The sequence below is a fragment of the Hemicordylus capensis genome, chromosome 2 (genome assembly GCF_027244095.1).
Source record: "Hemicordylus capensis ecotype Gifberg chromosome 2, rHemCap1.1.pri, whole genome shotgun sequence".
NCBI lineage: Eukaryota > Metazoa > Chordata > Lepidosauria > Squamata > Cordylidae > Hemicordylus > Hemicordylus capensis.
Window position 1 is genome coordinate 229901412 of NC_069658.1, and position 141307 is coordinate 230042718.

Sequence of the window (141307 nt, forward strand, 5' to 3'; positions counted from 1 at the left end):
AGACCTCTCCTCCATGAAGTTATCCAAACCCCTCTAAAAGCCATCCACGTTGTTGGCTGTCGCCACATCTTGTAGCAGAGAATTCCACAAGTTGATTATGCGTTGTGTGAAAAAGTACTTCCGTTTGCCGGTCCTAGATTTCCTGGCAATCAATTTCATGGGATGACCCCTGGTTCTAGTGTTATGGGAGAGGGAGAAGAATTCCTCTCTATCCACTTTCTGCACACCATGCATGATTTTATAGACCTCTATCATGTCTCCCTGCAGTTGTCTTTTTTCTAACCTAAATAGCCCCAGGTGTTGTAGCCTAGCCTCATAAGAAAGGTGCTAGGCCCCTTCCTGCTGCCCCTTCTCGTTCCTCATCAAAAGGCTTCAAAAGCCTCACTGCGCATGCACACATCACGCGTGTCACATGCTGTGTTGCATGTGTGTGACGCATGGACATTGCGCACGTGCAGTGAGGCTTTTATTTATTCGGCTTCAGTTTCTTTTTTTGAAGCCTTTTGACAAGGAACAGGGGAAGGGGCGGCAGGGTACAAAACCAGGAGCACTGGAGGGGGAGAAGTGGCGGAAGGGGTAAGTACACCCTCCCCTGCTCTTAAAGAGCCCCCCCTCCCCAGTGCTGGACCACGGAGGTGTGGTTCCATGCACACCACTAGCTGGGGATGGGAGGGGATGTTTGTGTTTGGGAGCACTAACCCCATAATGAACTACACAGAAGTTTTGGAAGTTAGTGGAATCAGCCTCCAGAACATTATCCTTGTTTAGAGCTGGGTTTGTAAAGTTGTCCCTAACAGCACAGCTCGGACTAAAATGCAAGTTTTAAAGGAGAGAGCCCATGTGGCATAGTGGTTAGAGCAATAGCACAGAAGTTCCTCCTCCCCTTGGAGACATTGAGACTACATTGCAAACATTTTTGGAACTTGCACGATGAAGATTTTACTCTTGAAAGAGAAATGCATAGTGCGCCATTACCCAACACGTTTATAGAACTGCACAGCCTCTGAGCCGGGAAGGAGGCACTGCAAGCCAGCAAAGTGGGGAGAAGTTTGGGAAGGGACTGCTATACCATCCAAATGGTTCTTTTACTGGGTCAGCGAGCCAAAGAACATCACCAGCGGAGAAGTTTTAAAAAGGCTTTATTTGCTCTGCAGAAGCAAAGGTTCTGGCCGGCTGGTGCCCAAATTCCAGAACCCCGATCATCATTTACAACAGATTTTTATACATTACAGATCACATAGGCAAGTAATCTCTTTAATACATGATAACAGTATCTTCTCATTTCATTTCCTGTGTAAACTTAATTGTACTTTGTTCCTACATAAGTAACAGTTTCAGCTGGGGAGGAAATTCCTTCTTAACTTTTTATCATATTGTGTTTTAAACCTTTCAGCATGACTAGACTAGTTTTATAAGTTATTCAATTATATCAGGACCAGGGGCGAAGATGCATACTCGAGTGAAAATTCTGGTTTGATTTGTTCTATGATCCATTGCTTTGTTTTCCTGGTTGTCCATGGTATCCTCAAAAGTCTTCTCCAGCACCAAAGTTCAAAAGCATCAATCCTTTTTCTATCTTGCTTCTTCCAAGTCCAGCTTTCGCATCCACAGTGTCACGGGAAAAACTAGTGGCCCCAAAAACACAACCAAGGGCACACACTGATAATATGCAGGACAGGCAGGTGGAAGCAAATGTGGGGACTCATCGCAGACTGCCTCCCTACTTCTCTCTATGCATTGTCTGGGAATCTCCACCTCAGAATGCCCCCTCCCTACTTTCCAGCCTGGCACACGACCCCCGCCCCCGTGCCCTGCACCCCACATGCCCTTTGCTTTTCCCAGATACCCAATGGGTGGGAATCCCCAAGGTCATGTTTTCTCAAGGGCTGTGCAGGAAGCGGGGGTGTCCCAATGCACAGTCCCTCTTTCATGCAAATACAACTCTCTCTCTCTCCCTCCCTCCCCTCCTTGGACTAAAACTGCCCAGAAAGAAGCAGTGACCACTTCACTCCCTCAGACCCTCTTTCTGATCTCTTTCTCTGCCTTTCAGATAGTCTTGCGCACATCCTGCATTCGCCCTTCTTTAGGTCTGCAGAAGCTACGGGGCGGGGGCGCTCACTACCTCTTCAGCCCCTCTCCAAATCTGCAGACTTCCTGGGCCCTCCTCCACCTCCGCTGCTGATGCCGCCGCCAACCGGCTCTTTGCACCCTCCAACAAAGGAGAGGAGAGCTGGTCTTGTGGTTGTCCCTTTAGCTAAGCTTGCATATGAATAGGAGGCTTGATGTGTGAGCACTGTAAGATCTTCCCCTTAGGGGATGGAGCCACTCTGGGAAGAGCAGAAGGCTTCAAGTTCCCTCTTTGGCTTCTCCAAAATAGAGCTGAGAGAGATTCCTGCCTGCAACCTTGGAGAAGCCGCTGCCAGACTGTGAAGACAATACTGAGCTAGATAGACCAATCGACTGACTCAGTATATGGCAGCTTCCTCTGTTCCTAACTTCTGGGACGCGGCGGTAATGCTGCAGTTCGAAAAGGCAAAGGCTCTTTTCGGGAGGGGGCTTCTTTCCGTGCAGAGTCCCCCTCCCCTTCCTAGGCTCTCTCTACTTGCTCCATTTAACCCTCCTCCTGCTTCCTCCAGACTTGAACGCAGCGCACACCACCTCGACCAGCTTTCTGCGCACAGTCCGGAGTGAGGTTTTATTCCGTGTAAACGGCCTTTATACCTCTTTGAAGGAGTTCCTTTTGTGGACAAGGGAATGTAAATCTAAGGGTTAAACTAAGAGAGGCACGATTGCTAGAGAGGACCCTTGGAAGGTGCCACTAGGATTGGGCGCCCTTCCTTCCGGCGTCCGGTCCCCTCCGTGCCCGGGAAAAGACCGAGGCTTCTTCGCTTCGCTTCCCTCCCGGCGTGCAAGCCCGAGCAGCCCCCGGCCAGGGAGGAGGGTGAGTGCGAAACAGTTCCTTCTTCTTTAAAGCCTTCTCCACTTGTATAACTCTGAATACCCAAATATACTTACATTTTTGGAAGCGAAGAAATCCATTCCATTGGCTACTTGGAAACTAAAGCTAAGCAGATCTGTGTAACCGAGGAGGGGAGACTCATTGATCAAAGTCACCTTTTCTGAAGCTGCAGAACAGAGAAAAACACAGTGTTTGTTATTTGGCTTTCAAACATGCAAATCTTGCTACAAGATATCTTAGTAGGAAAGATTTAGAGGTTTTCCACATCTGATGAGAGATCCACTAGACTAGAGGACAACATAAACAATATTTTTACTTCTCTGTATCGGCTCTTAAGACAATAAACCATCTGGCCTCCCTATGACTTCATTGTTTTAAAATAAATGTTGGTATTAGTTTAATCAGATGTGTTATTTTCTAGCCACTGTGGTTCGTTTCTTTCCTTTCTTAACAGTAGCTTATATGTTTTCTAAGCCAAGCCCACAGAGATACTGACAAGGGGGCATTTCCCCTGAATTTGGATGTCCTGAATATAATTCCAAACTGGTCAGTTCCAAAAGACAAGGATGGGAAAGTGGCAGGGGGTGGGGGGAATCTAAAACAATTTGTCCAGTTGAACAATTGAAGTCACAAAAAAGTTGCATTATATTAGATGATGTAAAAACTGGTTGATAACAGTGAGAATAACTCACTGTGAGAATAACAGTGAGAATAATTTCATGGAGGAGAGGTCTATCAACAGCTACTGGTTGGAGCACCTCCAGCCTCAAAGGCAGGATGCCTCTGAGTCCCAGTTGCAGGGGAGTAACAGCAGGAGAGAGGGCATGCCCTCAACTCCTGCCTGTGGCTTCCAGCGGCATCTGGTGGGCCACTGTGTGAAACAGGATGCTAGACTAGATGGGCCTTGGGCCTGATCCAGCGGGGCTGTTCTTATGTTCTTAATAGTCAAGTGACAGGTCCAGGCTCCTCTACAACCCCAGACTCTGATCAGGTGTCCCCATATCTCCTCCTCTTCTCAACGACGCTTTGCACACACCCCACTGCTACTCCCCACAGAGACTTTAGCAAGGAAAACACTCCTCTGCAATAGTGCTGATAAATCCCTAATTCCAACAAATTCCAGTAATTCCAATAAATCCCACTGTATGGAGGCTCCTAAATGTTATGGGCTGTGACTTGAAGCAATAATGTGAGTGTGTGCACAGAAAAATGAAATGACAGGTGTGTGTTCTAGCAGCACATTCTATCTATTAAGGATGTGCATGGAACCGCGGTGGGGAGGTTCGAAGGCGGTGGGGGTGCCGCTTTAAGAGTGGGGGAGGGTGCACTTACCCTTCCCGTCACTTCTCCCCCCCCCCCCCCGCTGGCGTCCTTTGCTTAGAAAGCTAATCGGGGCAGCAGCATACCACCCTGCTGCCCTGTTGTCCCCGTTGGCCGGTTATGGCCGGTGTCAGGGCAACGGAGCAGCAGGGAGATAGGGAGATACGTTGCCGCCCCAAATAGCTTTCTAAACAAAGGGCGCCAGCGGGGAGGAAGAGGCGGGAGGAGTAAGTGCACCCTCCCCTGCTCTTAAAGCAGCAGCCCCACCTTCGAACTGGTTCCGTGCACATCCCTATATTCTACACGCATAAACTGAACTCAAATCGTGCATTTTTAAATTTTCCTTTTAAAACCCCCTGATGCAATGTCTGAACAGGGTTAAAGTAGTTTCTGTATGTTGAATAGAAGGTGGGCGGCTCTTATTATTTGATTATTTGATTTCTATGCCATCTTTCCAAAAATGGAACAATGGCTCTTGTGGGTGGTTCAAAAGAAGGCAATGAGAGTGGGTAGGGGGAGAGTTGGGGATAGGTCAGTGGAGGGAAGACCAAATCACATGACTCTCAACCTCTTATAGGTTTGTTCCATGTCCCCCAAGTGGAGGATCCTCTTCCTGATCTTTGATCCTCCTTGAGCCTCTGTCTGTCTTTTCCACAGAGAGAAATCCCTCTGTCTGTTGGCTCCTGCCTGAAGAAGGAGGCTATGGTTAAGGCTCAGATTGACTCGGGTGGCCCACAAGCAGAAAGCGATCCTGATGCAGCTGAGGTTAGCAGCTCTGAAGACGGATTTGTCCAGAAAAGCCTATGTGCGGACACCACCAGCTCAGATGCACACCAGCGCTTCAGGCAGTTCTGCTACCAGGAAGCCGAGGGACCCCGAGAGGTTTGCAGCCAACTCCACAGCCTTTGCCATCAGTGGCTGGAGCCAGAAAGACACACAAAAGCTCAGATGCTGGACCTGGTGATCCTGGAGCAGTTCCTGTGCATCCTGCCCTCAGAGATGGAGAGCTGGGTGAGAGAATGTGGAGTGGAGACCAGTTCCCAGGCGGTGGCCCTGGCAGAAGGTTTCCTCCTGAGCCAAGCAGAATCTAAGAAGCAGGAAGAGCAACAGGTGAGTGTCTCTTTCATCCTGGTAGCTCCAAGTGGCTGAAAATGTGTATCAGGCTAACGTATAACTCCCAACAGGATCATTGAGGCCCGAGGTAAGGTGGGGGATTGCCAACCCCTTTGGTGGGGGCTGCCTGGGTCGAGCCTCAACAGTACATGGGCCCTTATGGCCTAGGGAAGGTTGCCTGTTCACAGGACAACCAGGACTTCTGTGTTAGCTCTGGGCCCCTGGCTCCTTGAGCTCCTTCCTCCTAGGTAGCCCTCACCAGTCTGGACTCATCATTGTTCGGCCCTTGTTTATAGAATGCCAAGTATCGTGGGTGTTCCTGCGAGACTTACCAGCCTGTCCGGAACTCTCACGAGAACGCCCTGAGTTCGTTACGAGATCTCGCGAGTCAAATCTCGCATCTTGCTAGCTCTTGCTCTCTACAGCCAACGCCAGGTCGGCCATCCAGGGGAGTCAGATAGGCCTGCTTAGACTTGTTTCCTGGGTGGTCAGCGTGCTCGGGGGTTTATCTTTAGCCCCCGAGTGTGAGGAAAGAGGGCTGGCGCTGCCGCAAGTTCCAGCAGGCGGCCAGCTTGCGGCAGCGGGACCCCAACAAGGATGAATCCCATCAGAAATCCCAGTTTTCCGATGGAAATGTTCAAGGAAGGGTTGTTCCAAGGTCCTTTTTAATTTTTATTTTTTAACTTCACCATATTCTGTTGAATGTGATTTCAAATACTTATATTTGAAATTGAAGGATTGCTGGTCTTGTGGTAGCAAGCATGACTTGTCCCCTTAGCTAAGCAGGGTCTGCCCTGGTTGCATATGAAAGGGAGACTAGAAGTGTGAACACTGTAAGATGTTCCCCTCAGGGGATGGAGCCGCTCTGGGAAGAGCAGAAGGTTTCAAGTTCCCTCCCTGGCGGCTTCTCCAAGATAGGGTTGAGAGAGATTCCTGCCTGCAACCTTGGAGAAGCCGCTGCCAGTCTGTGAAGACAATACTGAGCTAGATAGACCCATGGTCTGACTCAGTATATGGCAGTTTCCTATGTTCCTATGTTCTGATTAAACATGTATACAGTACTTGACAAAATTAGTAGAAGCACAATGAGCAGCAGGTGAGAGAATGTTTCAGTCCTGGCAGAAAATGAATGCAAGGATATATTCCCCCAAGAGACACATAACATAATTTATATTTTTTGAAACGTCACGAGAAGGGCTGTCCAGACTCCATTCCCCACTTCCAGCTCTCTACCTGACCCAATTCTTATTCTTAAAGCAGTTTATACCTGTTGATGAAAAATCCACAAGGTATGTTACATGCATATTTTATACGCAGTTCTGTGATCTCCAAAATAAAATTGCCCTCCCAAAGCCCTCCGAAATAAAGTTGTTCTTGTCTTGTGCCCCGAAGCTAGTGAATGCAGAGCAGAACTCCTGAGGACAGAAACTCCATCATCTCGGTGCCCCTCCTGAGAAGGTCTTGTCCCAGGTTCCTCAGGCTGGACAGGAAGATCAGTCAGCATCCGTGAAGTAGTTCTTAGTCATAGGAACATAGGAAGCTGCCATATACTGAGTTAGGCCATTGGTCTGTCTAGCTCAGTATTGTCTTCACAGACTGGCAGCGGCTTCTCCAAGGTTGCAGGCAAGAATCATTCTCAGCCCTATCTTGGAGATGCTGCCAGGGAGGGAACTTGGGACCTTCTGCTCTTTCCAGAGTGGCTCTGTTCCCTGAGGGGAATATCTTACAGTGCTCACACTTCTAGTCTCCCATTCATATGCAACCAGGGCAGACCCTGCTTAGCTAGGGGGACAAGTCATGCTTGCTACCACAAGACCAGCTCTCCTCTGAGTCAAGGTTTGCTATGTTGTCCCTTGATGTTTGTTATGGTGTCCCTTCCTCAGCCCTGTCCACATCTTCTTTCTGATATTTTTTGTGCTTTCAGGTGTGGGGTCTGGCATCAGAAGCGGCTGTTGGCCTCTCTGAGGCAGAGAAGGCTCCACTGGACACCAGAGAAAGGCTTCTCTCCCAGGGGATCATGCAGAAGGGTGACGGAGGTCCCAACTTGCTGGGTAAGGATGGTTGGCATCTATTTCAACCCTGGTCTCTCCCTCTTTACTGCATATGAAATCCGTGGGTTGATCTTCTGTTGCTGTTTAGCTTTTGTAGGGGAAAGCATTTGTCTCTACAACCATTTCTTCCAAATTACAAATGAATTTATTTTTAATTCTTGGGGACTATAATATATGTCTAAACCAGCACTTTGAATTTCGCCCAGCAGCAAGCATGAGTTGTCTCCTTTGCTAAGCAGGGTTTGTGAAGATAAGACGTTTCCGTGTAAGTGGGGTTTGCATGCCAGGAACTTATATTATCCCACACAGACCCTCCTTGATATGAAATGAACACCCTTTGGACATTGCCAGTGTATATTATAGGCACAGGCTCTTTTCTCCATGGCTTTTATTGTCAAACAAAATGTACTATAAACATAATAATAAAGAGGCTTGATATAAAAAAGGCTTTTCTTGAAGGAAAAAAAGGAAATGTTTACATTGAAAAGGCTTGCATCCAAAGAATAACTTGCCTTCACAAGAGGCTTGCATCAAAATAAATGCAAAGGTTAAAACTGATTTTCTTTGGGAACAAACAATAATTATTTATTATTATTATTATTAAATAATAATAATAATAATAATAATAATAATAATAATGAATGCACCATTAAAGGCCAAGTTGAAGACAGATCATCCTGGAGAGTATCTATCTATGTGGTCGCTAAGTCAACACCAACTTGATGGCATTTAATAAATACATAAATAAATAAAAAACAATTAGGGCTTGGAAACCACCACACACACACACACACGCGCATCTGAAAAGGTTTGTTTTTGTTGAAAGTTTGTTTTTTGGCCCAAAAGGTTAACTCTAACTTGCATATAAAAGATAATGCTTTAGCTCTTCCTGGCATTTCAAAAAGCATTCTTAAAAAGAAAAAAGTACAATTCAAAGCTGTTGTTTCTAGTCTTACAAGAGACTGGCTCCATCTTGAAATAGTTAGCGGGTCCACCCTGCTGATTTAAAAGTCCATTTTCTCAGCCAGCCCTAGGTCAGGCCTGATCAGCTCATGTTTAAAAAATTTTCTCTTGTGTGCTTTGGTGCACTTCACCTAAATGGAGAGCATTCACTTCACCTGCCTTACCTAATCCAAAATGATCCATTTAGTTTAATCTATTTAGTCCTTGAAGTGTTCCTCAGAGTGGATACAGAAATATTGTGTTGGCTATTTGCATCTTTTCTCCGGATTAAGAGCAGACTCTGCTTGATGGCATGGAAGGCCTTGACACATGTAACTGCTTAACTGTCAGTGCACATGCATAAAGGTTATTCATTCCTGCTTCCAAGCAGTTCTGCACAAACATGGCTCCTCTCCTGTCAAGCAAGAAGGCTAGATCAGTCCAGAATTGCATTTATCCCTGACAGGTTCAGCTTGGTTTGCATTTGGAGGTGAACACTGTCTGCTGTGAGAGATTCCTCTTGGATCACAGGGCTGTAGCTCAGTAGTAGAGCATCTGCTTTGCATGCAGAAGGTCCCAGGTTCAGTCCCTGGCAGGATCTTCAGGTAGGGCCTGGGAAGACTCTTTCGCAAAACCTTGTGGAGCTGCTGCCAGTCAGAGTCAACAATACTGAGCTGGGGCTGGATGGACTGACTCAGTGTGGCAGCTTCTTATGTTCTTGTGAGGGAAAAGATTGCATTCCAGAAGCAAGCAAATTGAAGATGTGTGAAGAATTTGACTTCTTACTTTGCTTGATCTTTCATAAGTATTAAGCACTTCTGAAGATTGAAAGACCCTCCTCTTTCGAGCATATTTTAACCTGCTGCTTGTATCCCTTGGATTTCAAACTCGCTTTTAATCAGGCTTCCAGTTGGGGTTTTTCACCCTGTTTTTGTACTGGTTTCTCATATAATCTTTTATGTTATTTTATAATGATTTGTTATTTGTTCTGAGTCACCCCAAGTAGCTTTGTTCCAGAGGGCCGGGATGAAAGTATTTTAAATAAATCAAGTCCATTAAAATCAGACTCAATTCAGAACCAAAACCAGCAGGATAAGCCAAAAACAGTAAATGATTTAAAAACATGTCACCAGAACTGCCCCAGAACGCTGGCTAGACGTTCCAACTATGCTTTTGTCTTAAGCAGGGGAAGTAGCTTGGTTTGAGGGAGCAGTCCTGTCCTAGTATCCATTTGAGCAAGTTTTTGGTATTGGAAAAGATGAGGAGATGTCAATGCAGTTTACAATTTTTATTAAGGATAAAATGGGGTACAGGAAGCAAAGGTTTGGTTGTTATTATTCTTACATTTTATATCCCGCTCTTCCTCCAAGGAGCCCAGAGCGGTGTACTACATACTTAGGTTTCTCCTCACAACAACCCTGTGAAGTAGGCTAGGCTGAGAGAGAAGTGACTGGCCCAGGGTCACCCAGCTAGTATCATGGCTGAATGGGGATTTGAACTCGGGTCTCCCCGGTCCTGGTCCAGCACTCTAACCACTACGCCATGCTGGTTAGGCAAGGCAATAAAATCTTAGCAACTAGCAGTGAGAATCTTAGCAGTGATAATCTCACTGAAAGTAATTTAGCTTAGTCTAGATGAGATATGAATTGACTTGGCAAAGTTACTAGACCAGAGCCTGGTTTAAGGCTTGTTGTGGAAGGTGCTTGAAAGCAGGGTGGAAGTGGGCAAGGAGACTCGGAGAGGCAAGAGGTTAGTTTACCTATCCTCGTTCCGGTGGTGCATTCATTGCACTTGCAGGTCTCCTCGTGGGAAACAAGGCAAGAAAGGCAAGCGAGGAGCTCCAACTCTTTTGTATGAGAGTTCACACAGAATCCAGTGCTGGGTTCTGTGATGGAAAGACTTCATGGCCATGTGCTCTGGCAAGGGCTAAATATACCCCAAAATGTGTCCTGAAGTGATTGCCACACAATTCTGCTTACCTTGAAGGTAGCAGATTCCATGAAAGTCAAAAGATGTTTTGCAGTTCTTGAGCAGATCAGGGTGTGTGCCCCTTGCCTGACAAAAGCAGGGGAAACTATATAAATGTGCTGGTCATGTTTGAATAAAGAATTGCTGGGTTGACCATTTAAAGAACAGGATGCCTGGAGGAGTGTAAGGATTACACATCTGTGGTTTTGAATGGGCCTAGTTACCAAGTCCTTGCCAGTCTAATTGTTAATTCAAGACAGGTAGGAAATGCACCGCTTATCCCTGTGTGACTCCCAAGGAGTACTTCACTGTTATCTGTGGAGGAAGGGATGATTCCTTCCTTGATTGATTCATCCTTTGAATCAAAAGGTCTGCTCGCTGGGGAAATGTCATCTCATTTCAAGAGCGGTTTGGGGTCGCCCTGTTCCAGTCATTGCTATTCTGGCCTTGAGGAACAATGCCCCGAGCTATTTGCTCATGCTGAGCGACCAACCGTGAGTCTTGCCAAATATTGGCAGGTGAAAAGTTCATGATCCCATGACCTGAAGTATCCAAAATGGAGGCTGTGATCTCACAGTCCCATGCAGTTACTGCCACACGTAATGGGATGCCCTCAGTGCTACTCTGAAACACAGCTTGTCTGGCAACAAATGAGAGAGCACTGGACGAGACCTCTCCAAGCAACCCGAATGACTAAGGGTTTCCATGTGGGTGGACTCGACTCCTGGGGTATGCTGGGTCTTGTAGTGGTTTAATGACAAGAAGCTTCTTTAACTGGGCCAGGGAACTAACAGGACCCAACATCTTCCCACCTCCCTTGTCATTCTTGTAGGCACTGGTACGCCCCCGGGACCTCATTTCAGGCCTTCTCCTCTCGATGGCGGAACGGATTTTGTTGCCACTCCATCACTGGAACAGGTAAGAGAAGGATGAGTGGAGGAGATGGGCGGAGGACAGACCTGGGTGCTTTTCTCCCCTGCCCATTGCTTCTGCCAGAGTTGCTACTAGGATGGCTTTGGATGGCACTGTGGGATCTCTGGGTCTAGCAGAGGGACCCCATTGAGTATATGTCTGGATTCTTGCATGACTGATTAAGAGAAATAATCTTGTTCTAATTTCAGGGTCGGGTGACCTTGGAGGAGGTGGCCGTGTACTTTACGGAGGAGGAGTGGGCTCTGCTGGATGCTGCCCAAAGGGCTCTGCACAAGGAAGTCACGGAGGAGAATTCTGGGCATCTGGCCTCTCTGGGTAAGGCTTCTTCCTTGTCCTTGGCTGCTGGATACAGAAAGTGAGAACTGCATCTGTTGTTCATCCGTCTCAATGCATGGTCAGGATGTCAGTGAGGATGATACTGGCTGGTCCATATTCCTTGGACGATCCATTAATTTAGCCTTTAAAAGTGTAATTGCTGTTTCCATAACTGCTCAAAAAGTGTGAATAGGAAACTCAAAAGATAATGGGTAGAATACATCCTCCAATGAGCTGGCAGGGCTACAGGGGTGCTTCCATCCTTGCTGTAGCTGCTACACAATGGATTTTGAGGTGTTGGAAATTGCCTCCTTCCTACTCTTTGGAGGCAAAGGGATGGTGTAAGAAAAACTGTCCTGGGTTGGAGTCTGTCTATCTATCTATCTATCTATCTATCTATCTATCTATCTATCTATCTATCTATCTCAACAAAAAGATACCAAAGTGGTTTGCCTAGCAAAAAAAATACAAAAAAATTGGTTCCCTGTCCACAAAAGGCTTACGGTCTAAACACAGGCACACTGTTAGAAAAGGATTACCTTATTGCCTAACCTTTACACCTGAAATTCAGTGTTTTTGGGGATGTGCTTAAGTTGGTTAGCTCTCTAAATGTGCTCTCTGCTTTTCAGACATAAGGATTTGAGAAGGAATTTAGAGTTTAATTGTATATCTGAGTTAAAGTAACAAGAGATCAAAGAAGAAGAATCAAATAGGTTCTGTGTGACAGGAAGGAGTTTTCTATTCAGAGAGGATTCAAATGCTGGCATATCTCTCTAGCTCTGAATTCTGTCTAGGTATGAGGAATCTTGGGATCAAAATGCAGAACCCCAAATGCCAAGCTAGGTTGCTTTTAGCACCTCACCAGGCTCTTTTGTAAGTCTAGTTGTGCTCCTTGAAATCACTTTTTTCATTTTGCTTCTGTAATCTATTCTGTTTTGCTGTCCTTACGCTCTACCACTGCTTTCCTAGAAATCATGTTAGTAAAGCAGGATCTTGAAAGAGACCTTGCGCTGGAATTTTTAGTTGTGATTGTTAATCCAGTACTCTTGTAAGAAACACGAAGCAGTGAATTCCTGAGCTGGAGCATTGCTCATCCTGCAGTTTCCAGATACAAGCTTTTGGCTAAGCTAAATCCTGAAGTGAGAAATGGCATCTTAACTTGTGGAGGTTTGTGGGACACTGTGCTGGGGCTGGACAGGGACGGTTGCTCTCCTCCTACTCAATACAAAAGAGCCACCACGGGAAGAGGAGCTCTTTGCCTAGTTGGCTGAGATCCCTTCCCTGCACTGTGGCCAAGAATGAAGTTTCTGGTTCCCCCTCCAACCTTGTCTTCCTTCTAGCATGCTGGGCAAGCAGCATTTGCATTCTGCCACCAGACTGATCCTTCTGCTGCCAGGCGGTAACCCCTTCTCTTCTGTCTCACCCCTGGGCAGGAGTTAGCAATAGCAATAGCACTTACATTTATATACCGCTCTATAGCAGGAAGCTCTCTAAGCGGTTTACAATGATTTAGCATATTGCCCCCCAACATTCTGGGTACTCATTTTCCAACCTCGGAAGGATGGAAGGCTGAGTCAACCTTGAGCCCCTGGTCAGGATCGAACTTGTAACCTTCTGGTTACAGGGCGGCAGTTTTACCACTGCGCCACCAGGGTTAGACTATCTTTCCATGCTGTCTTTTCAGATCATGGGCTGGACCGCTGGAGGGAGGGTGGGGCGAGATCCCTTCAGCGAGATCCCTTCAGCTTCCCTGAATATTTGTTCTTGCTAAATGTGCCTGAAATATTTTCTCTCTCTGTTTCCTTTCAAAAAGGACTTTTGGTTTCCAAACCTGAGCTCCCGTCCTGGCTGGAGAAAGGGGAAGGACCACTTGATGAGGGCTCTGAGGAAGGAGAGAGATGTGCAGGTAGATCACAAGTTGTGGGGCAGGGACCTTTGTCGGACACATCAGGCAGGGAATTGTCGGGTGGATTCTCCGCCAAGTGGGAAAGGGATGCTCATGGGTGTCCTAACTCTGGGAGGAATGTATGCAGTGTCAGGCCTTATTGAGCATCCTAACCTATGAATTTCGACATTGTTCTGTCTTGCTTAATATTGTCTATGTTGATTGATGGGGGCCTTCCAAGCCCTGCTGTTTAAGGTGTTTCAATTGGAGATGCTGAGGATTGAAACTGGGACTTGATGCATCCAACGTTCTGTGCCCTACATGGCATCAGCTTCTTTTTAAGCACAACCAAGAAAGGCTGTTTAATTTGTGGCAGGGTCTGCATCTGCTCTATGTCTCCTATATCCTGTTCTTCATAGAGCAGTTAATAGGGCATTTGCTTTCCACTATGAGGCTGTGTTTAATTGTCCAAGGTTTTTCTTATTATTCTTGTAGGTGATAAGAGAGAGAGTGAAATGCAGTGGAGAAAACCTGAAGGAAATCAGAAGTGGAGAGATAAATCCATTATTTCCAAAGGATCCGACATGCATGAAATTCCTATCCTGAAAAAAAGTCACAGTGCAAACAAAAGGAATAAGATCCCTCTGCATTCAAAAATCTTAACTTGTAAATCAAACCATATCATAGATAAAAGAAGCTACACAGGGGAGAAGCCGTTTAAATGCTCAGAGTGTGGAAAGAGTTTCAAACAGAACTCCAGTCTTACTAGGCATCAAAGAATCCACACGGGGGAGAAACCATATCAGTGCAAAATGTGTGGAAAGAGCTTCAACCAGAGCACAACTCTTGCAGTGCATCAAAGAATCCACACAGGTGTGAAACCATATCGGTGCTCAGTGTGTGGTAAGAGCTTCAGGCATAGCCCAAGACTTATGCAACATCAAATAATCCACACAGGGGTGAAACCATATCAGTGCTCAGTGTGTGGAAAGCACTTCAGTCGGAGCACAATTCTTGCTGTGCATCAAAGAATCCACACAGGGGTGAAACCATATCAGTGCTCAGTGTGTGGAAAGAGCTTCAACCAGAGTGGCAATCTTTCTGTACATCAAAGAATCCACACAGGGGTGAAACCATATCAGTGCTCAGTGTGTGGAAAGAGCTTCAGCCAGAGTGCAAGCTTTACGCAACATCAAAGAATCCACACAGGGGTGAAACCTTATCAGTGCTCAGTATGTGGAAAGAGCTTCGGTCGGAGTTCAAGCCTCACACAACATCATATAAGCCACACAGGGGTGAAACCATAGTGCTCTGTGTGTAGAAAGAGCTTCAGTGAGAGTGCATATCTTGCTGTTCATGAAATAATTCGCACAAGGGAGAAACCATATCAATGTTCAGTCTGAAGAGGAGCCAAGATGGGGATGGAAAAACAGCCTGCTTTAGTGCCTCAGTTTTACATAACTTTTCTTTCTGAGATACCTTCCGTCTTTTTTAAAAAAACTTTTATAAGTTTATTGAGTATTAGAAATATAAATTAATGTTACAACAGGATGGTACAGCAAGATACAAAAACATTTGCAATATGTACAGTCGGCATAGATTTTATTAAACTGGTATATCTATCATACTTATATATTCAATCCATAATTTTCTTAACCATTTCAACCAAGATCTTACTCGGATTATAATAAATCCTATTTGTCTCCACTATCTATAACTGGTTTCCATACTTGCTTAAAATCATATCTGTTTAGCTTTTGTCACATATTATTACATCGAAATGAAATGAGAGTTCTTCAAGCATTTATTCCCATATTATTTTATACCAGTTACTGATGTTAAGATTTTCAGCAGTTTTCCAATTTTGAGCAATTAATACTTGAGGTGCTTATGTAAGAAACCTTAACAAAACATTGTTATACATTTTTATATTATTTCCAGTTAACAAAACCAGGAGTCCCAATTCAATACTGAGCGTTATCAAAACTCTACATTTAGTTATTATTTCATTTTCCACTGCTAGCCAATGGAATGTGGGAGATTCCTGGCAGGCATGCAGGTTTAAGAGACAAGCCTTGTGACAACTCCAGACCAGAGTTAGGGTGGGAAGATCTGACCCTTGGATTCAATCCTTGATGCAGTTCTGTTTTCAATACAAGCAGTTATTGTAGGAGGTTTGTGGTATCTCATCTGGATCTGGATCTGGTGCTGCAACTCATCTGGATCTGGTGCTGCATAAGCATGGCTCCTCAATCTGGCTTTTAGTTGTGGTCTCTCCAGTCTTTACGTTACTGACTGCGATAACTCATGTGGCTTCCATACCTTTTAAAGTGCCAATAGTGCCAGTGTCCGAGATTATATCTGTGAGACTTCTTTCACATATTCACTCTTTTGACATACATAATAATCTAAGAGTGACCATCTGACTTTGGTCATGACATTTTCACCCCACTCTCTAATATGTTATCTATCTATCTATCTATCTATCTTATCTATCTATCTATCTGTCACATTTTTATACTGCCTGATATGTACATCTCTAGGGGGTGCACAAATTTAAAATATTTTAAAATCAATACATTAAAATACACAAGACACAACAGAAACAATAGTATGAAACAGTTATTAAAACATTATTAAAATTTAATTCAGAATCAGAATCCTTTTATTTATGGCCATAAGCCAAACAAAAAATTCTAATTAAAAACTTGTGAGAACAGGGGGTCTTGAGGGACTTCATGAAAACAAACAGAGGAGATCCTTTTATTTCAGCAGAGAGGCATATTCCAAAGCCCTGGGGCAGCCACAGAAAAAGCCCAGTCCTGGGTCGCCACCAAACAAGCCGGTGGCAACCATAACTGGACCTCTCCAGAAGATCGTAATAAGCGGCAGGGTTCATGACAAAGGAGGCGCTCTATTTAGAATCCTGGACGCAAGCTGTTATGGGCTTTATAGATAATAACCAGTACTTTGTATTTCACCCAGAAACATATTGGCAACCAGTGCAGTTCTTTCAAAACAGGTGTTATGTGGTCCCAGAGACTAATCTGGCTGCCACATTCTGTACCAATTGTAGTTTCCGGACTATGTACAAAGGCAGCCCCATGTAGAGTGCATTACAGTAGTCAAGCCTGAAGGTTACCAGCATATGTACCACTGCTTTAAGTCATTTACCTCTAGAAATGGACTTTGCTGATGTATCAGCCAAAGCTATTAAAAAGCACTCCTGACCACTGCCTCAACCTGAGAAATCAGGGAGAGCTTTGGATCCAGAAGCACTCCCAAGCTATGTACCTGATCTTTCAGGGGGAGTGTAACCCCTTCCAGAATAGGCAGATCTAAACCATCTGTTGGGTCCTGACCTGCACAGACAGAAAAGGTAAAGTGTGCTGTCCAGTCGATGTTGACTCCTGGTGACCACAGAGCCCTGTGGTTGTCTTTGATAGAATGCAGGAGGGGTTTACCATTGCCATCTCCCACGCAGTATGAGATGAGGCCTTTCAGCATCTTCCTATATCGCTCCTGCCCGATATAGATGTTTCCCATAGTCTCGGAAACAAACCAGCGGGGACCCCAGTCAGTGCTTCTGTCATATTTGAATTCAACTTCAGTTTGTTATCCCTCATCCAGCCCATTACCACATCCAGGCAGGCATTTAAGGAAGATATACCATTTCCTGATGAGGTCGACACGGAGAAGTAGATCTGGGTGTCATCAGCATATTGATAACATCCTGCACCAAACCTCCTGATGATCTCTTCCAGCGGTTTCATGTAGATGTTAAAGAATATTGGAGACAGTATGGAGCCTTGTGGAACTCCACACTTTAGTTCTTGCTTTGCAGAACAACAGTCTCCAAGTGACACCATCTGGAATCTACCAGAGAGGTAGGAGCAGAGACACTGTAAAACAGTGCAACCCAATCACTGTTCCCTTTAACAGGGATTCCCAGATGTTGTTGACTACAACTCCCATAATCCCTTAGCAAAAGTCATTTACTGGGGATACTGGGGATTGTAGTAAACATCATCTGAGAATCCCTCTTAGATGGAACACTGCACCCAATCCTACCTCCCTCAGGCAGTCCAGAAGTATACCATGGTCAATGGTATCGAAAGCTGCAGAGATCCAAAAGGATCAGCAGAGTCACACTCCCTCTGTCCATAGCCAGTTGGAGATCATCCATCAGGCTGACCATGGCAGTCTTATCTCTACAGCCCACATGAAAGCCAGTTTGAAATGGGTCTAGATATTATGCATCATCCAAAACTGCTTGGAGCTGAGAGGCCACCACCTGCTCAATCATCTTGCCCAATCATGGAAGATTAGAAAAAACTGGTCTGTGATTAGCTAACTCCAAGGGATCCAGTGCAGCTTTCTTCAAAAGTGGTCTAATAATGGCCTCCTTAAGACAAGGAGGCATCCTGCCCTTCCTCGGAGAAGCATTTATAATATTTACCAGATCCGCTCTGATAATATGATTAACAGATGAGATAAGCAGGTCCCCTGCCAACTTGGCAAAGAGGCACCTTTTAATGTGGTGATTCTCTTTATTTAGCAGGGGGGGAGTAACTGGCCCTATCCACCCCCGCACAGTACTCCAGTGACTGTTGCTGGTGTCTATCTTATGTTTCTTTTAGATTGTGAGCCCTTTGGGGACAGGGATCCATCCATTTTATTTATTTATTATTTCTCTGTGTAAACTGCCCTGAGCCATTTTTGGAAGGGTGGTATAAAAATCGAATAAATACATCATCATCATCATCATCAGAAGAAGAAGCCACCAAGTTGGGCAAGGGTCAAGAACAGGTTGTGGGGCACACAGTCTGAAGCAGTTTGTCCACTCTGTGAAGGCGATACTGAGCTAGATAGACCAATGGTCTTACTCAGTATATGCCAGCTTCCTATGATCCAATTCCTCAGGAGTCACAAAGTGAAAACTGTACTTGTCCCCTTAGCCCATGACTGCTAACTTTGCTCAAGAGTCTTGGCTGAGGTACTTTGTCAAAACTTTTTCAAAAGTCCAAGTATACTATGTCAACTGGATCACCTTTACACACATCCTCATTGGCATTCTGCAAGAACTCCAAGAGACCTCCTTGCTCTGGGGCCAATTTCTCTCCTAATGGAAGGGTTGCCCAGATCAGGGCGCGCGTGCGCTATTACGTCCTGTGAATGCACTGCCTTCCTCTCTGCACAGAATAACATCCAGCAATGCACTGGAAGGAATTTTACAAGGAATTCTTTGAGCTGGCAAGGGAGGCTTCTCGCTGTAAGAATTTCCAATGAATGGCAAGACTCACAGAGAAACTGGAAAAGGGGAGGGGGATCCTTCACCTGACAGGCACTGGCCAAGCCTCCACAGAGTGTTCTCTTTGTTCACCTCTTCATCCCCTGCAACTCACCCCCCCCCAAGTCCCTCTGTCTCACTGCCTACCCTCGAACTCCCTTCTTATAACTGCTGGGTGTGCTATTAATTCTAGACTCACAGATCATCTCAGTCTGCTTGCTGACTAGCTTCAATAGGGCAAGGGAGCCCGTAGCATTTTGAGTCCCCACCTCCAGTTTCAAAATATTGATTGACTGATTAAGTGCTGTCACGGTGTCGACTCTTAGTGACCACATAGACAGATTCTCTCCAGGATGATCTGTCTTCAACTTGGCCTTTAAGGTCTCTCAGTGGTGCCCTCATTGCTGTTGTGATCGAGTCCAACCACCTTGCTGCTGGTCGTCCTCTTCTCTTTCCTTCCACTTTCCCCAGCATTATGGACTTCTCAAGGGAGCTGGGTCTTTGCATAATGTGTCCGAAGTATGGAAGTTTGAGCCTGGTCATTTGTGCCTCCAGTGAGAATTCTGGCTCCATAAAACAAAACCAAGTTCAATGAATATGTAGGATAGGCAGGTGGAAGCAAATCCCTTTAGGTCTGGGCTTCTAAAATGCCTGGGTGTCCCACTGCACAGTCCCTCTCTTGTGCAAATACAACCCTCGAATCTCTCGGGTTTTTTGTTTGTTTGTTTTTACCCCTTGGACTAAACCTGCCCAAGAAGGAAGCAGCGGCCTCTCCGCTGCCTACTCCCTCTCTCTGCCTTTCAGGTCATTTTGCGCACATCCCGATTCCGGCATCCATCCTTCTTCAGGTCTGCAGAAGCTGAAACTATGGTTGGGGGGCGGGGGGGGGGAGAGAGAAGCAGTCCCCCTCCCTTCAAGCAAAACCAGGGCCAGGGTGGGGGTGGAGAGACCCTTCACTCCATGCAGCGCCTCCAAATATGCAGCCTCCCTGGGGCCTTCCTGTCGCCAACCTGCGCTTTGCAAACACAAGGTTGCTGGATGCTGCAGTTAGAAAAAGGAAAGGGTTTTTGCTTTGGGGGATTGGGGTGGGGGGAGGCGGAGGTGTCTCTCAAGTGCAGAGACCCCCCCCCTACCTTCTAGGAATCTCTACGGGGCGGGCTCCATTTAACCCTCCTCCTGCCACGTCCCTCCGGATCCCCCCCCCAAGAACTGTCCTGCCAAAGCGGGGGCGCAGCGCACACCCCGGAGTGAGGAGTTTCCCCCCCTTGTAAATGGCCTCTCCTGGCGCTCTTTTTGAAGGAGTCCCTTTTGCTGACAGGGAAAGGTCCTTCTAAGGGTTAAATGAAGAGAGGCGAGACTGCTAGAGAGGCCCCCTCGGAAGCTGCAGCGAGGACTGGGCGGCCCCCTCTCTGGAGGCTTCCCTCCCCTCCCTGCGCGCAACCCCGAGTGAGCCCCACATACCCCCAGCAAGGGAGGCGGGTGAGTGAGTGCAAAGGGCGGGTCGTGGGGTGCAAGAGATCTCCCACTCCGAGCTGGGGACCGGGAGGGAGGCGATGCAAGGGAGGGAAGCGCGGAGCCGGGGATGTGGGGAGAGGACGGGGGGAGCCCCAAGGCGAGGAGGAGGCAGGGCTGGGACGTGGCGGTGGCGGCGGCGGCGGTGGGATCAATTAAATGGGCCCTCCTAATTGCTCCGCGCTGGAAGAGGAAGCGCGTGGTTTCGTCTCGCAAGGAAGCCTCTTCGATTTTATCGATGCATTTTTAGTTCGTGTGTGTTTTCAGATATTTGTTCTTGAAATAAATATTGGTATTAGTTTAGTTCGATTTGATATCCTTCGCCTCCCTGGGATTCTCTCTTTGAAAGAGCAGTATAGACTTTTCTTCAATAAATGAATGGAATGGATTGTTAAAAGTTTGGGCAACTGAGCGATCATGGCGGTGGAGGCGTGTGTCTCTGCTGCCACCCCCAAGGAGCTTGCTAAGCGGTAGACAGATCCTGACAAGAGATCCCAAGGAAGCGTCTCCTCTGAATTTGGCTGTACTGAATACAGTTAGAAACTGGTTTCCGTCTTCATTTTGGGATGAAGGAGGCTGGATGGGGACTTGGGGGGATCGATGGAGAAAGGGGGTTAGAGAAGCAGTTCTTGATGGGCAGTGGGGTGACCCCATGTCTCCCCAGTGCAAGACAGGGAGGAAGCAGCCACAGATTGTGGGGGCAGAGGACTCAGAAGTGAAATGGAGGGGCTGCTACATTCATCCCACAGGGAGGTGGCCTAGGCAGCTGACCCACTCAGGGGTTCTTCCCTGACACCCACATTGGGGACCCTCTTTTCTCCTCCACCCCCCCCCGCAGCTCATCCTGAAGACCCCATCAGTACATCCCTCTGCAGAGAAGTTCCCCTTGAATTTAGGTGTATTTTGGAAACTTTCAGAACCCCTTTTCGTAAGTTAAGTTCACAGCACACACTGTAGTACAGTTCCTGTCCCCAGGTTTACTTTTACAATGAATGCCTATACAGTTCTTCACACACTTGGCATACAGCTGTACACATGCACAATGCAATGTAGGGCTTTTTTTTTTTTAAATGTTCAACTAGACAGAAAATGTGCAATTCCAAAAGAATATTTGTGTGCATTGGGGTGGGAGGAAGGCAGGGAGAGTAGGAGGTTGTTGACTCAACAACCTCCTACTCTCCCTGCCTTCCTCCCACCCCAATGAGGATGGGAAACTGAAAAAAAATTCTAAATATTTGTGCTGTTGAAAAATGCAAGGCATGCAAACATGTGACATGTGACAGCCAACATGTGACAGCGAACATGTGACCGCCAACAACCTGGATGGCTTTAAGAAGAGTTTGGATAACTTCATGGAGAAGAGGTCTGTCAGCGGCTACTAGTCAGAGGGCTGTGGGCCACCTCCAGCCTCAAAAGCAGGATGCCTCTGAGTACCAGTTGCAGAGAAGTAACAGCAGGAGACAGGGCACGCCCTCAACTCCTGCCTGTGGCTTCCAGCGGCATCTGGAGGGCCACTGTGTGAAACAGGATGCTGGACTAGATGGGCCTTGGGCCTGATCCAGCAGGGCTGTTATGTTCTTATTTTCTTAAACGCATTCTGTTGGATGATGTAAAAATGGTGGATAATAATGAGAAAAGAAAGTGACTGTCCAAACTCCTCTAGGACACCATTCTCTGATAAGTGTCCCCATATATCCTCCTCCTGCCAGAGAGGCCTCCCCCCTCCCCCCCACTGGTACTCCTCACAGAGCCTTTACCAAGGTATATCCTCTGCAATAGAACCGATAAACCCCCAATTCCAATAATTCCACTCTATGGAGGCTCTTAAATGTTATGGACTGTGACTTCAAACAATAAAGTGTGTTTGTGCACAGAAAAATGAAATGCACAGGTGTGTATTGTAGCAGCATATTCTGTGTGCATGAATTGCACTGGCAACATGGTGCATTTCTTAATTTTCCTTTTAGAAGCCCTGATGCAATGTCTGAATGGGGCTAAAGAATGCATGCCGAATAAGGTGGGCAGCAAAAGAGGCGTCTCTTATGGGAGGTGATTCAAAGGAGGGCAGAGAGAGTGAGTGGAAGGGGAGTTGTGGATGGGGTTGGGTCAGTGGAAGGTTGTAGGGATGTGCAAACTGGCTTGAGCAGAACCCCGCTGGCCTGGATCGGAGCCAGTTCAGGGGTTCTGTGCTTTAAAAAAATATTATCTTTAGAGCTCTCCCAAGGCCACAAACATGGCCAGGGTGCATGCGGGGTGGCCTCCAAAATGGCTGCCACCACCGGAGGAAGGACTGGAATGCCCCCCAAATGGGCCGAAACAGCCTTTGAAGAGTGGGGGGAGGGGAGATGGCAGACACCCTGCTGCTGCTGCTGCACCCCCGGACCCAGAGGTGAGTTCTAATTTTATTTTTAATTTTTTTTAAACCTTACAACCCCCAAAATGGCTTGAATTTGAGCCGAGCCGGGGGTCTGTTTTGGTGGGCACAAAACCAATTGGGCCCGGTTTGGTTAGAGTACGGTCTGGACTTAAACTGAATGGGGCAAACCAGTTTTGTGCACTCCCCTTGAACGTTGGGTCAGTGGAGGGAATGGGCTGAATCACATGACTCTCAACTTTTTATAGGTTTGCTGTGTGTCCCCCAAGTGAAGGATCCTCTTTCTGATCCCTGATTTTCCTTGAGGCCTGGTCTCTGTCTGTCTTTTATACAGTGAGAAGTCCCAGTCGCTAGCTGGAATGATTCGCTTTTGCCTCTGAAATTCCTTGCCAAAAAGTGTCGTCATTTGCACATAGAATAACGTCTTGGTTTAACATCCTCCCATTTGATTGGCTCCTGCCTGAAGATGGAGGCTATGGAAGAGAATGACTCAGGTGGACCACAAGCAGAAAGCAGCCCTGATGTAGCTGAGGTTAGGAGCACAGAAGGAGGATTTGTCCAGAAAAGCCTATGTGCCGACAACACTGGCTCAGATGGAAAGCGTCAACGCTTCAGACAGTTCTGCTACCTGGAGGCCAAGGGCCCCCGAGAGGTTTGCAGCCAACTCCACAGCCTTTGCCATCAGTGGCTGAAGCCAGAAAGACATACGAAAGCTCAGATGCTGGACCTGGTGATCCTGGAGCAGTTCCTGAGCATCTTGCCCCCAGAGATGGAGAGCTGGGTGCGAGAATGTGGAGCAGAGACCAGTTCCCAGGCAGTGGCCCTGGCTGAAGGTTTCCTCTTGAGCCAGGCAGAGGACAAGAAGCAGGGAGAGGAACAGGTGATTGTCTCTCTTTCATCCTAGTAGCTGCAAGGGGCTGAAAATGTGAACGAGGCTGACGTAGATATCCCATCAGGTAGCACAGTTTTCAGATGGAAACATTCCAGGAAGAATTGTCCTAAGCTTTTCCCTTTTTCAAACTTCACCATATTTTGTTGAAGGTGGTTTGAAACATCTCATCTTCTGATTAAAAATTCATAAAGCAGCTGACAAAATCACTAGAAGTAGAATGAGCAGCGGGTGAGAGAGTGCTTCATCACTCCAAGTGGCAGAACATGAATGCAAGGGTATCCAAATATTCCACCAAGAGACGCATGCCATACTTTGCATTTCTTGATATGTCATGAGAAGGGCTGTCCCAATCCGCCCTGAGCCACTTTTGGAAGTGCAGTATATAAATCAATTTCTTTTTTAAAAAAGTCCCAGACCCTACCTCCAGCTCTCTAGCTTAGCTAATTCTTATTCTTAAAGCAGTTTATATCACACTTTTTGATGAAGAATCCACAAGATGTGTCATATGCATATTTTAGTCATTACAACAGAGGATTAGCAAAAAAACAGGCAAGACAAAAGCCCAATAGTCACAGCTAACTGAGCAGGAAAACCATAGACCAGCATCAGCCATTTTCCTTTTGAATTTGGGTGCTTTCCAAAGCCCTCTGGAAAAAAAAGCTGTTTTTGCCTTGTGCCCTAAAGTTAGCGAATGTAGAGCAGGACTCCTGAGGACAGAAACTCCCTGTCATCTCGGTCCCCTCCTGAGAAGGTCCTGTCCCAGGTTCCTCAGACTGTACAGGAACATTAATCAGCGTCCCCAATGAAGTTCTCAATAGCAGTTTGATATGCTATCTCTTGCTCCTTTTTAAACCCACACAATTTCTCTCTGGTATTTTCTGTGCTTTTAGGTGGGGGGTCAGGTAGCAGAAGTGGCTGTTGACCTCTCAGAGGCAGAGAAGTCTCTACTGGATACTGGAGAAAAGCCACCCTTCAGGTGGATGGTGCAGGAGGGTGACCGAGGTGCCAGCTTGCTGGGTAAGGACTGACGGAATCTATTTCAACTTGGTGTCTCTCTCTTTACTGTATATTAAATCCATGGGCTGATTTCCTGTTGCTCTTTAGCTTGTGTAGGAGAAAGCAATTGTTTTCCCTGCCTCTCCCAGTACCCCCAGTGACACGCATGAATTGTCCCCTTTGCTAAGCAGGGTTTGCGATAATTTATTTATTATTATTTATTTTATTTAACTTAGTTTTATACCACCCAAAACTCACATCTCTGGGTGGTTTACAAAAAAGCAAAGAAACAAACAGAAAAAGTTAAAACATTCATTAAAATAAATAAATGATTAAATAAAGTAAATGATAAATGTTTCATAAGACATGAAACCCTCCTTGATGTGAAACAAACACCCTTTGGACATTGCCAGGGTATATTATAGGCATAAGCTCTTTTCCCCCTTTCTACTTAGCTTTTATTGTCAAACAAAATCAACTATAAACATTATAAAATGGAGGTTTGATATAAAATGGTTTTTCTTGAAAAAGAAGAAAAAGTTTACATTGAAAAGGCTTGTACCAAAATAATAACTTGCCATCACCAAAGGCTTGCATCAAAATCAATGCAAAAGTTAAAACAGGTCTACCTTGTGAACAACCAACCAGTAATAATTAATAAACAATCAGGGCTTGAAAAACTCTTCTCTCTCATGATCTGAAGAGGTACTTGAAAGTTTCAATATTTTGGCTCAAAAACTTAACTCTCTCTCTCTATCTACAAAAGATAATGCTTTAGCTTTTTCTGGCATCTCAAAAAGCATTCTTTTTTAAAATAAAGGTACCATTCAAAGCTGCTGTTTCTAGTCTTGCACCTAAGGGGATTTTGCTTCCTGAAACAGATACTACCCAGTTCCTGTTAGCAACCCTCCCAGTCATTTTAAAAGATGCTCTGCAACCTTTTTTATTTTAAGCGCCAGCAGTCTGGGTCCATCCTGGTTCAAGTACCCTTTTGTACAGGTTTTTCGCCCTGTTTCTGCAATACTTTGCGGTATAGTCTTTTATGTTGTTTTATTATTATTTGTTATTTGTTATGAGTTACCCCGAGCCATGTTTTTTGGAGGGCTGGGATGTAAATATTTTAAATAAATCAAGTCCATTAAAATTAGAATGAATTCAGATATAAAATCGGTAGGATAAGCTGAAAACAGTAAACGTTTAAGAAAGAGGGAGATTTTCACTGGATGAGATCTCTCCAAGCAACCCTAATGACTAAGGCTATCCCTGTGTAAGAAAAGGACTCCTGAGCTATGCAGGTCCCTGGTCATGTAGTGGTTTAATGGCAAGAAGCTCCTTGTACTGGGCCAGGCAGCTAACAGGGTACAACACCTTCCCACCTCCCTTGTCATTCTTGTAGGCACTGGAACGCCCCTGGGACCTCATTCCAGGCCTTCTCCTCTCAATGGCGGAACGGATTTTGTTGCCACACCATCACTAGAACAGGTAAGAGAAGGATGAGTGGAGGAAATGGGTGGAGGACAGCCTTGGGTGCTTTTCTCTTCTCCCCTGCTCATTCCTTGCTTTTGCCGAAGTTGCCACTAGGAAGGCTTTGGATGGCACTGTGGGATTTCTGGGTCTAGCAGAGGGACCCCATTGATTATATACTTGGATTCTTGCATGACGGATGAAGAGAAATAATTTTGGTGTTTTTTTTTAAATTTCAGGGTTGGGTGATGTTGGAAGAGGAAGAGGTGGCTGTGTACTTCACGAAGGAGGAGTGGGCTCTGCTGGATCCTGCCCAAAGGGCTCTGCACAAGGAAGTCATGGAAGAGAATTCTGGGCATATGTCCGCCTTGGGTAAGGTTCCCTCTTTGTCCTTGGCTGCTAAATAGAGAAAGCAAAAATTGCATCTGTAGTTCATCCACTCTAGTGCACGGTCAGGATGTCAATGAGGATGATTCTGTAATCCAAAAACCTTCAGTTTAAGATGAGAGTTAAGATATTTACATTTCCACTCATGCTCTAAGAGGAATGGAAATTGCAAGTTAAGGTGCCCATCTTAACATCCGCGCCATAGAAACCATGTACTTCTGCGCCATAGACTTAACTTCCATGCCATAGTCTGGTATATGATGACAGCTTTAGAAATGAGGCTCCATCACCCACACTTTGCCTTGATCAGAGATACATCTGCAGACATTCATCACGGGCATGTTTAGGAGCTGATTAGGGAAACTGCACCTGTTAAATGTCTGCCTGGATGCATCCCTCACCAGCCTACTGTCCAGCTGAATATGACTAATATTTATATACCACTTTTCAACAAAAGTTCCCAAAGTGGTTTACATAGATATAAATAAAATGGCTCCCTGTTCCCAAAGGACTCACAATCTTAAAAAGAAACATAAGATAGACATCAGCAACAGCCACTGGAGGGATGCTGTGCTGGGGATGGATAGGGCCAGATGCTCTCTCCCTGCTCACTAAAGAGAATCACCACATTTAAAAGGTGCCTCTTTGCTCAGTTAGCAGGGGACATATACCAACCAGACTGTACAAAGTCTTTACAGCTTCTGGGTGTGGAAGTTAAGATGGGTACCTTAACTTGCAATTTTCATTCTTTTTAGAGCATGAGTGAAAATGTAAAGCATCTTCACTCTCAATTTAAACAGAAGGTTTTTGCATTACTGAATTTCCAGGTGTTTTTAAAAAGCAAAATCTGATTAGACACTATGGGGAAGAGCTTACCCAGACCACAAGATAGAACCTCCTGATGTTGAACACCAAAAACTTTGTAAAACCTTCAAATAAGATAAAGTCACAGTCCCTACCCACTGCCCACCTCAGCAAACATAACTAAATGAAATTGAATTCAATAATAATGATAGTGTGATCCCACCTCATGATTATTCAGTAGTGAATAAGGACACAACAAGAAGAGGTAATTTGTGTTCACTTTAAAGATGTATTTCATTCCCACGCTGCCCCCCCCCAAACCTACACAGAAACAAAACGATTTTTAAAAATAACAAATGCATTAACAACCATGGCCAGAACTACAGATTCTTTCCCCAGAAATGTTTTATGCTTGTGTTAAATCAGATTTGTTTATATGTATATTTAGCTCAATATTTTAATGTGGTTTTTTAAATAATGTTTTAAAATTCTATTGTGAGCCACCTTGGGATTTTCTTAATGAAAGGCAGGGTATAAATTTAACAATAAATAAAATAAATAAATTAAATAAATAAACCTCACAGTTCTCTTGCTTGATTTTAATTTCCTGCAGGATGGTGTTAGCAAAATAGTGGTAGGCCTTGAGCCAATCTGACAGAAATAGTAGCCTTTAACCTTCTGAATTGTGCCTTTTTACCATATATAGTGACTTGCACTCTGCTTTATGAGCCCACTAGAGAACAAAAGCCCCCCAATTCTTGAAAGCCCAACTGTTTTAAGGGACGGAAATCTATAGGAAAGCCTCTGCCTCCCCTTTTGGTGGGGATGAGAGAAAGGGGGCAGTGGGAGAAAACAAATGCCATGGAAAGGAAAGGGAGGGAGAGGAATGGTTGTTTAACTCTACAAGTGCCAGAGTGCTCATAAGGTCATGATGAGACTCTTCGGTGTAAGTGGCGCAGCTGCCAGGATTGTATAAATTATCCCAGTCAACGCCTCTTAAAATGCAAAACAAACACCCACTGGTACTACAAGGGTACTAGCCAACCCTCACAGAGCATCTGTGCGCTTTTTGGGGGCCTGCTGTTTCCCCCCCGCTCCACTCTCTCTTGCCCCCCTCCCCTCCCTCCAGACCCACTCTCTCTTGCCCCCCTGACCCTCCCTCCGGACCCACTCTTTTTGCTCCCCTGCCCCTCCCTCCAGCCTCCTCCCCCACTCTCTCTTGCCCCCCTCCCTCTCCCGCCACAGCCAGGTGCTTCTTACCGGGCGGCGGCGGGTCGAAAAGTTTCCCTCCCATCCCGGCCTCTGATGCCTCCGGCGGCCAGGCCCGGCCGGGTCGCCGCCTCTTCCATATCTTGGACGGCCAGGCCAGGCCATCCCGCCGCATCCGTCTCCTGCTTGCTCAGGCCGCCGCCGCCTGATACTAGGCCAGGCCGCCCCGCCACCTCCCACCAGGTCGGGCTGCCTCCGCCACCGCCTCTTCCATACCTGGACAGGACAGGCCGTCCTGCTGCCTCTGCCTCCCAGCAGCCAGCCGAGGCCACCTCTTCTGGCCGTTTTGCTTGCAGCCCACCCCCACCACCGCCATTTTTTCTGTCCCTTCAACTCTCGCTGGGCCCAGGAACTCTCGCAATGTGTCGCGAGAGTTCCGCCATCAAATCCAGGACACTCACCGGCTAAGAGAATTAAATATATAGATAGTTTGGACAAAGATAGGTTGGGACTCTTTTTCTCTTTACATAGATTTTATTGTCTAACAAAATCTAACATAAACAAAATAACACAGAGGTTTGGTATGAAAAGGCTCTTCCTGGAAGTGAAAAACAATTTTACAATGAAAAGGCTTGCATCAAAAGAATAACTTGCCAACACCATAAGGCTTGCATCAAAATAAATGCGTAGATCAAAACATATAATCCTTAAAAATGTACCCTCCAAAAATAATCAATAACCAATCAAAGCTTGGGGTTGGGGGCAGGAACTCTCTCTCCATACAAAAGGTGGCTCTTTAGTGCTTCATGGCATCTCAAGAAACATACTTAAAAATCAAAATATAATTCAAAGCTATTGTTTATAGTCTCAAAAGGGACTGGCTTGGTCTTAAAACAGGTGACCCAGTCCATCCTGCTTCTTTCAAAGTATCACTAAAAGTCCATTTTCTGAGCCTTAAGCTGAGACAGCCAGCCTGGTCAGCTCATGTCTCCTTCTATGTGTGCTCTGGAGCCCTATAGCTAATTATGGAGGAGCTCTCATTTCAACAGGCCCTCCTAATCCAAAACAATCAATTTGTTTTCTGATATTTTGTTCCTGAAATGTTGTTCTGAGTGGAGACAGGAATGTTGTTTTGGTTAGTTGTGTTCTTTTCTCCTCATTAAGGTCAGGCTAGTCTCTTTTCAATTGCATGTAAGGCCTTGATATGTGTACAGAGAAACTGCTGAACAGTTCATAGATATAAAGGTTATTTTCCAGCTTCCAAGCAGCTCTGGCTCAAAGATGGCTCCTCTTGTGTCAAGCAGGAAGGCCAGATTGTGTTTTTCTCGGCTGCCGTGTGAGGACAACTCCCTGGGTTATCATCCCATGCTCGCTCCAGGGCAGGACGTATGCTAATTCTAAAGCTATAAAAGTAGCCGGATGGTAACCCCACCCAGTTCTTTTCGTCCTGCTAACGCTCCAGGAAAGGATACTCAGCCTTGCTTCGTTCCTCAGATAAGTCTCCTTTTTAACTTGCTCCTTCCTCTGCTTACGCCTCTCCCTTCTCCTTGGCTCCTCGGCTGCCCCCCTCCCCTCTCCCTCATCTTAAAAAAAAAAAAAAAGGCATTTCTTCAAAAAGGGTTCCCTGCCGAGCCTCAATCTCCGCTCCACTCCCGCTCGTTTGCTCAGCCTATTTACTCAGTCCTCCGCTCCCCGCTTGCTGTCCAGACCTTCTCCCTCCCTCTCCCCCCTTCTGCCATGGAGCAGCCGCAGCCGTGCCTGCAGGGACTCCGATCACGTGCGGAGAGGCGAAAGACCCAAGCAGCAAAGGCGGACCGCCCCGCTGCGAGCGCGGCCGCCGCTAGACACGCTGCAGCCATGCCCAGGACCACTGCGTCCTCCCCGGGCGAGGGCACTTCGGCAGCACCGCCCCCCTCTGCGGGGGTGGGCGCCTCAAGGAAAGACCGGCATGCTGCTGCCGGTGCGCGGGCGGGCGCACAGAGCGAAGGGCGCCATCTTGGCTCGTCCCTCGAGGAGGCAGAGCAGGCGAGTGCCCAGCGGCGGCGCAGGAGAGCCCAAGTGTTGGAACTGCTCACAGCGGCCCGTTCCTCGGAGGCCACCAGCTCCTCGGGAGAGGAGGAGGAGGGCATCGCACAGACCGAGGAGGGTGAGTGTGAGCGGCAGTCCCCTGGCGGAACGGGAGCTCCCGAGAGCAGGCAGCCCCTCTCCATGGCTCCTATTCAGGCTTCCCCATCGAATAGCCCCCCCCCTGCTGGTACCAATAGCGCAGGCCCCGGCAGGAGACCAGGGAGCGGCCCCTCCCCCTCCCCCCTCCTCTGCAGCCCCAGGGCCAGAGATGCCGGAGAGCTGGAAAACCTGGATCAGTGATCTGCTCTCGCAAGCCCTGCATCAGCGCAAGGCGGGAAAGAGGGGCCGTAAGCGAGGGAGGTGATCACCCTCCCCCTCCTCTTCCGATTCTGACTCCACCCCACATGGGAAATCCCACAGAAAGAGGCGGAAGGGCTGCAAGGGGCAGCAGAAGAGGCGTAGGGATCCGAGCCCCACTGCCACACGCCCTGCCCCAGCCCACTCCTCAGAAGACACGGGCCCAGAGTCCCCTACCCACCTAGGGAGGGTCCCTGCCCTGCCTCGTTCCCCCGTGGGCCAAGCTGATACAGCCCTTACAGGGGGGGTTTGCCCTGATCTGGCAGACTTGGGGGACGATTCCAGGGAAGAAGGGGAGTGGTCTGATGGACAGGCAGGGATGGAGGAATCCACCCCTCAATTTAAGCGCCTTTTTCCATCTGATGATTTCTCCACATTGTTTGTTAAGGCCATGTGCACCCTGGGTCTCGATATTGAGGGTTTGCATCTGGGGCTGCTCCCTCCAAGGAATCTCTGGTATTACCTACACATTCTTCACCAGAGCTCCTGTTTCCCTTGCCAAATACCTTCTCAGAGGTTCTCCAGCAGGAGTGGCAAGCACCAGCGGTCCAGAAGAAGGTCTCTTCCTTAGCTAATAAGCACTACGCGTTCATCCCCTCAGCAGCTGCACAACTCCAAACGCCTCCAGTAGATGCTCACATCTCAGCCCTCACCTCTCGTGCGGTCCTCCCACGAGATGGAGAGTCAACGCTGAAGGATCCCGCCAAAAAGAGAATCGAAGTACAGTTAAGGAGAAATAACGATTGTATCTCTCTTTCTATCAGAGCCTCCATAGCCGCCTCCATCATTTCTCGGGCAGCACTGCTCTGGACCGATGAGTTGCTTCAGTCTCCTCCCCCAGATCCAGCCAGGTCCCGCCAGATTGCCCTAAAGCTCCAGAAGGCACAAGCCTACATTGCTGACATCACCCTGGATGCAGTACGTTTCGGGGCCCGAGCTACAGCTACTAATGTGATCGCTAGGCGAACACTCTGGCTCCGCCACTGGCAGGTTGATGCAGCATCAAAAGCCAACTTAGCGGCAGTCCCCTTCTCAGCCACTAAGCTCTTTGGGGATGAAGCCCTTAAGGACATCCTCATTGAATCCAAGGATAGAAAGCTGACCCTTCCCAGCACAGCCAGGAGGGACGAGCGGTGCCCCTTTCGTAGGGGTCAGCCTCAGCAGCACCAATTTCGTTCCTTTCGCCCCTCCTTTCGCCCCCACGAGCGAGACAACAGATTTAGGCGCCCCAATTGGCCAAAGGGTAACTTCCCCGCCAAGTCCAATTCGAGAGCCCAGCCAGGCCAGCAGTTTAAACCACGTCAAGCACAGTGACTCTTTAAAGATAGGAGGTCGCCTCTCCCACTTTTACCATGCCTGGGAGGCGTCCACCACAGACAAATGGGTCCTGAAAACAATTTTAGAGGGGTACTTAATAGAGTTGTCAGGCCCCCCATTACACAGGTTTCTGCCCACCCCAACTTCTCGTTCTACCACAAGACACAGAATCCTTCAACAGGCCATAGACCACCTGTTAGCCATCGCAGCCATAGAGCCAGTTCCCCCTCAAGAGCACCGTCAAGGGCTTTATTCAATCTTATTCACCGTGCCCAAGCGGGACGGCTCCTACAGGGCGGTCCTCGATCTAAAATCCTTAAACCGATGGGTACGCAAGCGCAGGTTCCGTATGGAGACTCTCCGCTCCATCGCGGAGGGCCTACAACACGGGGACCTGATGGCATCAGTGGATCTGACAGAGGCCTAGCTACACGTTCCTGTTCACCCTTTATCCCGTCATCTCCTCAGATTCTGTTACAGGGGAGCACATTATCAGTATCGTGCCCTCCCATTCGGGCTCTCCTCGGCCCCAAGGACATTCACAAAGGTGCTGGCTCCTCTAGTAGCCTACATCCGCCTGCAAAAGGTCCGCCTCTCGGCGTACTTGGACGATTTGATCGTGATGTCGCAAAACCATGCAGAACGGGACGTCCAGATCACCCTAGAGGCCCTAACGTCCCACGGCTTCCAGGTCAACCACGCCAAGAGCCACCTGTCTCCTACATTCCGTCTCCAGCACTTAGGAGTAGTCCTGGACACCCAAAGGGACCGATTCTTTCTTCCAGAGGAACGCAGACTCAAGATTTGGTCCATGACATCAAAGACCCTGGCGACCAGCAGGCCTCGCGTCCTTCAGCTGGCTCAGTTATTGGGTCTACTGGTTTCCTCCATCGACTCTGTCCCCTGGGCAAGGTTGCATCTCCGTTGCCTCCAATGGTTTCTCCTCCCCTTCCAGGAGGACATTTCCTCCAGGTCGTCCAGGAGGGTTCAACTGTCTCCAGAAGTGCGCTCCTCGCTCCGCTGGTGGCTCTGCAAGAGAAACCTAGAGGCCGGCAAGCCCTTTCTGGACCTCCCTCGAATTCTCATCACCACGGATGCGAGCCTTCGGGGATGGGGAGCTCACTGCCTTTCTCAGTCGGCCCAGGGCAGATGGTCCCCCGAGGAGTCGGGCCACAGCATGAACTGGTTGGAGCTCCGTGCGATTCGCCTGGCCCTTCAAGCCTTCCTACCTGCGCTGAGGGGCAAGGATGTCCTGGTCCAGACCGACAATGTGACAGCAAAGGCACACATCAACCGGCAAGGCGGCACCAGGTCTCGCTCCCTTCATCAGGAAGCAGTTCTGCTCCTCCGCTGGGCCGAATCTCACCTGTCCTCCCTATCAGCAGTCCACCTGAAGGGAGAACTGAACGTACAAGCGGACTGGCTGAGCCGGCAGGACATCCACCCAGCCGAATGGACCCTGAGCCGCAGAGCCTTCTCATTCCTGTCCAGAAGACTGGGAACCCCTCAAGTCGACCTGTTTGCCTCTCCCAGCAACACCCAACTTCCGCGGTTCTTCAGCCGGTTCCAGTGCCCACAGGCGGAACAGACAGATGCCATGACGGCTCCCTGGCCAAGGACCCTCCTCTACGCCTTCCCACCACTTCCGCTTCTGGCCAGACTTCTCAGGCGCATTCGGCTCCTGGGGGCCAGGGTGATTCTGGTGGCCCCTCATTGGCCCCGCAGGCCGTGGTTCCCAGAGATCCTGAACCTCGCAACCGGGCCTCCAGTTCTGCTTCCCATCTCCGCAGACCTGCTCTCGCAGGGCCCAGTACTCCATCCAGATCCCGCCTGGTTCCAGCTTTCCGCCTGGCACTTGAACGGGAGCTGCTAGGGGGCTTCGGTTACTCCCAGAGCGTTCTCGACACACTGATGGCCTCCAGACGCTCTTCCACTCACCGCATTTACCAGTGCACCTGGAGAGTTTTCCTCAGATGGTGCAGAAACAGACACCTGACTCCGAGGGCATGTTCCCTACCCGAGCTGCTACAATTCCTACAGGACGGCCTTGACAAGGGCCTTAAGGCCAATACCATCAAGCGGCACGCTTCGGCCTTGGCTCCTCTCCTGCTACCATTCAAGGGCAAGCCTCTCTTGTCCCATGCCCACCTGAAGCGTTTCCTGCGTGGAGCATCGCTAACATCCCCTCCTGTAGTACATAGGTTCCCCACGTGGGACCTCCACAAAGTCCTGCGGGTCCTTCACAAGCCTCCATTTGAACCGATTAGGTCCATTTCTTTACGCCTTCTCTCTCTGAAGTTGGCCTTTCTGGTGGCCGTCACCTCGGCCAGGAGGATCTCAGAATTAGCCTCACTGTCCTCCAACCCCAGGTTCTGTATATTCTCTGCCGATTCAGTAACCTTAATCCCGGACCCTTCAGTTCTCCCTAAGGTCGCCTCCATGTTCCACAGGTCTCAAAACCTGGTCCTGCCCTCTTTCTGTCCCAAGCCCGTCCACCCCAGGGAGAAGGAGTGGCATAAGTTGGATGTTCGCCGCTGCTTAAAGACCTACCTTAAAAGAACTGCCTCCTTCAGGACGACGGACTCGTTATTCGTCTCCTTCCTACCGGCCTCCATGGGCCAAAAGGTCTCCTCAGCTGTCATCGGTCGTTGGATCAGGGCCTGCATCTCCTTGGCATACGAGACCCAACACTTGCCTCCACCCACGCGAATCACGGCGCATTCAACTAGAGCGGCCTCCACTTCAGCAGCGTTTTCCACCAATGCCCCGTGGGAGGAGATCTGCAGAGCGGCCACGTGGGCGTCCCCGTCCACCTTCACCAGGCACTACAAGATGGACACTATGCACTCCGCTCAGGCTGCCTTTGGCAGAAGGGTTCTGCAACATGTCCTTCCCCCTCAGTGGCCTGGGACCCCCACCCTGGGTCACCTGGCTTTGGTATGTCCCCAGGGAGTTGTCCTCACACGGCAGCCGAGAATGGAGCATTGGTACTCACCGTGAAGGCTTCTTCTGGCTGCCGTTGTAGAGGACAACTCGACCCTCCCTATGCGGTCCCAGACTCCTGGGGGGATGGGGCTCTATCTTCCTACTGTTTTTTCTACCTGTTGGTTTACCTGTTGTTGTTTTTTACCTGTTTGTTTACCTGTTGGTTTACCTGTTTCCGTTTACTAGCTCTTTTTTCTACTCATATATGTGTGTTATTGAGGTTGCCTTCCGTTCGAAGCTTGGCTGACTACAAGAACTGGGTGGGGTTACCATCCGGCTACTTTTATAGCTTTAGAATTAGCATACGTCCTGCCCTGGAGCGAGCATGGGATGATAACCCAGGGAGTTGTCCTCTACAACGGCAGCCAGAAGAAGCCTTCACGGTGAGTACCAATGCTCCAATCTATGACAGGGCTGCTCAACTTTGGCCCTCCTGCAGCTGTTGGCCTACAATTCCCATAATCCCTGGCTATTGGTCACTGTCACTGGGGATTATGGGAGTTGTAGTTCAAAAACAGCTGGGGGGCCTAAGTTGAGCAGGCCTGATCTATGATAATAGACTGCCCTTATCAGGCACCTATTTTCAGAACCTGGAAGTCACTTGCTAGAAATTGCCAGGACTTGCCCCTCCCCACTTTGGCTTCAGAATTCTTAGTGGGCAGACTCAGTTATGCTCTTAGCTAACTTTGCCTAAGTTATTTCCCCACTTTTTATGGGGATTTTGAACAGTAATTACTCAAAACTCAGTAGATTGATGTTTTTCAAGCCAGCAAAAGGCACCAGTCCTATATAGACCTGAGTTTTTGGGGAATGCTCAAAAGACATCAAACATTTAAAAATATACATTATCTGTGGTGAATAAACATTGCCAACACTTTGAACCCTCTTTAAAGGAGATAAATACTTAAACTAATGTATCTCAGCCACTTTGCAATGCATTTTTGGGGACAAATCCTTTTGCAACAGGGCTATAGGGACGCTTCCATCCTTGCCTGATTACCTTGCTGTAGTTGATACACAGCAGAGCTGGAGGAGTTGGAAGTTGCCTCCTTGAACCTGAAGCTCAGAGGCAAGTCTTGCGATCGGTGAGATCCGCATTCAGAAGGTTTGTGCCAGTATCTGGCCACCTGGCAGGGAAGTTCACGGTATCAAACAGAGCCGCAGAAACAAGATACGGCTCGGACACAGTTCTTCTTTATTGGGCTTGGCTACAAGCTATCGACACGAAAGTTGACAAACGTTGCTTTCCAGCAGTGAATAGAAAGCTGGTGATGCAATTTATAGTACAAGCTCCCAGCTGGCAGGAATTCAAGGCTTATCAGCCCTCTGCAAGAGCCGTTTACTCCTCCTGATAGTTTCAAGCTGAGTTCTTCGCCTTGTAATACGCCTCTGTTGTGGAGTCAGTGGGGGTTGCTTGCATAGCTCCTCTTCTGTTTGGTCCGTCACGGTTTCTGCTGTCTCAGGTTGTTGTGCCTGCTCTGAATCATCAGCCGGATCAGCCGTTTCTTGGAAACGTGAGCCAGGCTCTGCCCCTCAGACACCCTGGCATCGGCTAAAAAGTTGACAGCTTCCCCTTCCTCCTCGCTTTCTGAGATCGAGGGCGTGACAGTTTGCAGGGAGATTGGGTTTAGCACCCAGAATGAGCTGCTTATGGTTACTCATTTCCTGAACCAAGCCTTCTGCCAGGGTGACCTGCAATTTCAGTACTAGAGTATAAGCAGTTGACTGGTGCCTTGACCCTTGGGAAAGCCTAGAGAGGAGGAAAGTTTATGGAGGAGAACTGGTCTTCTGGTAGCAAGCATGAATGGGAGACCACATGTGAGCACTGTAGGATATTCCCCTTAGGAGATGGGGTCACTCTGGGAAGAGCATCTAGGTTCCAAGTTCCCTCTCTGGGCTGAGAGAGATTCCCGCCTGCAACCTTGAAGAAGCCGCTGCCAGTCTGTGTAGACAATACTGAGCAAGAGAGACCAGTGGTCTGACTCAGTATATGGCAGCTTCCTATGTTCCCCTGGGGAGGACAATGGTGCCTCGTGTGATATTTAAATTGAATGTCCACCGATGAATCCCAATTCTAGTGATTCTTTTTTCTGAAATTGACAAAACTTGTGTGGTTCCCCAAGTTGGAAACAAAGTTATTTATCCAATATACAAAAAAGGCAATAGGCAGGTGCCTTTTAGCTATTGCCCAAATATATATTCAACATCTTATATAAACAAGTTGGCCCGCTCTCCCCGCAAATGATCCCCAGACAGCCCAGGGCGGCCGGATCGGCTGCCCACACAATTGCCGGCTCCGTGACAGAGCCAGTGGGGGCTGCGGGGATCAGGGGCCGCGTGGCCCCCAGAAGTTCCAGGATGCCCCACGTGAGCACGCAGGGCATCTTGGAGAGACTCCCAGGGTTGGGAGACGTGTTTCAGCCTCCCGCTGGGGGTCTCTTCATGTGTTGCCGCAGCGTGAAGCCGCATCGCGGCAATCCACGATAAAAAAGACAGGGTTAGCGGAGCGCTCCGCTAACCCTGGCTAAGGGGAGGGGGAATTAGGAGGGTTTACTGCCGGGAGCCGCGTGGCCCCCGCGGCAGCAGACGATCAGCAAAAAGCGGGCTAGGCTCCCATAGCCTGCTTTTTGCTGATCGTGAGAATCTCCTCTCAGTGTTTTTCAGGATGTTGTTTAGCTTTCTAGATTTGCTCCCTACTCAGACATTTGAGAAAGAATTTAGAGGTTAATTGTAGGTCTCAGTTAAAACAACAATAGATCAAAGAAGACAAATCAAATAGGTTCTGTGTGACAGAGAGGATTGGAATGCTGGCGTATTATGACTTCTGTCTAGTCATGAGGAATCTTAGGATCAAAAAGCAGAACCCCAAATGTAGAACTAGATTGCTTTTAGCACCTTACTCGGCTCTTTTGTAAATCTGGTTAGGAACATAGGAAGCTGCACATACTGAGTCAGACCATTGGTCTGTCTAGCTCAGTATTGTCTTCACAGATTGGCAGCGGCTTCTCCAAGGTTGCAGGCAGGAATCTCTCTCCGCCTGGGAGAAGCCAGGGAGGGAAATTGAAGCCTTCTGCTCTTCGATCCCCTGAGGGTAATATCTTACAGTGCTCACACTTCTAGTCTCCCATTCATATGAAACCAGGGTGGACCCTGCTTAGCTAAGGGGACAAGTCATGCTTGCTACCACAAGACCAGCTCTCCTCCCTGTAAGAGGAGAGGTGGTTGGAGAGGAGGTTGTTCTCCTAGAAATCACTTTTCATTTTCCCTCAGTAATCAGTTCTATTTTGGTGTCCTTATGTTCTACAACTGCTAGTAAACCAAGATCTCAAAAGAGACTTTGCTCTGGAATGTTTTGTTCTAACTGTTAATCCAGTACCCTTCTGAGAAACACAAAGTAGTGATTTCACGGACTGGAGCATTGCACATCCTGCAGTTTCCTGACAGAAGCTTCAGCTAAGCTAAATACTGAAGTGAGAAATGGCATCTTAACTCATGGACGTTTGTGGGACACTGTGCTCGGACAGGACAGGGAGAGTTGCTCTCCCCCTGCTTAATACCAAAGAGCTCTTTGCCCAGTTAGCTGAGAATCCTTCCCTTTGCTGTGGCCAAGAATGAAAGTTCCTGGTTCCTCGTCCAACATTGTCTTCCTTTTAACATTCTGGGCAAGCAACATTTGCATTCTGCCACCAGACTGATCCTTCTTCTCCCAGGCAGTAATCACTGCTCTCTTGTCTCGACCCTGGGCAGGAGTTAGAATGTCTTTCCATGTTGTCTTTTCAGTTCATGGGGCCAAAGGGAGGGAGGGTGGAGACTCCATCAGCTTCCCTGAATATTGGTTATTGCTAAATATGCCTGAAGTAGCATCTCTTTTTGTTCCCTTCCAAGAACAATTTTTGATTTCCAAACCTGACCTTGCTTCCTGGCTGGAGAAAGAGGAAGGACCACTTGATGCTTCCGAAGCTTCCAAAGAAGGAGAGAGATGTGCAGGTAGCTCACAAGTTGTGGGTTCCGAAGAAGGAGAGAGATGTGCAGGTAGCTCACAAGTTGTGGGAAAGAGATCTTTGTCAGACACATCAGGCAGGGAATTATCTGGTGGTTTATCTACCAGGTGGGAGAGGGGGATGCTCGTGGGTGTCCTAACTGAGGGGGTGATGTGTATGCAATGTCAGGCCTTAGCTTATGAATTTGCCACTGGCCCATCTTGCCCAACAGGGTCTCCTTTGATTGACGGTGGCCTTCCAAGTCCTACAGGGCTCTTCCCAGCCCTCCTATTTAAGCTGTTTCAATGGGAGATGCTTTGGACTGAAACTGGGAGTTGGTGCATCCACCATTCTGTGCCCTACACAGTCTCAGCTGCTTTTTAATTATAACCAGCAGAGGCTGTTTAATCTGTGGCACAGTCTGCCTCTGCTCTACATCTCATATATCTTGTTATTCATAGCGCATTTCATGGGGCGTTTGCTCCCTGCTGTTAGGCTGTGTTTAATTGTCCAGGCTTTCTCTCCTTATTCTTGTAGGTGATGAGAGAGAGAGTGAAATGCAGTGGAGAAAACGTGAAGGAAATCTGAAGTGCAGAGAGAAATCCGTTGTTTCCAAAATATCTGGCATGCATGAAATTCCTATCCTGAAAGAAAGTGACAGTGGAAACAGAAGGAATAAGATCCCTCTGCATGCAAAAATATTAACTTCTAAACCAAACAATCGCATGAATCAAAGAATCCATGCAGGACACAAGCCATTTAAATGCTCAGAATGTGGAAAGAGTTTCAAGCAGAGCACAGATTTTACTAATCATCAAAAAACCCACGCAGGGGTGAAACCATATCAGTGTTCAGTGTGTGGAAAGAGCTTCAGGCAGAGTGGACGCCTTACACAACATGAAATAATCCACACAGATGAGAAACTATATCAGTGCTCAGTGTGTGGAAGGAGCTTCAGCCGAAGTGCACAACTTGTGGTGCATCAAAGAATCCACACTTGGGTGAAACCGTATCCGTGCTCAGTGTGTGGAAAGAGCTTCAGCCTGCATGAAAACCTTACACAACATAAAAGAATCCACACAGAGGAGAAAACATATCAGTGCTCAGTGTGTGGAAGGAGCTTCAGCCGAAGTGCACATCTTGTGGCTCATCAAAGAATCCACACAGGGGTGAAACCATATCAGTGCTCATTGTGTGGAAAGAGCTTCAACCTACGTGAAAACCTTATACGACATCAAAGAATCCACACAGGGGTGAAACCATATCAGTGCTCCGTGTGTGGAAAGCGCTTCAGCTGGAGCGCAAATCTTGCTGTTCATCAAAGAATCCATACAGGGGAGAAACCATATCACTGCTCAGTGTGTGGAAAGAGCTTCAACCAGAACACACATCTTGCTGTGCATCAAAGAAACCACACAGGAGTGAAACCACATCAGTGCTCAGTGTGTGGAAAAAGCTTCACCCAGAGCACAAGTCTTGTTGTACATCAAAGAATCCACACAGGTGTGAAACCGTATCAGTGCTCAGTGTGTGGAAAGAGCTTCAGCTGGAGGTCAGGCTTTACACGACATAAAACAATCCACACAGAGGCAAAACCATATCAGTGTTCAGAGTGTGGAAAGAGCTTCAGTGAGCGCACAAATCTTGCTGGGCATCAAAGAATCCACACAGGAGTAAAACCCTATCAGTGTTCAGTGTGTGGAAAGAGCTTCAGTTGGAGCTCAAGCCTCACACGGCATCAAATAATCCACACAGAGGAGAAACCTTATCTGTGTTCAGTGTGTGGAAAGAGCTTCAACCAGAGTGCAAATCTTGCTGTGCATCAAAGAATCCACACAAGGTAAAAGCATATCTGCTCAGTGTGTGGAAAGAGCTTCAACCAGAGCACAAATCTTGCTGTGAATTAAAGAATCCACTTGAGGTGACACCATATCAGTGCTCAGTGTGTGAAAGGAGTTTCAATGAGAGTACACAGCTTGTTATTTATTTATTTATCTATCTATCACATTTGTACACCACCCCAAACTTTTGTCTCTGGGTGGTTAACAATAGCATAAAAAGTTAAAAACATATACAAAAACTAAAAACAATTTAACAAATTAAAAATAAACCAGAAATTAAAACCTAAAAATTTAGGAAGCTAAGAAAGCTTGGGGGGAAAGATGGGTTTTCAAGTGTTTTTTGAAAATTGCCAGAGATGGGGAGGACGTGCCAGTGTCATGAGTGACTTTATATCTCTGACATTTCTCTCACGGGTTCACTCTTTTGACGTACATAATAGATCAGAGAGTGACCATCTGCCCTTCACAATGACCTTTTCTGCATGCACTACACCCCGCTCTGTAATGTGAAATTAATTCAGGGGTATTACCCAAGATAAATGATAACCTCAAATGGGAGTATTGTTCTTAATGAGAAGATCACAACCCTGTTACATTCTCAGCAGATGCGGAAATGGAGATGACTTGCAATACTATCTAGTCCAGACATCTTTTGATATCCCCCCCTTAAATTATGTCTATAATAAACCCACTATATAATATAACATCTATAATAAACCCCCATCTTCCCCCTTTAAATGCTAACTTGGTAAAGAGGCACATTTTAACGTGGTGATTCTCTATTTAGCAGGGGGAGAGTAACTGGCCCTATTCACCTCCAGCATAGTACTTCCAGTGACTGCTGCTGGTGTCTATCTTATGTTTCTTTTTAGATTGTGAGCCCTTTGGGGACAGGGTTCCATCTTATTTATTTGTAATTTCTCTGTGTAAACCACCCTGAGCCATTTTTGGAAGGGCAGTATAGAAATCGAATGAATGAATGAATGGATAAATAAATAAATGTCTATAATAAACCCACAGCAAGTCATATTGGGAGGGGCCATAGAAGGAAGAAATGGTTTGACCAGGTATGCAGGCTTGAGACAAGCCTTGCAACAACGCCAGACCAGAGTTCTGGAAGGACCTGGCCCCTCGATTTAATCATTGATACAGTTTCATTTTCAGAACAAGCAGTTCTTAAAAGTTGAGAAATTCTCCTATTATATTATAAAGATCAATGGGGAGAGCTGGGTCTCTGTATAATCCAGATAAAAGACAGGAAGTTCTGGGAATGGGTGGCAAACTGGCACACAGTCTGATTCCATCTCAGATGCTCATCTTCCAGCTGAGACATGGTTTCAATACTTCTCAGCCATTTATGGTAGCACCCAGAATGAGCTGCTTATGGTTACTCATTTCCTGAACCAAGTCTTCTGCCAGGGTGACCTGCAATTTCAGTACTAGAGTATAAGCAGTTGACTGGTGCCTTGACCCTTGGGAAAGCCTAGAGAGGAGGAAAGTTTATGGAGGAGAACTGGTCTTCTGGTAGCAAGCATGAATGGGAGACCACATGTGAGCACTGTAGGATATTCCCCTTAGGAGATGGGGTCACTCTGGGAAGAGCATCTAGGTTCCAAGTTCCCTCTCTGGGCTGAGAGAGATTCCCGCCTGCAACCTTGAAGAAGCCGCTGCCAGTCTGTGTAGACAATACTGAGCTAGAGAGACCAGTGGTCTGACTCAGTATATGGCAGCTTCCTGTGTTCCCCTGGGGAGGACAATGGTGCCTCGTGTGATATTTAAATTGAATGTCCACCGATGAATCCCAATTCTAGTGATTCTTTTTTCTGAAATTGACAAAACTTGTGTGGTTCCCCAAGTTGGAAACAAAGTTATTTATCCAATATACAAAAAAGGCAATAGGCAGGTGCCTTTTAGCTATTGCCCAAATATATATTCGACATCTTATATAAACAAGTTGGGTATATATGACAAAAAATGTTCACTTAGAGCAGGCAGGCTTCTGTAGGGGTCACAACATAATAGATCACTGTATCAAGTATATTGCATTTACTTGAACGCCTTGATCCAGAAATATGCTAACAACCATTAAAAAACACACCTTTATATTTCATTTACTGACCTTTCATCAGTCTTTGATTCTATTGATAGATTTAGACTGCGGGAAAAGCTTGAGAGGACTACACTAGTAAAAAATTAGAGGATACACGGATCGTAGAAACAGACCATATATACTGAAAAATATAAATGCACTGTGTATAGTTATCTCTTCACACACACACCATGTGAAAAAATTCTGCATAAATCTTATGCCAAACATTTTTTTTAAAGCCCAAATTACAATCTAATAAATCTTTTAACATTTACAATTGACCAAATAGATGAATATCATAACACAGGTATCAATTGAATCTCCAGTAATAAATTAGCATACAATGCTGAAACACAAAATTTTGAAAGAATTGTGAGAGATAATTTCTATTTCATAAGTCCCAAATGACGTTGCTTGAAGGTCAAATATTACATCAACAGTTCCTTTATGCATCTAAAATGCTCTATGATGAAGGAATAAATATGAAAGGCAATCCTTATGGTTCCCTCAAAGTCCTAATTGGTCTTTACTCTCGTAGATTCTTGTTCAAATTCTTGCTCTCACAGGTGTCCTAGGTAGCTTTTAACCTGTTTCCTCCTGCTTAGGCAGGCAGGACTTCATCAGGTGAAATATTTATATCTTCATTAGTGCCTCTACACCTACCGGTAATCCAATGGGTATCCTGCAATGCACTGCTTGTTGCGCGGTGCATTCTGGGATTGCTGGAGGACAGGGAAATGAGTCCCAGCCTCCAGCGATCCCTGCTGCATGGATTGAACAGCGGTTTGGGAGCAAAATGGAATGTCCATCTCACATTATACCTTTTAAAGAGCCAGGTTTGTAAAGTCTCTCACAGCAGGGCTGGAACTATAATGCAAGTTTTAAAAGAGAGTGTCCATGTGGTGTAGTGGCTAGAGCAATACCACAGAAGTTCCTACTCCTCCTTTTGGAGAAATTAAGACTGCATTCCCAACAGGCCCTGGGGTTTTTGGCACTCTAGGAGAAGTATGACTTTGGTTCTCCCCCACCGCCCCACCATTTCCATACAGAGGCAAAAGAAAAACCGGACAGTGCATGCAGAAGGAAGCCAGACGTGGGTGACATGTACTCACACAGCAATGCATGTGCGAACACACACCACGCATAAGGAAGCAGACGTTCTGCATTTTGCATTGAACTAATTGACTACATTTGGAACCTGCTTATCTGCATGAGTTATTTTGTTTTCCCAAAGAATTGGGATATTACGAAGAAAAGCCTACTCTCCCTCTCTTTTGTTTTAAAGATAAAAGGCACTACAGTAAGTTGTCCCCATTGCATTTAAACATTCAGAGGAAAGAGAAAGACTTCAAAACTGTATTTACAAAACAAGTTTGCAGTACTGAGAAAGAGCCCTTCACTGATCCTTAATGGGTTCCAAACAGCACCCTCTCACACATGATACAAATAGCTGAGCCATCTTCAGGTCTGGGAAGTGATGCTCTCTCAGGGGCGTAGCAAGGTTGGAGTGGGCCCAGAGACAAGATTTTAAGATGCCCCCCCACCCCCCGGCACTGAAGCTCAGCTCATGAAGTAAAGAAATCTTAAATGAGGCTGAATAGTGGTAACAAAAAGCATAGGGGTGTGTGTGTGTGTGTGTATACACACACATAAACACACCTATGTGCCACAATAGAACATCATCCTAAATTAGTTTTGTAAATTGTGGATGATGCAAGTCATTTAACGGTACTAGAGAAATACATGCTGTTCTAGTAGCTTCAGGTTTTAACACCCACATCAATTTTGGAGGATGAAAATACAACTGAAGGAAGCCCGGGTGGGTACACAGCTGAGGGAGTCAGTCATGTGACTTGCCTCTGGGGCCCCCCAAGGCCGTGGACCCCCAGACAACTGTCTCCCCTTGCCCTATTATAGTTACGCCCCTGTGCTCTCTCTGAGTGTGACCCTGTGAGTGTAGCCCCCAGTTGGAGCACAAGGACAGGAGGATTTTTTGGACCTTTGGGGCTACTGTAATGTGGGTCTGAGGGGAGAGGTTTATTTTGAGGAAAGTGCCGGACTGAGGAAAGAAGACAGAGTGAGAAGAAAGCAGTAAAATCCTGGACTAAGAGGATCAGAGTGAGAGAGACAAGCCAAGCAGGGAGAGAAGCCAAGCAGGAATACAACACTAGCTCTCTTCAGGAGAAGACTGGAAAACGAGGAACAAGTCTGACCCCACTGAATTGCTGGCCTTTTAAGGGTTTCCACTGTGTCAGGGCTGAGGATTTGCTGTACACTAAATACATACTTGAATCATTTTCATCATTTCTCACCCCACTCCCCTTTCCTTTCGTTAAATAAACCTCAGTTCTTATTTATTCGATTTCTATACTGCCCTTCCAAAAATGGTTCTGCTTAAATACATCTGAAAAGTTGTTCATAAGAAGAGCCCTGCTGGATCCAGCCCAAGGCCCACCTAGTCCAGCATCCTGGTTCACACAGTGGCCCACCAGATGCTTGGAGAACCAAGGTCTCCTGGGCCAGTGAGGGGTGATGAGAAGGAGAGCTGCTTTTACTGATTGCAAATTGCAGATCACCTACCCAATGAGAGCTGTTAGAGGAAAGGCGTCAACAAGGTCCGGAGGCCACGGCACAACACATCTTCTATCTATATAAAACACTTAGGTGATATGTGGCACGTGCATGCCACATAGAGTTGTCCCCCATCAGGCTGAGTCCTACCCAGCACAGCTGGAGTTACAAAGGACATACTCTTTCCCCTCACTCTCTCTCTCTGTGGAAGAGGATGGATTTGCCACCAGTCAGGAGAAGAGGAAGTGGTTGGGGGCAGGATTTCCTGCCTAGGCTACCCACTGACATGCTAGTGCTCCCATCTACAAAAGTTATTTTACAAAGGGGAGTATGTGATTAGGGGTTAGACAGACTGTCTGACTATGCCTGGGGAGAGCCGGGTTCAAATCCTCATTCATCCATGATTCTCACTGGTTGACCTTGGGCCAGTCACTTATCTTTCAGTCCAGATTTCCTCACAGGATTGTTGTAAGGATAAAAATAACCATGGAGAAAGATCACGCTATGTATGTACAAATAAACACCCCGACCTGCCTGAAATGGCATAGTCCAGAAGACTGCAGCAATGCTGCTTCTGATTCAGTCCCCAGAGTTCCCCAGATCCCACCTAATTTATTTATTACACGTATATCCCGCTGCTCCTCCAAGGAGTTCCAAGCGGTGTACATGGTTATTTCTATCCTCACAACAACGCTGTGAGGTAAGTTAGGCTGCGAGAGACATGACTGGCCCAGAGTCACCCAGTGAGTTTCATGGTTGAATTGAGATTCGAACTTGGGTGTTCCCAGTCACACTCTAACCACTACGCTATGCTGGCTCTGTGCTGAATACCTAAGGAGTATTCAGGGCATTGTCAGGAGTCAGGACTATTTATTTATTTAGGTAATATGTATACCGCCTACTACCAAAGTCTCTAGGTAGTTTACAGCATAAAACAAACCAAACATTTGACAGTTAAACATAAAAGATCAAATTAGAATATCCATAAAAAAACACGGAGGCGAGTCTCATGATCAGTGAGACTCACCTTTAGGGGGTTTGCAGGGAGATTGGGCTTAGCTCACTCTCCCTGCAGTCGACCGCCTGTGGAGCCCTGGGCGGCCGGATCAGCGGCCCACACGGCTGTTGGCTCTGTCACGGAGCCGGCGGGGGCTGTGGTGATGGGGGGGCAGGGGCTTGTGGCCCTCGGAAGTGCCAGGATGCCCTGTGCAAGCACATGGGGCATCCTGGAGAGACCCCCAGGGCCGGGAGGCTGGTTTCAGCCTCCTACTGGGGGTCTCCTCGTGTGTTGCCGTGGAGCTGTGCCATGGAGCCGCGCTGTGGCAATACATGATCAGGAAGAAGAGGTTGACCTTGGCCAAGGGGAGGGGGAATTAGGTGGGTTAGCGGCCAGGAGCTGCGCAGCTCTTGTGGCAGCACACGACCGCCAAAAAGCGGGCTAGGCCCCCTCAGCCCGCTTTTTGGCGATGGTGAGAATCGCCTCACCAACTAACTAAAAAGGTTGGCTGAAGAGATGTGTCTTCAGTTGTTTCCTAAAAGCCCACAGGGATGGAGTAGCTCTCATCTCAGCAAGAAGTGCACACTCCACAGTCCTGGGGCAACTACAGAGAAGACACGCCTTAGGGGTATAGGTATACCTTTGGGGGGTATATGTCCGAACAGGGATCCAGGCTTTGGGGAGCAGCAGCATTGCAGGGGCAGGTGTCACTCAGTGGGAAACAGCCATTCCTTGCCCTTTTTGAAGGGGCCATTTTCATTTTTTTTGCTTAGGATCACTAGTCCTGTATATTTTTACAAGGAAGCCTTAATTCAGTTTTTGCATTTCCTGCACCCGTCCCGTGGATGCAAAAATTCCTTTGGCTAGGAAATAAGAAATCAAAGTTCAGTCATAAACTGGAAGGTTGGATAGATATGTGGTGGGGGTGAGGGGGACAAGGTGGGAGGGGGGGGCATTTGGGAAAAGGGGAACAGCTAGGAACCCAGGAAAGGATCGTGACGCCAGGAGCAAGGACATCAGGAGCAAGGACGATTGTGACATCAAGAGCATAATTTGAAAAATCTCTGGAGAAGCCTCGATTGTTGAAAATAGCCTTTAAATCTATTAAAGATAATCTGTTGACAATCTGTTTCTTCCAAGACTGTCTGGAATCAGAAGAACCTCAAACAGCCATTTTCCCTGAGAAGAGGGGAGCTTGCTTCAACCCCTTCCTTCCTCCTGCTACAGCCTTCTGACTTCCGGTTGGCCAGAAAATATGGTTGGCTGTGGCAGTCAGCCTGTATATTTCTCCTCCAGGGTTGGGCAATGGGCTTAGGGTAGCGCCTGGACAACCAGAAGACACAATCATTTAACTGGCGGTGCCAATCATGGAAGAGAGCAGCAGCAGGGCGGAGGGGCTGAAGCAAGCTCCCTTCTCTTCAGAGAACATGGCGCTCTCTCTCTCCCTCCTTCTGATTAATCTGTAAGTTTCCCTTCTTAACAAGGGCATTTGTTTGATGGGGGGGAAGAGGGGCACAGCACCCCCTGCCCTTACAGAACAGCCCCCTCGTGCTGCTTTCTTAGAAATCATGGACGTTGATCAGGTTCTTGATAGAAACTGTGTCTCGCAAGTTCTTATTTGTCAATGTTAATACCATACCATTGTGAAGAACACAAAACACTATGCACCTAAACTAGAGCTTTGTGCCTCCTGCAGTTTCCTGACAGAGCTTTGGGCTAATCTAAATACTGACTTTAAAAGGCATTGAACCAGAGTCAGATTGTGAGACACTGTGCTGGGGCTGGACAGGGACAGTTGCTCTCCTGCTGCTCAATACAATAGAGCTCTTTGCCCGTTAGCTGGGATTCCTTCCTTGCGCTGTGACCGAGAATGAAACTCTGGGCTCCTCCTCTGACCTTGTCTTCCTTCTAGCCTGCTGGCCAAGCGGCATTGGCATTCTGTCACCAGGCTGATGCTTCTGGTCCCAGGCTGTAACCACTGCTCTCCTGTCTCATCCCTGGGAAGGAGTTAGAACATTTTTCCATGTCAACTTTTCAGTTCATGGGGCTGAAGCGAGGGAGGGTGCGGCGGAATTCAGGGACACTCCATCGGTTTCCCTCAATTTGTGTTCTTGTTAAATGGGCTTGAAGTATTTTCTCTCTCTGTTTCCTTCTAAAAAAGGACTTTTGGTTTCCAAACCTGGCCTCCCGTCCTGGCTGGAGAAAGAAGAAAGACTCCTTGACGGGGGCTCCAAGGAAGGAGAGAGATGTGCAGGTAGCTCACAACTTGTGGGGCAGGGACATTTGTCAGACACATCGGGGAGAAAACTATCTGGTGGGTTGTCCAACAAGTGGGAAAAGGGAGTGTATGCAATGTCAAATCTTATTTCTTTATTTATCACATTTATAGACTGCCCCATCCAAAGGCTCTGGGCAGTGCACAATAAATTTTAAAAGACATAAAACAAACGCCATCTAAAACACACGACTTAAAAGTTTTCTCAGCCTTTTAAAATTTGTTGGTTTTAATTTTGTGATTTATTTTAAATTGTTGAATTATTTTCAACTTTTTATATGTATTTTAATTGTTTTATGTTAACCGCCCAGAGACTAAAGTCTGGGCAGTATATAAATGTGACGAATAAATAAATAAAATAAATAAATAAACTAAAACTTTTTAAAAACATGCACAATGATACCATAAAATACAAAGCATCCACAACAAAAAAGGTTCATATAAATGCCTGAGTAAAAAGCTGGGATTTCACTTGCTTTTTAAAAAATGTGATAGTGACTGAGTGAGAGCAAGGCTGTTGAACTTCAACTGTCCAGCAGCTTTTGAACTACAGCTCCCATCATCCCCAGCGAGAGTGGCCAAAAGTCAGGAATTATAGGAGTTGTAAACCAACATGGTGTGTTACCTTAAGTGGCACAGAGGGAAAATGCTTGACTAACAAGCAGAAGGTTGCCAGTTCGAATGCCCGCTGGTGCTATATTGGGCAGCAGTAATATAGGAAGATGCTGAAAGGCATCATCTCATACTGCGCGGGAGGAGGCAATGGTTAAACCCCTCCTGTAATCTACCAAAGAAAACCACAGGGCGATGTGGTTGCCAGGAGTTGACACCGAGTCAACTGCACAACTTTACTTTACTTTAAACCAACAAGGGCAGGAGCCCTGCTGCAGGTCTTAGGGACATAGGAAGCTGCCATATACTGGGTCAGACCATAGGTCTATCTAGCTCAGTTTTGTCTACACAGACTGGCAGTGGCTTCTCCAAGGCTGCAGGCAGGAATCTCTCTCAGCCCTGTCTTGGAGATGCTGCCAGGGAGGGAACTTGGAACCTAGATGCTCTTCCCAGAGCGGCTCCATCCCCTAAAGGGAATATCTTACAGTGCTCACACATCAAATCTCCCATTCATATGCAACCAGGGTGGACCCTGCTAAGCTAAGGGGACAAGTCATGCATGTGAATAGTGCTTAGCCAAAACATCCAATATCAGCCATCAAGAAAGATGTATGGCTGCTTAAAAAACCAACACAAAAAATCTGTCCAATTCACCCTTTAAAAGGTTGGCAAACAATTCTAGAAAGCTTTCCATCTTATTAAATAGACATTACAACATGGCTGCTGCTTACATGTACAATAGACAATGGTCACCTTAAGTGGTGCAGCAGAGGAAATGCTTGACTAGCAAGCAGAACATTGCCAGTTCAAATCCCCGCTGGTACTATATCAGGCAGCAGCAATATAAGAAGATGCTGAAAGGCATCATCTCATACTGTTTGGGAGGAGGCAATGGTAAACCCCTCCTGTATTCTACCAAAAGAAAACCACAGGGCTCTGGGGGCGCCAGGATTCGAAATCGACTTGACGGCACACTTTACCTTTATCTGTATTCTAGTATTGTTCTGGGCACAGAGATCACACAGTTAACTCATGGTAAGTAGAGAATTCAGCGAACATCAAGGCATGTGGCACATTTCACAGATATTGCAACAGCTGTTTTAATCAGTGCTTTTTATTAATGCTTGACTTCTAATGCTGGCATACAAAAGTGCAGGCCATCTGACTAGCAATTAACAGCTTCAAACGTATGGCCTGAAACTACCTTCTGCAGATGTTTGCCCTCCCTAAAACTGGCTAATAGGCCTTTCAGGCTTACCCAGAACTTGAGCCAGAAACTATACAGTGTGTGCAACGTACGCAAGATTGCCACTGCTTTGACTTTCTCTATACAAATGAGATCTGATATTATTTAGTAATATTATAGGAGAAAAGCTTGCAAAAAGAGTTATACAAGTGTCATTCTAGAGTATGTGTAGTTATGAAATATGTCTCTTTTTGTAAAAGTAAATGATGCTTTCCCCCGAAATTACATCTTCTTATATTTGCTGACAGCAGTTTTTATATGCAGAGTTCACAAGAAGAAACACATAACTGCCCTGAGCCATTTTTGGAAGGATATATTGTATTTGGATATCAATCAATCAATCAATCAAACAAACAAACAAACAAACAGTAACACACTTGTGGTAGCAAGCATTAAGCGTCCCCTTTGCTAAACAGAGTCTGCCCTAGTTTGTATTAGAATGGGAGAAGCTTGTAATTCAAGATGCTTTCAGATAAAAGGAGATAGGTGTGGTTCACTTCACTGCAGACCCTTTACAAGAAGCTTGAATTTCAAACTTCTGAGGGATAAATTTATTATATGTGGACTAGTGGCTCTATAACTTTTTAACTTAAGAGCTTAGTATCCTACAGAAGAAAGATTACCTTTTAAAAATAGAGAAAACTTCTTTGGACTAGAAGGAGGTTGGAGGCATATTGTCCTCGTGGGAATATTGCATGAAAAATCACTGAGAAAGACCGAAATGCGTCTGACTGCAATTACAAGGACTTGAACTCACTAGGAACGACAAGATTATACTATTTAGTCTGCATACATCTGAGAACATTTTAAATGAATTAACCAGCATATGTCTGAGAACTTATTATCTGCTATGATCTTTTAACAAAAGGTCCTTCTTAACTTTTAGTTATTTTTATGAAGTACTAACAACTATTATTAAAATATCCATTATATTTATACTTTCATTTTTTGTATATACACATTATTAATCTAGCGACTCCTGGTCTTTTCTTTTATAATCCCAGGGAATTGTGCTTCAACAACAACACACTTCCGGGACCAAGTTCGCCCAGCCTGCTCTAGGGATCAACAAGACCAGATTCCTAGAGAGGCCCCTAAAAGCAAAAGCTGTGAGCAGGTGCCCGGTTTCCGGCCACTCAGTCGGAAGGAACCTTTGTTGCTCATCCTATATGCGGCATTTAGCAGCAGCGGTGTCTCCTTGCTAAGGAAGCCGGGCAGCGCAAAGGTAGGTGGGGTGGTGTAGCAGGGAAGCCCCGGAGCCGGGACGGAGGTGCTACAAGGCAAGAAAGCGGGAAGAGCCTTGGGAAGGGACCGGGGCGAAGGAGATGCGTGGCGGAGCAAGGAAAGATGAGCGGGGTGTTTCCCTGATTCCGTGCCGTTGGAAAGTCTGCAAGCAAGGAGGAGGCTTTATTTCTCAAGAACTGCTGTGCATGTTTTTAACTAGTGCTTTAAAAAAAAAAATCTAAAATCCATTATGAGAGATGGTTTTTTTGTTTTTGTTTTCTGATTGGGAGGAAAGGAATTTCTGCATTTACTCTACACGGAGAGAGCTTGGGGAACATCCTCCCTGTAGGGTGTATACAGGAGTTTTTGGTGATGTTCTCATCAGGAAACTTCTTTCCCTTTTTCTCTGTTTAATCGGCAGAGATCCTGAAGGGGAGAGCAGAGCAGACTGTTCCCTGTGAATGTGTCTTCTAGATTTAATTTCCAGCTATTCAATTTCTGCTTAATGGGGTGAAAGAGGAGAAAAGGAGAAGAGTCTGGTTGGAACTCTTGGGAATCAGTAGGAACATAGGAAACTGCCATATACTGAGTCAGACCATTGGTTTATCTAGCTCAGTATTGTCTTCACAGAGTGGCAGCGGCTTCTCCAAGGTTGCAGGCAGGAATCTCTCTCAGCCCTATCTTGGAGATGCTGCCAGGGAGGGAACTTGCAACTTTCTGCTCTTCTCAGAGTGGCTCAATTCCCTGAGGGGAATATCTTGCAGTGCTCACACATCGTCTCCCATTCATATGAAACCAGGGTGGACCCTGCTTAGCTAAGGGGACAGGTCATGCTTGCTACCACAAGACCAGCTATCCTCTCTCAATCTCTCCTCCACAATCTAATTAGAGAGGAATGTTAGGGAGGCAGCTGCTGATGGGGAGTGGGGTGAATCTATTTATCCCCCTTGAAATGCAAGGAGGCAGCCACCAACTATAGGAGTGGGAGGCTGAGAAGCAAGACTGGGAGTCCCTGGAGTCACCTGACAGCAAGTTGGCCTAAGCAGTTGACCCACCCATGAAGTTTGGCCTAACACCGACATCAGGAAGCCTCTTTGTTCCCACGCCCTGTTAATCTTGAGGTTCCCCTCAGTACATTTCTCTGCACAGAAGCTTCTCCTTGAATTTGGGGGCATTTTGCAGAATTTCAAAGTAGTTTTCCAAATGTAAGATCAGAGCTAGGCAGCAAAAGCAAACAGCGAACTTCTGGGGAGGCAACTCTTAGGCGGAAGTTCATTCAGCGGTAGGGGGAGTGGTTGAGGATGGTTGAGGATGGTGCAGTGGAAGGCAGGAGCTCAGTCACGGAAGCCTCAGGGAGTTCTGCATTTTATTATTTATTTGATTTCTATACCGCCCAGGGCGGTATAGGCTCAGGGCGGTTTACACAGAGAAATAATAAATAAATAAGACGGATCCCTGTCCCCAAAGGGCTCACAATCTAAAAAAAAAAGTGTGCCTCTCAAGTGGAGGAGCCTCTTCCCAGTCTCTGATCCTCAGAGTAATCTTGGCTTTGCAGGTCTAAGGAGTCCCAGCTGTTTTTGTTGGCCCCTGCCTGAAGGCATAGGTGCCATTAGAGGACAGGCTGAAATGGAACAGCAAGACTCAGCTGGCCCTGGAGCAGTGAATGGCCATGAGGTGGGAAGCACTGAGGAATTCAGCACTGAGGAATTCATCTTGCCCACAGGCAAGATGCTAGGAGAGGACATCAGTTCAGATGCAGGGCGCCAGCACTTCAGGCAGTTCTGCTACCAAGAGGCCAAGGGCCCCCGAGAGGTTTGCAGCCGACTCCACAGCCTTTGCCATCAGTGGTTGAAGCCAGAGAGATGCACAAAAGCTCAGATGCTGGACCTGGTGATCCTGGAGCAGTTCCTAAGCATCCTGCCCCCAGAGATGGAGAGCTGGGTGAGAGAATGCGGAGCGGAGACCAGTTCCCAGGCAGTAGCCCTGGCAGAAGGTTTCCTCCTCAGCCAGGCACAGGCCAAGAAGCTGGAAGAGGAACAGGTGAGTGTCTCTCTTTCATCCTAGTAGTTGCAAGGGGCTGAAAATGTGAATAAGGCTGATGTAGATATCCCATCAGGTAGCACAGTTTTCAGATGGAAACATTCCAGGAAGGGTTGTCACAAGTATTTTTCTCCTCCCCCCGCTTTTCTTTTTACTGCACCATATATTGTGGATGGTGATTTGAAAAATGTATATATTAAAAAATCCGTACAGCAGTAGAAGCAGAATTAGGAGCAGGTGAAAGCCCTCTTGCCTGTGGGCTTCTCAGAGGCATCTGATGGGCCACTGTGTGAAACAGGATGCTGGACTGGATGGGCCTTGGGCCTAATCCAGCAGGGCTGTTCTTATGAGAGAGTATGTCATCCTTGTCACTCCCAAGTGGCAGAACATGAATGTAAGGATATCCAAATATTCCCTTCAAGACACACATACTATAATTCTTCTTTCTTGAAATGTCACGAGAAAGGCTGTTCCAACCCCATTCTCCTCTTCCAGCTCTTTGACTGAACTATTATTTATTTCAACAGAAGGCTTTTTAAAAAATCAGAGCAAAAACCCAGCAGTCGCAGCCAATTGAGCATTGCAAACCTAACACCACACCATCAGCCGTTTTTCTTTTAAACTTGCGGTACCTCCCCAAGCCCTCTGAAATAAAGTTTCTTTTCTCTTTGCCCCAAAGCTAGCGAATGAAGAGCAGAACCTCTCCTGAGGATGGAAATTCTCTCATCTCGGTGCCACTGCCGAGAAGGTCCTATCCCAGGTTAGGAACATAAGAACAGCCCTGCTGGATCAGGCCCAAGGCCCATCTAGTCCAGCATCCTGTTTCACGCAGTGGCCCACCAGATGCCTCTGGGGAGCCCACAGGCAAGAAGTATGTGCATGCCCTCTCTCCTGCTGTTGCTCCCCTGCAACTGGTATTGAGAGGTATTGTGCCTCTGAGGCTGGATGTGGCCCACAGCCACCAGACTAGTAGCCATTGATAGACCTGTCCACCATGAATCAATCTAAGCCCCTTTTAAAGCCATACAAGCTGGTGGCCATCGCCACATCCTATGGCAAGGAATTCCATAGATTAATTATGCTCTGTGTGAAAAAGTACTTTTTCTTGTCGGTCCTGAATTTCCCAGGGGTGCACAAGTCAAATACCCTGGTGGGCCGGAACCAACCATGACTTGGTAGGCAGGGGCCGAGGTAAATTTTCAGCACATTCATGATTACATTAAAATTAATTCTTAAAAATATTCATGAAAGCAAGTATTAGTTGCCCACAGCATGAGGAGGGAAGAGGAGGCTCCTAGCAACCTTTCTTCTTTCTTGTCCCCCATGCACTTCCGACGCCTTCAAAGGTCAGTTTTGAAAGGGGGCTGACCCCTACCACGTCCATGGGGCAAGGTGGCATTTTGCTCCTCACCTCCACAATACTTTGGGCCAGCCCTGGGGTCAGTAAAACAGTTCCCACGGGTCAGATGCAGCCCAGGTTTTATGTTGTGCAGACCTGCTATACAGGAATATGAAGCAGTGTCTCCAAAGAACTCAGCCTAGGAGTGTCCCTTGATGTAAACTCTTTCCCTCTCCACAACCCCTCTCTGGGATTTTCTGTCCTTTCAGGTGGATGGACTGGCAGTAGGAATGACTGCTGATCTCTCTGAGGTAGAGAAGGCTCAGCTGGATGTTGGACAGAGGCCGCCTTTCACATGGATTGTGCAGGAGGGTGACCGAATAGCCCCCTTGCTGGGTAAAGGCTGATGGGGTGTACTTCAACATGGACTCTCTTTCGGCTGAGTCTGAAATCTGTGGGTTTATTTAATGTTCCTCTTTGGTCTGTGTGGTGGAAAGTATTTGTCTCTGCAGCTTTCCCCCCCAGTTTAAAAATAAATATAGATTCAGCCCTTGTAGACTTCCTAAATCTAACCCAGCATTTAGAATTATACCCATGAGCTAACAAGGGAAGCAGTTGCTTTCGCAGAAACAAATTAAATGAAAATGTGTGGGAACATAGGAAACTGCTATATACTGAGTCAGACCATTGGTCTATCTAGCTCAGTATTGTCTTCACAGACTGGCAGCGGCTTCTCCAAGGTTGCAGGCAGGAATCTCTCTTAGCCCTATCTTGGAGAAGCCAGGGAGGGAACTTGAAATCTTCTATTTCTTACATCCCTTGTTCTTTCAGAACTATTAAATGCTGAAAGAAACATAGAAATCTAAAGGCTTTTCAGATTCCTTTCAGTAAAAGGATTGAAACTCGCTCCCCTTTAAAAAGCGTTTCTAGTATTTTAATTGGCCGGCTGTATTCCTTGGATTTTAAATTTGGTTTTAACTGGGGTTGGGGTTAGCCAGTTTCTAGTCCTATTTTTATACCACTTTACTGTTGTTGTTGTGAGCTGCACAAAGCAGTCATGCTGGGGGGTGTGGGGAGGTAAATATTTTAAATGAAGAAAGAAAACCAATCCAGTCCATTAAAATCACATGCAGTGTGGCCATAATGGCTGATGAGAATGTGACAATGCCAGAGTTCTATCTTAGCCCAGAGCTTTGAATGTGGAAATTCCTCATTCTTTTGTCTTTGAATGGGTGCCATCTTTGCCTCTTGTGATGGAATGCACTCGGCCATCATGGTCTAGTGTTAATCCCTTGTTCACAATGGGTAATCAATTCAAACTGGACCCAACTTTAATTATGGAAATCCAGACCCATTGAGGAGTTAAATCCAGATTGGCCATTGGCCGGAGACCCCTGTTGCATCAGAAATATAATGGTTCTTCTCACTGCATCCAAGAGCCCTCCCTGGAAGGGTGGGGCAGCCTTCCCTCTCTTTAATTCCTATAGATTGAAGCCAAAACCCTAGCCATTGTGTCAACATTCTCCAGTTGAAGTCCAAAAAGCAGAGGCTGTAGCGATTACACACTCCCAGCCAAGGACTTAGGTCACAGTTTTTCCTTCTGCTAACTGGTGTCCCAAGCAGTGTTCCCTGTAACAGGAAATCCCAGATATTGTTGACTACAATGCCCATCATCCTCAGCTGCAATGAGCTTTAGCTGGGGTTTATGGGAATTGTAGTCAACATCAGGAAATCTCTGTTACAGGGAACACTATTAATGGTGTCTCAGCCAAGGACCTGTTTAAATGCTGAACCAAAATAAAGCTCAGTGTTGGCTAATGTTTTTATATTTTCTTCTTAAATGCGTGTGCATATTTCTTTATTCCCACTTTCCCCCACTTCCTTATTCTTTTTTCTTTTTCTTTATTGCGATGAAATTACAACAGTGCAAAAACATAAAATTGATTGAGGATGATGATCATATATATGAATATAACTGGAAAAGAAAAAGAAAAACCCCTTAAACATAATAAGGTACAACCAACACAGGAGGAAAAGGGGTGGGGGAACCACCTTCTTCTAAAGATATATATCTTATGTTTCAAAACATAAACAATTCAATAAAACTTGACCATAGCTGAAAATTCCTCTTGCTTATCTTGCTGTCGTGAGGGGAAAAACCAGTTCAAATGCTGTCAAGGAAACACATGTCAATTATCCAAAGTTGCACTTCAGGAGTCAATTTGTCCTTCCCGTGTTGTATTATAATCCTTTTGGTGACCCCCACCCCCCCAAGTGCAAAGCATCCACAATTCCCCTCAGTTCCTTATTCTGAATGCAACTCTTACGTTTCTTAATTCTTATATATTTAGAAGTGGTTTCCGTCTGATTTTAAAAGGTTCTAGAGCAGGGATTCTCAACGTTGGGTCCCCAAATGTTGTTGGACTTCGACTCCCATAATCCCCAGCCCCAGTGGCCTTTGGCTGGGGATTATGAGAGTTGAAGTCAAATAACATCTGGGGACCCAACGCTGAGAATCCCTGTTCTAGAGGGTTATTTGCAAAACTCTTCTTCATGTGCCTCGTAAAGTCATAGCACCACTGAATGTCTTGTTCTTTAGACTGACACACTGTTTGTCCAGATCTGGGTTCTGTGAACTCTGGCTGTACAGTGCTTGTATGTCTCAAGTGACTGATCTGAGTTGTAGAGGTCATGTCAGAGCCTGGTCAGTGGCGCTAGATCAGTCTTCATTCAAGCTTTCCTTAAATGAGCAGCATGCTCCAAAAGTGGGATCAGAGCAATCTGCCCACAGAGAGTACAGGTAAAGTGTGCTGTCAGGTCAGTGTTGACTCCTGGCGACCCCAGAGCCCTGTGGTTGTCTTTGGTAGAATACAGGAGGGATTAACCATGGCCTTCTCCCACCCAGTATGAGATGATGCCTTTCAGCATCTTCCTATATCGCTGCTGCCTGAAATAGGTGTTTCCCATAGTCTGGGAAACATACCAACAGAGAGTACATCCCAGAAAACTAGAGGTAACTGCCAGTAATAATGGAATTCCTGGAGTGGTTTGGTCCCTGGTGATGTAGGACTTTAATGGTGAGCTGACTTGAAGCTGGACTGGGCAGCTAACAGGATCCAACATATTCCCATCTCCCTTCTGTGTAGGCAATGGAAAGACCTTGGTGCTTTGCTCCGGGCCTTCTCCTCTCTGTGGCGGAGGGGATGCAGTTGCTGTGCCATCACTAAATCAGGTAAGAGAAGAGTGACTGGAGATGGGCCAAGGAGACTCCTGGGTGCTTCTGTCCCTTGCCTATCTCCCTGGGCTGAAGGAATCTACCTCTTTACCTTTGCTTCTGTCACAGCTGCCCACTGGGAAGGCTTTGAATGCCACTGAGGAGCATCGGCTCACATGGGGAATCCTTACTCATCTTCCCTTTTAGTTTAATTAATTAATTAATTAATTTTTTTATTTTACATATTTTAATACCGCCCATAACTTACGTCTCTTCAGGATTCATGCCTGACCTATGAGGAGAAGTTGTTATTATTTCAGGATCGTTTGACATTGGATGAGGTGGCTGTGTGCTTCACGGAGGAGGAATGGGCTCTGCTGGATCCTGCCCAAAGGGCTCTGCACAAGGAAGTCATGGTGGAGAATTCTGGGCATCTGGCCTCTCTGGGTAAGGCTTCCACTTCTCAGCTGAAAGCAAGAATCGCAGCTGTTGATGATGCTGGCTGGTCCATTTTCCTTGGATGATCCACTTACTCTAATTTACTTTTAAAATGTGCAATTGCTATTTCAGTGAGAGCCCATGATGAAGTATGGATATAGAACTTTAAAGACAATGGGTAAAATGCGGCAGCCTCTAATGAGCTGGCAGGGCATAGGGATTCTTCATTCCTTGCCTGATGTTGACCTCGATTCAGTTGCTATACGTTGTTCTACAGTATTGGAGGTTGCCTCTTCGCTCTTCTTTGTAGGCAGCAGGATGGTCTGAGAGGGGCCTTCCTTCTGGGTTGAAGGATGGGGGGAAGAAGAAGTAACAGGCAGATAAGAAACCAATAAAGATAAGCTGGTAAATGTGGCTCCCATTAAATGTAAAGTAAAGTGTTGGCTGCCACATTTACCAGCTGGTCTGTATTGGCTTCTTTTCTGCTAGGCAACTGTAAGAACTGCTGGCAAAGAGACTCTACATAGGAAGCTGCCATATACTGAGTCAAACCACTGGTCCTTTTAGCTCAGTATTGTCTACATAGACTGGCAGTGGCTTCTCCAAGGTTGCAGGCAGGGATCTCTCTCAGCCCTATCTTGGAAATGCCAGGGAGGGAACTTGGAACCTTCTGCTCTTCCCACAGCGGCCCCATCTCCTGAGGGGAATATCTTGCAGTGCTCACACATCAAGTCTCCCATTCATATGCAAACAGGGCAGACCCTGCTTAGCCATGGGGACAAGTCATGCTTGCTACCACAAGACCAGCTCTGCCATGCTTTTTGCTGTTATTTGTTGTCTCCCGATCTTCTGGCTAATTGTAACAACTTTCAGCTGGGTCTCTTGCTAGGCAGAGGGCCTTGCAGCCATTGCAGCTAAAAAGGTGATGACTGTGCCAGAGGCACAGCCGACAGTGGGCCGCTGGGCGGGCCACCTGTAGGTGGTTGGCCATTGGGGGTGGGCTTCGGAGATGGGCCTGAGGGCAGGAGCAAGCCTTGCTGTTGTTGTAAAAATGTCTCTCATTAATTAAGTGTTGGTTTACCTGGATATGGGAGGGGGCAGCATTACAGGGGAAACAAGATCAGAAATGTAATCGTTGTTACCCCTTCCAGCCCCCTGCTGGCTCTTTCACCTTGGCAGTACTGACCACCCACAGAATCTCACCTTGCTTCTTTGTAATGCTCAGTTGGCTCAAAATAAAGCAGAAATCCACGACTTAATTGTGGATGCTGGAGCTGACCTGGAATGTATTACAGAGACATAGATGAGGGAGGCTAGTGCTCCAGTTCGGGCCTAGCTTCTCCCAGCAGGATACTTTGTGGTGGAGCAGGTGAAAGGATGTGGGTGGGGAGGAGGAGTGACTTGTAGTCTAGAGGAAGAATATCCCCCTTACCAGGGCTCCTGTCAGGGAATTGGCCTCTATTGAGTGTGTGTACTATATCTGGAGACCAAGGATAGATTGGGACTTCTTTCAGTGTACTGTTCACTCTGCTGCCCAATGGAGTCTCTAATTGAGCCGACTTGGTTGCAGAAGTGACGTTGGAGTCTCCCAGATCGATAAGAACAGCCCTGCTGGATCAGGCCCAAGGCCTATCTAATCTCGTTTCACACAGTGGCCCACCAGATGCCTTGGGAAGCTCACAGCAAGAGCGGAGTCATTGGATTCATCTCCCTCCTAGAAAAATAGGGCACTGTTACTAGTAACCTTTGCACCTGAAACCCGATGTTTTTCAATATGTTCTTTTTCAGAACATAAGAACAGCCCTGCTGGATCAGGCCCAAGGCCCATCTAGTCCAGCATCCTGTTTTGCACAGTGGCCCACCAGATGCCGCTGGAAGCCTACAGGCAGGAGTTGAGGGCATGCCCTCTCTCTTGCTGTTAGTCCCCGGCAACTGGTACTCAGAGGTTTTTGAGGATGTGTTTAAGACAGTTGGCTATTGAGATCTGCATTCTACTCCTCAAATGTAAGGATTAGAGAAGGAATTTAGACGTGAATTGTATAACTGAGTTAAAACAACAATAGATAAAAGGAGGGCCACTTGTCAAGGGCTGCAAAGAAGGAGAGAAATCTTCAGGAACCTCACAAGCTGAGACCAAGATATAGGGATGTGCATGGACCACGGAGGTGTGGTCTGGCACTGGGGTGTGTGTCTAGCTTTAAGGGTGGGGGGCGGGGTTAGTACTTACCTCTCTCGCCGCTCTTCCCCCTCCGGTGCTCGACTTTTAAGCAAAGTTTTAGGGGCAGCAGTGTTCCTTCCTGCTGCCCCTGGCCCCGTTGTTGCCCCAAAACGAAGACGTTGCCGGCACGCATGTGACCGTGACATGTGTGCCGCGCGCTGTGACGGACGCATGCATGCTGGCAACTTCCTCTTTTTCCGGGCAACAATGGGGCCAGGGGCGGCAGGGAAGAACGCTGCCGCCTCTAAAACTTTGCTTAAAAGTTGAGCACCGGAGGGGGAAGAGCGGCGGGAGGGCTAAGTACTCCCCCCCACACTTAAAGCTAGACACACACCCCCCCCCAGTGCTGGACCGCCGGACCGGATCAATTCCGAACCGGTTCGGAGGCCTCTTAACGTGGCCTCCGGACCGGTTCGTGCACATCCCTACCAAAACATTGGATGGGGAATAACTGGTGGGTTATCCACAAACTGGGAAGGAGATGTTTTATGAATGGATCATGTGTATCCAAATGCTTTGTGGAAATGCCTGTGCAATGCCTGGACTTATTCAGCCTAATCTATGGATTTGCCATTGGTCCACCTTGCCTGATAGAGTTCCTTTTGAGTGGTGGGGCCTTCCATGTCCTGCTGGGCTCTTCCCAGCCTTATTATTTAAGCTCTTTCAACTGGAAATGTGCCCTTTACCACATTAACTTCCAGTTAGCAACAGTCAATAGAGGTTATTTAAGTTTGGGTAGGGTCTGCTTCTGCCCTATGTGTCCTATATCCTGTTGTTAGCCTACATTCTAGTAGGCTTATGAGATCACCTGGCATTCTATGTATGTGTCCGTGTGTCTGCCCCCTCCCCCTCGCCCAATTCACAATGCCTGGACCAGTATGAACCAAATCCGGTACAGTTGTATAGACACACAGGGACACCTCAGTGGCATAGTTTGTGATGATGTTGCCCACCCCAATTCAAGATGGCAGACACATAAACCTTTGAGGCGTAAGTGGGCTAAACTGTGAACCTCCTAACCGATATGAATGAAATTTTAATCTGGTTATAGGGATAGTGAAAGGAAAGCAGATTAGTTCTTACTAGAGCAACTTGTTCATAGATCAGATGGCTGGATGTCTGCTCCCTGCTATAAGACTATGTTTATGTTTGTCCCTTCATTCTTGCAGGTGATGAGAGGGAAATACAGAAGGGGAAACTGGAAGCAAACCAGAATTGGAGAGAGAAATCTATTGCTTCTAAAGGGGCAGACTTGCATGAAATTTCTGTCCTAAAAGAATGTCATGAAGATAACGGAATGAATACGATCCTTCCGCACGCAAAAATCTTAACTAGGAAATCAAGTGTTAGCATGGATCAAGGAATCTACACAGGGGAGAAGCCATATAGATGTTTAATGTGTGCAAAGAGCTTCAGCCAGAGCACAAATCTTGTTGTGCATCAAAGAGTCCACACAGAGGAGAAGCCATTTAAATGCTCAGAGTGTGGAAAGGGCTACAAGCATAGCACAGATCTTACTAAGCATAAAAAAATGCACACAGGGCAGAAACCATATGGTTGCTCAGTGTGTGGAAAGAGCTTCACCCTGAACTCAAGGCTTTTTTACCATCAAAGAGTCCACATAGCAGAGAAGCCATACAAGTGCTCACTGTGTGGAAGGAGCTACTGCCAGAGCACAGGCCTTGCTCAGCATCAAAGAATCCATACAGGGGAGAAACCATATAGATGCTTAGTGTGTGGAAAGAGCTTCACCCGGAACTCAACACTTTCTTGCCATCAAGGAATCCACACAGGAGAGAAACCATATCTCTGCTCAGTGTGTGGAAAGAGCTTCAGGACAACCTCTCACCTTACTTCTCATGAAAGAACTCACTCGGAGGAAAAGCCATATAAATGCCTGCTGTGTGGACAGAGCTTTAAGCAGAACTCAAACCTTACTCGACATAAAAAGAGTCACTCAGGGAGAAACCTTATCGATGCTCAGAGAGTGGAAATATTTTCATTTGGAGCTCAAGACTTATTGACCATCAGAGATTCCACACAAGGGGAAAACCACATCAGTGCTCAATGTGTGGGAAGTGCTTCAGCTGCAGCTCAAACCATAATGGACATCTAAAAATTCACACAGGATAGAAACCACCCACAGCTTAGGGTGGCGCACAGAACTTCATAAGCAACAATACATATGCAAATATTATCACCTAAACAATTGGACTGAATACAGAGGAAACTAGGAAGATTTGATCTTGGAACCACTGTGTTTTTGTTTCTTGGTTTTATCTGCTTGAAACTGCTTTAATGGTTGGTGGTTTTACATAAACAGCCTGGAGATGTTTCATATCAGACAGTTTATACATTTAATTAAAAAGAATAAATTTTTTAGAAGTCCTAGAGAAAATGGGAAAGGTGCCAGAATACTAGAGAGAAGGAAATGTTCCTACCTTGGTCACTACATCCTAAAAAAGACATTGTAGAACTGGAAAAGGTACAAAAGAGGGCGACCAAGATGATCAGGGGCCTAGAGCACCTTTCTTATGAGGCAAGACTACAACACCTGGGGCTTTTTAGTTTAGAAAAAAGACGACTGCGGGGAGACATGATAGAGGTCTATATAATCATGCGTGGTGTGGAGAGAGAGAAATTCTTTTCCCTCTCACACAACACTAGAACCAGGGGTCACTCCATGAAATTGATTGCCAGGAGGTCTAGGACCAACAAACGGAAGTATTGTTTCACACAACGCGTGATCCACTTGTGGAACTCTCTGACACAAGATGTGACAGCCAACAACCTGGATGGCTTTAAGAGGGTTTGGATGACTTCATGGAGGAGAGGTCTATCAATGGCTACTAGTCGGAGGGCTACAGGCCACCTCCAGCCTCAGAGGCAGAATGCCTCTGAGTACCAGTTGCGGGAGAGTAACAGCAGGAGAGAGGGCACACCCTCAACTCCTGCCTGTGGCTTCCAGTGGCATCTGGTGGGCCACTGTGCGAAACAGGATGCTGGACTAGATGGGCCTTGGGCCTGATCCAGCAGAGCTGTTCTTATGTACCTTCCAAAAGGAGGGGGGAGGAACCAGGAAGCTGGGGACCTGTCACCTTGACATCAATACTTGGCAATATCCTAGAACAGATTATTAACTTTTTTCTTTTAGATGCTAGGTGGAGACCTTTCTGTTCACACAGGCCTTTTAAAATAGGTTTTTAAACAGTTTTAAAGCTTTTGATTTAAAAAAAATTCTACTAGGTCTTGTTTTGTGTGTTAATTGTATGTTCTCTTTTATTGTGAGCCACCCAGAGAACAATTTGTTATGAGACAAGTAACAAATAAAGTTGTTGCTTTTAATTGTTAAAACGGTCTGGTCATTAGCAGGATCCGGCATGAATCAGTCAAGGATAAGTCATACCAGACTAACCTCAGACCCCCGGTTCAACAGAGACAAATGTAATGTGCTATACCTGGACAAGGAAAATCAGATTACACAGGATGGGAGAGACCTGACTAAGCTGCAGTATATGGGAAAGGAACATAGGTGTTTTTATAGGTAAGAAGGTGAACATTGAGCCAGCAGTGTGATGCAGCTGCTAAAGAAGTGAATACAATCTTTGGCTGCCTTAACAGAAGCGTAGTATCTTCTAGATCACAAGAAGTATAATTGTTTCACTCTGTTCCGCATTGGTTAGACCTCAGTTTATCAAAGACCATCTTGACTTTTAAGAAGGGTGTCGATATATTGGAATGGGTTCAGAAGAGAACAACAAAAATGGTGAGGTGTTTGGAAATAAAGTCCTGTGAAAATTGGATGAAGGATCTAGGTGTAAGAATTAAAATATCATTAGAAAACTTCACTATCCTCTACTGGGGCATTGCCTTTACCGCAGCAGAAATACAGTGAAATTAAATGGCTTTGTCCTCCAGAACTGCCTGCCTGTTTAGCCTACAGGAAAAATGGTCAGATCCCTCTGTTCAGTTAACAATATACAAATTGTGCTCAGCACAATCTCTCTGACAGAAGGCAGCACAGCACAGAGGTGCCACTGCTAGCTGAAAGTGACCAGTCCTTAGGAATACACACAGCCCTCCCCCCCCCCAGCTGGCAACCCTTACCATAATTGGCTGTAAGCTTCTATACCAGGCCTGCTTCACCAGGGATTATGGAAGCTGTAGGCCAACAACTGCAGGAAGGCCGAAGTTGAGCCGCCTGGTCTATACCTCCCCCCGCCTGCCCCATTGGAACGTCATGGATTGTTTACCACTTGAATCCAGGCTCCTCATTTTATGAACCCCTAAGCCGGTTTGAATCCCCGCTGGTATGTTTCCCAGGCTATGGAAACACCTATATCGGGCAGCAGTGATCTAGGAAGGTGCTGAAAGGCATTCTCTCATACTGCACAGGAGGAGGTAATAGAAAACCCCTCCTGTATTCTACCAAAAGAAAACCACAGGGCTCTGTAGGCACCAGGAGTTGAAATTGACTTGATGGCACACTTTACCTTTAAGCCCAGTTCATGATTAATCTTATGATTTCCCCAAGTTTGTCTTATTTTCCTTTCCATCAGCTTGTAACAGCTGCTGTGTTTGATTTTCTGTGTCCATGTGGACACCCTACCCCTTCCTATGTATGTATTTGTTTATTTCGGCCCAAGGCCAGCATATACCTCTTCCTATCTATGTTATAAGATCAAATATTTCCTGAGGCTACCTGCTATGACAGTATTGAAATATCAGATTCTGTGATTAACAATGCCAGTAAGTTGAATGAAAGGACAGAGTCTGGCCTACAATCTCCTTTTGAAGCCTAAAACCTTTGTCAAACCAAGCTAATTTCTTACCAATACTTAATATTATTTCAACGATTGGAACCAATGGACTGAAATTACAAGAGATTACATGCTTGGATGTTCCACTATGCAGTAAAATAGTCTCTGGAGGTGGAAGTGTAAACACACTGGTGAGGCGATTAGGGTTCAGATTTTATTCCTGTCACTGGTCTTTGGGCCATTCATCTCCCATGTACTTCCTACTGATCTCCTTGGAGGAAGAGCAGGATATAAATTTCAAAATAAACATCCCGCTTAAAATGGCAAAGTCCAGATCCCCCCCTAAGTAACCAATGCCAGCTTTTGGGGTGTCCAAACAGGGCAACTCAGGCTTTAGGAAGCAGCATCCAGGGGTTTCTCCTTAGGGAGAAACAGTCTGTGAATGGGTGTGTGTGTGATCCCTCCCCCACTTTTTAGATTTTGTGGGTTTTTTGGTGGGGGCATAGGATCACTCTTGTTTTGGATGGGAACCTTAATTCAGCATTTCCATTCGCTGTACCTGTAATGTGAATGCACAACCACTTCCTTTGGCTAGAAAATAAGAAAGCATGGATCAGGCATTCAATTGGCTGGAGACAGTGTAGGAGTCTACTTGGCCAGGCGACATCTGGGAGATTTTGACAAATAGAGGAAAGGATTAGGAATTCAAGGACCAAGGACTACTCTAGGCATAACGGGTGGGGAAGCCCCGATCAGTAAATACGGAGTGAGAATTTCGATCCGTGTAAACGTTCTTCCCACCCGCCCATTATGCACTCGCTTTGCTCTTTCTTGCAGGGCGATGGGAGTGGGATGAGGGGAGGTAGTAGGCGTGGCTCCTTTTGCTTCCGGGAAGGTCGCTCTAAGGGTTAAACGGAGAGACTACCGCTTCCTAGAGAGGCATCTCAAAAGAGGGGGGGAACTATGAATGGATGCTGACACTTCCGGTCCCACCCCCACCTTCTTTCCCTCCGTGCAGCTGCAGCATCAATGAGCAGCTGCCTTGCAAGGGAGTGGTGAGTGCCAAGGGTGAGAGGGGGACAGGGGATTCCCGGAGCCGAGGGAGGCGATGCAAGGGAGGGAAGTGAGGAAGGATTTGAGAAGAGGCCAGTGGGAGACTGAAGGCGCGAGAAAGAGAATGGGGGTTGGAGACGGAAGACATGATTAGGAGAGGAGAGCTGGTCTTGTGGAAGCAAGCATGACTTGTCCCATAGCTAAGCAGGGTCTGCCCTGGTTGCATATGAATGGGAGACTAGAAGTGTCAGCACTGTCAGATATTCCCCTCAGGGGATGAAGCCGCTCTGGGAAGAGCAAGAAGGTTCCAAGTTCCCTCTCTGGCCTCTCCAAGATAGGGCTGAGAGATATTCCTGCCTGCCACCTTGGAGAAGCTGCTGCCAGTCTGTGAAGACGATACTGAGCTAGATAGACCAATGGTCTGACTCAGTAAATGGCAGTTTCCTATGTTTCCTATGATGTGCTCTCCCATAATATAATAATTTGATATTATTTGCCGACCTGGGACCCTTTTTTGTGAAGGGGTAACAGATCGATTTTGCAAACAAATAAACGGATTCCTGAATTTGTGCCACAAGGAAGGAGCATGCATGGCAACTGAGCCCTCCGTGCCCATGGCATGGCATCCCCACCAGGAGACTTCTTTTGCTTCTCTCTTCTACTAAGCCAGCAGGGATCCCAACAGCAAGGCACACAGCAGAGGGATTGTTGCACGTTTGGATATACTGAGTAAAATTCCAAACTGGTTCATGCTTGTGTGATGGCTTGGATGAAGCAGGTGGGGGGTGGGGGTGGGGGTGGGGAGAGGATGATGATGGAAAGAAATGTCAGGGAAGCCTTTGCTGATGGGGTTGATCCCATTTCCCCCAAGGAAGTACAGGGAGTCAGGTACTGATTGTAGGCTGGGCTGCTCGAGACCGAAGGATTCCTAGATTCACCCACAGGGAGGTAGCCGGGGCAGAGTTCCACCCTAAGACCCACAGCCTCTTGCCTATATTGTAGAGAGCTGGTCTTGTGGTAACAAGCATGAATTGTCCCCTTTCCTAAGCAGGGTCTGCCCTGTTTCATTCATTCATTCATTCATTTGATTTCTATACAACCCTTCCAAAAATGGCTCAGGGCGGTTTACAAAGAGAAATAACAAATATTTCAATCTTTGTTATTGAAATAACAAATGCAACAAATATAACAAATAAATGCAAATATGCTTGCATTTAGATGGGAGACTACATGTGAGAGCCAGTGTGGTGTAGTGGTTAGAGTGCTGGACTAGGACCGAGGAGACCCGAGTTCAAATCCCCATTCAGCCATGATACTTGCTGGGTGACTCTGGGCCAGTCACTTCTCTCTCAGCCTAACCTACTTCACAGGGTTGTTGTGAGGAGAAACTTAAGTATGTAGTACACCGCTCTGGGCTCCTTGGAGGAAGAGCGGGATATAAAATGTAATAAATGTGTGAACACTGTAAAGATTAGGGGATAGGGCTGCTCTGGGAAGAGCACCTGTACACTTACAAGCAGAAAGTTCCAGGTTCCTTCCCTGGCATCTCCAAGATAGGGCTGAGAGAGACTCCTGCCTGCAGCATTGGAGTAGCTGCTGCCAGTCTGAGTAGACAATACTGAGCTAGATAGACCAATGGTCTGACTCAGTAGAAAGCAGCTTCTCTCTGCTAATTCTGTAAGCCCCCTCAGCACATTGCTCTAATACCTTCTCCTTGAATTTTGGTGCATTTTGCAAAGTTTCAGAAAGCCTATTCACATGTTATAGTCATAGTAGTCTCCTTTTGTTCCCATGCTCTTTTTTAAAAAAATGAATGCATATAAAATCATTCACCCAAAACATGTAAATGTATGCAGATAATCTGCATGCATGTACAATGCAACATCTGAAGGGCGTTAAAGTGGTTTCCAGATGTAGATCAGGAGGAGGGGACTGAAACCAAAGTGGGATGTAGAGAGAGCAATTATTGTGGGAGGGGTTCAAAGGAAGGTAGGGAGAGTGGGTGGGGGCAGTTGGCAATGGTGCAGTGGAGGCTAAATCATGTAAACTTAAAGCTAACTTGGGTTTGGTATGTGCCATTCAAGCAATGATCCTAGTTTCTGATTCTCCCTGAGTCTTGGTTTCTGTCCTTTGGGCAGAGAGAGTCCCAGTCGCTAGCTGGAATGATCCACTTTTGCCTCTGGAATGTCTTGCCCCAAAGTATCCTTGTTTGCACACAGAGTAATCTCTTGGCTTTGCAGGACTTAGGCGGCCCACCTGTTTAGTCAGCCCCTGCCTTAAGATGGAGACTCTGTTAGAGGACAGGCGGAAAATGGAAGAGCAGGACCTGGCCAGCTCTAAAGCAGAAAAAGCCCCTGATGCAGTTGAGGTGAGGGGCACTGGAGGAAGATCTGTGGAGAAAACTGCTGGACAAGATGCTTCTAGCTCAGATGCACAGCGCCGGTGCTTCAGGCAGTTCTGCTACCAGCAGGCCGAGGGCCCCCGAGAGGTTTGCAGCCGACTCCACAGCCTTTGTCACCAGTGGCTGGAGCCAGAAAGACACACGAAAGCTCAGATCCTGGACCTGGTGATCCTGGAGCAGTTCCTGGCCATCCTGCCCCCGGAGATGGAGAGCTGGGTGAGAGAATGTGGAGTGGAGACCAGTTCTCAGGCAGTGGCCCTGGCAGAAGGTTTCCTCTTGAGCCAGGCAGCGTACAGGAAAAAGGAAGAGCAGCAGGTAAAAGCATCGCTTTCATACTGAAAGCTCCCAGGGGCTGGAAATGAATGCAGAGTGTTACCGTGTTTGCTCAGATGGGTGCCTTGCATTTGACTAAAGTGGGGGGATTAGCTTAGAAGGGAGCAAATGTGCATGCAGCCAAGTTGTTATAAGGCAGGCCTGCTCAACTTTGACCCTCCTTTAGATGTTGGCCTACAAGTCCCACAATCCCTGGCTATTGGCCACTGTGGCTGGGGATTATGGGAGCTGTCTAAAAACAGTTGAGGGGGTGGGGCCTAAATTGAGCAGGCCTGCTATAAGGCAACAAGAAAGCTGATTGTGGTTAAATAAATCTTTATCCAGAAATTCTGCAGAACAAAAGGCCACCATCCCTGTCCCTTCCATGGAGTTATTTTGTTGCAAGGGGGAGTGATTCTCTTGACATGACTCATGGGAATTGCCTTATCTTGTGTACAAATCAGTGTGTTTCAACCATGAAGCTCCTCCATTTTGTGCCAGTCTCGTGGAATAGTCCTAGTGCTAAGGAAGCCATAGATTATTACCAATCTATGCAGGCTTCTGCTTTGTCACACCTGGCTGTCCCTTCAGGCTGCAGCTGTATAAGTTTATTCTGATACATTGCAATGCTTCATTCAGCTTCTCTGCAACCTCCATATCCTCCTTAATAATCCCTTTCACTCCCTCATTGTCTAACGGTCCAACCGCCTCCCTGGCAGGTTTCCTGCATCTAATGTATTTAAAGAAGTTTTTGTTAGAAGTCTTTGGAACTGGGTACTTTGGCCTATATGGGAACACTGAGCAAGGAAGTTGTTAGTGTCATGTGAATATGAGAAAAGTTCTTCTTTTAATGTAAACTTTTCTGATCCTTCTCCCCTGGGATCTTTTGTACTTTAAGGTGCAGGGACTGTCAGCAGAAGTGGCCACTGATCTCTTTGAGGCAGAGATGGCTCTGTTGGATGTTAGACAGAGGCCGCTCTTCAGGTGGATTGTGCAGGAGGGTGACCGAGGTGCCACCTCACTGGGTAAGAATTGATGAGGTCTATTTCAGCTTGGCCTATGACGAATATTTATTTACCGCTTTTCAAGAAAAGTTTCCAAAGTGGTTTTTGCATACATATAAATGAATGAAATGGCCAGTCTCCTAAATAAATATACATAAATAAAACTGTAATTATTATAAAAAATAAATAATATGAAATCTATAGATTTATAGGTTATAGATCCACTGTTTTTGCAGGATCTATGGAGAAGGTGTCCAGCAATCCCTCTTGCAGTATTAGATTGGATCAGTTTCAATCTGTGACTCCTGAGGATGTGGACAAGCTGCTTGGGGCGGTGAGGCCTACCACCTGCTCTCTGGATCCTTGCCCGACTTGGCTGCTTCTATCTAGCAGGGAGATTGTTGGAGATGGCCTAGTTAATATCATAAATGCATCACTGAGGGAGGGTAGGGTGCCTCCTTGTTTGAAGGAGGCATTGATTAGACCACTCTTAAAGAAGCCTTCTTTGGATCCCTTAGTGATGGACAGTTACAGGCCAATCTCCAATCTCCCTTGATTGGGCAAGGTGATTGAGTGGGTGGTGGCTGACCAGCTCCAGGCAATCTTGGAGGAAACTGATTATCTAGATCCATTTCAAACTGGCTTTAGGGCTGGCTATGGGGTTGAGATAGCCTTGGTCGGCCTGATGGATGACCTTTACTGGGGAATTGACAGAGGGAGTGTGACTCTGCTGGTTCTTCTGGATCTCTCAGTGGCATTCAGTACCATCGACCATGGTATCCTTCTGGATTGCCTGGGGGAGTTGGGGATAGGGGGCACTGCTTTGCAGTGGTTCCGCTCGTATCTCTCGGGTAGATTCCAGATGGTGGAGCTTGGTGACAGTTGCTCCTTAAAACGGGAGCTGTAATATGGAGTCCCTCAGGGCTCCATTCTGTCACCAATGCTCTTCAATATCTACATGAAACCGCTGGGTGCGGTCATCAGGAGATTTGGTGCTGGGTGTTATCAGTATGCTGATGACACCCAAAGCTACTTCTCCTTTTCATCTTCAGGAAATGGTACTCAATCTCTAAACGCCTGCCTACAGGCAGTAATGGGCTATATGAGGGATAACAAATTGAAGCTGAATCCAAGCAAGACAGAGGTGCTCGTTGTGGGGGCTTAGAATCTGAGGAGTGAGTTAGATCTCCCTGTGCTGGATTGGGTTACACTCCCCCAAAAGGAGCAGGTGCGCAGCTTGGGAGTATTCCTGGACCCAGGCCTCACCCTGGTATCTCAGGTGAAGGCCATGGCCAGGAGTGCTTTCTATCAGCTTCGGCTGATTCGACAGCTGCGCCCATTCCTTGGAGAGGATGACTCAAAACAGTGGTGCATCAGCTGGTAACCTCCCGGCTCGACTACTGCAATGCGCTCTACGTGGGGCTGCCTTTGTACATAGTCCGGAAACCAGTTAGTTCAGAATGGGGCAGCCAGGTTGGTCTCTGGGGCAACCCGCGTTGCCAGAACCTAAGGGGTATCCTCGTGGGTCAAATGGGCCGTAACCAAAAGTTTGGCTTTAAAAAAGCCAAACCTGCCTGCCTGTTTTGAAACAGCTACACTGGCTGCCGATATGTTTCCGGGCAAAATACAAAGTGCTGGTTATTACCTTTAAAGCCCTGAAAGGCTTAGGTCCGAGTTATCTAAGAGAGCGCCTTCTTTTACATGATCCTCACCGTACCTTAAGATCATCTGAGGATGTGCGTCTCTAGTTGCCACCGGTTTGTCTGGTGGCGACACAGAGGTGGACCTTCTCTGTAGCTGCTCCTGGGCTGTGGAATGCACTCTCGGCAGAAATTTGTAATTTGAGATCCTTGCCGTCCTTCAGGAGAGCCCTTAAAACCTACCTATTTGACCTGGCCTTCCAGGGTTTTAAATGATTAACTATTTTAAATTGTTTTAAATTGTTGCCCTGATTTTCAGGGCTTTTAGCTGTCTTATTTGTTTTACTGTGTTTTAATAGTTTGATTTTAATTAATTTGTTTTAATTGTTTTTATCGTGCTGTGAACCACCCTGAGCCATTTTGGAAGGGTGGTATATATATCTAATTAATAACTAACTAACTAACTAACTAACTAACTAACTAACTAAATAGAAATGTGCTCTCTTTTAGCCTGTGTGGGGAAAAGCATTTGTCTCTCCAGCTGCTTCCTCCCATTTAAAAATGCATTTAGTTTCAGCTCTTGAAGACCTTAAAGGTCTAAAACAGCACTCAGAATTGTTTCCAGGAGGGAAGAGATTGTTTTGACAGAAACTGGACTGTCAAATATCTCAAGAAATAGTGAACTGAAAATATGTCAAGAAATGCTTTATTTCTTACTTTGCTTGATCTTTCAGAAGTATTGACTGCTCAAAGCAACATGTAGAAACAGGCAGTTCCAAGGGTAATGGAATCAGGCATATTACCACTTTTTCAATGTCTATAGCCATCAGCAAATTTTCAAGTTGATATTATATATACCCACTGGCAAGAGAACATCTCCTATTATAAACCCATCCTTATACAAATGAGAACATCCTTAAATGAGAACATAAGAACAGCCCTGCTGGGTCTAATTTCAGTGGCAGAATTATTTATGTAAAATTTGATTATAGGTAATCAGAAAGTATGACTTTCTGTCACACAAATGCACCCACTAACTCTTCAAAATATATAATAGATTAACTTGAACATTTGCTTATGGCTACAGAAAAAATACAAAATGCCTGATTTTGTTACTCTGGGAATTGCCCTAATGTGAGAACTTTCAGAAAAAGGATTTTAAAACCCTCCTCTTTAGTGAGTCTTTTTTGTATTTGGATCTGCTGCCTGTATTCATTGGATTTTAAACTTGGTTTTAATTAGGGTACAGCCAGTTTTTAGCCCTATTTTCATATTCCTTTGCTATCTTGTAAGTTTATGGTATTTTGTTGTGATTTATTATTGTGAGCCAGCATGAGCAATCTGTTAAACTCAAACTGAAATCAGATACAGAATCAGATTTAGCAGGATAAACCAAAAACAGTACAGGCAGTGTACAATGTTATACAAGGGGATTTTATTCGTGAACTGTTGCCAAATACCCCATTTTTAACAAAATAACACTGAATTTTGAATTATGGGAATGATATAATTTATATAATATTTTGTATTATATCAGTTATAGGAAGCTTACTGCACACAGAGGCCCTTTTCTGCTGCCAGATTTGGTGGTGGTGTCAGATGGGAAGACATGCTGCAAATAAGTTGAGGGTGAGAATCAGAAGTTGCTCACTGCCACCACTAGGACCTGTGCAAGTTGGTAAAGTCAGGAGACGATGTTGGAAATCCCGGCCCGCACCAAGAGGAGGCAGCAGAATGCAGGGCATTTCCCCCTGGTAGTGTGCTGGTGGCTCTTGAATTGCTGACCCAGCACTGGCCCGGGGGCATCTGACAATCTCAGGAGCATCCAGAGACGGGTGGGGAGTGACTCAGGGCAGTCTGGGAGGAAGCGCAGGATGGCTGGGTATTGTAGTTCTTCTCAGAGCTTCTTCCATGGGTTCTGACATCCTCTCTGGATGTCAGGCACAGCCCTGGTCACCATCTTCTCAGTCTCTTCCTGCTCTCCAGAAGCTCTGCTCATTGGGCGGATCTGTAACTGTGTGCCCAGTGTCCAAGACGGCTGCTCATTCTCCCAGTCATTCCTGTGCAAACCAGGGAAGCCTCCCATTCATTCCAGTAGCTGCCATGGTCACCATGCTTGTTGTGATGGGCACCCGCCAGCAGGCCCCCACACCTTTTCCCTTCCCATCACACTTGGGGCACCAGTTTTCTCCTTGCTATGCGCATGCATGGTGGCGGCAGCAGGCCCCCTGATGGAGCAGCCCGGGCGATGGCCAGCTAAGTGGTTGGCATGGCACTCAGCTGCTGTGCCAACCCCACTCAAATGGTTGCATATACGGCAGTCAGCAGAGTGGTGGGGGCAGAGCAGCCTACTCTGGGCTGCTCCATCAAGGAGGCCGTTGCCACAGAGACAGACAGACAGACAGACAGACACACAGACACAGAGAGAGAGAGAGAGAGAGAGAGAGAGAGACACACACACACAGACACACACACACACACACACACACACACAGAGAGACACACACACACACACAGAGAGACACAGAGAGAGAGAGAGAGAGAGACAGAGACACACAGACACACCACCTCTAGCCATCACAGCACAGCAGCTGAGCCTGGAAGAGGAGGAGCAGAAGCAGTTGTGGGGGAGCATCTTGGATGAACGATTCAGCCAGTCCGTCCACAGTATCGGAGGTGGCAGCAGCTGCCGCCAGGGCTGTCATTCTCAACGCATTGTTGCTTCTTCCTCTAGCCAGCAGCACACCAGCACTTGTCTGGCAGAGCCTCCCCTCCAAAGAATCCAAATATACTATATGCTAAGATTTTACTGTAGTAATAATAGTAGAACTGTATGGCTGCAAACGATCCAGACTACCTTCACTATAATAAATCCAAATCAATTATCACAATAAAACTTATAAAAGGGGAGAGGAGAGCTGGTCTTGTGGAAACAAGCATGAATTGTCCCCTTTGCTAAGCAGGGTCTGCCCTGGTGTCCATTTGAATGGGAGACTACATGAGAGCACAGTAAGCTATTTCTCCCCAGGGAGAGGGACTGCTCTGGGAAGAGCATCAGCATGCTTGCAGGCAGAAGGTTCTAAGTTCCCTCCTTGGTATCTCCAGGATAGGGCTGAGAGAGACTCCTGCCTGCAGTCTTGGAGAAACTGCTACCAGTCTGTGCAGACAATACTGAGCTAGATGGACCAATAGTCTGACTCGGTATAAGGCAGCTTCCTATGTTCCTGTCAACAAGATCTCATTGAAATGGTTTCTGTGTGTCCAACTGGAAAGATCCAATCTGATAGTTCATTTCAAAAGTCTCGTGTTGTTGATCAGTGGGAGAAGTTTATATAAATATCTCCATGTGGTCACAGGATCGCGTTTTGATTTAAATGCAAGTCTTTAACATATTTGTATACCGCGCATAACACATTGATTGAAAAATGAAGTGTCAGGTCATAGTTTTGACAATATCTGATCAATCTTGTTCTTTTGCCAAACACGTTTCAACTAGACTAAGTGTCAATAGTCTGAAAGGTTCTTACTTCTGCTCGTAGGTTCCAGTCCCAGCCTGGGGATTAAACTGGCTCTAGTTTCTCCCCTCCAGCAGTGAGTGTTGAAGCAAGGCGGTGATTTACAGATGTCTTGCCATCTGTTTTTATTTGCAAAGTAGAGGACTGCCTGTAAAAGTTTTAGGAAACGGAGAGGTTTATTTTTATTTAATTTATTTTAAAAATATTTATTTATTTTTATTAATTTATTTTTACATTTAATATCGCGCTCTTCCTCCAAGGAGCCCAGAGTGGTGTACTACATACTTAGGTTTCTCCTCACAACAACCCTATGAAGTAGGTTAGGCTGAGAGAGAAGTGACTGGCCCAGAGTCACCCAGCTAGTCTCATGGCTGAGTGGGGATTTGAACTCGGGTCTCCCTGGTCCTAGTCCAGCACTCTAACCACTACACAGCTCACTACTGCTCGGGGTGGCTTACAACAATAAATAGATACAAAAGGCCTCTCCAGGTGACCTTAATGACTGAGGGTGTCCACATGGGAGAAACTGACCCCTGGGATGTGCAGATAGATCAGTTAGAGATTTCTTGGCAAGAAGCACCTTGAACTGGGCCAGGCAACTAACGGGAGCCAACATCTTCCCGTCTCCTTTGTAGGCCTTGGAAAGATCCTGGTGCCTCACTCCAAGCCTTCTCCTCCTCTCTGTGGCGGAAGGGATGCCATTGCTGTACTGTCACTGAAGCAGGTAAGAGAAGGATGAGTGGAAGAGCTGGGTGGGGGACAGCCCTGGGTGTTCCTCTCCTTTGCCCACCTTCCTGAGCCTGAAGGAATCAACCTCGTTCCCTTTGCTTCTGTCAAAGATGCCCACTACGAAGGCTTTGAGTGCCACTGGGGAATCTCTGGGGCCAGCAGAGAAGCCTTTAGTAACTTCACATTTGATCTATTTCTGGGTTCTTGCATGATCTGTGATTAGAAAATATCCCCTTCTGATTTCAGGCTCCACTGACTTTTGAGGAGGTGGCTGTGTACTTCACGGAGGAGGAATGGGCTCTGCTGGATGCTGCCCAAAGGGCTCTGCACAAGGAAGTCATGGAGGAGAATTCTGGGCTTCTGGCCTTCCTGGGTGAGACCTTCCCCCTGCTAAATACAAGAAAGCTGACACTTGACCAGGTGCCTCTTTGCCCTGTTAGCTGGCACCCCTTCCCTGTGTTGTATCCAGGAAGTAGGCTAGTGGCTCCTTTTCCATCCTTGCCTTCAGGGGCATTGCTTGGTCCTTAAATGATCCAGGGCCTGAGCCCACAGCCTCCTCTCATTCAGATAATTTAACCTATTCATGCTCTCTAAAGCAAACCAAAACTCTGTTCCAGTTTCTGAATGCCAATTCTATGCTAGGGATCATTAGGAAAGGGATTGAAAATAAAACTGCTAATGTTATAATGCCCTTATACAAAACGATGGTGCGGCCACACTTGGAGTACTGCGTACAATTCTGGTCTAAAGAAAGACACTGTAGAACTGGAAAAGGTGCAGAAGAGGGCAACCAAGATGATCAAGGGCCTAGAGCACCTTTCTTATGAGGCAAGGCTACAACACCTGGAGCGCTTTAGTTTAGAAAAAAGACGACTGCGGGGAGACATGATAGAGGTCTATAATATAACGCATGGTGTGGAGAAATTGGATAGAGAGAAATTTTTCTCCCTCTCACATAACACTAGAACCAGGCGTCATCCCATGAAATTGATTGCCAGGAAATTTAGGTCCAACAAACGGAGGTGGTACTTCACACCACGCATAATCAACTTGTGGAATTCTCTGCCACAAGATGTGGTGACAGCCAACAACCTGGATGGCTTTAAGAGGGGTTTGGATAACTTCATGGAGGAGAGGTCTATCAACGGCTACTATCAGAGGAGATAGTAGGAGGATAGGAGGAGGCTATAGGCCACCTCCAGTCTCAAAGGCAGGACACCTCTGAGTACCAGTTGCAGGAGAGTAACAGCAGGAGAGGGGGCATGCCCTCAACTCCTGCCTGTAGGCTTCCAGCGGCATCTGGTGGGCCATTGTGTGAAACAGGATGCTGAACTAGATGGGCCTTGGGCCTGATCGAGCAGGGCTGTTCTTACGTTCTTAAGCCATTAATCACCAGGATGGCCTTGTTATACCTGGCATGTTCTGGCCATATTAGGATTGCGTTCCTGACCTATATTTTCAAATTCTCATTCCTTAGTGTCTTTGCCCCAGTTTAAAATTTAATGTATATGTATGTATTTACTGAGCATTAGTATTCCAACCCTCAACCTTGTTGTGTGTTTGTATTTTTAAAAATAGGACTGGGAGGGGGCAGGGTAGCAGTACCTCCTTGGGCAGGGTGTTACCCATCTCCTCCTGCTAGACCGTCGCCACTGCTCTCTCCATTGAAATCAGAAGCTGGGTTGCTGCTGAACGTGAGGCCAAGGACCCTGTGCATAGAAAGAGCCAGACCCCATCACAACCACCTTCCCCAACCACTCCTTTTTGTGCACAAATGGACAGGGAAAGGGCAGAGAATGGAAGATGAAATGGAGAGAAGACTCAAGGCTTTGACCCCCCCCCCCATTTCCATTACAGTCAAGAAGACGGCGATTCAATGACGGGGGGGGGTAGGGATGGGGAACACCCGCGGGTGGAGCATTCCCCTTTTTAATGATTTTTTTCCAATGAATTAGTTCAGTTTTGCCTTGCGTGTTTAGAGCTAAGATGCCCTTCCTCAGAGGCAATTCTTAAGTAAACAACATTGATCAGAATAGCTTGTGTTTGTTTCTCTGGTGAGAAGCTCTTGTGATCCATTTTATTTACTTAAGAATTGCCTCCGAGGAAGGGCATTTTAGCTCGAAACACATAAGGCAGTACTGAGCTAATTCATTGAAACACATCAGTAAAAAGATATATTGAATTAATTCATTGAAATCCATCAGCACCTTTGGAGAGTTCTTCCCCCACCTTTTTCATCACCTCTGACCCACACCACACTAGCGGCCAGTTAATCGCAGTCAACAGAGGCGATTTAATTTGTGGCAGGATCTTCCACCTCACTATGTTTCCTATATCCTGTTATGCATAGCTATGAGTTAATTGGGTTTGTTCCATAATATGCAACTCTTTTTATCTACCACGAGATTTTTCTCCTTATGTCTGCAGGTGATGGGAGTGAGAAAGAGGATGAAAAGCAGACGAGAGAACTTGAAGTAAACCAAAAGTGGAGGAAGAAATCCACTGATCTCCAGGTGGAGGACTTGCATGGAATTCCAGTCCAAGAAGAATGTGATAAAGGAAACGCAAGTAATACGATCCCTGAACATGCACACATCTTAACTGGTAAATCGAGCCTTAGCATGCATCAAAGAAGCTTCACGGATGAGAAACCATATGTGTGCTTGGAATGCGGAAAGCGATTCAGTTACAGCTCCAGCCTTGCTAACCATCAAAGTATCCACACAGGAGAGAAACCATACATGTGTTTAGAGTGTGGAAAGAGCTTCAGTCGGAGCACAAATCTTACTCGGCATCAAAGAAGCCATACAGGGGAAAAACCATATAAATGCTCACAGTGTGGGAAGAGCTTCAACCGCAGCACAAACCTCAATCGACATCAAAGAAGCCACTCGGGGGAGAAACCATATAAATGCTCAGAGTGCGGAAAGAGCTTCAGCCATGGATCGAGCCTTTCTTACCACCAAAGAAGCCACACAGGAGGGAAACTATATCCGTGCTCCGTGTGTGGAAGGAACTTTACCCACAGCTCAAGCCTTTTTTACCATCAAGTACTTCACACGGGGGAGAAGCCATATAAATGTTCACAGTGTGGGAAGAGCTTCAGCCGGAACACACATCTTAGATCACACGAAACAATCCATACAGGGGAGAAACCATATCAGTGTCCAGAGTGTGGAAAGAGCTTCAGTTGTAGCAGAAATCTCACTTTCCATCAGAGAATCCACACAGGAGAGAAGCCATTTAAATGCTCAGACTGTGGAAAGCATTTTAGTTTGAGCCATAGCCTTACTGTCCATCAGAGAATCCACACTGGCGAGAAGCCTTATATATGCTCAGAGTGTGGAAAGAGCTTCAGCCAGAGCACACATCTCAGGTCACATGAGAGAATCCACACAGGGGAGAAACCGTATTTGTGCTCTGTGTGTGGAAAGAGGTTCACTTGTACCAGAAACCTTACTAAACATCAAATAATGCACATAGGGTTGGAAACCATTTAAATGTTTAGGTTGTGGGGAAATTTTGGTTGGAGCACAGGATTTCATATTCAGTTATTTACATGCAGAAAATATAGACTAGATTTGTCTGAGATAATAGACAAAGAGAAAATCTGCATAGGGGATGGGGGCTACTTGAGCCCCAAACTGCTTATATTATCGAGAAGGGGGAGAGGTATTTGGGCTGAGTAGATGTGCAGCATGAAGTTAAAATATTTGACTATAGGAAGTGATTTCAGAGGGAAAGAAAATTCCCCTTGGTCCTCATTCTCTACTTGTAACCAAGTCTAAATATGCATAACGAAACACTTGTATATTTCTCTCTCTCCCTGCATGCAAGCCCCCCGGGCAGGGACCTATCCTCTTATTCCTTCTAGAGTACCATGGACTTGAATGGCACTATAAAAGTACTTAATTTAATTCAAATATGACAAGTATTTATATACTGCTTTTCAACCAAAGTTCCCAAAGCGGTTTACATACATAAATTAATTAATTAAATGGCTACCTGTCCCCAAAGGGCTCACAGTCTAAAAAAGAAACATAAGACACCAACAACAGCCACTGGAGGGATGCTGTGCTAGGGTCGGATAGGGCCCATTGCTCTCCCCCTGCTAAATAAAGAGAATCACCAATTTAAAAAGGTGCCTCTTTGCTTAGTTTAATAACAAAGGAGACACTCTTTCTCACATTTCAGAACGTTCCCCCAACCACCAAGGCCCTTTATTTTTTTAGCCTACTTTCCTTAAGGAAAATAAGCTTATCAGATCACCTGGCATTGTGTGTAGTGCATATATGCCTATCAACTTCACAGTGCCTGAATCAATATGAACCATATTAGAGTTGTAGAGATACCTCATCCACTCAGATTCAAGATGGCAGACACATAAACATTTGAGGTGCAAGTGGGCTAACTTGTGAACCACCTAACCAATTTGAACCAAATTGGGTATAGTTGTAGTGAGGAACATATAGAGACACCTCAGTGGCATAGTTTGTGACAATGTCATCCACCCTGATTCAAGCTGGTGGACGTGTGAACATCTGAGGCATAAGTGGGCTAACATGAATTGCCTAACCAATCTGGACCAGATTTAGTCCAGTTATAGGTATAGTGAAAGGACAGCAGGCAGATTAGTTCTTACTGGAACTACTTGTTTTTATTATATGTACTTATTTCCCACTCCTTCCTTATATAGCTCAGCAAATGAAAGATCTGGGGAGGTGTGTGTGGCAGGGTCCATTTTCTTTTCCTTTTTCTTGAAACACACACAAAAAACCCTGACAAGTTTTTTTTTTTAAAATGAAAAGGACTTTGATTTATAAAAAAACCCACATGTATATTTATATATTTGTGACTATGTGCAGTTTGTGCATGGATTTGTATATGTATGTGTGTAAATATACTTGTATTTATATTGTGTACATATATTTAACGAACACCTTTATTTATAGATAATTAGTTGACTGATTGTAAATCCCACCTTGGGATGTCTTATGAAAGGTGGTACAGAAATTGAACTATAAATTTTTAAAAAATAGTGTGTTAGTATATACTTAGTTACCAGTCACCTAACGGCACAGTGAGGAAGTAGCTTGCCTAGGGAGCAAGAGATTGCCGATTTGAATCACCGCTGGTATGTGTTTCCCAGACTATGGGAAAGACCAATAGCAGCAGCAGCTATATAGGAAGATGCTGAACGGCATCATCTCATACTGTGCCAGAGATGGCAATGGTAAGCTCCTCTGTGGTTGCCAGGAGTCAACTCCAACTTGATGGCACAACTTTACCTTTACTTTATGTACTTAGTTGATGGTTAATGATGAATCATAAAAATATCAGGAAGGAAAGAGGGGATTCTTCTTTGAGTTTGCTTTTCATCTAGATTATAGTTTGCTTGTGGAAAAGAGGGTGGTTCCTTCTGTTAGAATCAAAATTGTTTAAATCAGGCTCTCTCAACCTTAGATCTCCAGATGTTGGACTGATTTTATTTTATTTTATATTTATTTATTTATTTATTTGATTTATATACTGCCTTTCCTAAAGTGGCACCTGGTGGTTTACATTAAAATCAAAAACATATAATAAAATTAAAACAACAACATTTAAACCAGATTAAAACTTATTAAAATTCAAACTAGATATCAAAAGCCAGGCTAAAAAGGTGGGTCTAAGGCTCTCTTGAAGGCCTCCAAGGAAGATAATCCTCTTCTATCCACCGGGAGCCCATTCCACAACCTAGGGGTGACAATTGAGAAGGCCCGACCCCAAGTTGCCATCAGATGAACTGGTGGTACCCATTCTGATGATCTTAATGAGTGGTGGGGATCTTGTAGAGAAAGGCGCTCTCTCAGGTAACCCAGACCTAAGCCATTCAACAGTAGATGCTCCCCTGGTCACTGCCTGTCAGCGTAGGCAAGACTGAACTAGATGGACCAAGAGTCTGACTGATTATCAGATGGCTTCCTATGTTCCTATGGGATCAGCCAGCACACCAATGGCTGACCTGCCTCTGGGTCTGGGATTTTGGCATGGCTGGACAGAAGCAAAAATGTTCTTTCTGGAAGCAATTCAATAACATGGAGGGTGGGGAAAGAGATTTTGGTCTTAGGGCAGAAAAAGTAGTTCAGGAGCTGAAGGAGCAACATGGCCTGGATAAAGGGAAAAGCTTTAGTCCAGAAATTTAGGGGTACACAACTGGCATGGGGTCTGCTGGTCTATCACGGCAGCACCAGCTTCTGTCACTTCTTTGATTCTGGCTCCAAAAACTGTAATTAATCTTGATATAAGCTGAACAGCTTCCTTTCCGGATTTTAAATCATACCAATTTTTAGTTGCTTGTTATCTTACGACAACAGTTAAAATGACAACAGAACTTGAAACTCCCACAAAAAGAGCATGTAGGGGAGAGAGACTTTGAGAGCGATACCAACTCCATTGTGGGCACAACTCTGAGACTTACCCGCCTGACTCAGAGGTTTTTTGCAGGCTCTTCTGCAAGTTTTCCGGGGTGGGGGTGGGGATCCAGCAGCCTCCCTGGCAAACACAGCAAGGAAAGTCAGTGAAGCACTTTGCAAATGAAATGTGTGTGGTAAATGAGAATTTGTCACATTTTCTTTTTTCAAGATCCATTTTTTCCCTTTCCCTAAGATTTTCCAGTGAGCGTGTGCACAGAGAGAGACACTTGCTGTCTGTCCCCATAGTTGCTATGGAAACGATCCCCTGGAGAATCCACAAAGTCGGAGCCTGAGCATGTGCTCGAATCATAAGACAAGACTTTTCTCACTTGGTCTATATGGAGGTTGGAAGAACATGTCTAGCCACAGGCATGAGGAAATATGGCCTTTGGGGATAATGCACAGAGGTGCACCTAGATGATTTTGGAGCCTGGACCTAAAGGCCTTGGGACCCTCCCCCATGAAAATGAAGCATCATCATGCTCAGCTGGGTGACCACATTAGCCGAGACAGACTACAGAGGATTTGGGGGGCCCAGGGGCTGTGGAGGCCCTGGACTTTGGCCTGGGGTAAGTACAGAGATAAGAGCGCCTCTGATAATGCAGCCAACAGTTAGCTGTGATTTAAAATAATATAAATAGGCAGTTTCCATAGCTGGGAGAGGTGGAAAAGGGAACTTGAAATAACTTCTTGGGGAGAAAGAAAGAGAGATATTGTAACCTGGGTGTGTTAATATGGCACATAATTTCCTCTGCTCCCCTGAAGCTCCAAGGATTGCAGCTTCAGAGAACCTCACCTCTGTGTTCAGTTCTGGGCCGAAAAGCTGGTCTTGTGGTAGCAAGCATGAATTGTCCCCATTGCTAAGCAGGGCCTGCCCTGGTTTGCATTTAATGGGAGACTACATATGTGTGAGCATGATAAGATATTCCTATTATGGGATGGCGTCCTCTGGGAAGAGCATCTGCAGGTTTGCATGCAGAAGGTTCCTAGTTCCCTCCCTGGCAGCATCTCCAAGACAGGGCTGGGAGAGACTCCTGTCTGCAGCCTTGGAAAAGCTGCTGCCAGTCTGTGTAGAAAATACTGAGCTAGATAGACCAATGGTCTGACTTGGTAAATGGCAGCTTCCTATTTTCCTAAAGAGAGCTACCACTTGATAAGGTGCCTTTTGTCAAGAGCTGGAAGAGAGCTGGTCTTCTGGTAGCAAGCACGACTTGTCCCCTTAGCTAAGCAGGATCCACCCAGATTGTATTTGAAAGGGAGACTAGAAGTGCGAGCACTGTAAGGTATTCCCCTGAGGGGATGGAGGTGCTCTGGGAAGAGCATCTAGGTTCCAAGTGCCTTCCCTGGCATCTCCAAGATAGGGCTGAGAGAGATCCCTGCCTGCAATCTTGGAGAAGCTGCTGCCAGTCTGTGTAGACAATACTGAGCAAGATGGACGTATGGTCTGACTCAGTATATGGCAGCTTCCTGTGTTCCTTTCGGCCCAGCTAGAAGGGATGATGGTATGTTTCCCAGACTATAGGAAACACCTGTAACACGGAGCAGCGATATAGGAAGATGCTGAAAGGTATCATCTCATACTGCGTGGGAGGAGGCAATGGTAAAGCCCTCCTGTATTCTACCAAAAACAACCACAGGGCTCTGTGGTCACCAGGAATCGACACCCATCCAACAGCACAACTTTACTCTCGAAGGGATGACCTGTCCCTCCCTGCTGCACTGGGTGCTAGATGGACCAATGACCTGACTCGGTAGAAGGCTGATACCTATGTTCCTATGGCACCATCTGCTGGCTGCAGAGAGAATCACCAGATCTGATCGAAGGCAAAGCTTGGAGTTTTTGCATCTCCAAAACCAGGACGGATTCTGCCTTGGAAGACACGTGGTTGCGGCTTCCCTTCCCCTTTCATTATTTGCATCGTTTATTAATCCCTCCACCCCCCACCCCGCCCCTTTATATCATACTCTCTTCCTCCAAGGAGCTCTGGACGCTGTGCGTGGTTCTTTTTATTCTCTCCGACCACGGCAGCGCCTCCGCCTTCTCTCCCTCTCCCAAAGCCTGTATGTACCACTCTGACTTTTGCTGGGCGAAAGAAGGATCCGGAGGGACGACGAGGCAGGCAGAGGGTTAAAGTGAGCGAATGGAGACTGCTAGAGAGGCCAGGGTGGGGACGGGAGGGGCTGTTTCCTTCACTTGTCCCCTCCACCACCTCTCGTCTCTTGCAGCTCTTGCTTTTCTAGCCCGCAGGATCAGCTTCGTCCAGCGAGACCCGGTGAGCGCAAAAATGCATGCGGGCAATGCAGAGAGCTGTAGCAAGGAGGGCAATGCAAGGCAGGCGAGTAGGTCTGGTAGCCAGCCGGGGGAAACTCCAGAGTGGGCGGGGCGGGGGGTCCTCTCTCTCTGCTGCCCCGTGACACCCCCACTGAAGAGCTGCTGTCCCCGCCGCCTCCCCTCCTAGATTCAGCTTCCGAGCCCTGGAGGAAGGCAGATGCCAGCCAGACTTTAGCATGTGGTCCCGAAATACAACAACAGGGGCCGGACCCAGAAGGATGTGGATTGTGTGTGTTGTGTGTGGAGCTTTGATTCCTTCCTGGGCAGACAGTAGCCCTATTCACACCTTATGTTCAACAGGAGAGCTTCCTGCCTGCAACCTTGGAGAAGCTGCTGCCAGTCTGGGGTAGACAATACTGAGCTAGATGGACCAAGGGTCTGGACTCAGTATATGGCAGCTTCCTATGTCATACAACAAGCATGCTGTGTACACAGGTTCAGCTCTGTACACAGGTACAGTGATTCACATGCCATGCTGAACACCGGCGCAGTAGTATACTTCCTATATCTGTACCTTGTGTTTTAGGGGGCCTGTGTCCAGGTTCCCTTTTAAAATGAACACATGCACATCATTCACCACCGCTCCCCTCACCCAAGAGTGTGTGCACAGACAGCTGTACACTTCGGAACATAGGTAGCTGCCCTATACCGAGTCAGACCATTGGTCCATCTAGCTCAGTATTGTCTACAGCAGGCCTGCTCAACTTTGGCCCCCCCAGCTGTTTTTGGACTACAGCTACCATAGTCCCTAGCCATAGCAGCCAGTAGCCGGGAATTATTGGAGTTGTAGCCCAACATCTGCAGGAGGGCCGAAGTTGAGCAGGCCTGGTCTACAGACAGGCAGCGACTCAGATTCCTTCAAAATCTGGATAGGGCTTCAGGTCAGGATTAAAGTGAGAGAGTAGGGAGGCTCCAGATTCTGAGGGAGGCATTTGAGAGAGAGAGAGAGAGAGAATAATCAGACAGTCCATTCCTAAGCAGCCTCCAGGTCTTGGGGGCTTTGGGCTTCAGATGCTTCCATCTATGTGGGCTCTGGGGACATGTGGAATGCTGCAGAGGTTGCCAGGCAGGAAAGAGGAGACAGATCACTTTGATCAATGAAATTCAAAGTACTGGTTATTGCTTATAAAGCCCTTAATGGCTTAGGTCCAGGGTTCTTAAGAGAGCGCCTTCTCTGCCGTGAAACCTGTCGCCTATTAAGATCATCTGGAGAAGTCCAGTTATGGTTGCTGCTGACTTGTTTATTGGCAACTCAGGACTGGGCCTTTTCTGTGGCTGCCCCAGGAACATGTTCCCTGCTGAAATAAGAATATCCCCTTCTCTGTTTGTTTTGAGGAGGACCCTGAAGACATACCTATTTCCCCACGCCTTCAACTGAGACTAAAATTTTAAATTTTAATGTGTTTTTATCCATTATGACTTTTATCTTTTTATGAATTTTAAATGTTTTATATTTTATATATTATGTTTTAATTCCGTACACCACCTAGAGATTTGGATGTTAGGCAGTATATAAGTTTGATAAATAAATAAATCAGTGCATATGGAGCAAAATGCAGGGTGGGTGGGGAGGAGCCTGGATGAAGTGTTGATTTCATAGACTTAATAGCCCTATCTGTCTGGGCAGTCTTTGCTCTCTTAAGTTAGAGAAGATCCAGGAGATTCTTTGAAGCTGCCTTGGAGTCCAGGGTGAGGATGGAAGAGGAAGACTCAGCTGGTCCTGAAGCAAGAAGAGGCTATGAGGACAATGAAGTTGGGAGCAGTGGGAAATTCTGGGGGAAAACTGTTCAGAAGTTCTTGGGAGAGGACATGGCCACCTCAGATGTCCCGTGCTGGAGATTCAGGCAGTTCTGCTACCAGGAGGTCGAGAGGCCCCTAGAGGTTTGCAGCCAACTCCACAGCCTTTGCCGTCAGTGGCTGAAGCCGGAAAAAAACACAAAAGCTCAGATCCTTGACCTGGTGATCCTGGAGCAATTCCTGACTGTCCTGCCCCCAGAGATGGAGAGCTGGGTGAGAGAATGTGGAACAGAGACCAGTTCTCAGGCAGTGGCCCTGGCAGAAGCTTTCCTCCTGAGCCAGGCAGAGATCAGGAAGCAGTTGCTGCAGCAGCAGCAGGAGGTGAGAGTATCTGTTTCATCCTGGTAGTTCCCAAGGAGTGAAAATGTTAAAAAAAGGTATCCTAGGAATCCCCTCTGGTGACCCAGGTTTTAGGGGACAATATTCCAGGAAGAGAATTTCCAAGCTCCTTCCTTTTCACTACACCATACCGAGATGATCTTTTTGAAATATTTATATTCCACCTTTTGATTAAAAATCCTGAGTAGTTAAAAAAAGAAAAGAAAGAACCCTGTCACCTATTATGATCTTCTGGAGAGGTCTGGTTATGGTTGCTGCCAGCTCATTTGGTGGCAACTTGGGGCCAGGCCTTCTCTGTGGCTGCCCTAGGGCTTTGGAATATGCTCCCTGTTGAGAGAAGAGCATCTTTTTTTCTGTTTGCTTTTAGGAAGACCCTCCAGATGTGCCTCTTCTCTCAGGCTTTTAATTGAAATCAATTTTAAACTGTTTCATTTGGTTTTTTTATCAGACTGTTTTATTTTATAAAATTTTAACTGTTTTAACTCTGTTTTGTGTTGTGTTTTAAATTTTCTCTACTGCCTAGAGATGTACATATCAGGCAGTATACAAATTATGACAGATAGACAGACAAACAATGCACTAAAACATTTAGCAGAAATCAGTCAAGACACAAGTACAGCAGCCTTAACAAATTGAGTTGGAAGATTAACACCACTGTTGGCCTGGAAATTATACTTTGTTATCTCCCAAAGCCCCCTGAACTAAACTGCCTTTGCCTTGTGCCTGAAAGGCAAGAGAGACGGCACCGAGGGGACCTCCCTGGGCGTTCTACCATCTCGAGGCAAGGCTACTGCTGAGAAGGCCCTCCCCTAGGTACCTTAGGCAGTGAGGGAACGTAGAGTAGCATCTGCAAGGAAGACCATGGTGTATGGGTGGGTTTGAATGGGAGAAGCAGTCCTAGAGGTATACCATTCCCTTATTCCTCTTTCCATTTCCTCTCTGGGGATCCAAACTGCTCTTTCAGGTGCAGAGGCCATCAGCAGTGGGCACGGAGTTCTTTGAAGCAGAGAAGGCTCCAGTGGACCTCAGAGAGAGGCTGAAATTTAATGGAGGGGCCACCTTGAGGGGTAAGGAGCCACTGGCTGTGTTTTGGGAGGAGGGCTGGTCTCGTGGTAGCAAGCATGCATTGTCCCCTTTGCCAAGCAGGGTCTGCCCTGGTTTGCATTTGAACTGACCCCTGCTAACTGAGCAAAGAGGCACCTTTTTAAAGTAGCAATTCTCTTTCTTTAGCAGGGGGAGAGCAACTGGCCCTATCCATCCCCAGCACAACATCCCTCCAGTGGCTGTTGCTGGTGTCTATCTTATGTTCGTTTTTTAGATTATGAGCCTTTGGGGACAGGGAGCCATTTTATTTATTTATTTATTTATATCTATGTAAACTGCTTTGGGAAGTTTGGTTGAAAAGAGGTATATAAATATTCGCCGTATCCGTATTGAATGGGAGACTATAAGTATGATATGTATGAATGGGAGACTATATGTTTGATATGTATGGTTCAGTGTTCCCTCTACCAGGAATTCCCAGATGCTGTTCACTACAGCTCCAAGCAATCCTAGCTGCAGTGGCCTTTGGCTGGGGATTATGGGAGTTGCAGTCAAATCCAATTATTTGTCACTTAGGGCTTGGTTATGGATAAGATATCTTTTTACTTAAGGCCTTATTGCAGAAATAATGTTATGTTCTAATACTGTATCTATTAGCCAAACTGTCATAGCACACTAATGTGCCACAGGACACTGGCCCATGTGCCAAAGTTGACATGCCCCATAATGCACCAAGAAGGTTGTCTCCTTCCCTGTGCATAACAGAGCAAGTTTAAGCTCCTGACTTTGGAACTAGCTCATTCCCTTATGCACCTGGCTGTGAACAAGAATGAAACTTATATAAGCATAAAGAGGAGGAAGGAAGGTAGAATAAATAGATAGAAATTGTGTGGCAGCTTTGACAGCTCATGTCAGGAAGGAAGGTAGATAGGTATGTGGGTATGTGTGTTGAGGGAAGGGATACATGCCCTAATATTTTTTTTTAATGAAAGTGCACCTCAGGATGAAAAAGGTTGGTTCTAATCTATATTATTAATTCTCCTGGATGTGCCTTAGAATGTGCGTCCCGGCACCCAGCTGATTGGCTGGGTGGCGGAGGCGCCTGATTGGCTGAGACGCACCCAGGAGGCAAGCGAGCGGCAGGCCAGGTAGCGGAGTTGGATGGGGGGAGGAGGAAGAAAAAGAGAGAGGAGGGAGGGATGGAGGGCAAGAGAGTGAGGCGGGAGGGAGGGAAGAATAGCCGGCCCCAAAGAGCTCACAGGTGCTCTGTGTGGGTCGGCTAGTGTATTGTTAAAATGCCATTTATGGAGAGTTTGACTGAACTGCTGAATTGGAATTTCAGATGTTCAAAGATAAGAGACATTTCAATATGACACATCAGCTTCAGTGCTATACAGTAGTAGCTGAAACATGCTCTTAAATACAAAAACTCAACATCATGACTCAGCAAAAATGACAGCAATTAGCCAATCCTGTTACAAAACCCCCAATGTCTCCTAATAGGAGGGAAAGGGTAAAAATTCCTGTTCTCACATAATAAGAGGGAGAGAGTGAAAATTCCCACCCTCACTCAATAGCCAATGAATGGCATCACTTTCCTCCTTTCTTCTTTTACGTTTATGGTAGGATGCAGCTGTTCTATGTACAGAGCTTCCCTAATTTCCTGCTTCCTCACACCTGCCTCCACAGACAAAGTGGATATCTTTGTACTCTTCCTTGATGTTGCTCTTTCACATGCATTGCCCAAGGTTTTGGTCTGTTTCTATGCTGTATGTCTGCCGGATGTTCCTTGCATCTTTTAATCAAGGGTCTGCCTGTCTCCCTGATATAGAAATGCATGCATTCGATGCAAAGGGTGTGGAGAGGCCTTTTGAGTGGGGCCAGGCAGCAAACAAGATCAGGTATCCTTTTTGGTGTCCTTCCCAGGTGGCAAACTCACACTGACTCTCAATTCCAGGCCTTCTTGTCTTTGTGGCAGAGCAGAGGCAGCCTCTGTGCAACTGGAGCAAGTAGGGGCGGGATCCTGCAGGAGAAGAAGGGGGCGTAGCGTGGGGGGTCTGCATCCCTTGTGCATTTCCCTGAGCCTGAAAAAATCTCCCCCTCTTGGCTTATAACATAAGAACAGCCCTGCTGGATCAGGCCCAAGGCCCATCTAGTCCAGCATCCTGTTTCACACAGTGGCCCTCCAGATGCCCCTGAGAAGCCACAGGCAGGAATTGAGGGCATGCCCTCTCTCCTGCTGTTACTCCCCTGCAACTGGGACTCAGAGGCGTCCTGCCTTTGAGGCTGGAGGTGACAAACAGCCCTCAGACTAGTAGCCGTTGATGGACCTCTCCTCCTCGAAGTTATCCAAACCCCTCTTAAAGCCATCCAGGTTGTTGGCTGTCACCACATCTCGTGGAAGAGAATTCCACAAGTTGATTATGCGTGGTGTGAAAAAGTACTTCCATTTGCTGGACCTAAATTTCTTGACAATCAATTTCATAGGATGACCCCTGGTTCTTATGCTTTATGTGAGAGGGAGAAAAAATTACCTCTCTCCACTTTCTCCACACCATGCATGATTTTATAGACCTCTATCATGTCTCTCTGCAGTCGTCTTTTTTCTAAACTAAATAGCCCCAGGTGTTGTAGTCTTGCCTCATAAGAAAGGTGCTCTGGGCTCCTGATCATCAGCATATACCAGGGGTTCTCAATGTTGGGTCTCCATATGTTATTAGACTTCAACTCCTATAATCCCCTGCCCCAGTGGCCTTTGGTTGGGGATTATGGGAGTTGAAGTCCAATAACATCTGGGGACCCAACGTTGAGAATCCCTGGCTTAGACTGTCAAATTTGCCCACTCGGAAGGCTCTGAAGGCCACTGAGAAATCTTTGAGTCCTGCAGGAGAGCCTCCAGCTGCCCCACCTGTATTGCTTTCTTGGATTGCCACATTAGCTTGGAGGACAACATTTTCCCTATTTCTTCCAGGGTCCGCTGACCTTGGAGGAGATAGTTGTGCATTTCTCGGAGGAGGAGTGGGCTCTGCTGGATCCAGGCCAAAGGGCTCTGCACAGAGAAGTCATGGCAGAAATCTGTGGGCATCTGGCCTCTCTGGGTAAGGCGCCTCCTTCTCTATGCTATTCTGCATCTCAATGGGCTGCCATTGAGGACGTTGGTGGCCCGTCCATGTTTCTTGGATGTACAAGGCCACACATGCAAAATGCTTAGGAAAAGAGTACAGCAATTCCATAACTTCACAATCTTGGAATCATGAGGACTATTCGTTGCTTTGCCTCCCTCCCTGGGTCTGGTATTGGCACATAAATGGGGAATCTGGTCCTACGGTTTCTTCAGAATCTGTTTTCCTACTTTCATCTTTGCACTTAGTCCAAACTTTAAGGAAGGCCCCAGCCCATTCCTCACTGGGAGGGAGATTTCCTCAAAATATATGAATTTGACAAATATTTATATACTGCTTTTCAATAAGAAGTTCCCAAAGCAGTTTACATAGATATAAATAAATAAAATGGCTTCCTGTCCCCGCAAAGGGCTCACAATCTAAAAAAGAAATATATGATAGACACCAGCAACAGCCACTGGAGGGATGCTTTGTTGGAGATGGATAGGGCTAGTTGCTCTCCGACTGCTAAATAAAGAGAATCACCACTTTTAAAAGGTACTTCTTTGCTCAGTTAGCAAGAGAATAACTGATATAATGACTACATACCAAAAGATAGGAACATAGAAAGCTGCCATATACCGAGTCAGACCATTGGTCCATCTAGCTCAGTGTTGTCTTCACAGACTGGCAGCGGCTTCTCCAAGGTTGCAGGGAGGAATCTCTCTCAGCCCTATCTTGGAGATGCCAGGGAGGGAACTTGTAACCTTCTCCTCCCAGAGTGGCTTCATCCCCTGAGGGGAATATCTTACAGTGCTCACACTTCTAGTCTCCCTTTCATATGCAACCAGGGCAGATCCTGCTTAGCTAAGGGGACAAGTCATGCTTGCTACCACAATGACTGCATACCTATTTGCTGGAGTAATGACTAATAATACCCAGAAGATCCAAAAGTCAATTATACAATACCCACCCTGCCAGTTAGAACCCCTTACGCTATTTAATAGGTGGCAGGATCTCCTTCTCCCAAAGCCTTTTGTATTCTTGTTTTCAAAAAGCAGCAAATTGGTCCCGCACCCTCCCCCACTCATGATTTGAAGATCAATTTTTCCCTCATCAGAGGCTTTCTTTATTCCTGCAGGTAATAGAGGGGAGAGTATGGGAAAGGATGAACAGCAGACAAGGAAAACGGAATCAAGGTATCAGTACATGAAGAAATCAGTTACTTCTGAATGCTTTGACTTCCATGGAATTCGGGTCCAAGAGAACAGTTGGAGAGGAAAAAGAACAAATAAATACCTTCAGTGTGCAGAAATATTAACAAGTAAAACAAGCTGTAGTACACATCAAAAAATACATAAAAGTGAGAAAAAATATGAATGTTCAGAGTGCGGAAAGAGATTCAGCCAAAGCTCAACCCTTACTTGCCATCAAAGAATCCACACAGGGGAGAAACCATATCGTTGCTCAGAGTGTGGAAAGAGCTTCAGCCAGAGTGCAAGCCTTAGTAATCATCAAAGACTCCACACAGGGGAGAAACCATATCAGTGTTCAGAGTGTGGAAAGAGCTTCAGCCGACGTGCAGATGTTGCTTCCCATCAAAGAATCCACACAGGGGAGAAACCATATAAATGCATGGAGTGCGGAAAGAGCTTCCGTCAGCATTCAAACCTGATGACCCATCAAAGAATCCACACAGGAGATAAACCTTATACATGCTCAGAATGTGGGAAGAACTTCTGTTCCAGAAAAAGCCTTACTTTGCATCAAAGAATCCATACGGGGGAGAAACCATATCAGTGCTCAGTATGTGGAAAGAGCTTATGTTGCAGAAAAAGTCTTGCTTATCATCAAAGAATCCATACAGGAGAAAAACCATATAAGTGTTCAGAATGTGGGAATAATTTCCGTTGCAGGAAAAGCCTTACTTCTCATCAAAGAACCCACACAGGGGAAGAAACCATATAAATGCTTGTAATGTGGGAAAAGCTTACTTCCCAAAAATGACACATAGGAAAAAACTCTAGCCAGAACTCAGGCCTTACTTCCCATCAAAGAGTACACATGGGAAATAAGCTATATAAATGCTCCTTGAGGAAAACTCCTTACTTTTCATCACATGTAGTCACATCACACTACTGCTCACATGTAGTCTCCCATTCAAATACAACCAGGGTGGACCCTGCTTTGCAAAGGGGAAAATTCATGCTTGCTACCACAAGACCAGCTCTCCTTTCTCTCATTTAATATGACACATATTTTTTTAAAGTATCTGTTATTTATTTTGAAGAGTTTGTGTTTGTGGATTTGTTTGTGCAAAATAAAGTCACACTTTCCAATTACCTACAGATACAAATTTGTACATAAACAGTCCTGCCACTTAAAGTAGCTGAATGCACTACTTTTATACCAAAATATGCTGGGAGGAAAGCTATAGATAACTTTTGTAGTGTAAAATGACTGCCCGGTCAACGATGGGCGTCACCCTCTAGTTTTTATAATTTTCAAATCTTAAAAAGCCTTAAAAGGTGCTTACAATTTTCAGTCGTGCTCAAAAAATATTTTGCAAGTTAAGAAAAGAAGTGTCTGTTGTAGATATTGAGGATAAAAGCACTCCTTTCTTTTAATTTGGCTCTGACCTAGAAAATGATGACCTCCTTACCTTGGGTCCTTTTCACCTGAAATTTTGTATTTTTATGAATCAGATGCTTTTGTAGATGTAGTAGTTCTCTGTTCCTCAACAAGAACTAGTGAAGGGATGTACATCTACATGAAAGAAGTTAATTACATATCTAGGGATACAACAGAACAAAAGCAGCCTGTGAATAAAGCTATACATGAGAGCATGTTTTTGGCTTTAGAAATACTACAACAATTTATATACCGCTTTTCAACAGAAGTCCCCCAAAGCGGTTTATATAGATATAAATAAAATGACTCCAAGTCTTTGGAGGGTTCACTATCTAAAGGAACATAAAATAGACACCAGCAACAGCCACTGGAGGGATGCAGTGCATATTCTTAGTTAGCAGGGGAAGAGGAGGACATGATTGGATGTGTTTTTCTGTTCTGCACAATTGTGCTAAAAGAGTGCAAGCCCATCTCGAGGCAAAAACAGCTTCAGACTCTTCATCTGACTCTGGGCAGCTTGTGAGAAACTGTGGGTAGGCCTCTGAGCGAGGACTAAGTTTCTTGAAATTCTTTTCTCTGTGAAATCCTTAGTATTGATGACAATACTGATGTTTTGTGCTTTCTCTGTGTTCTGTATATACTTGAAGTTATATCAGTAAACAAACTTCTTAAAAGGAACTTTTGTCTTGGGAGGTCTTTAATAATAATAATACAAATATGATGTATATTAAAACATGATTATAAAAACACACAACACATTACATCATAATGGACCAAAAGGGGAAAAAAAAGAAAAATACAATACAAAGCAATTAAAATGTTTTAAACCAGTTAAAACCCCAAATTTAAAAGGCCTGAGTGAACAAAAAGGTCTTTACCTGGCATCTAAAAGAACAAAGTGATGAAGCCAGGCGAACCTCACTGGGGAGGCTATTCCATAAATGGGGTGCAACTACCTAAAAGGCCCAATCCCTGGTAGCCAGTCACTTTCCTCACCTCATTTGGCAGGGGCACTCGGAGGAGGGCCTCAGAAGATCTTAAGGTCCTGGTTGGGACATATGGGGCAAAACGCCTTTAAATTGCTAATGAACTAAAACTGACAGAATGATGTATTATCTGACTAGAGGTCTTCATACTGCTCAGCTTGCTGAGTTTAAGGCTAATGTAAATACTTAAGGCATGAAATGCCATCTTAATAGAGGTGGGACATGCCTTTGACCCAGTGGAGAAGATAGCTAAAATACTGGTGGATCTAAACAGCAAGATCTGGAGATAGCAAACGCACTGATGGAGCAAGTTCCGTTTTCAGAACCAGCAAGTTCTGATGGATTTGAGGGTTGCCAGCCTTTTATTGACTTTGCTCTTGTGCCTTTAAGAGCCTTATGTGCAAACTTTAACCGGTGATACTGCTCATCTCCATGTGGTGAAAATCTTCACTGGCATTCAACCTGCTGCTATATAGACAGTGACAGCGAAGCAGATCAGGTAGGGTCTGCTCCGATAAAATCTCTCCTGCAACAAAACATGTTCCAGCCTGCCAGCATGGCTGTATATCTATGTACACAGAAGTAACTGGGAGACAGAGATATACAGCCATGCTGGCAGCAGAGATTTTTTAAAAAATCAACTTATAAGGAAATTTGAAATCTGATTAACTGCAGATTAAACTTTGGGCTCCATGTGAGGAGCATAGTCAATGTTTGGACACTACAGGAATTTGCATTACAATGCCACTGAAGAAGGCCTGATATAGGCTCAAACACATCTGATGAAAGTAAATACATTTGTGGGCTTTTATGAATGCCAGTGTCCTATAAGACTCAGAACCTATTGGACCATCAAATTCAAGAACCATTGGATCTGTCTTATTACACTGAACTATTATTTATTGAGAAACTTGCCATATAAGACTGATTTGCAAGTTCCCATATTTCTTCTATACTAATATTGGTGGTTCCGATGATAAAACTTGTGTCATTTCATAGATATGTTTTTAATTAGGTGACATGTATAGTTAATATTTATGGGTCATAAAAGTATATTTATTAAATATCCAGTTGTTCCATCCCATGGTTTTAGGAATACTAGGTATTTTTACTAAACTGTCTTCCGTGTGTGTGTGTGTGTATAAACTGTAGTTTTAAGGTTGTTTGATAGTGGTGGGTTCTTTTGGTTGGTTTTGTGTAATTGAGACTTGAACAGAACCCATTTTTCAAAGTAAAGTGACACTTCCTGAGTAAAGTGGGCCAAATCTTTGACAGGGCCAAAGATGGGCTACCTGATTAGTTGGCAAAAGTGCTTATTCCATATGTGCCCCAGATTATACCCTTCCTGGAAAGCCCAGAGGTAAGCCAAAGCCCTTTAAGATCCAGGCACACTCTGCACAGAGCCTATGGCAGGATGCCCCCCCCCATTAATATTAAAATGAATGGCTTATGTCTGGTTTACCTGAAAGAGTGGCTAGGTTGGCGATGCTGTGCACATATTAACTTCCAAACAGTTCTTTCCACCAAGATCTCTTTATTTCCGCAAAGATAAAATATCATTCTCCAGATGTTACAGGTTAAAAGTGAAACCAGTTTCAGTATAAAATACACCATCTTCATTGCTAATACAGACTGAATGTCTCAGCAGTTCTTACATTCTTTTCCACAAGACAAGCAGTAGGTGGGGGAGAAGAGAGGGAGAGAAACATCATAGTTGCAAACGAAAGAATAAGTAAGTACCGGAGAGAGACACCTTTCTCGACAACATTCCCACCACTCATTAAGATAATCAGGAGGAAACCATCTTCGGGTGGCACCACTTCATCTGGTGGCAACCTGGGATCAGGCCATCTCAGTTGTCGCCCCCAGCCAGGTTATGGAATGTGCTCCCCGCGGATATAAGAGGATTATCTCCCTTGGGGCCTTCAAGCGAGCCTTAAAGACTCAGCATTTTACCCTGGCTTTTAATATCACTTAGTTTTAAGTTTAATTTTAAATGTTTTATTATGTGTTTTTGATTTTAATGTAAACTGTGCTGAGCCACTTTAGGAAGTGTGGTTTATAAACTGAAAAAATGAATATTTTGAGGTTCCAATACAGCAATAAGGCCTCCGAGATCCCAACTCCCCCATACAAAATATCTTTCTCCTTGCTCAAGTAATTACAGAGGCTCACATACTGTGAAATGGAACAGGAGTCCAATAGTCATGCAAGGATGCTAGTTGCACCAGGATACTCAGTTGCATAAATGTGAAAATCACTTGATGACCCCACACTCAACTGTGCCCATTGGAAATGGCCAGTACTGGGGATAGGGCCACTCAGTCCTGCTACAGAGTTTCCCCATTCAGGGTTCATTGAATCACAGACTGGGAGCTCCTTTCTCTGCCTCCTTGCAAAAAACACCCCAGCCAGCCAGCATCTCAATGGAACACTGGCTGGGCAGGACAGAAGCGTTCCTGGCCGGCTGGGTGTGGGAGGAGTTAAGAGGGTGCCCCTCCCCAGACCCTGGCAGCCCCAGGGACTGTCATCCCCCTTGCTCCATTGTCTGCCCCTCTTGGAAATAATGGGTTTACTCACATGTAACATTCATAGCAGGCTTGGGCCCTGGGTATTTAAGAGAACATCTTCTTCGTCAAGAACCCCACCGCCCGTTGAGATCATCAGGAGAGGTCCGTCTGCATTTGCCACTGGCTCGTCTGGTGGCCACTCAGGGACGGGCCTTCTCTGTTGCTGCCCTGAGACTTTGGAATGCACTCCCTAGTGAAATAAGAGCCTCCCCATCTCTGACAACTTTAAAAAAGTCTTTAAAGATGCATCTGTTCACCCAGGCTTTTAAATTAATATTGTTTTGATTGTTTTAATGTTGTTTTTAGAATATTGTTTTAAAATTTTAAATTGTGATTTAAATTTCTTGTTTTTAAATGTTGTTTTTGTTTTTAACTAATGTTTTTTACTTTTGTTTTTATCTTGTTGTAAACCGCCCAGAGACATAAGTTTTGAGCGGTATAAAAATTTGTTAAATAAAATAATAATATAATAAAATAGCACGATTTTTGTCTTTATGTCCTGGCAAGAGTACTCTACTCCTGTACTGCCATGTGTATTGCGAGTCAACAAACCACTAAACCTGAACCCGAAACAGCTTTCAGGTAATATAATTGCACATAACGGTTTGAAAATGGCTGGACCGAGACCCTCCAGAGGGTTGCTGAGCATTTTTCAAAGCACAGTATTTTCTCTAGCAGCCAAAGAGACCATATCACTCATCCAGTCATCTGGATGGCTTTCTGGGCCTAGAGAATACATCTTCTGGCTATTCATAAAGGCCTGCTAATCCATTGGCTTTAACCCTCCAGGAGCTCAGATGGAAGGGGAAAGAAACCAAGGATGATCAAAGTATCTGATACTTTGAGGTCCAACTGAAGCAAAACTCGCAAGGATGTTTCACCCTATAATGCCCTAAGAAAATGGACCCAGTCTGGGTCACCATGTCACCAACACAAATCCAAAGTGCTTATTCCCAATGGCTAACAAGATGCGCCGTCTAAGAGAGTCCCAGTGGCGGAATAGCGAGCCAGGTTCTGCCCCCTCCCCAGAGGCCCCACCGTGCATGTGCTGTGTGTGCGTGCCAGTGATGCCTCTTGTGTGTGATGTCACATGGGTGTGGCCCAATCACTGGAGGGCCCACACGAGCCTTCTGGAGCACATTCCCCGGGTAGGTGCATTTATTTCCCCCTCACTCCCTCAGAGGAAGGAAAATAAATGCACCCCGCCAGCAAACGTTGGCTGGAAATGTGCTTCTGAGGGCTCGTGTGGGCCCTCTGACACTCGGGTTATGCGCAAGGGGTGTCAATGGAGGTCATGGCCCTTCCATGGCTTGTGGCCGGGTTCTTTGAACCTGTCTGCTCAACGGTAGCTCCGTCCCTGGAGAGGCTCAGTGTGGAGCTGCAATGAAGCCAGTGGCTGCTGCAGCAGCAGCACTATATGTGTCCCCGCAGTCATGAAGGGAGATCAGTGTGGCAACACGGCTTCCACAGCTGCCAGCTTCTAAAGACGTTGAGGCTTATCTTGTGGCTTTGCAGCAGCCCTTAAGGCTCTGTTAGACTGTGCATCAGGCTAGCCAGCCTGAGTCTTCATGGAGTCCAATGAGCCCTCTCTGAGATGGACCCTTCTCTCCTCCACACTTATCCCTGGAGAAGCTGTCAGGCCTGTGTTTTTGTCCTGCAAAGAAGAGGAAAGGGAGGGCGTTAATATTTTATCCATTCAATTCATTTATATATTTTTAATTTATTTATTTTACGTTTTATATCCCGCTCTTCCTCCAAGGAGCCCAGAGCAGTGTACTACATACTTAGGTTTCTCCTCACAACAACCCTGTGAAGTAGGTTAGGCTGAGAGAGAAGTGACTGGCCCAGAGTCACCCAGCAAGTATCATGGCTGAATGGGGATTTGAACTCGGGTGGGATCAGGCTGGGTTACATTAAAACCAAAGACACATAATAAAACAATTAAAATAAAACAGTTTAACCAGATTAAAATTAAAATTAGATATCATTAAAAGCCAGGCTTTCACCCTACCTCCATCTTCCCAAAATTTTCCTGTTCTCTCTCTCCACCCCCCACCCCTGTATGCTTGCACGCTCTCTCTCTCTCTCTTTCTCTCACTCACTTGCCCACCCCTCGGATCTGATAATATGTTTAGCCATAAAAACATGAAAATCAATCCATCATACCGAACCTCAGACATTGATCTGTGTGCCTGGTACTGCTGGAGGCAGTCTTTCAAACGGAGACTGCCTCCACTCAGAGTACCAGACTCTAGGGCTTTAAAGCTCAACCCTTGCCCTTTGAATGGGGACCAGAAAGGAATAAGCCAAACAGAACTGGGGCTGTGCGCTTGCGGGGAAATGAAGATGTAACAGACTGTAGAGTGGTTTAATGGTTTAATGCATTTTCTAAGCAGCAGGTGTGGGTTGTGCAGCTGCTGCTGGGAAATGGGACCGTTAAAAACTGGAGAGGGGTGAAGTGAGTTCATCTGGAAGGTGAACCTCAGAGAGAGTCAAGAGCCTAGAAAAGGTCTAGTTGTAGAGAAGAACCTGGATAGTTTCTAAGTAAAGACATGCGTTAAAAAGGAAGTTCTCTGAAGCAATAGGTCAAGGTTTGACGCATATGAGCACTGTGTAAAAGCTGTAAGCAAGGAGCTGTACTGGAATAGAGATATATATGTAACAGGACTAGCATACGCCCCTACTGTACTAGTAGTGAGTGAAAACATCCTCCGAATCTTTAATCAATAAACCTTAATCTTCTTATTTTTATTCAAGGATTTAGTCCGAGCGACTCTGTTAAACCTCCCATGCCTATACAGTTACGTTACTAGTCCAGATGATAGTGGAAGATCTACTATGTACCATGAACCATAGTTGGTGGCGGCGAAACTCAGGAAACAAATGGCTGAAACAAACACTTCTTTAAAGAAATATTAAACAACCCCCCAAAACATGACCTGCCCCTCTCATCACAGCACTTGAGACAATGCACACCCTGTTAACAATGTGGCCACTGCGTTTTGTGCCAAGAGATGTTTCCAGATGCTCTTTGAGGTAGCTGCCCAGGGGCGTAGCTATAATTGAACAAAAGGGTTCAAAGAACATGGGCCCCCAGCTCTTGGGGGCCCTCCAGCATCATCCCACCCTATTTTCTTCATTATCTACCTCAATCGGGGGGGGGGGCGCCAGAGAGAGGGATGAACACTGGCCCCCTCTCCCCTAGCTACGCCCCTGTAGCCGCCACATACAGCCCCCTACAGTAATCGTCTGGATGTGGCTGGAGCATGAATGAACATGGCTAGGTCTGCTTTCAGCCAAGGAATGGCATGTCAAGGATCGGTGTGTATGATGGGAGTTAGCCTCCATCGTTTTGAACAAGAGCATCATATCCACAGTGTCCACTAGACCTGCTGTTCACCAGTCCCCAAATCCTGCCTAACACAGGAGAAATGGATACTTCGCACCCCACCTACCCAGTGAGGACAGTAATGGAAGACTCTACCCACTGGGGCATCTCACCTCCTCATTGGCTGAGGAGCTGTCAACTTGAGCCCTTGTGGCCTACCTGTGGAAGGGGCTCACTGCCCTTCAAGGTGCTTTGCTTAAGAAACTCTTTTAAAAGTTGTGTGTTGCCTTTTTTAAAATGTCAGCTAATTTCCACCTGCTTGCTGGACCATCTTTCATCATGATATGGAAGTGAGTTGCTATAGACTTTAGAATGTGTTAGAAGTTAGAAATGACTTCGGCTTTATTTTCCTAATGCGTACCTTCTCCCCTGCTCACCCTGGTTCCTATAGATTAATCAAATGATATTTTATAGGGAACAATCTTGCCTCTCATGTGCATTGCTCAGAGACTCTGGAGTTGTGGCTCCTGACAAGGTGACCGCTTGGTTTCCCTACTTAAAGGGAAACTTAACTGAAGGGGTGAACTAAGCCCACCTCCCACTCTGCGGAGACAAAAGGAGTCTTCCAAAGGTTGGTTCAGACCCAAATTTGAGTTCTCTCTGGAAGCACAGAGGGGTGGCTGCGACTACTGAACAACGCATTGGAGCAGGGGTGAGGGAGTAAACCCACCTCCAGTGGGGTTCCAGTGAGGGAGTAAACCCACCTCCAGTGGGGTTCCTCTACAGGGCACAGTTGGTGCAACAGTGGAACCAGGTGGCCAAGACTACTGCTGCCACTTGCACAACAACAACAACAAAACCCCACCTCCAGCTGCAAGTGAGCTCCCAAGGGGGAAGGCAATGCCTTCAGAACAGGCTGTGCAGAAGTCCCAACCCACAGAACTTCAGCTGAGCTTTGCCTGGATTGTGTGGCAGTTTCTTCACCCTCATCCAGGCCATGTCCAGCTTCAGGTCACAGATTTAGAATCTCTACCCCACACCCTGCCCAGAGGTCAGATGAAAAAGAGATATAGGGAAGGGAGAGAACAGAGAGGCAGATGGGGATCCAACATTCCCAGATCAATACACCGGGAACGGGAACATAGGAACCTGCCTTATTCCGAGTCGGGTCTTTGGTCCATCTAGCTCAGTGTTGTCTACACCAGGGATTCTCAGTGTTGGGTCCCCAGATGTTATTGGACTTCAACTCCCATAATCCACAGCCCCTTTGGTTGGGAATTATGGGAGTTGAAGTCCAATAACATCTGGGGGTCTCAACGTTGAGAATCCCTGGTCTACACTGACTGTCCAAGGTTGCAGGCAGGAGACTTTCCTAGCTCTTCCTGGAGAATCTGTCAGGGACTGAACCAAAGTCCTTCTGCATGCAAAGCAAATGTCCTACCACTGTCAGTCAATCAAAACTTTCATGTTGTAACCGCAGGTCATAACAAAGAAAAAATGAACAAGTACATACCACAATCACCATAGATCCCTACCACTGGGTTACAGCCCCATCCCCTAAGGGGAATATCTTACAGCAGACCGTGCTCACATGTATCACCTGTTCAAATGCAAACCAAGGTAAACCATGCTTAGCCAGAGGAGGAGGAGAGGAGAGTTGGTCTTGGGGTAGCCAGCATGACTTGTCCCCCTAGCTAAGCAGGGTCTGCCCTGGTTGCATATGAATGGGAGACTAGAAGTGTGAGCACTGTAAGATATTCCCTTCAGGGGATGGAGCTGCTCTGGGAAGAGCAGAAGGTTCCAAGTTCCCTCCCTGGCTTCTCCAAATTAGGTATGAGAGAGATTCCTGCCTGCAGCCTTGGAGGAGCTGCTGCCAGTCTGTGTAGACAATACTGAGCTAGATAGGCCAATGGTCTGACACAGTATATAGCAGCTTCCTATGTTCCTAAAGGAATAATTCATGAGCACGAGTGCAAGACCAGCTTCTCTGCCCAAGAAGAGGGAAATTGGTCTTTGTCATCACCAGCTCCTTTATCCTTCTAGGATCAACTTAACACCTGGGCATCCACATTTCTACTTTCCACCGCTGGGTGGTCCTGTGCTGTTCGAATGGATCATCACTCACCTGGTGCCGGCAATGTAGCCACCTGGAGATTTTTCTGCGGATAGAGAATGAGAACCAGGATTCAAAGTCACTCCCAGAGACCATCCAGCCCCACCCTATGGAGTGAGGCCGGGAGCTCAGATCCTCAACCTCCCCAAGCAGATCCTCCTCCAGTCGCTCCCTAACAGGCTCCCAGGAAGGAGATCCCAGAATCTTTTCCAGGCAACTCTTATTAGGAAACTTAGGAAGTGACAATCAATCCATCTGCTTTGTTCCACTGTAACACTGGAGGACAGCCAAGATCAGCATCAGAAATAGTGGGTTGGGTAGATGGAAGCTCTTGAATCTCCCAAACAGAGAGAATTGTTCATTCTAGATCTCTGCTTGGTCCTCTTTCATCTTGCTGGAAAATAGACAGGACCCCTGAATGGGAAACTATATACTGCTTTCATGGACCTGAAAGTGGCTTTTGATTCCATACCTAGAGTTAACCTTTGACAGAAATTGGAGAACATTACTACTGAAAAGAGACTGAGAAAGACCCAACAGTCTCCTTCAAATTAGTTGGGGTAATGGGGGGCCAGCTCACTGAAGACATCCCCATATCTAGGGGAGTGAGACTGGCAAGGACATATATTAGCTCCTACCTTGTCTAATATATACTTGAATGATCCTGAAAGTTCCTTAAATGAGCCTGAGGGGCACCTGCCAAAATGTGGCGATAGGGGAATCTGTGTGCTAATGTATGCTGATGATGCAGTTATTCTCTCTCATTCTAGACCTGGGCTTTGACATCTGCTATCCAAATTCCCTTCTTACTGTAAAGACAACTATTTAAAGATCTTCTATGCAAAATCTAAAAGCTTAGTTTTTGAGAAGACATTTACTTGCCTCAGGTGGTTCCTTCATGATCAAGTTATGGATAGAGATGTGCACGAACCGGTCCAGAGGCCATGATAGAGGCCTCTGAACCGGTTTGAACCTGGCCCGGTCCGGCACCGATGGGGGGGTGGTTCTTTAAGGGTGGTGGTGGTGGTTTGCACTTACCCCTCCCGCCACTTCCCCCCCGCGGGCACTCCATTTTTTGGAAATGATTTTTTGGAAATGCCCGCTACCGCACATGCGTGCCTGCTGCCACACATCGCACGTTGCGTGCATGACATGCACACATGCGATTGCTACTTCTGGCCGACGAGCCCAGCGCACTCTCACTTCCGGCTTCCAAGCGACTTCCCCCCACACACAGCGTGGCTGCCTGCTTCTCCTCCTCCCATCGGGCCACGCTGTGTGTGTGGGAAAGTCGCTTGGGAGCCGGAAGTGAGAGTGCGCTGGGCGCGTCGGTGCGTTCTCTCTGGCGGAGCTCTTCGCATTGGCTGCTGGCGGCGGCTCAGGATGGGGGAGCCGCCGAGCGGGGAGGCGCCGGAGGCCGGCTCGGTGCTGTGCCGGCTTCTCATTGGGGTTTGTTTACCATTGCCATGATGCCATCAGGAGTTAACTTAAAAAACGTGAGTCCTCAGGATATTTCCTTCTCAGAGCCCCGCGTGCGCCCACCCCGTCCTGGAGGTGGCATTCAGAGGGACAAGGGGCGGCAGGGAGGTATCCTGCCGCCCCAATTATTACAGTAAATACGCGCGCTGGAGGGGGCAAAGCGGTGGGAGGGGTAAGTAAACCCTCCCCGCCCTTAAAGCTACCCCCTCCACCCGAACCGAACCGAACCGGCCAGGTCTGGACCGGTCCGGACAGTCTGGAGGCCTTTACAATGGCCTCCGAACCGGTTCGGACTCATCCCTAGTAGCTCTAGTAAAGCAAAGACTCTAGGACATATCCCTTCAAGTCCTTTCTGTATCCGCACGCACATCCTGTTCACCAGATTTCCCTCCCCCCTGGCATCGCATATGAAAGGCCACCTTAAGTGGCGCAGTGGGGAAATGCTTGACTAGTAAGCAGAAGGCTGCTGGTTTGAATCCCCGCTGGTACACCTATAGGAACTAGGAAGCTGCCATATACTGAGTCAGACCATTGGTTTATCTAGCTCAGTATGGTCTTCACAGACTGGCAGCGGCTTCTCCAAGGTTGCAGGCAGGAATCTCTCTCAGCCCTATCTTGAAGAAGCCAGGGAGGGAACTTGGAACCTTCTGCTCTTTCCCAGAGTGGCTGCATCCCCTGAGGGGAATATCTTACAATGCTCACACTTCTAGTCTATATTGGGCAGCAGCGATATAGAAAGATGCTGGAAGGCATAATCTCATACTGCGCGGGAGATGGCAATGTAAACCCCCTCCTGTATTCTACCAAACCACAGGGCTCTGTGGTGCCAGGAATCGGAATCGACTTGATGGCACATTTTACCTTATACTGACTGCACTGCCAGGTTAATCCAATCTGTTTTATTCAAATTCAATCTGTTTCAAAAGGCGATTAATAGATAAAATCAAGGGTGACTTTAGCAGTGGCTAAATTCTTGTCTCCTCATTCTGACAGCAACTAACAACTGTTAAACTGATGTTTGACAGAATGGTTTTGTGGCAACAGGGCAGGGGTTACCTTGTGTTCTCAGATATCTGAAAAATACGAATTTTTAGTATTCTACTGCCATTTATGGTGCTGTAACCATGGCTGTTCTTTTTTCTTCTGGTCTATGGGCTGCGATAAACTGATTGATTGGAAGCTATTGAAAGGGGACAGAGCTGAAATGCCTCTTGCCCATCCATGGAAAGTAGCAGAGAACTCTCTGAGCATCAGAGTGGTTGAGACAGGATTAGATCGCCAGTCAAGAGACTCAGGAATCTGAGGCTCAGGGGGGTTGCCAGTTGACCACAGAAAAATGCCTGGCCTGTTCTTCTGCTTTTAGGAGCTGCTTGATCTGAGCAGGTGAAACCTTTCACAGCATGAGGATAAGCATCCCCCCCAGTTAATCTTGGGAGCTCAAGCTGATGTTCAATGCACAGCTCTAGGAGCCAGTTGGAAAACTTGCAACACTTCTCTTATAGCTTCACAAGAGTAAGCTAGGGTTGGCACACTGGTCAACCTGCTGCCTCTTATGTGACTTGGACCCACTATTGTCAAATATTCCATGAAGCCAGGATACCGATGCTGCTTGAAGACTTGCCTGTCGGCCTCCGCAGCACAACTGTCTTTAAAAAACACTTGACCATTATTTGAGCAGCCAACTGATCAACTTATCTTTTGACTGGCCAAATGTCCAGCCATTGGGAAAGCTTCTTGGACCAGAAGCCTGTGCAGCTCCCTAAAACCTGGTGAGGCATGCTCTCCGTTATCAGCTTAGCAACTGAGTTTTGAACACACTGCGGTGTCTACACACTCTTCAAAGGCAGCCCCGCATACAATGCATTGCAGCAGTCTAACCTGGAGGTTTCCAGAGCATGGATAACTGAGCAGTAGAGGAGCCAGGCCAGCGGCGGCCTGTGCCTGGCTGCCATGATGGCCCTGCTCACCCCGTTCTTACGTCTGATGTCAGACGTGGGGGTTAGCCACACCCCCGGATCTGACAGGGGGTCAAATGTGGGGTTAGCCATACCCTCAAGTGGGGAGTGTGGTCTGGCTCCCGAATGGGGCTGTGCGGCCCCATTCGGGAGCTAGATCGGGTGGGGCCACCACTGCTCCCTGAGGGAGAGCGGCTCCTGGCTGTGCTGCGAATGCAGTGCTGGCCATTTAACTCCAGAACGGGCTGCATGGCCCCACTTGGGAGCTAAACCAGCCACCCGCATCTGATGTCAGATGTGGGGGGCGTGTCAGGGCTGCAAGGCACGGCCACGGAGGGGAAGCAGCCTGGGTACTTTGAACCCGGTTGCCCAATAGTAACTACGCCCCTGACTCTGAACAGCCTTGCTTGATTATCCCAGTGTGTGGCTACTTCTAAATCATTGGGTGAGCTTGCAATTGAGCTCATTAATCAAACCAAATCAAATCATTAATTAATGCTCATTAATTGTGCTATTAAGCATATGTCAAAAATACCATTTACATTGGGTCGGGGGGAGGACCACAAGCTTTGGGGGATTCCATTGTCACAGTCACAAGGCTCATGCTCAGTTAAAATCTACCACAGCCCAACACGGTCACACACAGCCCAGCAAATGCATTCACATTTCACTTACTGATGTAGAAGATTATCCCAACCACAAGCAGAAGGGCAGTTACAAGCCCCAAGATGACTCCAACAATGACCCCCACACTGGACCATCCTGGGGTTAATATTGGAAAAAGAGCAAAATTATTAAAAGGGAATAAGAATAATCTTCTTGTGTTATTGAGGCCCACTGTATGAGTCTGAAAGGTGGTGGTGGGGGAAGTGACAATCAGGCTAAAATTTGGGGGACGAGAGGCAAAGGGATTATCTGCTGGGGCCCACAGCCTAGTGGAACATTTTGTACGGCCACATTTGCATGTTACTGGATTTGAAGGAGTAAGAGATTTCCAAACCTGTATGTCCAAATGCAGGACACTCCTTCCGAACTCTGGTTCTGTGTGGAGAGCGACCTGAGGTTCCACCCTTCAAATTCCATTTTGAATCCTCGTATTGTAGTGAGTTTTACCACCCCAACCCAAGGTTGAACACAGCCTGCGTTACAGGCAAATGCTGAACTGCAGGTTGTATTCCCTGAAACCGGAGTTGAGGGAGGATACCTGCACTTGGAAATTGAAGTGGAGGGACTTCCGGGTCCATCATTAAGGACCCTTGGACCCGTGGTTTCACGTTATGTGTGAATACAGCCTAAGAGTCTTTGCAGACCTGGAGTTTGGGGAAGGGCAGGGTTTCTTCCCAAATAAGAGTCCACATAGATAATAGTCTCTGGGTTTGAAAACTGAAAATAGGTTAAGGCTCAGCCTTTCTGTAGTGGCCCCAGTATTATAGAACATACACCCCAAGGTAGTTCACCCAAGTCCAGAGGTGCAGGCCCTCGGAAAGCTTGAAGAAGACCGATTTCCTAGTTCCACATCAGTCTGACCTTTGACTGGGCTTCAGGTCTGAAATTGTCTTGATGGATGTCCTGTTCTGCCTGGCTGAAGAGCTGCATGATGCTGCCCCTTGTGGCAGATTGCAGTAGGCTTTTCAGCCTCAAGCATCAAAAGTCATAGGCCTGCTGGAAAAGGGAGGGTTTTACAGTCCAGCCTAAAGACGGAGGTTGAAGGGAGCAAGCAGGCTTTTGTGGTAGGGAGTTCCATGGCTGCAGCTACTAGAAGGCCATGTTATGGAAATCCAGAAAGGGGAGGATCTCCAGATGACCGTAGCACTGGGCAGACCCATATGAAATAAAGTGGTTCGTCAGCCTGGCCCCAAGTGTTCAGGGCTTTAAAGGTAAAAAGGTCCCATGGGAACTGCCATTGGCTCCCCTTACAACAGGAAGTGTATAAGTAGCTTCCTGTTGAAACCAAACAGGAGGTTGAAGGTCTCCTTGGTGTGATGTGTTGGTTTCCTTTGACTCGTGTTCTTTGACCCTTGGCTCTGTTCCTGTCCTCCAGCTCACCACGGAACCCCTGGCTGCTCATTTGTCTACCCTACCCAGCTTGACCTGGACTCCGCTCCTGGCTGGTTGTCTGCCTGACTCTCCCAGCCCCAGCCGTGAGAGCTGAGCCAACTGCTGCCTGCCCATAGCTCAGCCTAGTACAGCATGGATAGCTATACTAGGAATTTGGCAGGAGGAGTGTCTCTCTGTTAGCTCTGCTCAGTGGCTTTCAGTATCATCAGCCATAGCATCCTTCAGAACTGCCTAATCGTGCTGAGGCTGCTATCTGCCAGTTTTTTCCAGGGCACAATTTGAAGTACCATTTTTTACCTTTACAGCCCTGAACACTTGGGGTCAGGCTGACGGACCACTTTATTTCATATGGGTCTGCCCATATTTCATATGGGTCATCTGGAGATCCTCCTCTTTCTGGAGTTCCATAACATGGCCTTCTAAGTAGCTTCAGCCATGCCTCGGAACTCCCTACCACAAAAGCCTGCCTGGTCCCTTCAATCTCCATCTTTAGGCTGGACTGCAAAACCCTCCCTTTTCCAGCAAAACCCTCCCTTTTCCTTTTTCCATCAAGACCTTCCATTGAGGTCTTGATGGAATCACGATTGCTGAACTACTTTGGTTGATTTCTTGCTTCCTGTTCTGATTTTATGATTTTATTTTTGTTTGTTGTTAAGAACATTGTTGACAAATGTTCTTGTACAGTGCTTTGAAAGTTGCGTGTAAATAGAAAGGTAGTTTTTCATGAGTAAACTCCCTTTTCAGAAATGGTTTTAGTTATGCTCAGTGAGTCAATACATAGTCTGACTGTGCCAATTTTTGATTCTTCTCAGCCAGAGACAGGGGCCCTGAAGTGGAATTCCCACTTCAGTATGGGGCTAAGTTCTTTGCTATGCACCTCAAAGGACAGACGGGGTCCTTCTTTGTGTTGGTATTGAAGCCTGTGATGCTGCTGGGATTGGTGGTAGTGGGGGATCCTCCTGGATGAAAATTCACCTCCCTAAGCTGCCACCCTGCAAAAGAACCAACCAACCCCCTCTCCCTCTGTACTCTCTCACCAGATTCCTCACAGGCAAAGACTAGAGGCTCCGGCAGGCTGTCGTGATCCACGTGGCACTGGAAGTGGTCCCTGTCCTTGGGGTCAATCTGGATGCTCAGCCAAGTATAATATGTTGCATCTGAGTTGGGGCTGACAACTCCATGAAATGTGTCCTGCTCCCAGATTTCCCCATCCTTCCTCCAGGTGACATTGATCTCCTTGGGGTAGAAGCCATAGGCCTGGCAGATGAGGGTCTCCCAGCCATCATAGCCTGCCTTGCATCTCACCTTCACTACTGGAGCCTCTGCAAAAAGGACAGCACTGATAGTAACATGAAGGTTCTCCCATAGGCGACAAGATGGGCACTTTGCTTTCAGAGAAAGAGTGTGCCCTCAGGTGGTCATCCACATCCTTGTAGGGTACTAGTCATATAAAATAGTAAAATAGGATGTATACATAGGTACACAGGAGGTTAGGTTGGGTTCATGAAGTCAAACATCAACAAACAGCTTTCAGAAATGAGGGCAGAGTGATGGAAACTCATAAGAACATAACTTGGATGGAAGTTATTCCATAAGATGGAAAAGGAACCCAAAACAGCATAAAGCCATGAGACTCAGGCAAAAGCGAAGCGGACGCAAAATAGGAGGAAAAGTTGAGCAAAGGCTGCACATCTGGTCAAAGCCACCAAGCCCCAAAGAAGCAAAAGCCAAGTTAGTAGCACAATATCCCAGAAGTCTGGGTGAAAGCCATAGCATCCTACACACAATTAGAACCCAAGTCCAATTTGCCCTTTATGTTGACTGTGCCACTTTACTTTCGAATACTGGCCTTTGAGATTCTTTTTTAAGGAAAATAATAAGAGCCTGTTCAGTGCCACAATGCTCTTGGTGAGACTTCCACAAAGTGCATGCAGTGGGTGGAAGAGAACCACATATTCTAGGGAAAGAAATAGGGCTGTGGCTGATGCCCTAAGAACAACCCAACAATGGTGCCCCCAAGGACAGTGAAGAAGATGCACTTAAAATGGTCAATAATGAGAAACTATTCAACACCAATGAAACAAAGCAGGCCTACAGGAAAGAACAAGTCAAGAACCGAGCAGAAAAATGGAAAAATAAGCCACTGCATGGTCAATAATATTTGCACAATATAACTGGAAAATCAAACATCACCCATCCCAACTGCAAAAGACTTGGGCCCTAGGCAAGATTGAACTAGATGGTTATGACTCTTTCTCATCTTATGCTACAGCTGGCTATTCAAGGAAGATGTGTGTGTGTGATCTATTAGTATTACTACGAATCTCCAAGCTAAATGTGTTAAGTTAGACATTTCATTCCACTCTCTTATGACCTGTTTGATAGAACTGAGATCCTACTCATAGCTGGTTGTTAATGTGTGTGCTCCTCCTCAGACCTGAAAGCAAGAAATTAGCTTGTTTTGGGCTGAACTGAGGAGTGTTCGAAGCGGTGGTGGTTGTAATGCCTATATTGGCTCCGACAACGAGGCTTTATATGCAAAATACCCTATGTGTATGCAACAGGAGATTGAAAATATCCCTTTAGGGCTGCATACCTCTAGGGATATGAGTAGTAATTATGCAGGCTCATGCCTGATGCAATCTGGCAGAAAAAAAGTGGGATGCACACTGAATCAACAGGAAAAACAAAAAAGGAACCGTGCAATATGTAAAGACAGAGGGGCCATGAAAAAGTTGCCAATAAATGCAAAAACACAAATTGTGCTACATCTAAAGATCTATGTGGAGGAGATAAACAAAACACATATATCCGTTTTGTCTATAACTGAAGATGCTATATTAATAGTTTAGAATGAATAGATAACAATAACAATAATCTTGCAGATAATATCTGCACATACATGTGACAAAGATAGTACATCCCAATAAATTGGACAAAAGTCATTGTTAAAGGTAAATACAAATTCAAACCCAAACATATGTATTAGAAAAAACAGCATGAATATATGAAAAAATGTTGTTCTTATCCCTATTGAGAATGAGTCTACATCAAAAATGAATGAATAAAAGTCTTGCAATGGTAAAAAATCCTTAAATGAGTAACAATGACAATGATCTTGCAAGTAGTATCTGCACATGCACATGTATAGAATATAGCATCTCAGTGAATTGGACAGAAACTTCTTCTCTGTATAGGAGTAAAGTCTTGCCAAGATGAAAAGAGTCCTTATAGGCTAGCCCGGGATTCTGGAGCCCATTTCGGATAGTCCTTCCTCATTGCAATATTTGTATCTTGGAGGAACCTACCCCTGTTAATGTTGACACTGTCTCCCATTCTTGTATTAGAAGATGGACCAGCAAGACTGCCAAAAGTCTGAACTATCTACTTCTGAAAGACGTCTGCTCCTCCTACTTCTTTTGTGCTATAGCCTATCCCTTAGGCTTCTATGCAATTATGCCTTTTTGCACCTTTTATATCTTTATGTCTTGTATGCCTTTTAAGACAATTTTATGCCCTCATTGCTTCCACATCAACCTGTGAAAGATGCAGCTCAAGTCTAGGATGCACATGGGAGTAGATTGAGAGAATGGAGGATTACACTCCCCACAACCTCTTACAAAGAGAGCTTATGTCTGATTTGGAACTATATGCCTGTAGTTACCACTGTTTGCACTCTGGATCCCACGGGACCTCGAGATCTCAATTTTGTTTTGCCTGTAGCTAACTCAAAGGGCATGTCACTTTGGCACATAGCCTGGGAGAAGGAACTCTTAAGTCAGGTTCAAAGTCTAGGACTGCAGGAGAACTTCCCCATGCTTGTCACACACCCCGATTACTTGCAGGTGGGAAGCCAGAGTAGACGTGATTTTAAAAAGCACTATTATTTTAAAGAATCAGCCAAGTATTCTCCCTATGTTGGCACAGCGGATCAGGTCAAGATAGCACCTACTCAGGAAGGAATGATAAGAAAGCAACAGGCCATTTCCTCTGCTAACAAGTATGTTTATATATTTAACATATTTTTATACCATTATACTTTTATGTTAAGGGTTGGATCAAAGTGTGGGAAGCTAGCTTGTTTACATTTTAGCTACCCCCAGATATTCTAAAAGACATGAGAGATAAACTTTGATGCGTCCATTTCGCTTCTCCCTATATGGGTCTTTCAGACCTTTCCCAGCCTTTTGTTCAAGAAAAGATTCATTCCTCATTTTTGAACAGGACAATGTTGCGTCCTGTCCTTTGTCCTTATTGTCTACCTTTTCAAGGTGCGATCAGCATATTGCCCTTGGGCAAGAATCCTCTTATAAGAGACCAAAGGAACACCAATCCGTGTGTCTCCTGGGTCGCTAGCGTCCCTTAGGCCATTTGTGGCTCTACTCCAGATTCACCAAGTGTTTCTTCCTCGGATGCACCAGCCATTTCCTATATCTTGGCACCGGCACCTCCATTTTGCCCTGCTTTGATTCTCGCTCCTGCTTTACTTTCTGCCTCCAGACTGGCCTTCCTTCTAACCCGATCTGTTCAGCACTCCTGGCTGTGAGATTCTGGTCCGGTCCATTTTTAGATTTTCCCTGACTACCAGACCTCTGCCTGGTCCCTGGGTTCCCATGCCCGCCTTCCTGCCTTGGAGGAGAGAAGCCTCTTGGTAACGACCGAGCTGCAAGGGTTGACAGCATTCCTCTGAGAAGGAGCGAGACAGTTCCCGTTCTCAAAATGCTACTTCCCTTTCCCCTCATTTCTCCTAAAATCCAAAACTCGAGTCAAGTCTCTCTCGACAGACTTGAGCGAACTTATTTTGAAAACTCAAGCCAAATTGCCTCCTTGTGAGCTGTAACATAGTCCTTTGTAATGTGTTGGTCTTGCCAGTCTGTGTTAGTTTAATATTGTTGCGCATTAACCATTATTTTCTCTTCCTGTACCCCAAACACCCTTCAATAGACCTCATTTTATTTTTGAACTTCAACCTATCCATTCAGTTCTTTCTGCGACTGAAGCTTTGAACTAATTAAATCTATTCTGAAGGTAGGACTGCTCCATTTCAAGCTAGCCAATTCCTCCACACAAACCTAAAATGTAGATCGGGATCCCTGCCAGTGCCAATTTCCTGGGAGCAGTTCTATTAACAGACACCCCCCCCCGCACCCCAACAATTTATGATCCTCACCTTTCCTCAACAGATCTTCCTTCCCATACTCAAAAAACTTGTGCAGCTCATCAAAGCAATCCTTATCCAGGTAGGACTTAAAGTATTCGGAACGGGCCAAGTCAGTATCCCACTTCCTCTTTGTCACTTGTGCTTGGGCATCGGCTGCTGTGAAGGTGAGGGTCTCCTTGTCGAAGCTGATGAAGTCCCTTCCATTGTAGCCATACTGATTATACCCTACCTTCCTCCCATCCTCATGCAACTCACAGCCAATCATTCTCTGCAGAATGTGAATCCCTGGAAGAGAGACACAGAGGTAGGACCATCCGGGTGAGATGTTTGTCACACAGGAAGAGGTCTGAATAACAATGGGGTAGAAAAGGCAGCCACTATCAACCCTGCGGTGGTACTGGGTGGGGGCAGAAGGAGAAAGATGGACTTGCCTGTTTGTCTCAACCCTTCTGTGTATTTCCCTAATGCAGGTTTCATCCCTCACCCAGGAATGGGAACCAGACGTGCTTATACCCCCATTGGCACAATGGGTACATTGGCAGCGAGAGGGAAGATATTATTCCCCGACAAATGCACTGAGCAAGAGGAGAGGCTGGAGGCACGCCCTGCCCTAGGGGTGGTGGCAGCAGCTTCTGCCTTGTGGGGCCGTTCTTACTTCACCTGCCCAGGCCCTTAATCTTGCTTCTAGCGGGTGGGAGAGGAGGAAAGGGGGCTGTGCTCCCCTCTGCTCTCCCCCTCCTCTGATCATGCAGTTTCTTTGCATGTTTAGATTTGGGCTGCAAATTGAAAAAAGCTCCTGGGAAGTTCATTGCTGCCCTCCTTCTTAGCAGATGCTCCCTACTGCCCGCCTCTGGGAGGGAGAGACAGAGGGTATCGGTGCCTCTCCTGCTAGCCACTCACCCCCGCTCTGGTTGTAGTATTTCTGCAGGCTCATCACGTCCCTTATGAACAACAACTCATCAGTCTGTGCCCGCTGGGTGAACAAGTCCCACAGCTGAGGATTATCCTCTTCACACTTCTTCAACCAGAAGGTTTTAAGCAAAACGCTTCTTGTGTTGTGATCATACAAACCAGTGAGATAACCATCCACGTACCCCTCACTGAAGAAGGTGGGCTGCTCCCGACCGGGCTCCCAGATTGATGTGCTAAGATAGCACAAGGAATGTGTGACCAAGCCTAGAAAAGATAGAAGGGAGAGGACAGAGGCCTGCAGTTTTGGGCACCCCAGACCATCTTGTGATTCCTCCATGAACACAGAAAAAGTTTCCTTTTCCTCTTGATGAAATAGGCCCACCCCCAAGAGCTTGCCAGGAGCTCAAGAATTAAGGTCCAAAATATTCCAGTGACCCAAATCATAGCAGTCTATTTAATAAACAGAAGAAATGAAGGTGTGCAATGAATCCTCATAGGGATTCATTATGAGGAAAAGTTATTATACACCAAAGAATCCAAACACTAGAAAAATAGTGACCTCACATTTTGCTCCTACAAGGGCTAGAGCTTAGCCTCCATTATTTCCTATGGCAAAAATATACAAAATCAGTAAAAACTAAAAGAAAAAAAGAAATCATTAAAAATCAACCAACTGCCCCACTGCCTTCAAATTTGGGTGGTAGGTGGCAACCATGGGGACCTACCCACCACCCAAATTTGGTGTCCCTAGGACCATTAGAAGTGGGCCAAATTGATCCAAATCTGAAAAGAATCTAACTCAAATCGAATCTGATTAGATTTGAGTTAGAATCAAATCTGGCTGATTCGATTCAACCTCAAATCAAATCACAAAAAATCTATTCATGCACATCTCTACTTAAGACAGTAGGTTAGGAACATCAGGAGTGAAACAGGAGGGGACTCAGTTCTGCTCTGGATAGGTAGCCTGTGAAGGAACGGGGCCTAAAACTCCTCTTTTTGTATATAAGGTCCTATATTGCAATAGCCTTGCTTATTCCCTATGTTAAGAAAGCTGTGCAGGGGTCAAATGTTCATGGTTCTTGTTCAACAATTGGTTTTGGAGGGAGATGAATTGTACTGGTTTGATTTTGTAGGGAAGAGAGGGTTTCATTTTATTGGGTGTGTTTGGAAAAATGGGAGGGAACATATGTTGATTGGATGGTCTGGAAAAATGGGAGGGAAGTTAGAGAATATAAGGAGGCTGCCTTCAGCAGAGTTTTTAGGTAGACCAGTCAGAGTCAGAAAAGAAGTGCAGTACAAGAAGAAGAACTGAAACATCCAAGAGGAGGAGTTGCAGTCACAGTTAGAGCAGAGAAATCACTGGCAGAGAGTTGAAACTCTGGAGAGCTAAATCACTCTCAGAGCAGGAAGGAACAGTCTGGGATTGAACTGTGAAGAGAGAGAGCGAGCAGGACCTGAGGTTGCACAGAGAGAAGAGAGTCCCCTCTCGGACCCCCTTCATTTCCAGGGAAACCCCAGCTGCCTCTACCGCAAATTTTAAAGGGCCAGCTGCCGGCATAAAAGCCATGCTCAACCTCCCCCCCCCCCCGCCCCACTTTTGTCCTCTTCCCCAGAGCGGGCAGTCAGCTGCAGCAGGTGACTGATTAGTTACAACTTACAAGCAGAGAGGTGTCAGGTGTGAACGCCGCAGCTCCCAGAAGAATGGTGTCAATCAGGCTGCTGGCTGAGCAGAGCTCTTGGAGAGAAAAGGGACAGGCGGGCGATCCTCCCCTGCCAGCCGATTAGACAGTTCACAAGTGAGCCTACTTGCACCTCAAATGTGCACGCGTCACCATCTTGGATTGGGGTGGATGACATCGGCTCAAATGACACCCTTGAGCCATCCCTATGTGTCCCTACAGCTGTGCCAAATTTGGCCAAGATTTGTTTTAAGCGCAATTTGAGTTTGAGTTAAATCACTCGGCCTGATTCGAGTTGAATTGATTTTATTTAATTCAATTTGGCACATCCCTATAAATACATATGCTTTTGAAAGTCAGATGAAAAATGAGATTTAAATACATTGCAGGTGGCCCTCATTACCTTTCGATTCAAGAGCCGTGCTTTCGCATATCCATGGAAGGGTCAGAGACCCAGTTTCTTTATCCACAGTAAAACAGTAGGCTAAAATTTGCCTGTTCATGGATTTGAGTGGCCAGAAATGACCCAGAAATGACTTCATATGTCACTTCTAGCCACCACTTTACAGTGCTGAGCCAATCTGTAGCTCTTTCTAAAAGATTCCTATGATTTTTTGGGCGGGGAGGAGGAATAAGAGGAATTGGGGGGTTTGGGGAGCATTGCTGGAGACCTGGAGAACAAGGTACAGTACTTCATTTCTCTTATTTCTCTCTCCTCCCCACTTTTTTAGCCCCCCTTTTTTGTTTAGGAACCTAACCCACCAATTCCTATTAAGGTTTCATCATTTGTGGTTTCCCTAATTGTGCCTATGATGAGAACGGAACCCCCGTGAATGAGGGCCATCAGTCTCTCTTTAAATACATTAAAAGAAAATTGGCCAGAGAGGCGATTTGACAGCTGAATGAAAAGGGAGTTAAAGATGTGATCAAGGAAGATAAGGAGGTTGCAGAGAAGCTGAATGAATTTTTTGCATCTTTTCCCACTACTGAAGATGTAGGGCAGATATGTATGGCTGAAATGGCCTTTTTGGAATCTAGACAATAATGCTTTCTACCAACTTGCCGATTGGTCTACCCATTGGGTTCTATGGGTAGAGCAACTCTCCAGCAAACCCAGTGGGAATTTCCCATTGGGTTTGCTGGAGAGTTGGTCTGTCCATAGAACTGAGTAGACCAGGTCACCTTTTTAAAGTTAGGGGTCTGCCTTGTAAAAAATATTTTTAAATTACCAAAAAAAATCAACCAAGTGCCAATTGCTATGTGGGTTGTGTGGTGGGTAGCACACATTGTGCCACCCCACCCGCTTTGGTGCCCCAGGCCCTTAAAATTCAGCTGAATCTATTAGAATTGAATCAAATTCAAACCAAATCGACTGAGATTCAATGCCAGCAGAATTGAATCAGGCTGATTCGATTCAAACTCAACTAGAATAGCAAAATCCAATTTGTGCACATCCCTAAAAATCAAATCTGAGCTTGTCTCACAGTTGTGTAATAGAAGCTAGTCTGAATATATCCCAGCTGTTTTGTCTGGGATTGGAAACTCTGCTAGAATCAAGAATGGAAGCTCTCTGCTTTCTCTCCCTCTCTGTCTAACCTCGTTTTCTTTTCTTTTCCCTGTTCTTTCCTATCTGTCTTTCTCCTTCTGCTCAGAGTGACCATGAGTCTCCTAACTGCCAGCAACCTCTCCCTTCTTCCCTTTTTCATGCAAGCAATCTGGCCACAACAAAACCAGAACTTTTTTTTTTTTAAAGGAAGAAGGGCACTCTGGAGGCAAAGTCAGCTCCTTTGTGGGCACAACCATGGGACTTTCTGGCTTGAGTAAGCTGTTTGTCCCTGGGGCAAAAAGAGGAACAGCACACATTTTCATGTGCAGTTCTGTGAGTGCATCTGATGATTTCACCTGCAGGCCCCAATGCTTGGAGTTCCATGCCCACAAGGCCATTCCTGGTCTTCCCTGCAGATAGTACAGCTACACAAGAGTGCATCCTTTTGAGAGCATAGACCTGCCTTCTCTGTTGAAGTGAATGGGGATTGCCTAGGAGTGGGAGAAGAGCTGCTTGGGCCTCTGAGCCCCAGGCCTATACAGCCTTCCAGGATCCAAAAATGCCCCTCACACTTAGCAATTGTTAAGTGAAGCCTGCTCTGGAAAGAGGAGGAGAGCTAGGAGGAGAGAGGTAGCAAAGCTTTCCTAAAAAACCAAAACCCCTTCAAAACAACCAGGAGGACAAAGAGATTTTGAGGGTCTGATATCTCTTTAGAGGAGAAGCCTCAGAGTGTGTCTGTGTCTTGGTTTTTGCCAGGGCTGGTTCTGGGGCTGTGTAGCCCTCATTACTAGTTTTTCTCCAGCTAGGACTAAGGTGAGTCACACCTGGTGGGAGGGGCCACATTTCTGTTGAGCCTTTCTACATAAGAGGCAACGGCCAGAAAATTGAGCGAACAGAACTGAGCGAACAGGAATGAGCAAACAGGGTCATTGGAGAATGGAGTGGAGTTTAGCAAGGGAAAGTGTGGGGGAGCTCGAAAGGAGGCCCCTTGCTCACAAGGAGACCAGTGGGCAGAGAAGGTAAGTACTACTCCCTCTTTCGTATTCTTGGGAAAGAAAGTTTGAACTGTTGAATAGCTGACAACTTCAGCTAGGACCTGGCTTTCAAATAATCTCCAATACTCTTAACAGCCAACAAAACGAGTCATGAAGATAGATAGCCAGCAGGGGAAGGGACCAGACACGTAGCCAGATGGTGGCATGGAGCTAGGTGGCCAGATTTGGCTTTTAAAAAGCCAAATTCTGGCTTATGGCCCATTTGACTCACAAGTATACCGGTTCTGGCAACCCTGGCATGGAGTTCACCTGCCTCCCCCCCAAATTCTTCTTCCTCCACAGCAGCCACCAGGAGCTCAGCTGAGGAGGGAGAAGAATAGCTTGTCTCGCAGCCTGCTGCGCCGGTGCTCCAGCTGCTCCTCCTCCTCCTGTTGCCACCGAGCGAGTAAGCAAGCAGCTGCTAGGCTGTGCTTTTGTCTTCTCCCGCTTGTGCGCCTGCTCAAAGAGCCAGTGCAAGTGAGGACGGTTTGAGGCGCTGAGAGAGATGGCGGGAGAGACTGGAAATGACCGATGTGATGGCTGCTGCAGAGAGAGAGTGACTGCAGCTGCAGCTCAGAGCAGCAGAACACGGAGAAGGAGAGAGAAGATTAGTCTCTAGTCCTCCCCTTCAGCTGGGCATATCGGGCAAGTAGCTGGCTGTGTCTTGGTAATGTCATGGTAATGTACGAAGATCTGTTTTCTTGACTTTTTTGATATTAAGTCATTATGTGGGTGGGGGGCAGGCATTTACAGGTGAGGCTAGAGGTGCACCTAGGTAATTTTGGAGGTGTGTGTCAGTGTGTACCTATGTCTGTCTTCCCCCTCCCCCATGACGGCTCCTGGGAGCAGGCTGCTGCTAGCAAAGCAAAAAGAGAGGCTAGGGAGATGGGATGTGTGACTCTTGTCTGGGGCTCTGCAAGAGAGAGAGAGAGAGAGAGACTGTATGTATAGAGTGTACATTGGCATGGCTGATGCTCTGCAAAGGGCATAGGCTTTCTCTGTGGCTGCCCCAGTGTTTTGGAATATGCTCCCTACTGAAATAAGAGCATCTCCGTCTCCATTTGTTTTTAGCAAGAACCTCAACGCCTGTTTTCACAGCCTTTTAATTAGATTTAATTTTAATAAGAATTAATTTTAAAACTTGTTTTAATATCTATTGTATTCTATTGTTTTTATTATGTATTTTAATTTGTAACTTTTAAATATTTTAAATTTTGTACACCGCCTAGAGATGTACATATCAGGCGATATAGAAATATGATAAAATAAATAAATAAAGGAGGGCAGCTTTGGCTCTTTGGCTGTTGCCATATAACCTGACCTCCCACGTTCTTGACACGCACACCTCAAAAGTTTAGGCTAGCTACGGGCCCGGAAGGGATGCTTCCCAGTGTATTGCAAAGAGTGTTGCATGTATGGCTATCAGTTCAGTTGGCGGAAGTCATGGGTGTGTAATCAGTACAAGGAGCTCTGTCTCTCAGGGAACAAGTTAGTTCCCTTGAAGTCAGGGCCAGATGTTATCCACCCAAGAGTCCTTAAAGAACTCAAACGTGAAATTGCCGACCTCTTTGCAAAAATATATAACTTATCCCTACAATCTGGCTCTGTACTGGAGGACTGGAAAGTAGCCAATGTAACACCAGTTTTCAAAAAGGGATCCATGGGGAATCTGGGAAATTACAGGCTGGTTAGCTTAATGTCTGTTCCAGGAAATTGATGGAAAGCATTCTTGAGGAGAAAATTGTTAAGTATATAGAAGAACAGGCCCGGCTGAAGGAGAACCAGCATGGCTTCTGCAAAGCTAAATGTTGCATCACCAGCCTTATGGAGTTCTTTGAGAGTGTCATCAGGTGTGTGGATAAAGGTGATTCAGTTGACATAGTACACTTGAACTTTCAAAAAGAAAGACATGAACAGCCTTTGCTGAACAACCAAGCAGCAATGAAAACAGAAGATTCTCTCAGACCCATAGCCAGGGGCGGGGGGGGTGCTAAGGGGGCTTGCCTCCCAATCATTCTCTGCACCCCTAATATTTGTAAACATTTAAAAAATAATAACTGAATGTTGCTTGAAGTTAGGAGTGACAGGGGCCAGACAAGCTGGCTCTCTACTTTTGGCACCCCCCCCCCCCTTTTCAGGCTAGCAACAGGCCTGGAGTTGCTGCAAGAGGATTCCTTGATTTGCCTCGGGAGATAGAGTGAGTGTTGGGGAAAGGAAAGGGATGTGGTGGTGGAATTCAGGGGTGGAGGTGGGGGATTTCTGTCTGTCTGAAACACCAACCTCCTTGCCCAACCCATGCACAACTGCTGAGTTGTGTGATGTCAGATATTTCCAAATAGAGGGCTTTTTAAAGGTTAGCTTCCCTGGACTTGTGCAATAAACTTGTGCGTGCAGGTTAATTTCAGCTGTAGCCAGGGCTGTCCTTAGAGAACCCTGGTGCGGTGCGGGGCCCCAGAGCAAATCAGCTAGTGTGGGGCCCCCTTCCAGTTAATTCTAATGGGGGTTAAAAGAGTGAGGCCCGGGGTAGTCACCCTGCTTGCCATGCCCTAAAGACAGTCCTGGCTGTAGCTCATGGCTAGAGAGAGAGACCAAAATGAACAGTCATGTCTGGAGACATGGGGAACAAAGTGGGGGCTCGCACTGGTAGAACAAAGAGGGGAGGAGGCCAGCACTTTTATCCACGATCCTAATTCCCCGCCCCGAGTGGTCACTATGAGATACTGCAGCTGAGAGCTGATGCTGCCAGGGTCCTAGCTCCAACAAGGACCTTCTGCATGATGTTGGTGTCATGGAACCAGTGTGATCAAATTCAGCATACATGCGAGGAGAGTGGAAAACAAAATGGCAAATGCGGCTCACAGTTAGCAAATGTAAAGTGATGCACATTGGGGGAGGGAGCAATGCCAATTTTACACATTGGCAGGGATAACAAATTGAAGCTGAATCCAAACAAGACGGAGGTGCTCATTGTGGGGGATTGGAATTTAAGGGATGAGTTAGATCTTCCTGTGCTGGATGGGGTTACACTCCCGCAGAAGGAACAGGTACGCAGCTTGGGTGTGCTCTTGGATCCAGGCCTCACCCTGGTATCTCAGATGGAGGCTATGGCCAGGAACGCTTTCTACCAGCTTCGGCTGATTCGACAGCTGCATCCATTCCTTGAAGAGGACGATCTCAAAACAGTGGTGCATCAGCTGGTAACCTCCCGGTTCGACTACTGCAATGCGCTCTATGTGGGGCTGCCTTTGTACATAGTTTGGAAACTTCAGTTTGTTTAAAATGCGGCAGCCAGGCTGGTCTCTGGGGTAACCCGGAGAGACCATATTATGCCTGTCTTAAAACAGTTGCACTGGCTGCTGATATGTTTTCGGGTGAAATACAAAGTGCTGCTTATTACCTTTAAAGCTCAGAATGGCTTGGGTTCGGCTACCTTAGAGAGTGCCTTCTTCGGTATGATCCCCATCACTCATTGAGGTCATCTGGAGAGCACTGTCTCCAGTTACCACCGGCACGTCTGGTGGTGACTCGAAACCGGGCCTTTTCTGTAGCTGCTCCTGGTCTATGGATTGCACTCCCGGCAGATATCTGCAATTTAGGCTCACTGTCGGCCTTTAAGAGAGCCCAGTAAAAACTTACTTGTTTGGCCTGGACTTCCAAGGTTTGTAAAGTGTTTTTAAAGTATTTTAATTGATTTTAAATGGTCTTATATTGTTTTTAGCGCTATGTTTTGAATTGTGTGTTTTTATATCTTTTAGAAGCTGTTGTACACCACCCAGAGCCTTTGGATGGGGCGGTTTATAAATGAAATAAGTAAGTAAGTAAGTAAGTAAGTAAGTATACGCTGATCGGGTCTGAGCTGTCAATGACTGACCAGGAGAGAAATCTTGGGGTTGTGGTGGACAGCTGATTGAAAGTGCCGACTCAGTGCACGGCAGCTGTGAAAAAGGGCAATTCCATGCTAAGGATGAAAATAGCATAGGGAAGGGGATTGAAAATAAAACTGCTAATTTTATTAGCAACCTCTGCTAACTTGGCAAAGAGGCACCTTTTTAACATGGTGATTCTCTTTATTTAGCAGGGGGAGAGTAACTGGCCCCATCCACCCCCAGCACAGTACCTCCAGTGACTGTTGCTGGTGTCTATCTTAATAATAATAATAATAATAATAATAATAATAATAATAATAATAATTCAATTTCTATACCGCCCTTCCAAAAATGGCTCAGGGCGGTTTACAAAGAGAAATAACAAATAAGATGGCTCCCTGTCCCCAAAGGGCTCACATTCTAAAAAGAAACATAAGACACACACCAGCAACAGTCACTGGAAGTACTGTGCTGGGGGTGGATGGGGCCAGTTACTCTCCCCCTGCTAAATAAAGAGAATCACCACAGTCAAAGGTGCCTCTTTGCCCAGTTAGCAGGGGCAAAGTCTTATGTTTCTTTTTAGATTGTGAGCCCTTTGGGGACAGGGAGCCATCTTATTTATTTATTATTTCTCTGTGTAAACCACCCTGAGCCATTTTTGGAAGGGCAGTATAGAAAATCAATCAATCAACCAACCAACCAATCAATCAATCAATCAAACAAACAAAATTATAATACCCTTATACAAAACTATGATGCAGCCACATCTGGAATACTGTGTACAGTTTTGGTCACCATATCTTAAGAAGGACATTGTAATGCAGAACAGGAAAAGGTGCAGAAGAGGGCAACCAAGATGACCAGGGGTCTAGAGCACCTTCCTTATGAGCAAGGCTACCGCATCTGGGGCTCTTTACTTTAGAAAAAAGATGACTGAGGGGAGAAATGATAGAGGTCTATAAAATCATGCATTGTATGGAGAAAGTGGATAGAGATAATTTTCTCTCTCTCTCACCTAACACTAGAACCAGGGGTCAGTCTATGAAATGGATTGCCAAGGAATTCTTTGCCACAAGATGTGGTGACAGCCAACCACCTTGATGACTTTAAGAGGGGTTTAGGTAAATTAGTGGAGGACAGGTCTATCAATAGATACTAGTCAGAGGGCTATTAATGAGCTCCAGCCTCACAGGCAGGATGCCTTTGAATACCAGTTGCAGGGGAGCAACAGCAGGAGAGAGGGCATGCCTTCCTTCTCCTGCTTGTGGGCTTCCGAGAGGCATCTGGTGGGCCACTGTGTGAAACAGGACACTGGACTAGATGGGCCTTCTTGGGCCTGACCCAGCAGGACTGTTCTTATGAGTCCTGTGAAACCTGGGGACTGGAGGTCAGGGGCCACTGAGCTGCTTGTGTACCACCCCCATCTGCAGCTGTTAACACACACCACCTTCCCATGTGCAGTTTGAAAGAGAAGCATCGCTTAGTGCAAATTTCACAGCCATATACTGGCAGTTTAGTTATCATAACAGTAAAGCAGGTGAAATCAAAATGGAGCCATTTGAAAGGAAAAAAGGACGCAAGAAAGACATGAGCAGCCTTTGTGGAACCAAACAGAAAAGAGAAGATTATCTCAGATCCATAGCCTGAGGCGGGGGGGGGGGCGGCTGGGGGGCCTGTCCCCCAACCTTTCTCTGCATCTCTATTTTTATTTTTACAAACAAATAATTTTAAATAACTGAATGTTGCTTGAACTTAGGAATGACGGGGCCAGACAAGCTGGCCCCCTACTTTTGTCTCTCTCACACACACACACACACAACACACACTTCCAGGCTAGCAACAGGCCTGGAGTTGCTGGGAGAGGATTCCTCAATTTGCCTCCGGAGATAAGAGTGAGTGTTGGGGAAAGGAAAGGGATGTTGTGGTGGTGGAATTCAGGGGTGGAGGTGGGGGATTTCTGTCTGTCTGGAACACCAACCTCCTTGCCCAACCCATGCACAACTGCTGAGTTGTGTGATGTCAGATATTTCCAAATAGAGGGCTTTTTAAAGGTTAGCCTCCCTGGACTTGTGCAATAAATGGGACGTGGAGTCATATAGCTAGGGGTCCTTCCCAGTCCTTCCCAGTCCACCCCGCCACCTTCGGCCTCCCCTTTCTGGCTTCCCTCGCTGTCTTGCCCGTACCTATAGCTCAAATTGGGCTTCCCTCACTTATAGCTTAAATTGGGGTCCCTCACCTGACCCTCCCACTTTAACCCAATGCTTAATGTGCAGATGCATGGAAAGCCTGAACTTTTCATGTTTAAAAGTTGTTTCTGTGCTGTTGTGCACGTCCAGTTTAGTGTGCTTCTGGTTTACTGAACTGCATTATTCCCCCCACCCCTCCACACTTCTGCCCAAGCTCCCAAAATGGAATAAACCATACCTGATGTAGCTTTCACAGAATCCTGTTTCTCTGAATATTGTTGCTGAGTAGTTAAGAAACCACTTCCTAAAAACTTGCTAAATTGTTCCCCTTTCCTCTGGCCTTATCCCTTTCATTTTTTTGGGGGGGGGGGGCCGCACCCCTATGCAGTCCTTTCCTGGGAGAAAGTCACCGTGAACTTAATTACATTTAATGGTGTGGGAAAAGTGGAGAGAGAGAAATTCTTTTCCCTCTCACACAACACTAGAACCAGGGGTCACTCCATGAAATTGATTGCCAGGAGGTCTAGGACCAACAAACGGAAGTACTTTTTCACACAACGCATGATCCACTTGAGGAACTCTCTGCCACAGGATGTGGTGACAGCCAACAACGTGGATGGCTTTAAGAGGGGTTTGGATGACTTCATGTAGGAGAGGTCTATCAATGGCTACTAGTCGGAGGGCTGTGGGCCACCTCCAGCCTCAAAGGCAGGATGCCTCTGAGTACCAGTTGCAGGGGAGTAATGGCAGGAGAGAGGGCACGCCCTCAACTCCTGCCTGTGGCTTCCAGCGGCATCTGGTGGGCCACTGTGTGAAACAGGATGCCGCACTAGATGGGCCTTGGGCCTGATCCAGCAGGGCTGTTCTTATGTACATTTAGTTCTGAGTAAACATGTATGCGAAGACACATTATGCAAAGATCCAGTTCCCTTGAGAAGTCCATGATGCTGGGAAAAGTGGAAGGAAAGTGAAGAAGAAGATGACCAGCAGCAAGGTGGATGGACTGCACCACTGAGAGACCTTCAAGGCCAAGCTGAAGACAGATCATCCTGGAGAGAATCTGTCTATGTGGTCGCTAAGAGTCGACACCGACTTGACGGCACTTAATCAATCAATCAAACATGTATCATCCATGCTGTTGAAACCACAGTTTCCTCCTTTAAAAAAAAAACCTGTTAAATTGCTGATCCTGCATTCTTGAGCAATTTCACAATTCACCACAATAGGAGAAACAGAAGAGGAGGAGGAGGGTCAGCGAGATATGGCAACCCGAGGTGGAGGGCATGGAGAGTGGGGAGAGCAGCAGCAGTTGCTGCTACATTTGGCTGGCCCAGTCTCTTTCCTCAATTCTTTGGCCATGGTCTCTCATAGGGAATCACTAAATGTTGAATTCTTGCTTGTCAGAATAGGATGAACATTTCATGCTTAGTAGACCTTTGTGAGGCCATGACACCATCTTAATTTTATATGGATAGGTGTGGGATTTTGTATGCATATCCAGTTTAAATTTTTGAGACTTGATTTTTTTTTTTTTTTTTTTGCCATTTAAACTGCAGAACAATGTCTGTAATGCCCCTTTGATGAGATTAGAGTGGCTAGATGCATGGCGGACTCCCATAATACGTGCACTCTTGCTCTCTCCACACCACCCTACAACTTTTCACCTCTAGGACCACAATCTTCTCAGCACTTTCCACCATGTGTCTTCTTGGAGCAGTCGGGAAAAGGGCAGCCTCCTTCATCAGACGTGCAAAACCAAGTGATGTTCTAATGACTCAAAACAGTAGTACTCCTTCTCTTACCTAAATTAAAATATTAATTTAATATTAATATATTAAACATTAATTAAACATAACACTTAAATCATTAACCTTGTAAGTAATTCTCTTGGGGTGATTCCACAATCGTGCCCTTCAGGGCTATTCAGTCAACAAACTTTTGCAGCCAGCAGCATCTGCATGCAAGTATAACTCCCACATTTATAACTGTTGTTCCAAACTAACACACACACACACACACACACACACACACACACACACGGTGGCCAGAGAAGGAGAACCAGCATGGCTTCTGCAAAGGTAGATCTTGCCTCACAAACCTTTTGGAGTTCTTTGAGAATGTCAACAGGGTGTGTGGATAAAGGTGATCCGGTTGACATAGTATGCCTGGATTTCAAAAAACCTTAGACAAAGTTCCTCATCAAAGATGCCTGAGAAAACTTAGCAGTCATGGGATAAGGGGACAAGTACATGTGTGGATTGCTAACTGGTTGAAGAACAGGAAACAGAGGGTAGGTATAAATGGAGAGTTTTCACAATGGAGGGAAGTAAGAAGTGGGGTCCCCCAGGGATCTGTACTGGGACCAGTGCTTTTTAATTTATTCATAAATGACCTAGAAGTAGGGGTAAGCAGCGAGGTGGCCAAATTTGCGGATGACACCAAACTCTTTCAGGTAGTGAAATCCAAAACAGATAGTGAGGAGCTCCCAAAGGATTTCTCCAAACTGGGTGGTGGACGACAAATTGGCAAATGTGGTTCAATGTCAGCAAGTGTAAAGTGATACGCATTAGGACAAAAAAACCCAACTTCAAGTATACGCTGATGGGAACTGAGCTGTCGGTGACTGACCAGGAGAGGGATCTTGAGGTCATGGTGGACAGCTCGTTGAAAGTGTCAAATGTGAAAAAGGCCAATTCCGTGCTAGGGATCATTAGGAAGGGGATTGAAAATAAAACATACAAAACTATGGTGCGGCCACACTTGGAATACTGCATACAGTTTTGGTCACCACATCTAAAGGAGCACATTGTAGAACTGGGAAAGGTGCAGAAGAGGGCAACCAAGATGATCAAGGGCCTAGAGCACCTTTCTTATGAGGCAAGGCTACAACACCTGGGGCCATTTAGTTTAGAAAAAAGACGACTGTGGGGAGACATGACAGTGGTCTATAAAATCATGCATGGTGTGGAGAAAGTGGATAGAGAGAATTTTCTCTCTCACACACATAACACTAGAACCAGGGGTCATCCCATGAAACTGATTGCCAGGAAATTTAGGTCCAACAAACGGAGGTACTTTTTCACACAACGCATAATCAACTTGTGGGATTCTCTGCCACAAGATGTGGGGACAGCCAACAACCTGGATTTGTATAGCCAACAACCCGGGAGGGTCTAATGGATATCAACGGATCCCTACCAGATCATCAGTTACAGGTGAGCAACCTGCTTATCTGGTACGGGGTCCGTTGAATCCATACAACCTGGATGGCTTTAAGAGGGGTTTAGATATCTTCATGTTCTGCGCCTGCACTGAAGCCTCTCGGTGTTGAGTTCCACAGCTCCTTCTCGGTTCCTGCACCCCGTGCCACGTGACCTCGTGGCTATTTAAGGTGGGAGGAAGCGCAGGCAACTCAGTTCTTTGGAGACCGCCGAAGCAGTCATATAGATGGTAAGTTGTACTGTATAGGCCTATGGTGCACTGCAGAGGGGAGGTTCGGGAGGGTCTAATGGATATCAACGGATCCCTACCAGATCATCAGTTACAGGTGAGCAACCTGTTTATCTGGTACGGGGTCCGTTGAATCCATTAGAATGGCTGTTTAGTTAGCTCCAAAAGGAGGAGGGAGCAGTGTGTTATTGTAACACCCTTTTAAGGACACCTCTCCCAAAGTTCACCTCTGCAGCGGACTGCAGGTCAATAGCGTAGTGTTTTTCAAAAGGTTCTTCAGATGACCAAGTAGCAGCCTTGCAAATATCCAGGAAGGACACCCCAGACAGAAAAGCTGCAGAACCGCCATATGCTCTAGTGGAATGCACCTCGATAGATTTTGGTGCCGGTACTCCTTGTACTGAGTAAGTCAGGTGAATGGTTTCCACCAGCCAATGTGATAGATGCTGCCAGGACAGGGCTTGTCCCATAGTAGAACCCTTGTATGATATCAGTAACTTTTTCGACTTTTGGAATGGCTTTGTTCTAGAGAGATAACAGAGCAGTGCCCTGTGGACGTCTAAAGAGTGGAGAGCCTTTTCCAAAGGCGTGGATGGGGATTTGAAGAAGGTGGGCAGGTTCGAATGGTGGTTCTGTTAGAGCAGAGAGGACCAGAGAGGTGCTCCATGGTTCTATTGGTTTACGTATAAGAGGGTATAGATTCATAAGTCCCCTCAGGAAACTCTTACAGGAAGAATGGGAGAACAATGTCTTGCCATCCCAGCCAGGATGTCTAGAAGAGAGAACTGCTAGGTGCACTCGTATGGATACATTAGAAAGCCCCGATGTCTTCAGGCCTGTCATATAAAGCAAGACCTCCCGTATGGAGGCCTGTTTGGGACGGAACCCGTGTGTCTTTCCGTAAGATACGAATCTTTTCCACTTGTTGGTGTAGTTCCGCCTTGTAGATGGCTTACGTTTGTTCAGCAGGATCTTCTTCAGCAGTCGATCCGCCATGCTGTCAGTTGCAGTGTGAGAACTTCGGGGTGTAACACCCGACTGCCCTCTTGAATTAGAAGATCTGGGCAGTTCGGAAGTCTCTGGTAGGTGTGCAAAGTCAGTCTGAGTAAATGTGGAAACCATGCTTGGCGTGGCCACCATAGTGTGATAAAGATGCATCTCGTTGGACTGTGCAGGAGTCGGGCTACTACTCTGCTCATGAGCGGCAAGGGGGGAAACATGTAAGCATGATGGAGTGACCAGTCTATTTGGAACGCATCCCCCACTGAACATGGGTCATGTCCCGCTCTGGAGCAGAACAGCCTGCATTTCACATTTTGCGTTGTAGCAAACTAGTCTATCTCCGGGTGACCCCAGAGGTCGAAGATTCTTTGGAGGTAATGGTTGTTCCATTCCCACTCATGTCAGTCCATGGAGAATGAGTGGCTGAGACCATCTTCCAGCACATTGTCTGACCCCTTGATGTGTATTGCCACAGGTGTTATGCTGTTCTTGATGCACCAATGCCAGATCTGAATACTCAGTGCACAGAGTGATCCTGTCTGTTGAGGTAGGCTATGGCAGTGGTGTTGTCCAATTGTAACTGAACCACTCGCCCTCGCAGCATCGGGAGGAAGGCCTACATGGCTTGAAACACTGCCAACAGTTCCAGAAAATTTATGCGTAGTAGACATTGATTGCAGGTCCAGAGACCCTGAGTTGTGGCAGCATTGCAGTGTCCACCCCAGTCTTGGAGAGAGGCATCTGTCGTGACCCACACAGATGGGGGTTGTGCTTGAAACGGGACCCTTCTGAGCAGGTTGGAGTTTCACGTTCACCAGGAAAGAGATCGAAGGACTGGCATCAGTATGGATAGATGTTTCATTGGGCTGTCCCTGAGTAGATTGAAGGACGACAGGAACCACAATTGCAGTTTTCTCATTTTCAAGCGTGTGGATTGCACAGTTGATTGGGGTCCCTCACTTGCTCTCAACATAAACCATGTGCCAGAGATTCCTGGCATACGACTCACTTGAGAACAATTTTGGACTGAAAAATAATCAAGGTAATGAATAAATACATTTTGTTTGTTATGATACCAGCGAGAAAATAAGAAAAGCAATCATGGAAAAAGGAAGTAGCCGTAACGAATGGGGGAAAATTAGGAAACGAACATCCAGTATACAGAAACTTAAATGCCATTTGTAACAGGAAGTTATAATCAGTCAAATGATGATGGCTCTCTTGGGGAGGAGGGCTGGTCTTGTGATAGGAAGCATGAATTAGCAATCCCCTTTGCGAAGAAGGTCCGCTTCGGTCTGCATTTGAATGGGAGACTACATGTGTGAGCACTGCAAGATATTCCCCTCAGGCAGAGGCGTAACTAGGGGAAACGGTGCCCGGGGCAAGCACTGAAATGGCGCCCCCCCCGGCGCCCCCCCCGGTGCCCCCCCCAACATACTACATTATACTTAGGTTTTTCCTCACAAGTGCCCGCCGCCGCCACGCCAGGCTACTGACTGGCCGCCAGGCGCCAGCAAAGCAATGGGGGGGGGTGCGAACGGCGCAGAAGGGACCGCTTGTGGGGGAGGAGGCGCCGACGTGCTCCCTTGACTGCTGCAGCACTGCTGCACTGAGCAGGAAACATTTGTATTAACAAAAAATTAAAAAAAATATTTTAAAATATATTTTTTTGTCATGGCAGCGCCCCCCACGTGACTAGAAAAGATGGCGCCCGGGGCACGTGCCCCCCTGCCCCCCCTATAGTTACGCCTCTGCCCTCAGGCGATAGGGCCACTCTGGGAAGAGCAGGTGCATGCATAAGGTTCTGAGATCCCTCTCTGGCATGTTCAAGATAGGGCTGAGAGAGCTTCCTGCCTGCAACCTTGGAGAAGATGCTGCCAGCCTGTGTGGACAATACTGAGCTCGATGGACCAGTGGTCTGACCCAGTATAAGGCAGCTTCCTGTGTTCCTAGGTTTGCCCTTTAAGGTGCTGCATGTGCTGTTGGGACCATAGTTCCATGCAACAATAGTAATAATGTGGAACATGGCATATTGTTGAAATTCTTCATTCCCTCCTGACAGGTTCAAACTTATAAATAACAAGTTGTTTTCATAAGATCAAATCGAAGCTTGCCTCACAGTTGTGTAATAGAAACAAGTCTCAATATATCCCAGCTGTTTTGGCTGGGATCAGAAGCTCTCTGTAAGAGTAAAGCTCTCTGTCTGCTTTCTCTCCCTTTCTGTCTTTTCCCCTTTTCTTTTCCCTGTACTTCTTTTCTCCCCCACCACCCATCCCCTTCTTTCTCCTTCTGCTAAGACTGACCACGAGTCTCCCTAACTGCCAGCATCCTCTCCTTTCTTCTCTTTTTAATGCAAGAATCTGGCCACAATAAAAACAAAACTTTTTTTCCCATTGTTGCACTCTTGGGGCACTGCCAGTTCCTTTCTGGGCACAACCATAGGACTTTCCCAGCTTGAGTCAGATGTGCTTTCCCTCTTTTTGCCCAGGGGGAAAACCATGTTTTCATCTGTGAGTGAACCTAATGATGTTACCCAATGCTTGGAGTTCCATGCCCACAAGGCTATTCCTAGTCACACCTGCAGATGGTGCAGCTGTATACAAGTGCAGCTGGGCAAAGCGGCACCTTTTACCATGGTGATTCTCTTTATTTAGCAGGGGGAGAGTAACTGGCCCTATCCACCCCCAGCACAGTACTTCCAGTGACTGTTGCTGGGGTCTGTCTTATGTTTCTTTTTAGAATATGAGCCCTTTGGGGACAGGGTTCCATCTTATTTATTTGTTTGTTATTTCTCGGTGTAAACCGCCATGAGCCATTTTTGGAAGGGCGGTATAGAAATTGAATTATTATTATTATTATTATCCCTTTGAGAGCATTGGACCGGCTTTCTCTGTCGGAGTGAATAGGGATTGCCTAGGCGTGGGAGACAGGGACCATTTTTGGCAGTTCGGTTCAAATTCAAACCAAATTCAAACTGAATGGCCGGTGCACAAACAGGTTCAGTCAAACCAGCTGGTGGTCCGGTCCATTCAATCGAACCAGGTCCAACCAGTTCGAGGGGGGATGCTTGTGAAGGGGACTCCGCTGAGAATTCCCCTTTACGAGCAAAGGGGAATCCTGCCTTTAAAAGGGTCCTCAGGGTGACCTGGTAGGGGGAGGGTGGCGAGAGCGCACCTTAAGGGCGGTGCTGGTGGCTCCAGCAGCTCCTCTGCCCAGCAGCATGGCCCTCATGGCGGTGGCATGCATGAGCAGAGGCCACACAAATGTGACCTCCGCACGCACATCCGCAGAGGCCAGAAGTTCCACATCAGCCGTGCTGCTGGGGAAAGCCCCGCCGCCGGGGTTTGGGGGAGCACCAGGGTTTAGAGGAGCCGCCGGTCTCACCAGGAAGGTACCCTCTCGCTACCAACCAACCTCCAACCACCTTTAGAAACCTTTAAAGGCAGGATCCCCCTTTGCTCGTAAAGGGGAATTCTCACCAGATTCCCGTTGAAAAGCATCACTCCTTCAAGCGTCAAACCATAATAGACTGGGCCCGATTTGGTTCCAACTTGGACTGGCCACCTTATTTTGAGTCCGGTTTGGTTCGAACCAGGCCAGTTTGAATTGAACCCGGTTCAATTTGAACAGGTTCCCCCCGCCCCAGTGGGATATGTGCTGCTTGGGTCTCTAAGCCCCAGTCCTCTACAGCCTTCGAGGATCCTAAAATGTCCCTCATGCTTAAAAATTGTTAAAAAAGAGTCTAGTGAAAATCTTAAAAAAGAGTCTAGTGAAAACTAACTCTGGGGACTGGAGATCAAGGACCTCTGGTGTGTGTGTGTGTGTGTGTGTGTGTACACACCACCCCCACCTGCAGCTGCTTACACATACCTTCCTTGCCACCTGCACTTTGAAAGAGAAGCATTGCATAGTGCAAATTTCACAGCCACATACTGGCAGTTTAGTTATCATAACAGGAAACCATTGCGGGAGCCATTTGAAATTTAAAAAGGACTCAAGAACGTCATGAGCACCCTTTGCTGAGCTACCAAGCAGCAAAGAAAAGAGATGATGCTCAGACCCATAGCCGGGGTATAGTTAATAAATCACTTCCTAAAAACTTGCTAAATTCTTCCCCTTTCCTCTTGCCATATCCCTTTAAATTTTGGGCTGCAGTCCTCCTAAGCAGTCCTTTCCTGGGAGAAAGTCACACTTAACTTAGTTAAGTGCATGTGAATGATGCATGTTCTGAGCGAACATGCATCATTCATGCTGTTGAGACCATGATTTGCATTGATTGATTGATTGATTGATTGATTGATTACGTTCTTGAGCAATTTCACAATTCAACACAATAGGGGAGCAGAAGAAGAGGAGGTGGGTCAGTGAGATATTGCAGCCCGATATGGGGGGCTTGGAGAGAGGGGTGATCGGCAGCTGTTGCTGCTACATTTGGCTGTCCCGGTCTCCTTCCCAATCCTTTAGCCATAGTCTATAATGGGGAAATCGCTAAAATGCTTATAAATCTTTTTTTTTTTGGTCAGAATAGGATAAGGACATAGGAATCTGCCTTATATCCAGTCAGACCCTTGGTCCATCTAGCTCAGTATTGTCTACACAGACTGGCAGCGGCTTCTCCAAGGTTGCCGGCAGGAGTCTCTCTCAGCCCTATCCTGAAGATGCCAGGGAGGGAACTTGGAACCTTCTGCATGCGAGCATGGAGATGCTCTTCCCAGAGCGACCCCATCCCCTCAGGGGAATATTTTACAGTGCTCACACATGTCTCCCATTCAAATGCAAACAGGACAGACCTTGCTGAGCAAAGGGGACAATTCATGCTTGCTACCACAAGACCAGATCTCCTCCCTTAAATCAGCCCTTAGACCACTGTGTCCATGTGGATGGACATTTCATGCATAGTAGACCCTTGTGAGGCCATGACACCATTTCCATTTCATATGGATAGGTCTGGAATTTTCTGCACATGTCCAGTTTAAAGTTTTGAGACTTTACTTTTTTTTTTTTTTGCCATTTCAATTGAAGACCAATGTCTGTCATGCCCCTTTGATGTGATTAGAGTGGCTCCTGCTTCTCTGCAACACTGAACACAGATCAGCAACAATCATTTAGAAAGGGAGAGTGAGGAGGAGATTAAGAAGGCTTCTTTTCCTAAAGGGTGAACTAAATACAAAAGCTAATGCCACGGGGAGAGCAAAATGGCTGGAAAATATCCATAAATAGCTCCCCAAGGTTACAAGCAGGGGCGCTGCTAGGTCCTTAAAAGATCAGGGGTCTGGGCCCACAGTCTAATTCAGACTCTTAGCCTCCCCAGCTAGGCCTGTAGCAGCCTTAAAGTGGGGGTGGGGAATTGCAGAAGTCAGGGGAGTCAGGTTATAAAATGTTCCATGAAAACATTCAGTGAGGGAGGAAAGATAATTGTTTGGTGTGGTAGGTACACACCATGCCACCAGCTGGCTATGGGCCTGCCCCCCACCCATTTTTATTCACCTCTGTCCGTAGGCCCTTGTTATGCTGTTATATAAACTTGGATTGTACTTTTGAACTAGTTTATTAGTATCCCCCTTGTTCAGTTATGGCCAGGAGCCTCCTATTCTGCTTTTGTCTCATGCTGGAAAAGGAGTTCTCCCTATGCATCAGCTGCACAGCAACTTCCCATCATGTTTTTAGTTCTATGCTTTAGTCAGAGAGCCTCTCGACCATTCAGAAACCAAAAGGAGCAGCAGTGCCCTTGCAAAAAGACTAACCACAAAAACAGCCCACACAATCCTCGTGCCATGCGTTCAGAGAGCTTCTTGATCATTCAGAATTGGCCAACATAGATCATTTGGAAAAAGAAAATATTTCACAAGCCCATGGACACAGAGGGCTTCTAGACCATTCAGAAACAAAGAGAGATCATGTGCAAGAAGTGTTGGATATGGAGTTCCAGTGCATCGACCTTTTTGCACCAACTATCCTAATGACCACTAGGGGCACTGGGAGTAGAGATAAGAGTAAGGGTCTCCCTGACTGTTCTACCAGTCTCTACTCTAGGACCCCTGATCTGACTCTTCCGCACTTCCTGTGCTGATGAGTCACAATCCTTCCTTTCCTCCTAGAGAGCAGGTGGAAACATCTCTTTCTCTCTCTCTCTCCTTACCTATCCATTATGTAGTCCTTTAGATTAGGTTTAGGTCTTTCCTATCCAAATGTATTTAACCAATAAATATTTAGTAGTTAGTTCTACAAGGATCTCCATGTGTTTTCTCTAATAGCTGCAACAACTAAACCATCCCATGCTACCCACTCTGTAACTGGAGTGTGTGCTCATTCTTCAGTGCTCTGCTGTTTTACCTATTGAGGGTAAAAATTAACAACCTCTAACAAGAAGCAGGGCAGAAAAGCACACCACCCCCATGCCATTTATCCACACACCTTCTGGGCCACTCAGAACCTAAGGGAGATCATGGGTAAAAAGCAGGACAAAGCACACAAGCCCTATGGATTCAGAGAGTTTCTTCACCAAACCAGGCTGGAGTGGAGAGGAGAGAAGCAGCAGAAGCAGAGAAGGGTCCCGCATCAGCAAAGAGTAGACTCTTCCCCCTTCCTCTCAGTAAAGAGAAGACCCTTCCCCCTGCCTCTCAGTCTCATGGATGACATCTTCCTGCCGCCCACACCTGCCGCATTTCCCCTTTCCTTCTCTCCTTTGCTTAGCAGCTTTTTTCTCCCTCTGGGTATCCAGCGAGGGCAGAGGAAGTGAAACTCTCTGCAGCAACAGCAGCATGCAGCCACTGCTACAGAGCTTCGTAGCAACATCAGTCCCACATCCAGTCTGTCCATGAGCTTTCCCATGTTGGAAGTGAAGGACTATACACTGTCTCTTGTCTCAATGACATAGGAGGACAGACTAGTGAGTCAGAGGGCTAGAGGGTCAAGACATTGGTCATTCCTTCTCTACTGCTCCGACACTATGCCTTTGTTGGAAATTCTCTGTGGTGAGATAATCCCTTTCTCATTATAGCAGAGTGCACAGAGGCACAACACAGCGGTAGATTAGTTAGGCATGCGTGTATGCTGAGAGTAAAGTAACTTGGAGCCAATTCATAGTTTCAAATCAATATATAAGGCATTTATTAAGGAACTCCATTCTAGATAGGAAAGTGAGGAGTTAGGATCTCTAATCTATCTATCTAGCTGGATGCAGATGGATTCTGCATCTTCTCTGCACATATGGTGCAGGGAGAGAGGCTTGCCATGTTGCAAGGTAGAAGGGCAGGTAGGGAAGAGAGAGAAAGGAAGTTGATCCCTAAGAGTAGCAATCTACATATCAAAGGGATAGCATCAGAGCAGTGGAGAAGTGATGACCAATGTCTTGACCTTCTAGCCCTCTGACTTACTAGTCTGTCCTCCACTGTCTGAGTCAAAGAGACAGTGCAAAGTCCTTTAACTTCCAACAGCCTTTGATATGTAGATTGCTAATCTCAGGGACTTCCTTCCTTCCAGCCACTTCCTTCCTCTTCCCTTCCTTCTACCTTGCAACATGCAAGCTCCTCTCCCCTGCACCATGTGTGCAGAGATGCCGAATCCATCTGCATCCAGCTAGACAGATAGATTAGAGATCTTAACTCCTCACTTTCCTATCCAGAATGGAGTTCTCTAATAAATACCGTTTATATTGATTTGAAACTATGAACTGGCTCCAAGTTGCTTTACTCTCAGCATACATGCATGCCTAACTAAATTCCACTGTGTTGTGCCTCTGTGCACTCCGCTATAATGAAAAAGGGTTTCTCCTACCAGAGAGAATTCCCAACATCCCAGACATGGGCAGAGCCATTATTGGGTGACTGAGTTCAAAGAACCTGGGCTGCCGCCCCTCAGGGGCCCCGCTTTGTGGCCCTGACACCCCCCACACATCTGATGTCAGATGGGGAGTGCGTGGTTTAGCTCCCGAATGGGGCTGCGTGGCCCCGTTCTGGAGTTAAATGGCCAGTGCTGCAAATGCAGCACTGGCCCCGATTTCGTTCCTGAACAGGATTTTAGGTCACCACCTAAATCCCACCTTTAGGTCAGCACCTAAATCCCACCTTTATGTTAAAAGAGGAGACTTTAAGGATATGACCTTAGCTCAGAAAATGAGGAGCGGGCAATGCAAGAGCCGTGATGAAGCTAGTCAGTTTCATGGACCATTTTTGGTTTCATGCAGCCAAACAGCCCAGCGGGTAAAGGTTCTTTGGGCACCTTCCCAATTCATTCCGAGTGCTGCATGCACATGTGGAAGAAATATGCCCTGTATTCCATCCACAGTGACGTGCGGGTCCTTTTAAGTTGCGGTCCCGTCAGAAGAATTTGTCCAAGGGCCACAAATGCCTTTATGCTGCAGTTAAGTCGATGCACCCTTTGCTTCTCTGTACAAAGTTTGGCTGTCTGGGAATTGCCGGAGGAATGTTTCTGCTCAGTGGTGGAGCCCAGCCGAATGGCAGCCCGTGTCCAGCTCCGTCCGCGGCCCCATGCGTGTGCCTTCCCGGCCAGGCCCACATGACATCACACGCAAAAGGGCCACGGCCCAGGCTCCACAGAGCCCATGCGAGCTCTCCCGATCTCTTCTGCAGCCAGTGCTTGCTCACTGACAGTGTTTGTTTCCCTTCCTTTCCTTCACTGGAGGAAGGGAAATAAACACTGCCAGCAAGCAAGCACTGGCTTGCAATGAGCTTGGGAGGAATGGGGCAGGCCCTCTGGTGATCAGGTCAGGCCCCCTTTGCATGCGACATCATGAGCAATGGAGGTGTTGGCGGCCCTTTTCATTGGCGGCCTGGGTTCTTTGAATCCTGTTGCTCAATGGGGCTCCGCCCTTGTTTCTGCCATTTGTGCTCCAAGCCGAGGAATCACTGGGATGCCAAGAAAGAGCAGCAGAATGTTGGGGATGTGTAAGATCTAAGCCAGGGCTGATCAACTTCGGCCCCCCTGCAGATGCTGGCCTACAACACCCATAATCCCTAGCTATTGGACACTGTGGCTGGGGATTATGGGAGTTGTAGTCCAAAAACAGCTGGGGGGGTGGCTAGGCTGAGCAGGCCTGATCTAAGCAACCTGCCAATGTTGGCGTTGTCACCTTGGATGTGGGCGACAAAGGCAGAGCGGGCGTTGCTGAGGCCGCGTCCTGCCAGCTCAAGTCTGGAGCTGCATAGAAGTTCCTGTTGAGCCAGAAAAGGAGGAAGTTGGCTCCCTTGGTAATCAAAACTAGTTTCCTTTATGATGAAACCCCATGGGAAAAGTAGCATGATTGTCTCCCCCAGTATTTTTAGTCTTTAGTTTGCAAAATAAGTAATGCTTCTGTGGACCATCCTTCCAGCCAAGACTAAACTTTGCAAATCCCCTGCTAACTGGGCAAAGAGGCACCTTTTACCGTGGTGATTCTCTTTATTTCGCAGGGGGAGAGTAACTGGCCCTATCCACCCCCAGCACAGTACTTCCAGTGACTGTTGCTGGTGTGTGTCTTATGTTTCTTTTTAGAATGTGAGCCCTTTGGGGACAGGGAGCCATCTTATTTGTTTTTTATTTCTCTTTGTAAACCGCCCTGAGCCATTTTTGGAAGGGCGGTATAGAAATTGAATTAATAATAATAATAATAATAATAATAATAATAATAATAATAATAAACAACTTTGCAAGGGAAAGAGAAGCTCATTGTTTTCAGGACTCAGCTACAAGAGACTGGCTATTTGAGAGGAGCTCCTTCTTATCCTTGCAGTTTCTTTTACATAACTGACGTGCAGCAGAAGCAGGGGGAGGAGGAGGACCCAGCAGCCTGCCCCATCTCGCCCCAACATGGCCAGAAGACTCAGAGGGGAAAGTCAGGCAGAGCAGCTGAGGAAGGGGATGAACTAAAGCTCATAGGCGTGGGGAGAGGTGTGTGAACTTCAGGAGCTCATTCCTGCAGCTCCGTGTTTTAATAAGGGACTGAGAAGTAGATGCCAAATTCACTACGGTTGAGAACGAACTCTCTCTCTCTTTCCTGGCAAGAGGAAATGGTCAGAGATCATCGCATCATAGGACTGCAGGGAGACACAATAGAGGTCTATGCATGGAAAGTGGAAAGTGGATAGAGAGAAATTCTTCTCCCTCTCCCATAACACTAGAACCAAGGGTCCTCCCATGAAATTGATTGCCAGGAAATCTAGGACCAACAAACGGAAGTACTTTTTCACGCAATGCATAATCAGCTTGTGGAATTCTCTGCCACAAGATGTGGTGATAGCCAACAACCTGGATGGCTTTAAGAGGGGTTTGGATAACTTCATGGAGGAGAGGTCTATTGACGGCTACTAGTAGGAGGGCTGTAGGCCACCTCCAGCCTTGGGGGCAGGATGCCTCTGAGTACCAGTTGCAGGGGAGTAAGAGCAGAAGAGAGAGCCAGTGGCATCTGGTGGGCCACTGTGCGAAACAGGATGCTGGACTAGATGGGACATGGGCCTGATCCAGCAGGGCTGTTCTCATGTTCTTATGAAGCTGCCTTATACCAAGTCAGATCCTTGGTCCGTCCATCCACCTCAGTATTGTCAGGGGTGGATCCAGGGTAGTGGTGGTGGTGCAAGGATGCAGTTGCACCCCCTGTGAATTTGGATGGAGTTGACCCCAGGGCAGGCATGCCATTGCCGCCTCAGCCTGGCCAGTAGAGTTGAGAAAGACAGAAGCGCTGCAGTCAGTGACTCGCCACTCTCACTCTCGCTGCAACTGACTTGGGGCCGGGAGGGAGGGAGGGAGGGAGTGTGGGCCGGGCTGCTTTCACTCACTGATCTCTCCTCGCTCTCAAACTGATTGGGGGCTGGGAGAGCGGGAGGCTGGGGGCCGGCTGCTGCCACTGCTCTTGCTCTCGCAAACTGACTCGAGTCGGGGCTGGCCGCAGTCGGGGCTGGCCGTGCCGAGACTGCTCCCCCTGCTGTTTCCGTTCCAAATGCAACTTGCCTGGATGGAGGCATTTTGCTGCTAATGAGCAGCTAGTCTGGAAAGCACCCAGCTCTCTGCCACGGACTGTGCTGCACACATGCTGTGTACTGACACAACGACACGTGACACTTCCCACTGATCTGCTGCTGCACTTTCCCTTGCTTTGGTTTCTCCACTTGAGGGTTGCCAATATTATGTTGGCCAAAATCAGGACACGGGGTGGGGGGGAGTCTTGGGGGCGGAGCCACCAAGGAGCAGGACTTGGCCCCAGGTGGCAAGCATGCAGCCAGTTCCTCTGGAGCCAGCTGGCGGGCATGCTGAGCAGTAGTGGCTGCTGCTGTGTAGTGGCAGTGGCAGAGCAGGGACAGTAGCGAGAGCTCCGCCCACCTCCCAAACTATGACAGTTGAGGTCGGGGTGGGCACGCTGGAGGCAAGCAGGAGAGATGGCGAAAGAGCTCCTCACTTGTCCCGCCTACCTCCCAAGAGGCAGATCGGGCCGATTTCAGGCCTCTGTGCCTCATTTGGTAGATAGGTGCTCCAGGTGAGGAGCACCTTCGCTGTCTCTCCCGCCTGCCTCCAGCATGCCCACCCCAACCTCAACTGTCATAGTTTGGGAGGTGGGCGGAACTCTCGCCGCCATCCCCACTCTGCCGCGGTGCAGTGGCAGCTTTGGAAGTTTTTGGGTTTTTTAAAATATAAAAAAATAAAAGTCAGAA

General features: G+C 46.6%; 4 protein-coding genes across 8 annotated transcripts; 3 read left to right on the forward strand and 1 right to left on the reverse strand.

Annotated features, from left to right (window-relative positions):
- Positions 1–2753: 2753 nt before the first annotated feature.
- On the forward strand, positions 2754–41962 carry LOC128343241 (zinc finger protein 883-like). Of its 4 annotated transcripts, none has more exons than XM_053291975.1 (8): positions 2754–2941; positions 4937–5389; positions 7317–7443; positions 11186–11271; positions 11475–11601; positions 13415–13507; positions 13982–14761; positions 39850–41962. In XM_053291975.1, exons 2-8 carry the CDS (start codon positions 4982–4984, stop codon positions 40962–40964), a joined length of 2736 nt encoding a protein of 911 aa, XP_053147950.1. In that variant the 5' UTR covers positions 2754–2941; positions 4937–4981; the 3' UTR covers positions 40965–41962. The 4 variants fall into 4 exon arrangements, with proteins under 4 accessions (XP_053147950.1, XP_053147948.1, XP_053147949.1 ...); XM_053291973.1 differs by lacking the exons at positions 2754–2941; positions 4937–5389; positions 7317–7443; ... (2 more) ...; positions 13415–13507; positions 13982–14761 and adding exons at positions 20081–20255; positions 22501–22677; positions 22997–23542; ... (2 more) ...; positions 26254–26386; positions 39026–39172 and having other exon boundaries at positions 39658–41962; XM_053291974.1 differs by lacking the exons at positions 2754–2941; positions 4937–5389; positions 7317–7443; ... (2 more) ...; positions 13415–13507; positions 13982–14761 and adding exons at positions 20081–20255; positions 22997–23542; positions 24445–24571; ... (1 more) ...; positions 26254–26386; positions 39026–39172 and having other exon boundaries at positions 39658–41962.
- A 5635-nt stretch (positions 41963–47597) lies between these two features.
- Positions 47598–95015, forward strand: LOC128343814 (zinc finger protein 616-like). Its single transcript, XM_053293249.1, has 15 exons — positions 47598–48080; positions 48780–48872; positions 51756–51976; positions 53531–54015; positions 55624–55750; positions 58501–58586; positions 58847–59015; positions 62394–63339; positions 67003–67052; positions 69278–69753; positions 70649–70775; positions 76545–76633; positions 76885–77011; positions 79066–80122; positions 93071–95015. Exons 4-15 carry the CDS (start codon positions 53602–53604, stop codon positions 93672–93674), a joined length of 4272 nt encoding a protein of 1423 aa, XP_053149224.1. The 5' UTR covers positions 47598–48080; positions 48780–48872; positions 51756–51976; positions 53531–53601; the 3' UTR covers positions 93675–95015.
- Positions 85225–91641, forward strand: LOC128346378 (zinc finger and SCAN domain-containing protein 31-like). 2 transcript variants are annotated; one of them, XM_053299616.1, is made up of 5 exons: positions 85225–85366; positions 87053–87543; positions 88526–88628; positions 90437–90506; positions 91577–91641. In XM_053299616.1, the coding sequence occupies exons 2-5, from the start codon at positions 87121–87123 to the stop codon at positions 91584–91586; spliced, it is 606 nt and encodes a 201-aa protein (XP_053155591.1). In that variant the 5' UTR covers positions 85225–85366; positions 87053–87120; the 3' UTR covers positions 91587–91641. The 2 variants fall into 2 exon arrangements, with proteins under 2 accessions (XP_053155591.1, XP_053155590.1); XM_053299615.1 differs by lacking the exons at positions 88526–88628; positions 91577–91641 and having other exon boundaries at positions 90437–91285.
- A 4513-nt stretch (positions 95016–99528) lies between the features above and the next one.
- On the reverse strand, positions 99529–129659 carry LOC128343815 (class I histocompatibility antigen, F10 alpha chain-like). Its single transcript, XM_053293250.1, has 6 exons — positions 129620–129659; positions 114888–115163; positions 113997–114272; positions 109864–110148; positions 103347–103380; positions 99529–99547 (listed from the first exon to the last, which is right to left on the reverse strand). Exons 1-6 carry the CDS (start codon positions 129657–129659, stop codon positions 99529–99531), a joined length of 930 nt encoding a protein of 309 aa, XP_053149225.1.
- Between the last annotated feature and the right edge of the window lie 11648 nt (positions 129660–141307).

What these genes read in the sequence shown, in the direction of transcription:
- LOC128343814 (XM_053293249.1), top strand. Translation starts at nt 53,602, where the DNA reads ATGGAACAGCAAGACTCAGCTGGCCCTGGAGCAGTGAATGGCCATGAG. An exon ending in CTGTGCCATCACTAAATCAG is followed by an intron (nt 58,587 to 58,846) that starts GTAAGAGAAGAG and finishes ACGTCTCTTCAG; the next exon opens with GATTCATGCCTGACCTATGA. An exon ending in CAAACCATAATGGACATCTA is followed by an intron (nt 63,340 to 67,002) that starts AAAATTCACACA and finishes CCCTCCGTGCAG; the next exon opens with CTGCAGCATCAATGAGCAGC.
- LOC128343241 (XM_053291975.1), top strand. Translation starts at nt 4,982, where the DNA reads ATGGTTAAGGCTCAGATTGACTCGGGTGGCCCACAAGCAGAAAGCGAT. An exon ending in CCACTCCATCACTGGAACAG is followed by an intron (nt 11,272 to 11,474) that starts GTAAGAGAAGGA and finishes TTCTAATTTCAG; the next exon opens with GGTCGGGTGACCTTGGAGGA. An exon ending in TGGGCATCTGGCCTCTCTGG is followed by an intron (nt 11,602 to 13,414) that starts GTAAGGCTTCTT and finishes CCTTTCAAAAAG; the next exon opens with GACTTTTGGTTTCCAAACCT.
- LOC128346378 (XM_053299615.1), top strand. Translation starts at nt 87,121, where the DNA reads ATGGAAGAGGAAGACTCAGCTGGTCCTGAAGCAAGAAGAGGCTATGAG. An exon ending in TGCTGCAGCAGCAGCAGGAG is followed by an intron (nt 87,544 to 90,436) that starts GTGAGAGTATCT and finishes TCCCTGATATAG; the next exon opens with AAATGCATGCATTCGATGCA.
- LOC128343815 (XM_053293250.1), bottom strand. Translation starts at nt 129,659, where the DNA reads ATGGCGGATCGACTGCTGAAGAAGATCCTGCTGAACAAAC. An exon ending in ATACTACAACCAGAGCGGGG is followed by an intron (nt 114,273 to 114,887) that starts GTGAGTGGCTAG and finishes TCTCTCTTCCAG; the next exon opens with GGATTCACATTCTGCAGAGA. An exon ending in CTTTGCCTGTGAGGAATCTG is followed by an intron (nt 103,381 to 109,863) that starts GTGAGAGAGTAC and finishes CTCTATCCGCAG; the next exon opens with AAAAATCTCCAGGTGGCTAC.